Source organism: Cervus elaphus, chromosome 17 (genome assembly GCF_910594005.1).
Source record: "Cervus elaphus chromosome 17, mCerEla1.1, whole genome shotgun sequence".
In the NCBI taxonomy this organism is placed as follows: Eukaryota; Metazoa; Chordata; class Mammalia; order Artiodactyla; family Cervidae; genus Cervus; species Cervus elaphus.
This window is the reverse complement of record NC_057831.1, coordinates 16,688,290-16,831,772: the sequence shown is the minus strand read 5'-3', so window position 1 is coordinate 16,831,772 and position 143,483 is coordinate 16,688,290. Positions and strand designations below refer to the sequence as shown.

Here is a 143,483-nt window from a genome sequence, read left to right as displayed (position 1 = left end):
CGCAAATGACAGAATGATCACAGTTCATTTCCAAGGGAAGTCATTCATCATCACAGTAATCTAAGTCTATGTCCCAACCACTAATGCCAAAGAAGCTGAACAGTTCTACGAAAATTTACAACACCTTCTAGAACTAACACCAAAAAAAGATGTCCTTTTCAGCAAGGGGGTTTGGAATGCAAAAGTAGGAAGTCAAGAGATACCTGGGAATAAAAGGCAAGTTTGGCCTTGGAGTACAAAATAGAAAAGGGCAAAGGCTAACAAGTTTTGCCAAGAGAACATGCTGGTCATAGCAAACCCCCTCTTCCAACAACATAAGAGATGACTCTACACATGGACATCAGTTCAGTTCAGTTCAGTCGCTCAGTCATGTCCAACTCTTTGTGACCCCATGAACCACAGCACGCCAGGCCTCCCTGTCTGTCACCAACTCCAGGAGTCCACCCAAATCCATGTCCATTGAGTCGGTCATACCATTCAACCATCTCATCCTCTGTCGTCCCCTTCTCCTCCCACCTTCAATCTTTCCCAGCATCAGGGTCTTTTCCAGTGAGTCAGCTCTTCGCATCAGGTGGCCAAAGTACTGGAGTTTCAGCTTCAGCATCAGTCCTTCCAATGAACACCCAGGACTGATCTCCTTTAGGGTGGACTGGATGGACCTCCTTGCAGTCCAAGGGACTCTCAAGAGTCTTCTCCAACACCACAGTTCAAAAGCATCAATTCCTCGGCACTCAGCTTTCTTTATAGTCCAACTCTCACATTCATACATGACCACTGTAAAACCATAGCCTTGACTAGACGGACCTTTGTTGGCAAAGTAATGTCTCTGCTTTTTAATATACTGTCTAGGTTGGTCATAACTTTCCTTCCAAGGAGCAAGCATCTGTAGTGATTTTAGAGCCCAGAAAAATAGTCAGCCACTGTTTCCCCATCTATTTGCCATGAAGTGATGGGACCAGATGCCATGATCCTAGTTTTCTGAATGATGAGCTTTAAGCCAACTTTTTCACTCTCCTCTTTCACTTTCATCAAGAGGCTCTTTAGTTCTTCTTCGCTTTCTGCCATAAGGGTGGTGTCATCTGCATATCTGAGGTTATTGATATTTCTCCCAGAAATCTTGATTCCAGCTTGTGCTTCCTCCAGCCCAGCATTTCTCATGATGTACTCTGTATATAAGTTACATAAGCAGGGTGACAAAATACAGCCTTGACATACTCCTTTTCCTATTTGGAACCAGTCTGTTGTTCCATGTCCAGTTCTAACTGTTGCTTCCTGACTGGCATACAGGTTTCTCAAGAGGCAGGTCAGGTGGTCTGCTCACACTTTATTGTGATCCACACAGTCAAAGGCTTTAGCACAGTCAATAAAGCAGAAGTAGATGTTTTTCTGGAACTCTGTTGCTTTTTCAACGATCCAGCAGATGTTGACAATTTGATCTCTGGTTCCTCTGCCTTTTCTAAATCCAGCTTGAACATCTGGAAGTTCACGACTGACATATTGCTGAAGCCTGGCTTGGAGAATTTTAAGCATCACTTTACTAGTGTGTGAGATAAGTGCAACTGTGCGGTAGTTTGAGCATCCTTTGGCATAGGCTTTCTTTGGGACTGGAATGAAAACTGACCTTTTCCAGTCCTGTGGCCACTGCTGAGTTTTCCAAATTTGCTGGCATATTGAGTGCAGCACTTTCACAGCATATTTTGGGATTTGAAATAGCTCAACTGGAATTCCATCACCTCCACTAGCTTTGTTTGTAGTGATGCTTCCTAAGGCCCACTTGACTTCACATTCCAGGATGTCTGGCTATAGGTGAGTGATCACACCATCGTGATTATCTGGGTCATGAAGATCTTTTTTGTACAGTTCTTCTGTGTATTCTTATCACCTCTTCTTAATATCTTCTGCTTCTGTTAGGTCCCTATCATTTCTGTCCTTTATTGAGCCCATTTTTGCATGAAATGTTCCTTTGATATCTCTAATTTTCTTGAAGAGATCTCTAGTCTTTCCCATTCTATTGTTTTCTTCTATTTCTTTGCAGTGATTGATGAGGAAGGCTTTCTTATCTCTCCTTGCTATTCTTTGGAACTCTGCATTCAAATGGGAATATCTTTCCTTTTCTCCTTTGCTTTTACTTCCTTTCTTTTCACAGCTATTTGTAAGGCCTCCTCAGACAGTCTTTTTGTTTTTTTGCATTTCTTTTTCTTGGGGATGGTCTTGATTTCTGTCTCCTGTACAATGTCATGAACCTCTGTCCATAGATCATCAGGCTCTCTGTCTATCAGACCTAGTCCCTTAAATCTATTTCTCACTTCCACTGTATAGTCACAAGGGATTTGATTTAGGTCATATGTGGATGGTCTAGTGGTTTTCTCCACTTTCTTCAATTTAAGTCTGAATCTGTCAATAAGGAGTTCATGATCTGAGCCACAATCAGTTCCCGGTCTCTTTTTTTGCTGACTGTATAGAGCTTCTCCATCTTGTGGCACATGAGCGCGGCGGCTGTGACGGCACACATGGACATCACCAGATGGTTAATACTGAAGTCAGATTGATTATATTCTTTGCAGCCAAAAATAGAGAAGCTATATACAGTCAGCAAAAACAATACTGGGAGTTGACTGTGGTCCAGAACATCAGGTCCTTATTGCAAAATTCAGGCTTAAATCGAAGAAAGTAGGGAAAACCACTAGACCATTCAGGTATGACCTAAATCAAATCCCTTATGATTATACAGTGGAGATGATTAGATTCATGGGATTAGAGCTGGTAGGCAGAGTGCCTGAAAAACTAGGACAGAGGTTTGTAACATTATATAGGAGGTGGTGAGCAAAACCATCCCCAAGAAAAAGAAATGCAAGAAGACAAAGTGGTTGTCTGAGGAGGCCTACAAAGAGCTGAGAAAAGAAGAGAAGCAAAAGGCAAAGGAGTAAGGGAAAGATATCCAACTGAATGCAGAGTTCCAGAGAATAGCAAGGAGAGATAAGAAAGCTTTCTTAAGTGAACAATGCAAAGAAATAGAGGAATACGATAGAATGGGAAAGACTAGAGATCTCTTCAAGAAAGTTGGAGATACCAAGGGAACATTTCATGCAAAGATGGGCACAATAAAGGACAAAACAGCAAGGACCTAACACAAGCAGAAGAGATTAATACGTGGCAAGAACGCACAAAAGAACTACACGTAAAAGATCTTAATGATCTGGATAACCATGATTATGTGGTCACTGACTTAGAGCCAAACATCCTGGAGTGTGAAGTCAAGCGGGCCTTAGGAAGTGTTACTATGAACAAAGCTGGTGGAGGTTTTGGGATTCCAGCCTAGCTATTTCAAATCCTAAAAGATGATGCTGTTAAAGGGTTGCACTCAATATACCAACAAATTTGGAAAACTGAGCAGTGGCCACAGGACTGGAAAAGGTCAGTTTTCATTCCAATCGCAAAGAAAGCCTATGCCAAAGAATGTCCAAATTACTGTACAATTGCACCCATTTCACATGCTAGCAAGATTATGCTCAAAATCCTTTAAGCTAGGCTGCAGCATGAACTGAGAACTGAGAACTTCCAGATGTTCAAGCTGGATTTAGAAAAGGCAGAGGAACCAGAGATCAAATTGCCAATATCTGCTGGATCGCAGAAAAAGCAATGGAATTCCAAAAAAAAAACCAAAAAACAAAAACAACTACTGTTTTATTGACTACACTAAAGCCTTTGATTGTGAAGATCACAACAAACTCTGGAAAATTTTTAGAGATGGGAATTCCAGATCCACTTACCTATCCCCAGAAATCCGTATGCAGGTCAAGAAGCAACAGTTACAACCAGACATGGAACAGTGGACTGGTTCAAAATTGGGAAAGGAGTACATAAAAGCTGTATATTGTCACATTGCTTATTTTATTTCCATGTAGAGTACATAATGAGAAAAGCCAGGCTGGATGGCTCATAAGCTGGAATCAAGATTGCCAGGAGAAATATCAATAACCTCAGATACGCAGATCACACCACCATAATGGCACAAAGAGTAAACAGCCTCATGATGAAGGTGAAAGAGGACAGTAAAAAAGCTGGCTTAAAACTCAACATTCAAAAAACTAAGATCATGGCATCCGGTCCCATCACTCTATGGCAAATAGATGGGGAAACAAAGGAAACTGTGACAGATTTTATTTTCTTGGGCTCCAAAATCACTGTGCACTAGTGATTGCAGCCATGAAACTAAAAGACACTTGCTACTTGGAAGAAAAGCTATGACAAACCTAAACAGGATATTAAAAAGCAGAGACATCACTTTGCTAACAAAGGCCCATATACTCAAAGCTATGGTTTTTCCAGTCGTCATGTACGGATATGAGAGTTGGACCACAAAGAAGGCTGAGCACCAAAGAATGATGCTTTTGCATTGTGGTGCTGGAGAACACTCTTGAGAGTCCCTTGGATTTCAAGGAGATCAAACTAGTCAATCCTAATAGAAATCACCCTGAATATTCACTGGAAGGACTGATGCTGATACTGATGCTCCAATAATTTGGCCACCTGATGCAAAGAGCTGACTCATTGGAAAAGACCCTGATGCTGAGAAAGATTGAGGGCAGGAGAGGAAGGGGGCAACAGGGGATAAGATGGTTGAATGGCATCACCAACTCAACAGACATGAGTTTGATTAAACTCTGGGAGATAGTGAAGGACAGGGAAGCCTGGCATGCTGTAGTTCATGGGGCCTCAAAGAGGCAAACATGATTTAGTGAATGAATAAACCAAAAAATGAAGAATATATAAAGAACTCTTACAACTCCACAATAAAAAGATGACCCAATTAAAAATGGGCAAAAGACTTATATAACTATTTTTCTAAAGATAGACAAATATCCAATAAGTACATGAAAAGATGCTCAACATTATAAACCACTGCTGCTGCTGCTGCCACTGCCAAGTCGCTTCAGTCGTGTCCGACTCTGTGCGACCCCATAGACGGCAGCCCACCAGGCTTCCCCGTCCCTGGGATTCTCCAGGCAAGAATACTGGAGTGGGTTGCCATTTCCTTCTCCAATGCATGAAAGTGAAAAGTGAAAGTGAAGTCGCTCAGTTGTGTCAGACTCTTAGCGACCCCATGGACTGTAGCCCACCAGTCTTCTCTGCCCATGGGATTTTCTAGGCAAGAGTACTGGAGTGGGGTGCCAATGCTTTCTCCATTATAAACCACTAGTGAAACGCAAATTAAAACCACAGTGAGATACCACTTCACACCCACTAGGATGGCAATAATAAAAAAGACAGACAATAACAACTGTTGGCAAGGATATGGAGAAATTGGAACCTTCATACACTGCTAGTAGGAATTTAAAGCAGCTGCTTTGGAAAACAGTTTGGTAGTTCTTCAAAATATTAGACATAGAGTTACTATAAACCCAGAAATTTTACTTCAATATATAAATCCAAGAAAAATGAAAACAAATATCCACACAAAAAGTTGTATGCAAATGTTTATAGTAACATTATTCATAATAATCAAAATGAAACAAATCAAATTATGAATGAATTTTAAAAAGATGGTATATACCTGTAGTGAAATATTATAGAAGAGGAATGATTCTAATACATAACACACATGAACCTTGAAAATCATAACTGTACACTTTAAATGGGTGAATTTAATGGTATGTGTATGTCTCAATAAGACGTTTTTAAAAGTCACCCAGAAATTGAAAAAAAGAGAAGGAATATCTCCAAATATACAAAATCAAAGCTTATTTTTTTCTACCTACCAGATCAACCAAACTAAAGAGACTGAAAATTCAGTGTTGATGAGGGGATGGTTCGGAAATGGACCTCTCATCACTGCTGGTAGCAGTGTGGATTGGAACAGTGTTTTAAATGGGAGTTTGGTAACATATTTTATCATTTTAAATATGCTTTTCCTTTCAGCCAGCAATACAATTTCTAGAAATTTATCCTTTAGATGCTGTATAAAAATACTTGCATGGTAGAAAAGGATGAAAGGATTTTCACTGCAGAGACCTTAAAGTGAAGAACCTATGGCAGTTTCTAAGATTGTTAAACAAATTATGATGCTCCCTTACACTAGAATAAGATACCAGCATTCATTCTCATATGCTCTACCTTCTCTTCCATTATGGCTAAGCTCCTATTTAAGGCTAATGTACTAGGTCTCATCTTTGTTCAACTTCTCAAAGCATTGTACTAGTAAATAAGTCTACTTTCTCTCTCTTATACCATCAGTGTTTCCTTACCTACTACATTCTTTGCATCAGCAGAGAACCATGCTATTATTTTCCCCCAAATTAAAATATACCCCCCCAGTCTCTAAACCCTATTTTTCTTCCTGATCTCTCCTTCTACTCCCTGAAAACTTCTCTTAAGAGTTATCCATGCTTGTTTAGAGAAGAATTTAGCAGAAACTATCAGATTTTAAATGTGTATGCCATCAGACCTAGCAATTCCACTATTAGGGATCCCTTTTATATAAATACTTAATAGATATTCATTTATGTTCAAGATTTTATCAGAGAATAAAAGACAAAAAACAAAACAGAGTTGTCTAGGCTCATCTAAAATGTCTTCCTTCCTCCAACTAATAAAAATAAAAAAATAAATGGAAAAAAATAAATAAATAAAATTTCTTCCTTGAGCCCATTCTAATTGGGCTTTCATCCCCACTATTCCTCATAAACTGCTTGTTGAGGTCAGGATTTGCTAAATTCAAAAATCAGTTCTCAAACCAATTCTACAAAAAGCCAAGATAATAGTGCCCAAATATACAGCGAACTGATATAACTTAATCCAAAGTTAAACTTTAAAACTTCTAGACAAATGAAATGGACTATACACTCTTCAGATAACCTCTCAAAAATACTACTTTCAACTGAGTTTTGATGTTTTATCAAAGTAGCAGTGAGCTGGAGTACAGATTTTCTTTTTTTTTTTTTTTAATTTTTTTATTAGTTGGAGGCTAATTACTTCACAACATTTCAGTGGGTTTTGTCATACATTGATATGAATCAGCCATAGATTTACACTTATTCCCCATCCCGATCCCCCCTCCCACCTCCCTCTTCACCCGACTCCTCTGGGTCTTCCCAGTGCACCAGGCCCGAGCACTTGTCTCATGCATCCCACCTGGGCTGGTGATCTGTTTCACCATAGATAGTACACATGCTGTTCTTTTGAAACATCCCACCCTCACATTCTCCCACAGAGTTCAAAAGTCTGTTCTGTATTTCTGTGTCTCTTTTTCTGTTTTGCATATAGGGTTATCATTACCATCTTTCTAAATTCCATATATATGTGTTAGTATGCTGTAATGTTCTTTATCTTTCTGGCTTACTTCACTCTGTATAATGGGCTCCAGTTTCATCCATCTCATTAGGACTGATTCAAATGAATTCTTTTTGACAGCTGAGTAATATTCCATGGTGTATATGTACCACAGCTTCCTTATCCATTCATCTGCTGATGGGCATCTAGGTTGCTTCCATGTCCTGGCTATTATAAACAGTGCTGCAATGAACATTGGGGTGCACGTGTCTCTTTCAGATCTGGTTTCCTCAGTGTGTATGCCCAAAAGTGGGATTGCTGGGTCATATGGCAGTTCTATTTCCAGTTTTTTAAGGAATCTCCACACTGTTTTCCATAGTGGCTGTACTAGTTTGCATTCCCACCAACAGTGTAAGAGGGTTCCCTTTTCTCCACACCCTCTCCAGCATTTATTGCTTGTAGTCTTTTGGATAGCAGCCATCCTGACTGGCGTGTAATGGTACCTCATTGTGGTTTTGATTTGCATTTCTCTAATAATGAGTGATGTTGAGCACCTTTTCATGTGTTTGTTAGCCATCTGTATGTCTTCTTTGGAGAAATGTCTGTTTAGTTCTTTGGCCCATTTTTTGATTGGGTCATTTATTTTTCTGGAATTGAGCTTCAGGAGTTGCTTGTATATTTTTGAGATTAATCCTTTGTCTGTTTCTTCATTTGCTATTATTTTCTCCCAATCTGACGGCTGTCTTTTCACCTTACTTATAGTTTCCTTTGTAGTGCAAAAGCTTTTAAGTTTCATTAGATCCCATTTGTTTAGTTTTGCTTTTATTTCCAATATTCTGGGAGGTGGGTCATAGAGGATCTTGCTGTGATTTATGTCGGAGAGTGTTTTGCCTATGTTCTCCTCTAGGAGTTTTATAGTTTCTGGTCTTACATTTAGATCTTTAATCCATTTTGAGTTTATTTTTGTGTATGGTGTTAGAAAGTGTTCTAGTTTCATTCTTTTACAAGTGGTTGACCAGTTTTCCCAGCACCACTTGTTAAAGAGGTTGTCTTTTTTCCATTGTATATCCTTGCCTCCTTTGTCAAAGATAAGGTGTCCATAGGTTCGTGGATTTATCTCTGGGCTTTCTATTCTGTTCCATTGATCTATATTTCTGTCTTTGTGCCAGTACCATACTGTCTTGATGACTGTGGCTTTGTAGTAGAGTCTGAAGTCAGGCAGGTTGATTCCTCCAGTTCCATTCTTCTTTCTCAAGATTACTTTGGCTATTCGAGGTTTTTTGTATTTCCATACAAATTGTGAAATTCTTTGGTCTAGTTCTGTGAAAAATACCGTTGGTAGCTTGATAGGGATTGCATTGAATCTATAGATTGCTTTGGGTAGAATAGCCATTTTGACAATATTGATTCTTCCAATCCATGAACACGGTATGTTTCTCCATCTGTTTGTGTCCTCTTTGATTTCTTTCATCAGTGTTTTATAGTTTTCTATGTATAGGTCTTTTGTTTCTTTAGGTAGATATACTCCTAAGTATTTTATTCTTTTTGTTGCAATGGTGAATGGTATTGTTTCCTTAATTTCTCTTTCTGTGTTTTCATTGTTAGTATATAGGAATGCAAGGGATTTCTGTGTGTTAATTTTATATCCTGCAACTTTACTATATTCATTGATTAGTTCTAGTAATTTTCTGGTAGAGTCTTTAGGGTTTTCTATGTAGAGGATCATGTCATCTGCAAACAGTGAGAGTTTCACTTCTTCTTTTCCTATCTGGATTCCTTTTACTTCTTTTTCTGCTCTGATTGCTGTGGCCAAAACTTCCAACACTATGTTGAACAGTAGTGGTGACAGTGGGCACCCTTGTCTTGTTCCTGATTTCAGGGGGAATGCTTTCAATTTTTCACCATTGAGGGTGATGCTTGCTGTGGGTTTGTCATATATGGCTTTTATAATGTTGAGGTATGTTCCTTCTATTCCTGCTTTTTGGAGAGTTTTAATCATAAATGAGTGTTGAATTTTGTCAAAGGCTTTCTCTGCATCTATTGAGATAATCATATGGTTTTTATCTTTCAATTTGTTAATGTGGTGTATTACGTTGATTGATTTGCGGATATTGAAGAATCCTTGCATTCCTGGGATAAAGCCCACTTGGTCGTGGTGTATGATTTTTTTAATATGTTGTTGGATTCTGTTTGCTAGAATTTTGTTAAGGATTTTTGCATCTATGTTCATCAGTGATATTGGCCTGTAGTTTTCTTTTTTTGTGGCATCTTTGTCTGGTTTTGGAATTAGGGTGATGGTGGCCTCATAGAATGAGTTTGGAAGTTTACCTTCTTCTGCAATTTTCTGGAAGAGTTTGAGTAAGGTAGGTGTTAGCTCTTCTCTAAATTTTTGGTAGAATTCAGCTGTGAAGCCATCTGGTCCTGGGCTTTTGTTTGCTGGAAGATTTTTGATTACACTTTCGATTTCCTTGCCTGTGATGGGTCTGTTAAGATCTTCTATTTCTTCCTGGTTCAGTTTTGGAAAGTTATACTTTTCTAAGAATTTGTCCATTTCATCCAAGTTGTCCATTTTATTGGCATAGAGCTGCTGGTAGTAGTCTCTTATGATCCTTTGTATTTCAGTGTTGTCTGTTGTGATCTCTCCATTTTCATTTCTAATTTTGTTAATTTGGTTCTTCTCTCTTTGCTTCTTAATGAGTCTTGCTAATGGTTTGTCAATTTTGTTTATTTTTTCAAAAAACCAGCTTTTAGCTTTGTTGATTTTTGCTATGGTCTCTTTAGTTTCTTTTGCATTTATTTCTGCCCTGATTTTTAAGATTTCTTTCCTTCTGCTAACCCTGGGGTTCTTCATTTCTTCCTTCTCTAATTGCTTTAGGTGTAGAGTTAGGTTATTTATTTGGCTTTTTTCTTGTTTCTTGATGTAAGCCTGTAATGCTATGAACTTTCCCCTTAGCACTGCTTTTACAGTGTCCCATAGGTTTTGGGTTGTTGTGTTTTCATTTTCATTCATTTCTATACATATTTTGATTTCTTTTTTGATTTCTTCTATGATTTGTTGGTTATTCAGAAGTGTGTTATTTAGCCTCCATGTGTTTGAATTTTTAACAATTTTTTTCCTGTAATTGAGATCTAATCTTACTGCACTGTGGTCAGAAAAGATGACTGGAATGATTTCAATTTTTTTGAATTTTCCAAGACCAGATTTATGGCCCAGGATGTGATCTATTCTGGAGAAGGTTCCGTGTGCACTTGAGAAAAAGGTGAAGTTGATTGTTTTGGGGTGAAATGTCCTATAGATATCAATTAGGTCTAGCTGGTCCATTGTGTCATTTAAAGTTTGTGTTTCCTTGTTAATTTTCTGTGTAGTTGATCTATCCATAGTTGTGAGTGGGGTATTAAAGTCTCCCACTATTATTGTGTTACTATTAATTTCCTCTTTCATACGAGTACAGATTTTCTCTCTTGCTACTTTAACCGTCAAATGAACGGAGGGAATTGCTGACACATTCTTATGAAGTTGAGATGCAGCTGTCTGAATACACTTACACTCCAAATGTAGAACAAAGGTAGGATTTCCCCATATCAATAATTTTGCAACTAGCTAAGATACAGGCTAACTATTAAGGTACCAAAATTACAAGATGTAGAACATGGCTCCAATCATTTTAGCCTGTAAAAGATGTAAAGAAAGTATTGCTAAGATCCTTCCTCAGCCATCTTCCCATAGAAGGAAAAAAAAAAAAAAAACTCTTGATACAGAATCATAAAATCTATAACTTTAATTAATATAGCTTTGCAATCAACACTTCAAGATAAATTGAAGATGTATTTTAATTTGAAGGATCTATGTCAAATTTACAACAATGCTTATCCCTGAGTGATGTAAATGATTCCTATCCAAGAAATTAAAAGTCTAGGTATAAGAATCAATAAATGATCAAATAAATGTATACTATTCCTAAAGATTTATCCACAACATGATGATAAGGAGATTAAATGATCTGATTTTTCAGAAAAGTCTAAATTTGAATTTTATCAAGAAGGAAGATATAAAAAGTTTAGACAAAATTCCAGGTAAAATAACACATGCATAATTTGGGGTAAGTAAAAGGCTGTGCTTTTTTTAAAAATTTTAAATATAAAGTGATAAGCTATACTCTGGATCCAGCAATGATTAGTCAATGACTATATATAAATTATCAAAGTTTAGCTTAAACATTTAAATGAAATGTCCAGTCATAACTTGAGAATAGCACAGAGCAACACAGGATCTACAACATTCAGAGAAGCCAGGGGATGGCGACTGCACCAATGAAATTAAAAGACGCTTTCTCCTTGGAGCAAAGCTATGACAAACCTATGCAGCGTATTAAAAAGAAGAGACATCACTTTGCCGACAAAGGTCCATATAGTCAAAGCTACGCTTTTTCCAGCGGTCGTGTATGGATGTGAAAGCTGGACAGTAAAGAGGGTGAGCACTGCAGAATTGATGCTTTTGAACTGTGGTGTTGGAGAAGACTCTTGAGAGTCCCTTGGAGAGCAAGGAGTAAAACCAATCAATCCAAAAGGATATCAACCCTGAATATTCATTAGGAGGACTGATAGTGACGCTCCAATACTTTGGCCACATGATGCAAAGAGCCAACTCATTGGAAAAGACCCTGATGCTGGGAAAGATTGAAGGCAGGAGGAGAAGGGGACGACAGAGGATGAGATGGTTGGATGGCATCATTGACTCAATGGATATGAGTTTGAGTAGACTCTGAGAGATGGTGAAGGACAGGGAAGTCTGGCATGCTGCAGTTCATGGGGCCTCAAAGAGTTAGACATGACTTAGCAACTGAACAACAGCTAACAGTGTCCTAGAGATCACTGGGATGTAATCTTCTAAATTTATTCACCAAATTCATTTTTCATCTAACACTGCCTCAGAATCTATCCTAAATTCTGGTTCTACCTGCCATGCTTAGATTTTCTCATGTAGATGTTTTTATTTTCATATATCTTGTTGATATTGGGAAAGGAGAGTCTTTATTTTGAAACACAAGATCCAATGTGGGCACTTGATTTCATATACAGCTTAGAGATTTAGCCATAGCCTTATTTGTTAACTGCCAGTCTTTTTCATCCATAAACTGTCAATCAGTTCAGTTCAGTCACTCAATTGTGTCCAACTGTATGACCCCATGGACTGCAGCATGCCAGGCTTCCCTGTCCATCACCAACTCCTGGAGCTTACTCAAACCCATGTCCATCAAGTCGAGGATGACATCCTCAACTAAATGGACTTTGTTGGCAAAGTAATGTCTCTGCTTTTTAATATGCTGTCTAGGTTGGTCATAACTTTCCTTCCAAGGAGTAAGCGTCTTTTAATTTCATGGCTGCAATCACCATCTGCAGTGATTCTGGAGCCCAAAAAAATCAAGTCTGACACTGTTTCCACTGTTTCCCCATCTATTTCCCATGAAGTGATGGGACCAGACGCCATGATCTTAGTTTTCTGAATGATGAGCTTTAGGCCAACTTTTTCATTCTCCTCTTTCACTTTCATCAGGAGGCTCTTTAGTTCCTCTTCGCTTTCTGCCATAAGGGTGGTGTCATCTGCATATCTGAGGTTATTGATATTTCTCCCGGCAATCTTGATTCCAGCTTGTGCTTCTTCCAGCCCAGCATTTCACATGATGTACTCTGCATATAAGTTAAATGAGCAGGGTGACAATAAACAGCCTTGATGTATTCCTTTCCCAATTTGGAACCAGTCTGTTGTTCTATGTCCGGTTCTAACTGTTGCTTCTTGGCCTGCGAACAGATTTCTCAGGAGACAGATAAGGTGGTCTGGTATTCCCATATCTTTAAGAATTGTCCACAGTTTGTTGTGATCCACACAGTCAAAGGCTTGGCATAGTCAATAAAGCAGAAGTAGATGTTTTTCTCAAATTCTCTTGCTTTTTTGATGATTCAGCAGATATTGGCAATTTGATTTGTGGCTCCTCTGTCTTTTCCAAATCCAGCTTGAACATTTGGAAGCTCTTGGTTCACATACTGTTGAAGTGTGGATTAGAGAACTTTGAACATTACTTTGCTAGCATGTGAGATGAGTGCAGTGGTAGTTTGAACATTCTTTGGCATTGCCTTTCTTTGGGATTTGAATGAAAACTGACCTTTTCCAGTCCTGTGGCCACTGCTGAGTTTTCCCAATTTGCTGGCATACTGAATGCAGCACTTTCCAGCATCATCTTTTTGGATTTGAAATAGCTCAACTGGAATCCCATCACCTCCACTAGCTTTGTTCCTAGTGATGCTTCCTAAGACCCACTTGACTTCGCAGTCCAGGATGTCTGGCTCTAGGTGAGTGATAACACCATTGTGGTTATCTGGGTCATGAAGATCTTTTTTATATAGTTCTTTTGTGTATTCTTGCCACATCTTCTTAATATCTTCTGCTTCTGTTTGGTCCATACCGTGTCTGTCCTTTATTGTGCCCATCTTTGTATGAAATATTCCCTTGGTATCTCCAAATTTCTTGAAGAGATCTCTAGTCTTTCCCATTCTATTGTTTTCCTCTATTTCTTTGCATTGATTATTGAGGAAGGCTTTCTTATCTCTCCCTGCTATTCTTTGCAACTCTGCATTCAAATGGGTATATCTTTCCTTTTCTTCTTTGCCTTTCACTTCTCTTCTTTTCTCAGCTATTTGTAAGACCTCCTCAGACATCCATTTTGCCTTTTTGCATTTCTTTTTCTTGGTAATGGTCTTGATTACTGTTGCCTGTACAATTTCAGGAACCTCCATTCATAGTTCTTCAGACACTTCATAAGATCTAATCCCTTGAATCTGTTTGTCACTTCCACTGTATAATCATAAGGGATTTGATTTAGGTCATACCTGAATGGTCCAGTGGTTTTCCCTACTTTCTTCAACTTAAATCTGAATTTGCCAATAAGGAGTTCATGATCTGAGCCGCAGTCAGCTCCCAGTCTTGTTTTTGTGGACTATATAGAGCTTCTCCATCTTTGGGTGCAAAGAATATAATCAATCTGATTTTGGTATTGACCATCTAGTGGTGTCCATGTGTAGTCTTCTCTTGTGTTGTTAGAAGAGGGTGTCTGTGATAAGCAGTGCATTCTCTTGGCAAAACTCTGTTAGCCTTTGCCCTGCTTCATTTGGTACTTCAAGGCCAAATTTGCCTATTACTCCAAGTATCTCTTGACCTCCTACTCTTGCATTCCAGTCCCCTATATTGAAAAGGACATCTTTTGAGGGTGTTAGTTCTAGAAGGTCTTGTAGGTCTTCATAGAACCATTCAACTTTAGCTTCTTCAGCATTACTGGTCCGGGCATAGGTTTGGATTACTGTGATATGGTTTGCCTTGAAAACGAACAGAGATCATTCTGTCATTTTTGAGAATGCATCCCAGTACGGCATTTCAGACTCTTTTGCTGACTTTGAGGGCTACTCCATTTCTTCTAAGGGATTATTGCCCACAGTAGTAAATATAATGGTCATCTGAGTTATATTCACCCATTCCAGTCCATTTTAGTTCACTGATTCCTAAAATGTTGATGTTCAGTCATGCCATCTCCTGTTTCACCACTTCCTATTTACCTTGATTCATGGACCTAACATTCCGGTGTGTGCATGGAACCTTTTGTAGAAGGTCGCCATTATCTTCATTACCTCCACTATAATTTTGGCTTGAGGTCAAACAACAGGGAGGGAACACAGCCCCGCCCATCAACAGAAACTTGGATTAAAGATTTACTGAGAATGGCCCTGCCTATCAGAACATGACCTAGTTTCTCTCTCAGTCTCTCCCATCAGTTCAGTTCAGTCTCTTAGTCATGTCTGACTCTTTGCAACCCCATGGACTACAGCAGGCCAGGCTTCCCTGTCCATCACCAATTCCTGGAGCTCACTCAAACTCATGACCATCAAGTTGGTGATGCCATCCAACCATCTCATCCTCTGTTGTCCCCTTCTCCTCCCACCTTCAATCTTTCCCAGCATCAGGGTCTTTTCAAATGAGTCAGGTTGTCACATCAGGTGGCCAAAGTATTGGAGTTTCAGCTTCAGCATCAGCCCTTCCAATGAATATTCAGGACTGATTTCCTTTAGGATGAACTGGTTGGATCTCCTTGCAGTCCAAGGGACTCTCAAGAGTCTTCTCCAACACCACAGTTCAAAAGCATCAATTTTTTGGTGCTCTCCCATCAGGAAGCTTCCATAAGCCACGTATCCTTATCCATTAGAGAGCAGACACAATGAAAACCACAGTCACAGAAAACTAATCAAACTGATCACAGGGACCACAGCCTTGTCTAATTCAATGAGCCATGCTGTGTAGAGCCACCCAAGATGGACAGGTCATGGTGGAGACTTCTGATAACACATGGTCCACTGGAGAAGGGAATGGCAAACCACTTCAGCATTCTTGCCTTGAGAAACCCATGAACAGTATGAAAAGGCAAAAAATAGGACACTGAAAGATGAACTCCCCCAGTCAGTAGGTGCCCAATATACTACTGGAGATCAGTGGAGAAATGACTCCAGAAAGAATGAAAAGATGGAGTGAAAGCGAATATAACACCCAGTTGTGGATGTGACTGATGATGGTAGTAAAGTCTGATGTTGTAAAGAACACTGTCAATAGACAACAGGAAATTTATAAATCAAGGGTGTAGCTATCCACAAAGCAAACTCAAGAATTAGGGTGATTTTTGGATTATTTCAGAGATGGTAGAAGAGAAATATTCTTTCTTGAAATTTTTCAGACTATTGGTGCAAGTGCTGAGTTCCTAGGAAACTGGAAAAAAATCCCGTTCCTTTCTCCCCAGATGTTAGAATGGAGAAGGAAATGGCAACCCACTTCAGTATTCTTGCCTGGAAAATCCCATGGACAGAGGAGCCTGGCGGCTGCAGTCCATAAAGTCACATAGAGTCGGACACGACTGAAGTGACTAAGCAACAGCAGAAAATGTTATGAATGAAAGTATTTCCACACCTAATGTGTCCTTCAATGTAGAAGTATCTTCTAATGGAGCAAAAGTACTGATTCCTCCTCTGCCCCTGTATTCCATCCCACATATTTCAGAGCAGGATCCTTCTTTGTCCCTTGATTCACTTCTCACATCCTGGGCATGTTTGGGTCAATTCACACTTCTTTCCTCTTCCAGAAGTCTACCTGTCCAGAGAGTGTATGTTCTGACATGTTTTCAGAAATAAAGCAAACTCAGCAATAAAGGCTCCCTGTGGGGGGAGGGGGAGTAGGGGAAATGGACATGAATTTGCCCAGGTAGTTGTGGCAGAGTAGTGAGTCTACCTGACTGTCTGTGTTTGTCATTTTTACTGCCATTTTTCACTAAACTATGTCCTCCAACCTAGCCTTTATCTATAGCAACTCCTTATTTGTCTCTCAGTTGGCTGAGAATTCAGCTAGGAGGAAAGCTAAGCTAAGTCACTTCAGTCGTGTCTGACTCTGTGCGACCCCATAGACGGCAGCCCACCAGGCTCCCCCGTCCCTGGGATTCTCCAGGCAAGAACACTGGAGTGGGTTGCCATTTCCTTCTCCAATGCGTGAAAGAGAAAAGTGAAAGCGAAGTCGCTCAGTCATGTCCGACTCTTCGAGACCCCCATGGACTGCAGCCTACCAGGCTCCTCCGTCCATGGGATTTTCCAGGCAAGAGTACTGGAGTGGGGTGCCACTGGAGGAAGGGGGCATATAAATTGTTGATGGACTAAAACTCAAGTGGAATCCTTCCCAGCGTTGCACAAAACTATATCTACTCAACCACATCAGCTAACTGATATAAAGCTAACTGATATAATATGAGGTTTTTAGATACCAAGTAGGATTCTCTGACTAGCATTATTCAGAAATCTTTCCAATTATCTACTATTTTGCCTCTGAAGATATATCTTTACATGTACATTAGTAAGTAGAAATAAGCTGTTAGCTTTCAACTGATGTTTGAATAGTAAAAGTTAACCTTGAACAGTAATTTAAAGCACTGGCCTACTATAAAGAGTGAAGTAAGTCAGAAAGAGAAAGATAAATACCATATTCTAACACATATATATGGAATCTAGAAAAATGGTACTGAAGAAATTACTTGCAGGGCAGCAATGGAGAAACAGACATAGAGAATAGACTTATGGACATGGGGAGAGGGGAGGAGAGGATGAGATGTATGGAAAGAATAACACGGAAACTTACCTTACCAGATATAAAATAGATAGCCAAAGGGAATTTGTTGAATGGCTCAGGAAACTCAAACAGGGGCTCTGTATCAACCTAGAGGGGTGGGGTGGGGAGGGAGGTTCAAAAGTGAGGGGATATATGTACACCTATGGCTGATTCATGTTGAGGTTTGACAGAAAACAACAAAAGTCTGTAAAGCAATTATCCTTCAATTAAAAAATAAATTAAGTTAAAAAAAAGAGTTGACCAAGTTAAACAGAGCCAATAAATTTATTAAACAAATTAATAACTGAGGAAGAGTACACAAATCTCCTGTATAGAAGTTCACATAATTGATGTAGATATTCCATTCATCTTCTCCTGTAAGAACTCCAAAATTGCAATTTACTGCTGAACAACCATCAATGGGAGAATGTTGGATCCCACCAGAAAAAGATACCCCACGTCCAAGGGCAAAGAAGCCCTACCAAGATGGTAGGAGGGGCAAAATCCTGTTTAGAATCAAACCCCATAATCCATTCTGGTCCATTTTACTTCACTGATTTCTAAAATGTCAAAGTTCACTCTTGCCATCTCCTGTTTGACCACTTTCAATTTACCTTGATTCATGGACCTAACGTTCCAGGTTCCTATGCAATATTGTTCTTTATAGCATCGGACCTTGCTTCCATCACCATTCACATACACAACTGGATATTGTTTTCACTCTGGCTCCTCTTCTCATTCTTTCTGGAGTTATTTCTCCACTGTTCTCCAGTAGCATACTGGGCACCTACTGATCGGGAGAGTTCACCTTTCAGTGTCAAATCTTTTTGCCTTTTCATACTGTTCATGGGGTTCTCAAGGCAAGAGTGCTTAAGTGGTTTGCCATTCCCTTCTCCAGTGGACCACGTTTTATCAGAACTCTCCACCATGATCTATCCAGTGAATGAATACATTCAAGGGATTAGATCTGATAGACAGAATGCCTGAAGAACTATGGACGGAGGTTCATGACATTGTACAGGAGGCAGTGATCAAGACCATCCCCAAGAAAGAGAAATGCAAAAAGGCAAAATGGTTGTCTGAGGAGGCCTTACAAATAGATGAGTAAAGAAGAGAAGCTAAAGGCAATGGAGGAAAGGAAAGATATACCCATTTGAATAAAAAGTTCCAAAGAAGAGAAAGGACAGATAAGAAAACTTCTCCTCAGTGAACAATGCAAATAAACAGAGGAAAACAATGGAATGGGAAAGACTTGAGATCTCTTGAAGAAAATCAGAGATAACAAGGGAAAATTTCATGCAAAGATGGGCACAATAAAGGACAGAAACAGTATGCACCTAACAGAAGCAGAAGATATTAGAAGAGGTGACAAGAATACACAGAACTATACAAAAAGGATCTTAATGACCCAGACAACCATGATGGTGTGATCACTCACCTAGAGCCAGACATCCTGGAATGTGAAGTCAGGTGGGCCTTAGGAAGCATCACTACGAACAAAGCTACTGGAGGTTATGGAATTCCAGTTGAGCTATTTCAAATCCTAAAAGATGATGCTGTGAAAGTACTTCACTCAGTATGCCAGCAAATTTGGAAAACTCAGCAGTGGCCACAGGGCCGGAAAAGGTCAGTTTTCATTCCAATCCCAAAGTAGGGCAATGCCAAAGAATGCTCAAACTACTGCACAACTGCACTCATCTCACAAGCTACAAAGTAATGCTCAAAGTTCTCCAAGCCAGGCTTCAACAGTAGGTGAACCAAGAACTTCCAGATGTTCAACCTGGATTTACAAAAGACAGAGGAGCCATAGATCAAATTGCAAACATCTGCTGAATCATCAAAAAAGCAAGAGAATTTGAGAAAAACATCTACTTCTGCTTTACTGACTATGCCAAGCCTTTGACTGTGTGGATCACAACAAACTGTGGACAATTCTTAAAGATATGGGAATACCAGACCACCTTGTCTGTCTCCTGAGAAATCTGTATGCAGGCCAAGAAGCAACAGTTAGAACCGGACATAGAACAACAGACTGGTTCCAAATTGGGAAAGGAATACATCAAGGCTGTTTATTGTCACCCTGCTCATTTAACTTATATGCAGAGTACATCATGTGAAATGCTGGGCTGGAAGAAGCACAAGCTGGAATCAAGATTGCCGGGAGAAATATCAATAACCTCAGATATGCAGATGACACCACCCTTTTGGCAGAAAGTGAAGAGGAACTAAAGAGCTTCTTGATGAAAGTGAAAGAGGAGAGTGAAAACGCTGGCTTAAAACTCAACATTCAAAAAACTAAGATCATGGCATCTGGTCCCATCACTTCATGGCAAATAGATGGGGATACAATGGAAACTGTGACAGACTTTATTTTGGGGGGCTCCAAAATCACTGCAGATGGTGACTGCAAACATGAAATTAAAAGACATCTACTCCTTGGAAGAAAAGCTATGACCAACCTAGACAGCATATTGAAAAGCAGAGACATTACTTTGCCAACAAAGGTCCATCAAGTCAAACCTATGGTTTTCCCAGTAGTCATGTATAGATGTGAGGGTTAGACCATTAAAAAAAAGCTGAGTGCCAAAGAATTGATGCTTTTGAACTATGGTGTTGGAGAAGACTCTTGAGAGTCCCTTGGACTGTGAGGAGATCCAACCAGTCCATCCTAAATGAAATCAATCCTTATTGTTCACTGGCAGGACTGATGCTGAAGCTGAAGCTCCAATACTTTGGCCACCTGATGCAAAGAACTGACTCACTGGAAAATACTCTGATGTTGGGAAACATTGAAAGCAAGAGGAGAAGGGGACAACCAGGGATGAGATGGTTGGATGGCATTACTGACTGGATGGACATGAGTTTGAGCAAGCTCTGGGAGTTGGTGAAGGGCAGGGGAGCCTGGCGTGCTGCAGTCCATGGGGTCACAAAGAGTCGGACATGACTGAGTGAATGAAGTGAACTGATTCTGCTCTCAAGGAGGTGGAGCATATCTTCCCTATCCTTAAGTGCAGTCTGTGCACAATGAACTCCTTACAGAGTATAGGATGGAAAGGGGGAAAAAAGACACCTCTAAGGTGGAGGCCCCGACAAACAGTACCTCAGTCAGGTATTCCATGCCAGCATCAGTGATAAATCATATCAATGGTGTGCACCTTTGGTATGATGTGATGAGATGTTCACCTCTCTCGTCATTCTCCCGAAATCCATAACCATAATCTAATCATGTGGGAAAACAAGAGGCAAACTGCAACTGAGGGACAATGTACAAAGTCTTGACACCTGACTCGTTCTCAAAACTGTCAAAAGCATCAAAAACAATAAAAGTCTGAGAAACTGTTACAAACAAAAGGCACTGCAAAGATGTACAGCAATTAAATGCAATTATGGTATCTTGAATGGGATCCTAATACAGAAAAGAGGCAACAGATAAAAATGAAGGAAATCAAAATAAGTATGGAATTAAGCTGATGAAAATAAAATTCAAGAACTACTTATCAAATGTACGAATGATTCCTTAACATATCCTTGTTCTTGCTAAACTTCTTCGAGCAGGATGAACTGAAAGAGGATAGGCTTTGCCATGAATCAGATCAAATCTGATCTTAGCTTCACCCCTTGATAGCTGTTGGATCCTGAACAAGTTTCTTTTAACTTCACCAAGCCTATTTCCTCATTTTAAAAAGGTGCTATATCTGCTCCATAAGATTATTGTTAGGATAAAATGAGATAACTGTACATAACCTAGCACAGTAATTGGCACATAGTAGGAGCTCAGTAAATGCTAAAATCCAACCTGTTCGCAAGTTGCAATGAGACCTAAAAGCCTAAAAGGGCAGTTCTTGTATGTCATGTGGAAAGTTGAATGTTTACTTTAAATCTCATGTTGTAGATTAATACTTTGCCATATGACACTTAAGTGGCGGATATCACTTGTCAGAAATTAAAATATTTTGAATGCAATATGCATGCCCTGGATGAGCAATAAAGTCTTTCTCAGCTGTTAGAACTTTTCATAAATCTTCACCTTGTATTCGTTTGGTCTTTGCTTATTTGAGATCTAATTATATGTGGCCTATTTGAAAAGTTCTTTCTGAATATCCCTTATCTTATTAAAAAAGAGAGCAGGTAAAAGTGAATGACCATTTAATTCACTATAATGGTTAATAAGAAAAGTGACAGACAATGCATTTTGGTCATGAACTGTGCCTTAATAAAAAGTGAGTTTTCAGACTTCCTGGTGGTCCAGTAGTTAAGAATCCACTGTGCAATGCTGGGCATAGGCATCGGATCCTTGGCTGGGGAACCAAGATCCCACATGATGCAGAGCAGCTAAGCCCGAGTGCCGCAACTACTGAATCTCTGTGCCACAACTAGAGAGTCTGTGAGCCACAGCGAAAAATCCCACATGACGGAACTAAGACCCAACCTGATGCAGAAAAACAAATAAAAAAATTTTTTAAGATTATATTTTTTAAAGTGAGTTTTCTTTCTAATTGCAAAAAAAGGTTTTCAGTAACAGCAACCAAAAGCATTCCAGGCCTACATCCCATACTGAAATACAAAAGTATAAGCCAAAAGTAAAAGCGTTTCATCTTCTATTTAGATACCAACAACTAAACAGAATTGATATGAACCTGAAAATATGTGATAATCATAATTTTTTTGTATAAAAGAACTGTTAGTAGCAAAAAGACATCAACATGTGAATAGCAAAGCAGTGCAATTTCCAAAGTCATCTCCTGTTACATACTGACTGTGGAAAAAAACTCATTTCACGAGATTAGTCCTCTCATATTAAGAATTAAGAGCATCCTCTAGTGGCAGGTTAAGGATTTTACAGAATGGCCTTGCAGAAACCAAAATGCCTTTTAGTTCTTCACTCTGAGCAGAAAGTACTTTCATCAAAGGAACCTGGGGAAGTTCAGGGGCAAATTTGCTAATTAACTTTATCAAATAATAATTTCATCCCCACTTTTACTGTTCTTAATAGTTATGTTAGGCAGGAAGTTAAATAACTCCTTGGTAAAGAATCCACCTGCAAGTCAGGATACCCTGGTTTGATTCCTAGGTCAGGAAGATCCCCTGGAGAAGGGATAGTCTACCCACTCCAGTATTCTTGGGCTTCCCTGTGGCTCAGCTGGTAAAGAATCTGCCTGCAATGCAGGAGACCTCGTTCGATCCTTGGGTTGGGAAGATTCCCTGGAGAAGGGAAAGGCTATCCACTCCAGTATTCTGGCCTAGAGAATTCCACGGACTGTATAACCAATGGGGTCGCAAAGAGCTGGACACGACTGAGCGACTTTCACCTCACTTCAATGAGCAACTAGGGGTGGCCTAGCTGAAAAGTATGCAAGCTGATCTCCAAACCCCATCCCAGACACAGAGGGAAATCTCACAGACATGCAACAAAATAACCACAGAGACTTTTACAACTCCTGCACATATTCCCTAGGCACATAGTGGATACAAACTAACCACAGGGGCTTCCTCTAGTGACCCTAGACAGCTAGGAGTCCATTAAGGGTTTATAAATATTCTATACATATATACATCAGATTATAACACACTGAAATATGGGAAGATGTGTGCAATAGAGCCTGTTAGATAACTTGAAACTGTCAATCAGCCTTGAGCATATGCCCATTTGCATTCCCTTTCTTGATCTGTGTTGGGTACAAGCCCTAGTTTGCACAGGGCACAACCAAAAGGAGGAAAGGGCAAGCATAAAAAGAGGAAAGCCAAGCAGGGTTATTACAATGACTTCTCTGGAGTCAGTCTACTCCTGTGTTTTGGGAGTGAATGTTTAACAAAATATCTATCTGCTTGATCTGTAACTGAGCTGTAACTTGTCAGTTGCTTTAAACCCTTTAGTCGGTTGTTCCAGATTTTTGTTGTGAAAGCAACTGAGAGATAAACTGACCTGACAATTACATTTTGTGTTCTTTTTCAATATGTGCAGTTTTGATAACCACATTCAAGGAGTTTCCTGGGGGCGGGGGGGGGGGGGGGGGGGGGGGTGGCGTCCAGTGGTTAGGACCCCTCTGTACCTCCATTGCTACAGCACTGGTTTCAATCTCTAGTCTGAGAACTAAGATCCTGCAAGCAGTGTGGTGTGGCCAAAAATAAATAAAAACCACATGACCTTCTAGAACTAACACTCAAAAAAGATGTTCTTTTCATCATAGGGGACTGAAATGCAAAAGTAGGAAGTCAAGAGATACCTGGAGTAATAGGCAAATTTGGCTTTGAAGTACAAAATGAGGCAGGGCAAAGGCTAACAGAGTTTTGCCAAGAGAATGCACTGGTCATCACAAACACCCTCTTCCAACAACACAAGAGAAGACTCTATACATAGACATAACCAGATGGTCAACACCGAAATCAGGTTGATTATATGCTGTGCAGCTGAAGATGGAGAAGCTCGATATAGTCCGCAAAAACAAGACTGGGAGCTGACTGAGGCTCAGATCATGAACTCCAGGTTGCCAAATTCAGACTTAAATTGAAGAAAGTCGGGAAAACCACCAGACCATTCATGTATGACCTAAATCAAATCCCTTACGATTATACAGTGGAAGTGGAAAATAGATTCAAGAGATTAGATCTGATAGAGTACCTGAAGAACTTTGGACAGAGGTTCCTGACCATTGTACAGGAGGCAGTGATCAAGACCATCACCAAGAAAAAAATGCAAAAAGGCAAAACGGTTGTCTGAGGAGGCCTTACAGATAGCTGAGAAAAGAAGAGAAGTGAAAGGCAAAAGAGAAAAGGGAAGATATACCCATTTGAATGCAGAATTCCAAAGAATGGCAAGGAGAGATAAGAAAGCCTTCCTCAGGGATCAAGGCAAAGAAACAGAGGAAAACAATAGAATGGGAAAGACTAGAGATCTCTTCAAGAAAACTGGAGACACCAAGGGAATATTTCATACAAAGATGGGCACAATAAAGGACAGAAATGGTATGGACCTAACAGAAGCAGAAGATATTAAGAAGAGGTGGCAAGAATACCCAGAAGAACTATGTAAAAAAGATTTTCATGACCCAGATAATCACAATGGTGTTATCACTCACCTAGAGCCAGACATCCTGGAATGTGAAGTCAGGTGAGCCTTAGGAAGCATCACTATGAACAAAGTGAGTGGACGTGATAGGATTCCAACTGAACTATTTCAAATCCTAAAAGATGATGCTGGAAAGTGCTGCACTCAATATACCAGCAAATTTGGAAAACTCAGCAGTGGCCACAGGACTGGAAAAGGTCAGTTTTCGTTCCAATCCCAAAGAAAGGCAATGCCAAAGAATGTTCAAATTACCACACAACTGTACTCATCTCACACGCTAGCAAAGTAATGCTCAAAATTCTACAAGCCATGTTTCAACAGTATGTGAACCGTGAAATTCCAGATACTCAAGCTGGATTTAGGAAAGGCAGAGGAACCAGAGATCAAATTGCCAACATCTGTTGGATCATTGAAAAAGCAAGAGAATTCCAGAAAAACATCTACTTCTAATTTATTGATTATACCAAAGCCTTTGACTGTGTGGATCACAACAAACTGTGGAAAATTCTTAAAGATATGGGGATACCAGACCACCTTACCTGCCTCCTGAGAAAGCTGTATGCAGTTTGCGAAGCAACAGTTAGAACCAGACATGGAACAACGGTCTGGTTCCAAATTGGGAAAGAAATATGTCAAGGCTGTATATTATTACCCTGCTTACTTAATTTATATGCAGAATACATTATGCAAAATGCTGGGCTGAAGGAAGCACAGACTTGCTTGGAATCTTGTCTTGGAATCAAGACTGCTGGGAGAAATATCAATAACCTCAGATACGCAGATGACACCACCCTTATGGCAGAAAGTGAAGAGGAACTGAAGAGCCTCTTGATGAAAGTGAAAGACGAGGGTGAAAAAGCTAACTTAAAACTCAACATCCAAAAAACTAAGATCATGGCATCTGGTCCCATCACCTCACGGCAAATAGATGGGGAAACAATGGAAACAGAGACAGACTTTATTTTCTTGGGCTCTAAAATCACTGCAGATGGTGACTGTAGCCATGAAATTAAAAGATGCTTGTTCCCTGGAAGAAAAGTTATGACTAACCCAGACAGCATACTGAAAAGCAGAGACATTACTTTGTCGACAAAGGTCCATCTAGTCAGAGCTATGGTTTTTCCAGTAGTCATGTATGGATTTGAGAGTTGGACTATAAAGAAAGCTGAGTGCCAAAGAATTGATGCATTTGAACTGTGGTGTTGGAGAAGACTCTTGAGGGACCCTTGGATTACAAGGAGAGCTAACAGTCAATCCTAAAGGAAATCAGTCCTGAATATTCACTGGAAGGACTGATGCTGAGGCTGAAGCTCCAATACTTTGGCCACCTGATGCAAAGAACCGACTCGTTGGAAAAGACCCTGATGCTGGGGAATATTGAAGGCAGGAGAAGGGCACAACAGAGGATGAGATGGTTGGATGGCATCACCGACTGGATGGACGTGAGTTCGAGCAAGCTCTGGGAGTTGGTGATGGACAGGGAAGCCTGGCATGCTGCAGACCATGGAGTCAAAAAGAGGTTGGACACAACTGAGCAACTGAACTGAACCTCAATTCTTTGTAGATAGAGATAGGCTATTAACTGAATGGGCCATTTATTGTCAGAATCATGCGTGTGTGGGTTTGTGTGTGTATTACACATGCAGTATTCAACTTCAAGGAATGAAAGCGCTGATAAAACCTCCCTGAAGCCAGACAGGTTTGATGAAGTCCAACTTAAGTCCAATTCTTACTTATCCTTTTCATCTCCCTAAGTCAAAGGTCATCAGCAACAGAAATACTCAGGAGAACAGAAATGTCTTCTCCATCTGAGAACCAATGAACCTTTCCTGATCTCATTTCATGTTTTCAAAGGGGGTCCTTTTCTCAGTACAAGAGAAAGGCTGGGAATATACCAAATAAATGTCTTCTGGTTTTATACTCTTGCCCTTCTCCTTCCTCTGAACTCTTCTATACTCATCCAAACCCTTGATTTCTCATTCCTTATTAAATTAAAATAAGTAAATCAATGTTCTTCCTCATCAGTTATTTCTACAAAGACAGATGTCACCTTTGGATAAAGCTCAACTGTAGTGCTGGGATGCGAGGTTTGCCTATAGCGACGGCTCAGCTGCTTTGGCGCAAACAACGTTCAAAATGCCACACACGGGGACAACTGGAAAGTTTCAGGAATGCCCAGCGGCAGACATCCGTCAAGATCCCACAAAGGACAGTGCCGGGGACCCGGGAGAGTCGCCGAGAACGGTGACAGGAATTGCAGATGGAGTCTTCCTCCCTGCAGTCTGACCGTGGGTCCCCTCCCCTGACTTGTAATCGGGCCCCAACGCCAGGGAACGTGTGGGACGCGGAGCCCGCAAACCTCACCCGCCTGCCCGCTGTGTGCATGCGCTTCCGGCTCTCTGGAGCCTGGACCACCGTCTGCTCCACGCCCGGAGCGCCGGCGAGCGAGGCCGAGCCGCGCCCGGCGCCCGCACACCCAGCCCGGGCCCCGCCTCGCGCTCCACCGCCTACCCACCCCACCGCCGCCCAGCCCCAGGCTGGCTCGGGGCGCCGGCCCAGGCCTCCCGCCGGCCGGGCGCCGCTCCGCCTGGGAGCGAGGAGCCAGGGGCGCGCGCGGAGAGGCCCGGGGGCGAGCGCGAAGCTGCGGGTCCTCAGAGTAAACGGCGCGCTCGGCCGAAGAGGGGAGGGAGGAAGGCTCCAGAAAGGCAGAGGGGCCTCAAGCCCTGAGCGGGACCTACCTAGCTGAGCTCCGGGCGCCGGAATCCCCGCCCCGCCCGCGGGCGCGCGCCGCCGTCCGGGGCGGGGCCTCTGCCCTCGCGGGGTCCGGGGGTTCCCGGGAAGGGCCGGCCGCCAGACCGCGGTTGCCCCTCACCTGGACTCAGTCGTGTCTCCAGGGAGAAGCTGCCAATTGTTCCTTCCCTTGAGAAGGAAGCGTGGAAACAAAATCTGTAAAACCTTGACAGGCCCCTGACTCCCTTGAGTTCCTCCTGAAATGACTTCCAGGGAGAGTGAGTCATAAAACAATATTGCCTTCTTTCATATAATTAATATAATCATTTAATTTTTAGAGTTTCTCTGTTTGTCTTTCACGGATGCTTTCAAATAAATCAATCTAGACTATATTTTATTATATTTTATTTATTAAAAATTTCTACCTCCTCGTGGGAGTGCTGCGATGATAAATTAATATTTGCTAAGTGCCTGGAAGGTGAAAACTACATAAAACTTGATGGAGTTACTCTATTATTATTGATACAGGAAAACTAACTTGATGGGATTGGTAACCCATACCATCTGCTTTATTAACTGAAATTACAATGTAAAAAGGCTTTGCCTATTGAGGCAAAGTGGTCAAGTACAGAACTAATGATCCAAGTGATTCAAATTCCCCTCAAAAAGGAATCCTGCTTTGAAAGAAAAGTTGAGCCTTCTGACTGATTTGGTTTTGTTTTATTCTATTATTACTGGTGTATTTAAATTAATTAGGTATATAAATGTAATCAGCTGGACAACTTCTCAATTTTAATTTCTCCTTCCTGTGGTTTAAAATGAATTATTTGATGGCCAGGTCTTGCATTAACAAATTGAGAATTAAATAGTGCTCTCCTTTCACTGCAACCCCCTCTTTTACTTTATATTCAAGTATTGTGATAGAAATTTAAATAAAATTCCAAAGAACGTCAAGTATTTTTGCATGTGCCATCATTAGTTGCACAACATTTCTGATTAATAGAGAGGGATAAGGCTAAAAATGTCTGATTTTTCTGGTAACCAGAGCAAAAACAGTCATTATGTCTAGACTTGAATTTCCATTTAAACTTACTTCTACTGTATTTTAACTATAAGAACAATTGCTTTAAATCACCCTCTTTATTTTGCTGAAGTAACGTGGTCATAACCCTGGAGATAACTTGGTACCAAATGTGTTTCCAAAGTAATACGAAGGGTTTTAGGAATAAATAATTTTTTCAATGCAGTTTTTTAATGTACGAATAGTGTGCTGAAATATCCAGCAAGCAGCTCAAATCGATCATTATGAAACTTCCCAATGTTTAAGCACAGAAAGCATTAAAATTTATATAATACAGCAAAAGCAGACCAGATCACTATCATTAACCTGATAGTCATAATCATTTATATCATTTATTAAATTAGTGCAGCCATGCCAGAAAGTGAAGTAATACTGTGAATTCACTAGAGGGAGCAATTCTTTTTAGTAAATTAGTATTATTTATATATTTAGTAGTCCTAGATTGGATCTGGACATTTAACATAAATTGGGAATAAAGATATGCAGAATTCCAGGAGATCTCAGTGAAGAGGCACTGTCACTCCAAGGGCTGTTGAGAGATTTTCTTGAACATTTGAGAAGAAAAGAGAACTTGAAAACACAAGATAAAGTGCAAGATAGTGATATTCAAACTGAACATCTGTCAGGGATTCCATTTTGTTTTAATTTTCACACATTCATGTTAGTGTTAGTCGCTCAGTCGTGCCCGACTCTTTGTGACCCCATGGACTGCAGCCCAACAGGCTCCTATGTCCATGAGATTTTCAGGCAAGAATGCTGGAGTGGATTGCCATTTCCTTCTCCAGGGGGTCTTCCCAACCCAGGGATCAAACCCAGGTACCCTGCACTGCAGGCAGATTCTTTACTAACTGAGCTACAAGTGAAGCCCACATTCATATTTTTAGACAAAACATTACTGCCTGTTAAAATTGGCATACGTATGATCCATTAAAAGTTCAACATCAATCACAGTAACAATGGCTAGTTTCCAGCTGTCTGAAATAAATGAAAATAAACTTCAGATTCCATAAAAAAAATTACTTATTCTTGTTAGCCATGTAAATGACAGATGTTCAGACGTACTCACATTTCTGTTGCACATTTCTGTTTTTTAGCTCTTTGTGATTTGACATCAACTCATTTACATTAGCATTCTATTTGATATATTTCATGCTTGGGATTTTAACCAGAAAAACATTAAATGATTCCATATTAATTTAAAAATTAATTTTAAATTTATATGAGTTAATAAGTAGTATTTATACAACTGTGCCTACCTGTATAAAGTTTTAAAATTACCTATAAAATGATGTTTAATGATACAGATTTGGCCCTTGAAAACAAAATAAGCTGAGTTGCTATTGTTGAATTGATGCCAAACTTAGTAATAAATACTAAAGATGCTACATTTTTTAAATGTTTGTTTAATTTCATTTGTAAAATAATTCATTCAATTCCTATTTAATGAATTTATACCTGATTCTGTTAGGATCTGAGGATATACAAAGATATATAAGATCTAGTTTAACTCATAGTTTAGTTTTTGTTTTTAACATAAAATTTCCCCCATAATTTAATTACATTTACGTTTAAAAAAAACTGTGTCTGCTAAGTCGCTTAGTCGTGTCCGACTCTTTGGAACTCCATGGACTGTAGCACGAGGCTCCTCTTTCCATGGGATTCTCCAGGCACCAATACTGGAGTGGGTTGCCATGCCCTCCTCCAGGGGATCTTCCTGACCCAGGGATCGAAACCCATCTCTTATGTCTCCCGCATTAGCAGTCAGCTTCTTCACTACTCAGCCACCTGGGAACCAACCCCCCCTCCCCCACCTCCGCCCTCGCCCACCCCAACCCGGGCGCACACACACGCTAGTACTTAAAAATCTCCCTCCAATCTTTTGTTGAAAGGAGTGGCTTTTCTGCCTTTTTTTTTTTTTTTTTTCTAGTGGGAAACCATCATAAGAGCTCAGAGCTAAACAAAAGTTTTGCATGCGTGCTAAGTTGCGTCTGACTCTGCAACCCTCCGGGCTGTAGCCCACCAGGCTCCTCTGTCCATGGAATTCTCCAGACAAGAATGCTGGAGCGGGTTGCCGTACCCTCCTCCAGGAGATCTTCCTGCCCCAGGGATTGAACCTGAATCTCTTGCGCCTTCTGCCTTGATAGGCAGATTCTTAACCACTAGCGCCACCTGGGAAGCCCCAGCGAAGTTTTAGAGTCTTCCAATAAATGTGACATGTTTAGAATATAAATGATCGATTTTAGCATTTCCAAGTATTTACTGGAATTTATTTGCATGTCGATGGGCCAGACGTTTTTCAAACTGCCTTCCTCAAAGCACTTTTTAAAGAAATGCAATCTGAATACCTGAGCTATTGAATAGATTATTGAATTGATGGGTTTGGTCTTATTTTTGCCTAAAAATAAGCGAAGAGGATAGGTAACCATGAATCCCTGGTAATGGTCAGTGTATTCCACACTGAATCTCTCTTCTTTCCCATTATACCATCTAAAATGATATGTATTTATTTCTCCAGTGTTGTTTTAATGCACTGAGTTAATGATAGACTCTTATGAGCTATAATGTATTGAAAATTCTATGAAATTTATACTCTAAAATATGAAGATATGTATCATTTGTTGCACTGATAGTGTCAATTAAATTGTAAATATCAAAGCCACAAAAGGAGAACCAATTTATTAGGGCAAAGGATCACACACGTTGAGGATGGATTAATTGTCTTTCAGGCAAACACTGAAAATTTACTTTAAGCTATGTCTTAAAGAAAACGGATATTGAACTTTCAAAATATTCTGTGTGTCGGTAACAATGAGATATTTTGATATTGGCATATGATTTATTTAAAAAATGGTTGAGAAAAGAGAAATACATTCATTCTACATTTTAAAATTTATTTTCTTTTTAAAATTTTAGGAAATTCCCAGCAGTTCAGTGGTTAGGATTCTGTGCTTCTACCACAGTGGATGTGGATTCAATCTCTGGTCAAGGAAATAAGGTCCTGCATGCCAAAAAAAAAAAAGTAATAAAAATAAAAATTATCTGAGGTTAGCTTCCCTTATAGGAAATAAACACATAGCAATGCAAAATTATACTCCACATTCAAAGACATTCAACATTTTAGTTAGTTTATGCTATAATGTCCTTAAAACTAAATCTTCAAACATAGGTTAACAGTGCCTTTTCAATTAAAAAGCCCTCAGACTTTCTAAGAAGGGAACTAAATATATTAATTTTTCAGTATTTTAAATATTTAACATTGCCACATGGCACTTGTAAGTAGCCATCTAGTATGAAATAGTGGATGCTCCTATCATTCATTATCAGAAATACACTTTTTATGTTTTCTAGATTCTAAACCCAGACCAATTCAGTTTTTAAAGAAACTGTGTTTAATTGCAATATATGATGAAAATGAGTATTCTCCATTCTTCTTAATGATAACTAATATTACCTCATTTGCCACCACTAAAAAAAGCAAATTATACCTATTTGGAAAGCCTTAGCCCTTTGCTTTTTGTGTATTTGCAGTTTATAAATGTTAATCCCAGTGGATCCCAAGGATAAGTGAAGATTCATAGGCTAGAAACATTTTGTAAGAAGTGAGAAAAAGCAGACATTCCCCCTCAGTTACATAGCAAAAAACTTAAGAACTTTGAACTACAATCTAAAAATCTTGCCACATTAAATAAGATTTTGAAAGGCAAGTATCCATGTTCAAATGTTGATATATTTATGAATAGTTTGCCTTATATATTTTTCTTCTTAATCTATACTGGTAATATAAAATAAAAATAATGATGAGAGAAAAATAACTCAGGAGGATCATTGATAAGATGTTAAACATGAGCTTTTTCTAAGACAGCAACCTAAGAATGGGCTTTTACATTCCCTGGGAAGCGCTCAGGACACTGAACCTGTGTAACATAAAAAAATAAAAATGTTTACTTTAGACTTAAGGTTGGCATTTTAATATGCATTATTCAGTGCACATATGATCACTGTCCTAATAAATTTGAGAAATGAAATATTTTTTAAAAAGCATTTCACAATTATCAGAAACATCTTCAAAGCACAATAGATAACAAATCAGTGTTTGCATAACATTCATGTATGTTCTACGTAAGTATTAATCCCAATTTATAGATAATAAAACTGAGAAAATGTTCTTTAATAACTTCAGAGACGATTGGTGAAGAGTATAGTTTTGTTTTCTATGTTTCTGTTTAGAGAAATATTATTACATTAGACAAAATTATCTAATAAAATGTTACAAGCATATTGTTGTTTTTATAATTGCAAATATTTTCTTAGCAATAATTCTGAAGTTATTTAAGGATAAGGACATCAACTCACTCATCTTCTGTATATTTTTTGTTTTTCTTATTTAAGTATAGTTGATTTACAATGTTATATTGGTTTCAGACATATAGCATAGTGATTCAATATTTTTATAGATTATACTCCACTTAAAATTATTACAAAATATTTACTATATTCCCTGTGTTGTACAATATATGCTTGTAGCTTATTACTTTTTACATAGTAGTTTAAAACTCCTGTGTAGTTTTCCTTCTTATTACTCTAGAAAAAGTAATATAGCTCTTAAAAAAACCCCAAATTGTGCATATTACATTAAGATTTAAGAAACCTCAGGTCTTTTCCCAACTCTATTATCAACAGTTATATGACTCTGCTTAGTTGATTGAAAGCTTAACACTTACAGAAACATATAGGGCACATAATGGATCCCTTAGATGTTCCTAAAACAGTAGATAATGAAATTATTCTCAGTGGGGAAAATGATTTGATTTATGCTCACCTTCTTTGTACTTTGTGATAGACAAGTTGACTTTAAATCTTATAAATCAATCTAATCCACAATGTCCTGCTTTAAAATGAGGCCAAAACAATTGAATCTTAGCTTCAGAAAATACATCTATCCCAGGGAAGTTTTTTAAATCTTCAGAACTAATAGAGTATCTTTCTTCTATAGTCATCTCTGCTTTGTTTCTGGATGCTCATGTAATTGGGAAAACATGAATTACACTCCATGGCCCTGCAAAACGTCTACTGTGTCACCTGTGATGAAACTGCTACAAGATTTTAGAGGTTCATGTATGGGAGTTCCTATAAATCTGCTCCTTATTGCAGGTAACTGAATAAATATATCTTAGGACAGATGAGAAAGTAGCCTTGAAGACAGTTTGCAGAGTTTATCCAACATCCTAATCCAGGATTTTTCTGTTCTGCATTTTTATAGGTGATGATCTAGCCTGTGTCTCAATTCTTCCAGTGAAGAAATTGTTCTTTAGTTAGAGAACTGGAAGCATCCAAAAATGCTTCTCTGTGTTGTTTAACATCTGTTGTTCTATACCTTTTAGCCTTTTGCTCTTATTCTCCCCATTTAAGGAACATAGGGCATGCTGGATATATCTATTACCTGCTTCCTGTGCTAACACTTTAAACACATGTACAAATGCCATGTCACCCCCAAGTCTACTCAAAGCACCCCCAGGTATTCTCACACACACTAGTTGTTTTCACATACTCTTCATGTTCCTTTTTGTTGTCTTCACTATCCTGATAGTCTTTTAGTGCTCTCAATGTGTTTGCTAATGTCTTTCAAAGTCTATGACTCACACTATATACAATATCTTAAGTTGATTTAAGTCTAGAAGTGAACTATTACCATAGCTGATATGGAACCTTTATTCAGTTGATGCAGTCAAAAAATACAAAATATTCTTAAGCAGTCATTTCAACTATTGCCTCATCATGAAATTCGGAGAAGGCAATGGCACCCCACTCCAGTATCTTGCCTGGAAAATCCCATGGACGGAGGAGCCTGGTAGGCTGTGGTCCATGGGGTCACTAGGAGTTGGACATGACTGACCGACTTCACTTTCACTTTTCACTTTCATGCATTGGAGAAAGAAATGGCAACCCACTCCAGTGTTCTTGCCTGGAGAATCCTAGGGACGGCGAAGCCTGGTGGGCTGCCGTCTACGGGGTCGCATAGAGTTGGACACGACTGAAGCGACTTAGCAGCAGCAGCAGCAGCATGAAATTGCAGTTCACTGATTTACTTACCTGTTATTTCATTAAAATTACCCCAAATTTTAGTGGCTAAAAACAACAATGAGCAGTTATTATCTTTCACAGTTTCTGTGGCTGAAGAATTTGAGAGCAACTTAGCTGGGTAATCCTGGTTTAGTGTCTTTCATGAGGCTACAGTTAAAATCTTAGCTAGGTCTACAATCCTCTGAAAGCTTGACTAGGGTTGGTGGATCTGCTTCTAAGATGGCTTGCTTATATAGCAGTCAAATTCATGCTGGCTCAGTTCCTCACCATGGATATGTCCTTAGGGTTGCTTAAGTGTCCTCATGAAATGATGTGATTTCTGACTTCCCTGAGAGTGAGTGATCTAAGAGAGAGCAAAGGCAGAAGTCACAATATCCTTTATGTCCTAGTCTTGGCAGCCACATATTGTCATTTCCATAATATTAATATACTACTGGTTACGCAAGTCAGTCCTATCCAGTGTGAGAGGGGAAGGACTCAACAGGGGCATTAATATCAGGCAGCAAGAATTACTTGGGGCCATGTTGGGGGTTGACCCTTGAGTCCATCCTCTATCCCTCACTGACTAATCTCCCACAGACAAGTTGTACTCACACCTTCTCAAGACTACCAAAAGTTTTATCCCATTACATCATCATCTCAAAATCTAGAATCTTTGTTGGTCTCAGTGAGGCCCAGATATGGATGAAGTTCTTTGGGTATGGTTCCTTGAGAACAGTTCATTGGTCTGAAAAACCTGTGAATTAAAGAGATAAGATATCTGTCCACCCACCTCCAACACCACCACCCCCTCCCCCCGCCAGCATACAATGATGGAAGATAGGATAGCGTCCCTTATGTCTCTTGCACTGGCAGGCGGGTTCTTTACCACTAGTACCACCTGGGTAGCCATAACCATTATATACGTTCCTGTTCAAAGGGCAAAAAGCAAGAGAAATATAGGAATCCCTGGTTCATAGTAATTCTATAGTCTAGCTAGGCAAATGTTGGAAGTTCTTTCATTAGAACTTATTCCTACTGCTCTCTGGGAATGACTTTCCATGACTCTTGGCTCTGACTTTTAAGCTCTTGGTTTCTACCTTCTGAGTCAACTGATTTTTCCATGAAAGGTAGCCTAGGTTTGGATCTGTGTAGTTTTCTCAGTCTGGTTCCTGCCTATAGGTCCAAAGACTCTTTTCCTTTTGTTCTGTTTCTGTTCCTTTCAGTCCAAGCTGCTGATGTTTCTAACAATTAAATACTTTTTTAAATGGGTCTCCTGTGAATCTTACTATATTTCATTATGCAAAAGCCACACCTACATATCTGCTTGAGATAATCCCTTATCTATGTAGAGTTTCTACTGAGATTACTGATGTACAGTACCCTTAAGCTTCCTAGAAGCCCTAATGTCTGTCTGGCCAACTCTCCTGAGTGATGATCTTAGCTCTTTCTAAAATCTTAGCGAAGGATTTTATAGTCATATCCTCAACTTCATTTTTATACAGTGATTGTCTGACAGTGCCTGGAGTTGATCTTTGCTTAGAAGCCAATTCTTTGTTTCCCATTGGTGCCCATCTTGAGAGGCTGGGAATTTTCAAGACTAACAAGTCTTGGCATTTTTTGGTTTAACAGTTGTTCTTTTAGCTTATCTTCCCCCTCTTTCCTTTGACCATAAATAGCGAGAAGAAATCAAGGAACACCTTTAGCACTCAGAAAGAACACTTTATCATATATTTCACTAGATCCATTTTTCTAGTTCCTACATCACTGCAGGCGACAGTGTTGCTCAACTTTTTGTCACTAAATTAAAAACTATCCTCTTCCAGTTTCCAGTAACATTTTCCTCACTAGCAGTCTCCTCAAAAGCCATCAGACTTGTAAAAACAGTCTGTTCAAATATTTTCAATTTGTACTGGTACTTTCTTCAACATCTTTTCACTTCTGCTACTGCCTCATTCCAATGCCTCTCCCTCATTTTTAGGATTTGGTATGGCAGCAACCCACTTCCAAATCTATTAACATGTAGCAAATTACTACAAAATTCACTGGCTGAAAACAACAATATCTCAGTTCCCCTGAGTTAGGAATTTGCGAGCAGCTTAGCTAAGTGGTTCCTAGTTCAAAGTCTACTGTGAGGTTGGATTCAAGAGAGTGGCTGAGATTGTAGCCATCTGTAAGTTTGACTGGGGCTGTAGGTTCTGCTTGAGAGATGCTCCCTCACATGGTTGGGAAGTTCAGACTGGGTGTTGGCAGGTAGCCTCAGAGCCTCACCACGTGGGTTTCTTCATAAGGCTGCCTAAGTGTCCTCCTGAGATGGCAGCTACTTTTCCCTGAGAGAAAGTGATCCAAAGAAAAAGCTGCTTTATCTTTTATGCCCCAACCTTGGAAGCCACACATGATCATTTCCACAAATCCTATTGGCTACATGGATTAACTTTATTTAATGTGAAAGGAGACTGCAAGATGTGAATTATAGGAGCCTGGAATAATTGGAATAATCATGAAAGCTGGCTACTCTATCCACTAAAATCCCTGATAATTTAGCATTTAGGAGTTTCAATTAAGCCAACTTCATCACTTTGGGTATTTATTGATTTTTTTTAACTATAAAAATTACTTATATCTATCATTAAATTCCAATAGTAGTTTCAATTCTATATTTCAACCTATTCAGATCTTTTTGAATGTTAGTTCTGTCATATCAGCAAGACTCCTCAGCTTTGAATTATTGATAAGTGGGTTATATTGTGGAATTTCAAAAGTGCAACTTATTGATAAAAGAACTTACTAAATACTTGTGCCTCTAGGCACAAGCTGGAATCAAGATTGCCAGGAGAAATATCAATAACCTCAGATATGCAGATGACACCACCCTTATGGCAGAAAGTGAAGAGGAACTAAAAAGCCTCTTGATGAAAGTGAAAGAGGAGAGTGAAAAAGTTGGCTTAAAGCTCATCATTCAGAAAACTAAGATCATGGCATCTGGTCTCATCACTTCATGGCAAATAGATGGGGAAACAGTGGAAACAGTGTCAGACTTTATTATTTAGGGCTCCAAAATCACTGCAGATGGTGATTGCAGCCATGAAATTAAAAGATGCTTACTCCTTGGAAGGAAAGTTATGACCAACCTAGACAGCATATTAAAAAGCAGAGACATTACTTTGCCAACAAAGTCTATCTAGTCAAGGCTATGGTTTTTCCAGTGGTCATGTATGGATGTGAGAGTTGGACTGTGAAGAAAGCTGAGCACCGAAAAATTGATGCTTTTGAACTGTGGTGTTGGAGAAGATTCTTGAGAGTCCCTTGGACTGCAAGGAGATCCAACCAGTCCATCCTAAAGGAGATCAGTCCTGGGTGTTCATTGGAAGGACTGATGCTAAAGCTGAAACTCCAATACTTTGGCCACCTTATGTGAAGAGTTGACTCATTGAAAAAGACCCTGATGCTGGGAGGGATTGGGGGCAGGAGAAGAAGGGGACAACAGAGGATGAGATGGTTGGATGGCATTACCGACTCAATGGACATGAGTTTGGGTAAACTCCTGGAGTTGGTGATGGACAGGGAGGCCTGGTGTGCTGCGATTCATGGGGTCGCAAAGAGTTAGACACGACAGAGTGACTGAACTGAACTGAACTGAGGCCTATTTAGACTTTTAAAGTTGATAAAGTAAGTACATATATCTTTACCTGCACCATTATAGAAATTACACATACATTATTAAGTTAGTTTTCTATAAATAGGGGTCCAGTCCTTCCATGCACCATGACAATATACTATGCTAAATAGTGGGCAGCTCCAACTTCATCAGTAAACTCTAATACATTTTGAAAGACTGATGAATCAGATAGACAAAGCCCTCAAGAAATAAATACTAAAGATTATAGTGTTTTAAAATTTCTAATTTGGAAACCCAAAACATGTAACCTATTTGCTATGGATGTACACAAAATATTAGCCTTTGGCAAAATTATGAGATAAGATAAATTCATTATCCTTTGCCCACTAAACTGCTTTGTCATTGTTTTCTTCCCCTGTATTTAGCAAGATGCCCTATGCCCAACTGATGCTTAAAAATAGTTTTTGATTAATAAATTATTAAGAAATCATGAATTTCCCTCCCTCAAGTTTCTTGGTACCCACTTCCTCTTGTCTGTATCAGCACCTTACCAAAGTCTGCCCGCAGTGTTCCAAGATAAGAGAGCTTTTTTTCAAGCTCTATCAGCTTTTGACTATTTTTGGTTTTTAAAAGAAGTTGGACAATCTAATGACATTTAGGGAGCTTTTGTTTTTGAAGTCTGAATCCATATCAAGCTATCTAATGGTGTGGATTTTCTTATACAGTTGACAAATAAATGAAAAGTTTTTGTCAAGTTTTGGCTGCCTTAAAAGTCAGAATAGGTTGCCACCAACTTGACTTCTCAGTAAAATCAGTCTTGGCTGAACATGCAGTTGGGGAATTTTTACCAGGAAAACCTAGACTTCCTGATGTTGGGATTCCAAAAATGTATTTCTCCCTATCTGCCTTGCCATGGTTCCTTTTCTTATTCACCCAACTTAAGAAATTACTCTTCAAATGAATAGCATTTCCATATTTCTGCTAATGGCATCATCATTCAGTCAGAATAACTGAAGTTTGTAACTCAGATACTTGAAGTTTATCTGAATTTGTCCTTTCCCTAAACCCTCTCATCCAATGTAGTTTTTTTGTTACCTTTCTTAGCTCTATCTTTTCTCACTATCAATATCACAGTTTAAATCTTCCACCACTTCCCCAGGTTGGATTATTCTTGGTTCATGAAGCTCATCCCATGGCTGCTATTAAATCTTTATCATGCTGTATCCTTGCCTGAAATGCTCTTCCTCCATTTCTATTAAAACTCTGCCCATTTTTTCAAAGTAAAAATTAAAAAAAAAAATCTCAAACATGCTTTCTTCATCCTCCCAACCAGAAGTACACTCACTCTTTTCTGAAAGTCCAAGGTACTTTGTATCACTCATAAGGTACTTACTCAGTTCTAACTTAGGTTTCGGTTATATGCTTATGTGATTTATCTCTTCTTATATATCTTAAACTTTCTACCTACATAGGTTGCATCATTCTATGTGTCATAGTTAGCACGTCTACATTACTTAGAGGTGTTTCTGAGTTAGAACCTTCATGGAATCAGTTGAGTAAGTGTTATCAATTGATTCAGGTTAACGAGTAGAAACAAAGTAGTATGGTTAAGAGAAAAACCTTTGGAGGTCAAACAATCCCAGGTTTAAATTTAGTTTCACCAGTTTCTAGTTAGGTGACTTTAGGCAAATTAATCTCTTGGCATCTCAATTTCCTCATTAGTAAAATGGGAATCTGTTGTTGTTTAGGCACCAAGTTGTTTCCAACTCTTTTGCAACCCCAGCGACTAGCTGATCAGGATCCTCTGTCCATGGGGTTTCTCAGGCAAGAATACTGGAGTGGGTGGACATTTCCTTCTCCAGGAGATATTCCTGACCCACGGATCAAACCTGCATCTCCTGCATTGGCAGGTGGATTCTTTACCACTGAGCCACCAGGGAAGCCCCAAAATGGGAATAACAGTACCTATTTCATGGATTTGTTATCATAAAAGATGTTGGATATAGAACACTTGCCTTAATAAATTATTATTAGCTTTGTAACCTCTGTTGTTTCTAGCACAGAATCTTACAACAGTATTTGATAACTTTTTATTAAATGAACTATTTAGAAAACAAAACATTATGAATTTATTAAATATTTTAAATATATGTGTATATTTCACAATTAAGAAAAATATTAGAAAGTTAGAGAATACAGAATAAAAACTGGAAAAGCAAAGTAAAAATTCAAGAAATTACATTTTTTTAAAAAGTAAGCAAGAAAATTTTAATTTTTGATGCAGACTTATAGTCTTAACTCTACAGAATATGCTTGGAACACCTTTAAATTTTCCAATGGGAAAAATCTAATTACCCATTTATAATTAAAACAGTTCACATCTTAAATTACATATAAAATTTGTGTTTAAATACTGTAGCTTATGGGAGGCCCAGTCAGACTCCAGAATCTCAGTCACTGAGGAATTTCTGTGCTGGACCACCCACTGCGAAAGTGAAAAGTTGGTACCTTTGCCAGCGTGGAAATTTCTTCAGAAGAGAGCTCTAAGCTGTCACAACTATTTTCCCCCAGGAAGAGTGAGGTGGGGAAAAACACATGAGAAATTACTGGACAGACACTACTTGTCCAAGTTTCAAAGTAATAGTCAAAGGTGGAATTAATGCCTTTAACACTGCAGCTCTCCCAAACTTAAGTCTGTTTATATAGATTTGGGCTGACTTGTTTCAGTCCGCTTTGTTGGAGGATACAGACTTACATGAATAAAGCTAGAATTTCAAGGCAAGTCACGCTATTTAGTTATAGTTCAATCTGGACTTTTTGTTCATTTTTCATCGCCTTTTTAAAAATGTCTTTAGAAACAAGTCATTCAGATAGTAATATTGAAATAGCATTTACATTTGAAGGCTTGCTTCAAGTTTCTTGGGATAACCTTTTATTATGAAAGCAAAAGAGACACCCACATGGTGCTTAAACCTGGAGAAGGTATAGAAAGGTGCATAGAATGAGTCTTTGCTCATAATTTTCCTAATTCATAAAGACTAATATTTAACATCTTTTACATGAAATGTATTATCTCATCTATAATTAGAAACAGTCTGAAAATCTGGTTTCTTAGACTAATGCAGAACAGATGTTTGTGATAGTGCCTGAAATATAATAGACCTTCAATAAATATTATTGTGTTGGCAAAAAAGCTGGACAGGTGTAAGTGTGTGTGTTTATGTACACAACTCTCCTTCACCCCCTCAATACTTCCCAGGCAGTGTTAGCAAAAAGCCACTGGAAGATGAGATTTTCTATGTAAGTAGAAAGTATATATACTTTATACATACTTTCTATGTAAATACTTTCTTATAAGTAAGTTATACTAACTTTCTACATAAGTATAACTCTGGAGCCCCTGGGGACTGAACAGTCTATCTCAAATCCCGGGTCCAAAGGCACTTTCTTCCACTCTCATTAGGGGAGATGACTATTTATGGGGGTGGGGTGGGCACTGCTGAAGTAAGAACTCCTTGGGTTACACATAACAGAAACCAAATTTGAACTACCATGGGCAAAACAAGTAATATGCTGACCTGAGCAGGAAAATATCAGGAAGGGCGTGGATTCAGCTGGACTTCCAGGATCACAGGAACACAGACACCGCTAAACTCTCTCCAGCCAGCTCTCATTTCTGTTCCTCTGAGTCAGCTTTCTCTTACTAGACACTGCAACCTTCTGTCCTAAAGAACCTGACTTTTGATGTCTCATCTCTTCATTTTGTGAAAAAGACTGCTTTTCTTCTTTATATCTCACTTGAAAACTCTCAGGATAGGACCAGAGTTACCAGCCTTTGGGTCATATGCACGAACAGAATGACCAGTTCTATAATTGGCAGCCCAACTAGAAGGACAGAGTTTGAGTAAAGAGAAGAGCAGTTCCTCCTGAAGGCAGTCAGCTCTGTTTCCAGGAGTATGACGCTGGACAGACAAAGAAATTATTCTTAAAATTCTATATTTAAAAATCAGAATTGTGTTTACTAAATATGAAATTAAAAATTTTCCAGTTGCTTATTTTCTATAAAAATATTTTTCTGCCTCTTAGTATTTATCTCATGTGTCTTCTGTCTCAATTTTTTTTTATATAGCATTGTTAAGTCCAACCCTTTCTTCCTTTCAAATCTGTACTTAAGATTCACCTCCTTGAACTTCTGATAAAATGTGGAGAATTGAACACATTTGTTTATCTTTATTTTTCCCCAAATACAATTAAAATGGAAGCAGAAAAGGAAAAAATAGAATAAAACTCTAAATGCAAAGGAGAAGGGAAAAGACTGTAACAGATGAAAAGTGACAGACTTTCAGAAGACAGGAGGTAGATACCCTACATCACTTATCTGTAGCAATGTAACAAATTATTCCAAAACTTAGCACGTTAAAGCAATACACATTTATTATTTCACAGAGTTTTGAGAGTCAGGAATCTGGAAGGAGTTTAGGTTGCAGTCAAGTTGGCCAGGGCTGCAGACATTTGAAGAACTGGTGAATCCTCTTCCAAACTCACATACATGGTTGTTAGCAGGAGTTTTCAGTTCCTCACCATAAAGCTGCTCGTGAAATACTAACTACAATGGGGGAAGTGTAACAATACAATAGAGAAACTAGCAGACCCCACCTTCATTACGGTGTCAATGTAACATCACCAAATATTGTCTAAGTGGGTATTGCGTGCCTAAGGACACAGCATCACTTCAATAACATGGAAGATACGCAATCTGAATCTAATCACCTGAAAATATCATGCACACACACAAAAAATTGAAACATTCTTCAAAATAACTGGCCTATAATCTTCAAAGGTGTTAATTCATGGAAGTGTGTTATACGCTTTGATATGGGTGTGGGAGCACACAAGAGGAGCACCTTAACCTGATTCACTGTCAAGCTGTCAGTGAGGCCTTTTCCAGACTAAGGATGTCTAGGCTGAGATCTAGAGTCAGTCTCCAAAGAGGCAATGGAAGTGAGAGGTGAGAAAGAAGGAAGCAGGTTTTAGTCTACAAGACCAAGAAAAAAGTCACTTGATCGTATGCCAACTGATGTCTCTCTGTGTATGTATCCTTTCTTTAATACTAGCAAGTTTGCTCCTCTTCCTATCATACTGAAAATATCACATTTCAAAATATCTTAGGTTGTGTCTATTGCTTTAGTCTAAGATATGTACCTTGAAACACATGTGAAAAGTGTAGAACAACTTGGCCTTTGATTGCCTTAGTCACTGTAATCATCGTTTGTTCAAACACTATTCATCTCAAAAACTGAGCAATATCATCCTCATAGCACGTTTCATATATTTCCTTAACATATGTGCCTTTTATGAAGGGTGTTTTCTGATCACATCAACAGGAAATGATGCAGAAGACTAAATTCTTTCACAGTGGCAGTTTGCTAAGTGGTTAGGAGAACCAGCCTCTTGTCAGATTGTGCCTGATTTGAGTCCTGTTCTAGGCTCAATTCTGCCATTCATTAACCAGGTAGCCTGAGGCAAGTTACTTTTGAGCTTAATTTTTCTCATCTGTCAAATAAGAAAGTAATAGTACCTAATTTATAGGATTGTTGTGAGAACTGATTGAGATAATATATGAAAATCATATTGCTCAGTGACTCAGAAAAAGAACTCAATAATTCAGATCTTCTGTATCACTCTTTATATACATTTAGAAAAACTTCTAGTAAAATAAGATCAAAATACAATGGTAAACATATATGTAGACTGCTATCAAGATAATGTTGGCCCATTATTTTATGAGTGTGTAGATAGTTTTGTTTTTTTTTTTTAAATGATGCTTATAGTGCCTGGACCAATCAGAGATATTTGTCTACTTTATCACATTTTGTAAGTTCCCAATCATCCTCCTTCTTGATTTTTTTAATCTTCAATAATCTAACCCTCCTTAGGGTGCCTTCTAAGAAACAGCCAGGCCAGGGCTAGTGATTCTCCAGGAGAAACTGGGGTCTTTGAAAACTCTACAGGCACTGCAAAACCAACTTCACTGTAACTCCCTACCAGTCCAATCTTTACCTCATGTATGTATTTGTTCATTTATTTGACATGATAAGGCAAAACATTTATTTTCTGGTATAATAAAAAATATTAAGTGCTTCAGAAGTGTCTTATCAAAAGTAATGCCACTCTCCCATTGGTATACTAAAGCATGTTTATTTTTTACAGTAGCAGCTGGAAAGTGGGAGTGGATGGGATAAGTGATCTAAGGGATATTTTGTCACCAATAAACTAATAAAAAATATTTGAAGCTTACTGGGCAACAATTAACAGAGATAAAAATAGCTATGGTTTGTTTAACTTATGTCTTTAATCAGTGTCTAATTGGGTTAACAGTTTTTTGTTGTTTTTAGGTCGACTAAAATTCTTAACTTCTCAAATTTCTTCATCTCTTACTATAAAAGTGAAAAAACAATTTATTCCAAGTATATTTTGATGCATTGAATTTTACTGTATATTTGTGAATAGTGAAACTGTCAAAAGTGTAAAATAATTGTGAGAGCTGGAGATCATAAACTCTTTATTAGTAAAGTGATCCTAGGTTTTGACATTGTAAGCTGGAAAATTCTGTCATCTGTGTATCTCCATAGACCCCTCCATGCACACACATACATCTCCTTTCTGTCTCCATCACCACACACATGTCCCAAGCTATATATTTTTTAATTTTTTATTTTAATAAAGATATATTAAACATTAAACATTACATTAAAGTATCTTATGAACCCTGGTAAGAAATATATGATTCATCATCATCCTAAAAATGCTGACATAAATATGATAGTAGTGATGATAAAAAAGATTAAGATGAAATTTCTTCTATAGAATTCCTTTACATATTTGATTTGTTGAGAAAAGATTAGAGATCAATTAGAATTAATCTGAGATTTAATTTATGACAATTTAACATTTTAATATCTTTGAACTTTAATTTTGTAAACAAAGTTTTAATTATACTGTTTGATCAGTTTGCATTTATTGAACATCTACTATATAGCAAGCACTATGCCAGGCTCCCACAAAAAGCTTAAAAGAAAATGACCCCTGAAATCTTAACTCACATTAAAACATCCCACATAGTAATTGACAAAGGCATAATATGGGGAAAAAAATAGTTTTCTACAATGGAATATTACTCAGCCATAAAAATAATAAAATAATGCCATTTGCAGTAACATAGATGGACTAGAGTTTGTCACACTAAGTGAGGTAAGCCAGACAGAGAAAGACAAAAAGTCATGTGATATTGCTTATATGTGGGGTCTAAAAAAAAGTGATACAAATGAACTAATTTACAAAACGGAAGTAGAACCACATGCATAGACAACAAACTTATGGTTACCACAGGAGAAAGTCGGGGGATAAATTAGGAGTTTGGGATTAACATATACACACTACTATTTTTTTTAAAAAATACTGCTAAGCATCTTTTGCAGCACAAATACTGCCAAGATAATAAGACTAGGATATAACACAAAAAAATTAAATGCTTTTTTAAGTGGAAAAATTCAGAGAACTCACAGTAGCATATAAACTCTACACAGGACTATTATGTTTTCACCTGCAATGTATAATTTTTACAATGTGTACAAACCCACAAGTGATAGTTTAAGGCAGAGAAGGTACTTCCAAAATGAGACTACTAAACTGAATTGAGATTTACTACTTTGGTAGTCATAATGCTAAGGTTAATGCTGCCTGGGATGAAAGGAGTGTGCTCACTGAACCTTCCAGGATACCCAGGATGCAATGCAGCTTTTTAAAAGCCTCTGATGCTAGGAAAAGACAGACTCACATCGAGTGCTTTACCTATTGACTCTGACACATTTACTGTTTATCCAAGTGCTCCATATTTATAAATACAAATGGTTTACAAGAAGACTCTCAATTAAATAAAACATTTCCTATCTGGAAGAGTAAATACTACAAACAATCTGAAGCCTTAATTCAAATGGGGACAAGCAGAGGATACTTATTCCAGTAGCAGCTAGAATTCTGGGGAGAGGCTCCAGAGCAAAAAAGGAATACATGAAGAAGGCAGGAAATAATAGGAAGGCAAAGAAAGGGATGTGGAGAGGTACTGAAATCCCATGGATGAGGCTGTATTGTTAGCTCTTCCTACTTCCCCGTTCTCTGACAAAGCACTGCATGTGATGCAAGGCCCAGCAGAGATTTGGTGCTGCCAGGCTGCTCCAGCCACTGTGGCCTCATCTTCTCTCTGCCATCACTGTGGCCCTCACCCAGATTCCTTTCTTGTCAAACTTGTATCCAATCACCCAAGCCCTGTAGTCTATGACCTCTTGGTCAAACTGTCTGTTACCCAGGACACAAATAGATTGAGGGTGTCAGATAACATGGTAATTTGGTGAGGGAGGAGACAGTTGGAGCACAGTAATGCCCCTTTCCCCAACCATACACATCTTTTAAGGTATCAATAAATGTCCTTTGTCCATCTATGTTTCTCTGTATCTCCAAGTCACCAGAGGACAATTGAGTGTGATTCCTACCTTTTAAAAAATTCATTTCCTTTGATCTGTTCATTCTCTCTGGGAAGCTAATGGCTAGAACATTTGAGTCAATTCTCTTTTTCTTGGGGGAAGAGGAGTAGCACAAAGCTGGGTGATGATAAAGTGCGCTGTATTGCTCCATGGGCATGACAAAGAATGTCGTGTGCACTGAAGTTAGAGCTGTGTGTGACATTGCATGAAGCAATGGACATCCTGCAACCACATCTTAAATTCAAAGCCATTTCTTCTGGAACTGATTAGTACCCAACTAATACATACACATAATAATACTCCCACATGCGTGATGCCTGCTGACTCTCTGAAAAACCTTGCTCACCAGTGTCTCAGCTGCCACCCTCCCCCATCCCTGGAAACTCTCGGGATCACTATGAACACACTGAAGGAGAAGCAGTGGCCTTTCAAGAAGCTAGGGCATGACCACGAGAGTAATGGAATGATGCAGAGTTCACCCCAGACATCCAAACCACCACTGGCACTTTATCACACACCCAAACACAAAGATTTGGGTGAATGCTCTCAGTAAAAATTATGAGCTGATATGGTGGAGGTGGGGAGGGGAGGGAAGTTTACCTGTTCAAAAAATATTTTCTGAGAGGTTATTATGGGTCAGGCACTCTATTTTGAGTAAAGCAGCTATTTTACACAGAAATAAACCAATCTTCTTAAGAGGTTCAAGAACTGTTGTGCACGTTGGTTGGCGATTCCTGAAAGCTTTTGTAACATCACATCTTTCTCCTGTTTGTACCCACTTTATCTCTTTCCTTGAATGGGGGAGAGGGAAAGGAGAAGTCAGAGAGGCAGAGACAGACATACAGAAAGGGAATCACCTTTGCATTCAGGGATTTGCTAATGTTTTCAGGTGAGGGCACAAGAACTCAGGAGGTGCACTGCTTCTCCAGCTCTTGTTATCTTCTTGTAAGTTCTGTACATTGGCCTGGGCACGTGGATCTAACACGCAAGTCAGTACCCTTGTAACTCTCTATCATTTATGTTTAAAGAAACAAGAGGTCTGAGTAGGAAAACGGCAGGACCGGGCGAGTGCGGCTTGGGGTGGGACCTGAACTTGGGATTTCAGCCCGAAACCTCTGGCCAGGGCTTGCGCGGTCTCAAGACTCGCGACCCGGACACCCGCCCCTTGCGCCGCCCACTGCACGCCTCCACTCGGGCCCAGCTCCCGCTCGGCTCCCTGCGCACCCAGCCCTGCCTCCCGGGGTCCACCTGGAGGCGCCGGAGCTGGGGCTTGATCTCCGGAATCAACCGCTCAGCTTGGGCTGTCCAGATCCCCTGAGCTGCGACTCCTCCTGGAACCGTAGCTGCTCCCATTAACCTTTGGAAGAGAGAAAAAACTCTTCCAGACCTTTCTGTGTACCTCAAGTGTGGGAGGAAAGGACGTGAGCTTGTGTTAGAAGGTGTAGACATTGGGCTCCTCAAGGAGAAAGACTGATCCGGGAACTCTGAGCCCTGCAGCCCCCACTAGACCCAGGCCGCCGGCAGCCGTCCTTGGGGAAGTGGCCGCCAGGAGGGTCGGTGCGTCCGACCGGTAACATGGCCGAGGCAGCACTAGACGCCGAGCTCGCTATGGGTTCTCTTTCCCAGGATCGGATAGATGATTCATTTTTATACGTAATGTTTTACCCTACTCTATAGCTCCGACTGGTTAATGTTCAACCCTGGGGCTTCGAGGGGCAGCTTGGAGGGAGGCAGCCAGGGAAGACCCATTCAAGGTATATGGCCGCTTGGGAGCGAAGGCGAAGAAGCCCCAGAGAGGGTGAGGGGGATGCGGTGTGGCGGGGTGGGGGGGCTCTCCTCCGGCCAGGGCCTCCCTAAGCCGACTCCCAGAGGGCAGACAAGCAGGCGGATCCGCGGTCAGAGCCCAGCGCGCGTCCCTGGAAGCGCAGCCGGGAGGCCGCGCCCTGGCCGGGCCCCGACCGCCCACGACGCCGCCGCCCAGGCCCTGAGCGGCGCGTGCAGGGGCGGCGGGCGCTTCGGCCCAGCGGGACTCTGAGGGCAAGCTGTGGCTCCCGGGCCGCCTGGGTCCGACGCTCGCCCGGGGCGGCAGGCAGGCTAGGCAAGCCGCGGGAGGCGGGGTGGGGGTGGGGGGGCGGCGGCAGCTGCGGATTAGATTCCGGTTTTGTTGTCCGGAGGGACCCGAGAAGAGTCCCCGGAGGTGCGTAGGTTGCCCTCTGGGCCGCCGCTTCTCCGGGTGCCTCTGAAAATACCGTCAGGGTCATGCGAGGCGGCACGTCTGGCCACCGCCCTTCTCCCACGTCGCCGGCCAAAAAAATGGAACATCAAGATAAAGCAGCTGTTGTGGTCAATAGCAAGTGGTGCCGGAGCCACAGTTGGGCGGCAGGGAGGCCCAGGGTGATGCCGCCCCCCGGGCGCACGTTCAGGTGGAGCGGCGGCTCCGCGGGTCCCCTGCAGGGCTGGGCCGCGTGGCCCTGCAGAATCCAGGGGTCCAGAACGCCCGGGTCAGCTGTCCAGGCTGGCACTCCGGGCGCAGGGCTGCACGAGGCAGGCAGGCTCCGGGCTGGGGAGGGGAGCATCGCGCCGGGAGCTGCAGCCCTGAATTTGCAGACGGGAGTTTTTCGCCCCTGTCGGAGAATCTGACAAACAAGATCTTGCCTCATCAGATAAGAGTGGCTCCTATGATTTCACGGGTTTTAGGCTGGGGTGGAGGCATTGAGGTTAGGAGAGCCCTGTGAATGAACATCGCCCGGAGGCCCAGCGCCCGCCTAAGAAGGGTTTTATTTTACTTTCTTTTGTTGGATATTATCTTATTTCCTAACAAAGTGACCTGACTTCTGTCGCCTTGGGCTCTGGCAGTTGGCAAATCCCTTTCTGTGGCGCTGGGGACAGCCAGCAGGATCTCCACCTCTGCCGTGCCCACATGCAGGGGTGTATCAGTCAGACTCACGGTCCATCCAACACGGGCGGCCGCGTGAAGTGACACTGGAGAAGGCTGTTCATCCGGGAGGACCGAGGAAGATGCCATCAAGTTTCATCTGGGTGCAGTAACCCCACCCAGATATCCGCACAGAGAAGCAGGGTTGAGTGGACTGGGTTGCTGATACTAAGCAGAACGGAGAAAGTGCCCCCAAACCAGGTTACCATTAGTCGTGGTTCCAAGTCACGTTCCATATGCTGTTCCACCGACTTTTCAGGGACAGCACAAAAGACTCCAGGTCTCATCTCCCCAAAGGAACGAAGATAAAGGTTCCTGCCCAGGACTGCCTGCAGGGGGGACTGCTGCAAATTATTCGAGGAGTCAGAAAGACTTCGCTGCTCCTGGACAGAGGAAGCATTGGGAGAGGGAGTCTCGGAGCTCAAAGGAAACTACCCCAAGCCTTAGTCCTGGTACAAGTGAGCAGGTCATTTTCTAAGTTGTTAGAGAACAAGCAAGCAAGCATATAAACAAAAAGCCCACTTTGGAGTGGATAAAGAAAACAGAAGAGGGAAAAGATAGGGGGAGAAAAAGATAGAAAGCAAGGGGTGGGGCAAACACCTTAAACATTTTTGCAGGAACAACAGAATAGGAGAAATAGCTCAGGAAAGATCCATCAATGTCAGAGGATGGTGATACACACCCTGCTCAGGGAGGGCCCAGTGAGTCTGAACTTCTCTTAGCCCTTCTGAGAGGAGAAAGAAAATGCAGCCCCCCACCCAGCCCCCTAAAAGTAAACACCTTTACCGTATACTCATTAATGTTTCTAAATTTTTTCTTTTAAAAGGAGATGGTTCTTTCAATCATTCTTTGACTGAGTAACTTTAGTTTCCTCTATCTCCAGTTTTCTACAACTGCCATTGAATTGTTAACAGCGCACTGTTACAACAGGAGTAGCAATTATTTTTTTTTAAAAGGTAATTAAGTAGAATTAAATACATCTTTAATGGGCTATTTTATTTCTTCCAGGCCTTCTCTAATCTTCAAACAAAATCTAAAATCAACATTTATATAAAATGCATAAAATGCTCAGCACGGAAGTGAATGGAGTTATGCATCCCATGCACAATAAATTCTGTTTTCTATCTTTTCAGTTAGAAAGGCAATGAGAAGTATTCCTTTTAGGGGTGGGGTGGGGCCAGTGATAAATAAACTTAAGATCAAAGTAAAAACCTGAAAAAGTAAATTAGGAATGTGTCTAATATCGGATTTCCTCACAACCCATTTTTAAAAAAAAAATCTCATCTTCAATATTTTTTTTTTCAATTTCAGTTAAAATGCAACTTTCAGATTAGGAAGGCTGGGAGAGAAAGGAGAGCTTTTAAAATTTCCTTCTGAAAATCTGCTATAAGAAATTTCTCCCGTTTACTTCCAGACCTCTCTTTCCTCCATCAGCCACGATTCTGGCTGTGCTCCTTGGGCTCAGATTAACTGCAGCTTGCAAAGGGGTTTTATTAGACAATCAGTGGGGGCTCTATATTCATAAATGCCTCTGATCTGATTACACCCCCCCCCCCTTTATTTTTCATTCCTCTCAAAAAATTTAAGCAGCGAGCCGGGGACTTCCAGTTTTGCAGCTTCTGTGAGCGGCCGGAGGCTGGGGAGCCCTGGCGACGGCGGCGAGGGCGCCCGTGGATTAGGGTGTGGATTGCAGGACAGACCTTTGTTTGGTCACATTCTCGACGGGGGTGCGGGGGAGGGTCGTTCTCCTTCGAGATCGCGCTAGATTTTTATAGACTAGCTTTAAAAGAACTCGCCGCTCTTCCTAGGGTTAATTTATGGGGCTTTCGAGGAATATTGGGACTTTTAAGACTTTTTTTTTTCCATTAATTTTTTTTTTCTTGGTTCTCCTAAAGTGACTCCCGGGTTTCAGCACCTCGCAGGAAGAGGGTGGGGGTGGGAGAAAGAAGAGGGCCAGGAGGAAAAGGGGAGGATGAGCCTCCTAACCAAACCGCCTACAGGGCCCAGGCTGCACAACGTATTTTTAAAAATTACATTTCTAATCATGCTGTGGGCCGTAAAACTCAGATTTAGGAAGTGGGGGGAAATTGAAACAAATGTGGGCTCTATCTACCTTTTCCCAGGTCTCCACCAATTTGAATTCAGTATTAGGGAGAAGAAGAGTTTGGGGCCTTAAAAATTTAAGTTTAAAAAAGGTGGACAGACCAGAGAAAGGATTAGAGTAACAGGTGAGGGGGGCGGGAAGGAAAAGCCCCTGGACCGCGAACTGTCTGCGCGGGGTTCCTGCCCTAGCCCTCCCCAGCCTCAGGGGCCCAGAGATGGGCGACCAGGGCTGAAGGCTCGAGATGCCTGGACTCCTGGGGGCCCCGACCTCCAGCTCGCCATCTTTGATCCCAAGAGGAGGAGGCTGGTGTTCATGCTATAGATTACGTTAAAGGTTCCTTTAAGCACTTTAATACACAACTAGCTCAGAAATCATTAAGAGACCTAGAGAAGGAGAAAAAATACCCTCACACTCACCGGTAATAAATGTTGACCTGCAGCAAAAATCGATTGAGTGGAACCGAGGTGGTGGCAGTAACGATGGCTGGGGGGGTGGGGGGGACCCGCGTGGAAGCGGGAGGGGCGAGGGAACCGACTCCGGCAGCTCGGGAACTAGGCTATTCTCACTTGAAGGGAAAAGGAGGTGCAGAAAGGGGCTGAAAGGCGAGCCAGGGTGGGTTGGGAAAGGGAGGTGAGGAGGGTCATTCTCCCTTCTGGGAGTCCTGGGAAAGGCGCTGAGGTGGGAGTAAGGGCCTCTCTTCAGTCTCCCAAGTCTCCGCCCCCAGCCCGCACCACTCAAGTCGGGGAAGTGACAAGTCTTCCCCAACCTCGACTTCCATTTTTGTTTCCTGCGGATTGATTGATTTCCTCGAAATAAGAGTTCAGTTTCAGCACAAGCCGACTAGGCCGAGATCCACCTCCTCACCCGAGCTCCCAAGTCACTCTAGGGCCTGCAGACGCCAATCCTCCCAGCAGGTCTTGTTAGCGCATCCAGCCCCCCAGCCCCAAATCCCCGTTCCCCGGCCCCTCCCCCGCCGCCCCTCCCCCGCCCCCGAGCCCGGCCGAGGCTCCGCGAGGCTGAGACCGACCAGCCCCGCGCCTCCAGAAGCCAAAGTCCGCCCGTGGGGACCGTTTTCCTCTCCACTGCTCCCAAGTGAACAACAAGGACGGCGGTGAACCTCGTCCAAAGGGCTTTTATCTGCCCTCCACTGCCGCGTGATCCCTCCGCAGGTCGGAGGCAGAGCTTAAAAAAGAAAGAAAGTTAATGTGCATTAAGCACTGATCTTAAATCGGGGACATTATCTGCGATCTCTTTAAGTGGCAGCAGCAGTCGCATGCAGAACAAAGACTCGGTGTCTGAGCTCCAAAAGCTTATAGGTAGAGTCTCGGTCAGATAAAAGCAACCTAAGCGCAAAAACACAGGTTTTCTCGGCCCCAGAAAACCGGCGGCTACTTTTCGCTCCGGATTCCCCAGGGTGATGTTTGTCGTCGTCGCCCACCGCGGGGGCAGGAGGGGCGGTGATTCGAAGAGCAAAGACCTCAGAACTTGCCCCCCAACCCCCCGCCGCCAACACACCGACCTCCCTTGCGCCACGGTTATGAAGTCTTTGGGACTAAGTCGTATTTGCTACTATTTGTGACAAAATTAAATTTCACATTAAAAAAGAAAAAAGCTGAAAATCACCAACAAAAGAAGAGTGGGTGCTTAACGCTCTTTTAAACACACCGACCTCATTCCCCGTTTAGATGTCAGAGGATGGGAGGGAGGGCCAGGGCTGTAATTCATCTTGATTTGCTTCATTGTCCCGCAGTTTGCAAACTATAATCCTGTATAATTTCAGGAACAAGCAGGTTTAGAATTAATGGGTCAATATTATTTAAAACAAAACACGGGGAGCATGACCTTTGCCTCAACTACATATTGCTCGACAAGACTCAGGAAACTCCACTCTAACCTCTCAACCCCTGGACTCTTTGAGAAACTAAAGGGCTGTGGTTATTAGAAATGGGCTTTGTTTCTTTTAATGTCTCAAAAGGATTTGGAAATAGTAATGTAACATAACATGAAGAATCTCTCTACTTAAGCCTGAAAGATAAACGTGGAGGCCTAAATATTTTGAACTGGAGGTGTTTCCTTGTAAACTTATAGACCTATTCCTCTTGAGAGGAATGTATATAAACTGTACATGTATACATACACACATACTTCTCCAGAACAATTTACTGGGTGTGCTGGTTCCCTCCCCAAAGGAGCAAAGCTGAGAGTCATTCCAAGCTAAGGTACTTTCTACATTTCTTTCTCCTTTCTTCTTTCTCTCTTCTATTATTTGCTAGCTAGCAATAATGGAATCCCTTGGGTTTAAGCCAAAGAAAAATCTGGGAGAGAAGAACAGACTTTGCAGCTTTTTTTTTTTTTTCCTGAGTGCCTCTTTTTTGAGTTTCTGATGAATGACTATAATTTATTTCTACCAAATTTAAATAAGTACTGCTGCCTTGTGTATTTAACTAGGCAGGCAGAGGGAACTGGTTTGTTTAGGAAGTAGTGACTGAGAAACCCTGGCCAGGCAACAGAGGAGGGCAGAAAGAATCCAGACCAATTTGTATGCAGTATATTTTACTCCCATGAAATAAAACACATTTTTTTTCATATTTGCTGAAAAGTAAAACAATAATATTGTACGAAATGTTATACACAGGGTAGGTTGTACATAGCAGTTTCAGAAACATCATTGCATCCACCAGAGAAACTATTCTAAAACTGATATTCACACATTTTTTATAATAATAATATGTTAGAAACATACAGTGTGGCATTTAGTATATACATTCCTTTGCTCGCAAGCGAAAAATCCTAATCGCTTCTGTATAACATGCTTTATTTTAAAGCCTAACCTTTAAAAACACTGTTGTGATATTACTAACAACTGCTTTTTATAAAATTAATTTGACATTTCGATATATATACATCCTTTCAGTCATTTTAATGTTAACAATGCTAAACTTAAAAAATAACAAGCTTATAGTAATGTTAAAATGTCATATCCAGTCAAACATTTGTGTGTCCTCGCAACTGTTGGAAATACTTTTAGTGAAAGATGTCAGACGTTGAGAAAGTTCCTTTGAAATCAAAGGAGCTCTCTTTAATTCAGTGGTTTCCTTTTCTCCCTATATCTTCTCTCTCTCTCCCTTTCTCTCTTTAGTGCCCACGACCTTCTAGCATAATTCCCAGTCTTTCAAGGGCAGAGCTGCCCCATCCACGGTCCTAGGATCCCCGTGCAGTGGGGCGCGGCTCACACGGGCCGGTCCACGGCGTACTGGCAAGCACTCAGGTTGGATGCCGGATTCTGCACGCTGGCGTAGCCGAAGCTGGAGTGCTGCTTTGCTTTCAGTCTCAGGCTGGCCAGGCTCGAGTTACACGTGTCCCTATAAACGTACGGAGGAGTCGGCGGCGCGTAAGGGCAGGCGGGCGTCGGCACCGCGGAATTCAGCGAAGGGCTGCTCAAGTTGTTCAAGTTATTCAGGCTGTTGAGGCTGGAGCCCGGGACGCCGGTGACCGCTGAGGGTACCATACTGGACGACATGCTCATGGACGAGATGGAATTGGGCGGGGAGAACATGCTCTGCGACGACAGGGGGTTGACGTTCATAGAGTTGAAGAAAGGGAAGCTCTTGGTGGACAGGGAGGCCGAAGTGAGGCCCTTGGCGGCCCAGTTATTGTACGAATATCCCGGGTACATGTCGTCGTAGGGCTGCATAAGCCCGTTGAACTGCGGCCCAAAGCCATTTTTGCACAGCTCGGCCTGCTGGTTGCGCTCCCGCTTTCTCCATTTGGCCCGGCGATTTTTGAACCAAACCTGGGGATGGAGGGCAAGGAGTGAACAGACGCCACAGATCGGATTAGTAAAACCTTGATCCCGGAAAGCACTAGCGATCCCCACCTCCGACACATAAGTGTACCCTCTCGCCGCCACAATTTTCCCCAGCCGTCCTCCCCTGCCCCGCGCCCCAAGCTGCCCCGTCCCAACGAAGAGGCCCCGACCAGTTCAGGCTTGCGAGTCCGGGCTCAGAGTCGCGCCACAAACCCCAGCCCAACGCCCGGCGGCCTGCGGGTGGCGTGTTCACTAACCCCGGTCCTCCTCAGGGGCCAAAAACACTTACTGCAAAATGAATGCGGAGCAGCGGGCTCTCTGCCCAACCCTTCCCCGGCCACCTTGCAAACTTGCTTGCATTTCAAAGCCACAGACCCAGGGATGAAGACAAGGGGCTGGGAGGCCCGCGCTCTCTCCCACAAGCCCTCCTCCCCTCTCGGATCTTCACTGCCGCCCTGCTACTCCACAGAACGAGCGCCCTCATCAGGCGCCCGGCCGCGACCCCCTTCCTCGCCTAGCCAAAAGAACCAAATAAAAAGCAAAAGCCCACCTCCCCGACAGCTCATTAAACTCCGTGAGTTTGGCGTGTAAATCTCCGGGAACCCTGCGCTTCTACAGCCTTCCCCACCCCTCGCTCCGCTCCTTCACACTCTCCGCCCACCCAGGCCAGGCCCGCGCGCCCGGCGCTGCTCCGGCCCGGCCCGGCCTAGTTGCAGGGCTTTGCGGGCGGTCGCCCAGCCCGGCCAGCCCCCACCCGCCTCCAGTGGCCCAGACGCAACCCCGTTCTCAATCCACATCGGGCCCGCCCGTCGCCCCAGACGGCGGCTTTTGTGTATTGGAGCGAGGCCTGGCCCGAGATTTCCGAGCTGACACCGGTGATGTTTCACATTACACATCTCAGCCAGGCCCAGACGCCTAATCCGCTTTTTTTTTTCTTTTTCCTTTTCATTCTCGATTTCCTTTTTATCCCCCTTGCTCTTTGCACCCGACAGCTATAAAAAGCAAGCTTCATCCCCCGCTTGGCTGGACAAGCAGCGGGCCTGGAAGAAGGCAGGCGGAGGGAGCGAGAGCCCAGCGCGGCGGCGGCAGGGAACTAGCGAGGGACGGCTGAAAAGCCGAAGAGAGTGGGGTAGGGCTTTTCCGCAGGGTTCCGGAGACCCCATGGATTGTTTTCATTTAAATTACTTGCCTTTTCTACCCTGGCCTCCTAAACTTTGCCCAGGCGAGAAGAGTTATGTGCGAGGCCCGTTCCCCGGAGCGCAGGAGAGCTAACGAGAAACTGACCTTGCGCAAAAACCACGCGGCCCGGGCCTGAACATAGGTCTGCGCTGTTAAACTAAAACCATTTTCAACTTCATCCTGGTTCCTTTATCCACTAGATTAGCCTCATTCCCTACACAGATGCCACTCAGAGAGTGCCTTCCTCTCTCTGCTTTGGGAGTGCATTTTGGTCTTTATTCTTTTCATCATTAATGCTATACAGTGCTTTCTCGGTTCTAACTGGGGGCTCTTTTTCCATCCAGAGCTTTTTTTTTTTTTAACAGCAAAACCTCTGGATCCTGCTATGTGTTTACTTCCAGAATCCTAACAAACTTGGAGTTTTCCACCGACCAGCACAAACCAGGATATTGCTACCGTGTAATTTATTCAAGTTCATTTTTGCCAATTCATTAAGTACAGATTTGCTACAAAGGTAAGCCTTTTCTTTAATAAAACTATTATAATTGGGAGGAAGGGTGTGAGTAACAGTCTCCTGAGAGAAGATAAATAAACCAAATAGAAAAGTCTTTCTCCTTTTTTCCTTTCTTTCTAAGAGGACTGGCAGGATAGCAGTTCTGTATTAAAACTGCTTCCGCAGATCACAAAACCAGAGGATAGGGTGTGGGAGAGAACTGAGTGGCAGAAAAACCGCAAAGACCTTGTGATGAGGGTGAGCCGAGTAAAGAAAAGGCCCGGCTGGGCCGGGCGCGAAAGTTTTCCAGGGAGGGCCAACCCTTGCGTGTCTCAGGCGGGTTTTCCTTGTTAAACGCGCGCAGGTCGGAGCCTGTCCTCAGCTCCTGGCCTGGGAGGGATTTTATTAGCGCTCGTCTGGCGAATGCAAGCCGGGAACACAGTGCCCTGTGCAGCGGAATGCACGCGGCCCCGTTTGGGAGCGCGCTGTGTGGTGGGGCGGTGAGCCGGGGCCGCTCCCGGCGCCTGCTCCGGGCCCGCGGCTGGTCTCGGAAGGGGGAGCTGTGACCTCGTAACTGGGGCCGCCGCGAGGCCTTCTGCCTTTGAAAAGGCACCCACCCGAGCCCTCCCGGACGGCTCTGCCTTTCACCCTCCCTCCCGATCAACAGGCCGGCGTCCCAGCAACGCCCTCCCCGGCTCCGCGCGGGCTCCTACCCGGACTCGCGCTTCCGTTAGGTTGGTCCACACTGCGATTTCTTCGCGCGTGGACATGTCCGGGTAGCGGTTCCTCTGGAAAGTGGCCTCCAGTTCCTGCAGCTGCTGGCTGGTGAAGTGAGTCCGCTGCCGCCTTTGCCTCTTCTTCTTGGACGGGTCTTCGGCTCCCACGTCCTCATTCTTTCCCTGCTGGCTCTTATCTTTCTCTGAAAACGAAACACAGAAGTCCCCGTCAGCATGCCCACCTGCTGCCCGCCAACGCCAACTGGACCAGGCGGCAGAGGCCAGAGCCGGGCTGTCTGGCGGGGGAGGAGTGTGCGAGCCGCCGCTCCGGGCCACGGAAAGCGCTGCGTCTGCGGGGTGTGCAGACGTGAGTGTGGGTGTGCGCGCCCCATCTCCTCCCCTCCCCCAGCGCCGCACGTTTTATTTACATGTTTATCTCACTGCGACGGCACACTCATTTTTATAGCCTGTGCTTTCAAGTGTATTTATGCGCTTCTGCGCGGACACATCAAACCTCTCGGGGCACCCACACGCGCGTGTTTTACAGAACTCCCCCTGGTAGAAAGCTCAGATATCAATGCGGTTTCCAAAGGCTAGGAAAAGTACGCTTTGGGATTCGGCGAGGCACCCAAGTTCCTCTGCCCTTTAGAAGAAGAAGAAGAAGAAAAAAACAACAACAACGCCTGTTGTTCTGAGGCGTAGTCTCACAACTATTTTTCTAACAAGCGGAGATTCTTGGGAGCTGAAAGCCGAGAGAAGAACAGGGACCGCGTAAGGGTTGGGGAGGGCGGGGGGAAGGCGGCCTCTGAGGGTCTAGAACGGAGATGCTGGGATTTTTGTGACCCAGAAAAAGGAAGGGAGGTCAGGGTCGTCATGGGGGGAGGGGCGGTGCAGAAGGACTCGCGTGGTTCGCGCCACCCCAGCCGGGCAGTCGATGCAGAGCGAAGGGACGCGGGATACATACAACCCTGGCTCCGGAAGTTCTGCGGGGAGCGAGCCGAACGACCACTCCCACCACGCCTCCCCCAGGAGGGGCCGACTTCCTCGGGGCCGCGCGGCGCCTTACCTGCGGCCTCGGGGCTGGGGGTGTCAGAGATGGTGTGCACCTCCAGCCTGTGCTTGGCAGAGTCCAGGGAGCGGGCCTGACCGGGAGCTAGGACCGAAGCCATGGCCAGCGGCTGAGGATGGTGACAGGAGGAGGACGCGGAGGCGGCCAACAGCTTGGTCCCTGCTGCTCGGTGCTCCAAGTGCAGCGGGCCTTTCATGCAGTTCATGGACGAAGGAGCGCGCCGCCCTACGAGTCCTGGGTTGCTGCCCCGCCGAAGCCCCGTGGCCGCCGCAGCCGCCTGCTCCGCTTCCCGCTCCAGGCGCGGAGTTTCCTCGCGGTGGCCGCCGCGGGCAGAGCCGGGAACACAACCCGCGCGGAGTCCTGGAGCCGAGCCGCCCCCCGACTCCTTCCGTAGGCTCAAGCGAAAGGATCCAGCGGCCGAAAGTCAGCGGGTCAATGGAGAGACATGGGGATGTGGGTAGGAGAGAATGGTTCGGAGCGTCTTTGGGGAGCAAGCTTCCAAGCTCCAAAGCGAAACAAGAGTGGGCAAAGACCCCTTTCTTCCCTCCCTCCCTCCCCCTCGTACCCCTCCAATAAGGAAAGCTAACGCCGTTCGCGCTCTGCCCGCCCCCCGCACGGCAGCCCTGACAGCGAAGTGTCAAGAGTGACAGGGACAGGTAGCTGATATTAGATCTCCCGTGGCGGCGGCGGCGGCGGCGGCGGCAGCGGCGCGGGCCTCTGGGCGCACCCTCCGCGGTGCTCACACGCACACCCCCTCGGGCAGCAGATCGATCTCGAGCCTGGCCTCGTCGCAGCTCAGCTCCCAGCACCCAGACGAGCGACGGACCAGTTCTGCTGCTCCAAGCTTCCCTGTTGGCCTAACATCTTAAAACCAGAGGCGGGCTTCCTGGTGCCGAGACGTCACTCGGCCGCTGCCCTCCCCAACCCTCCCCGACCCTCCCCGCCTCCGCCTCCTCCCAGACCCTTCGCCGGCTGGAGTGACGTGGCTGCACACCAATCAGGAGCCCCCGAGCCGTGACGGAGGGCCCATCCTGTCTGCACCTATCAGATGTGCGGGGCCGGGCTAATACCTCGGGGAGCCCGCAGAGTCTACACCCGCCGGCTCCCGGGAATTCTGCTCCGGCCCGGCCCAAGACGATCCGGCTTTTAGTTCTGGCGGGGAGGTGGAAAGACGAGGTTGGGAGTAAAAAGCTCGTTGGAAAAAATTGGAAAGGTCGAAGGCTGATGGGTACAAGGATCAACAAGGCACCCAGCACGCCCCTCCCCTTCTGTCTCGCTACATCCATTCCCTACCGAGAGGTGTTTTTCTCCCCCTGCAAGGAAAGGAGACATACTACTTAAAACCAGAAAAAAATTTAAAACCCCAACAAATCATCTCTCCGATCTTAAATTTTCCAAACAACCTGTCAAGTGAATGCTGCGGCGCTAATCTGAAGAAGCTTTACTTTAATTGCAAAGAAGACAGAGCCCTGAGAAGAGAGGCTAATAAATTAGAAATCAGAAGCAAATGGACCCGTCAAAAGAAAATTACCTTGACTTTAAACGAACAACTGTTTGGTGGTTCACCCTGAATTTATACAAGAATAAAAAGTCGCCTCAGATCACGTTCTCTGTAATGCTTATTAGTCCCCAGACAGAAAACACACAATAGAATAGAAACCCTAACCCAGCGTTTTCAAAATGCTGAAAGCTTATCCATTCTACTTAACGTTGATTAAGACACATATCCTAGGGCTTTCAAATTCCTTGTACACTGTATTAAGCACCTCCTAATGCAACAGAGAATCTTGCTTTAAATTTGACTCTCTTGTTTACTTTATTATCAATCAGATTCAAATCCATAAAGCCTGTAGAATCAACAACTTTGAGCTAATTATATATAAAATATGCTTTTAATGAATTTCCATACAATTAAGAATGTTGCCAAATAACCAATTTCAAGGATAATTTTGAAGTCATTTTCTATTCCTAGGGAGCTCAAGGCTGTCTTGAATTGTTGGAGTCCAAGCAGGCAGAGACAGTAGGCTGTGGGTGAAGGGCAAAAGCCTAGAAGGACACTCAGCAAGGAAAAATAAAGCCTTGTTCATATATTTGAGACAAAAGGAAAAAAACACCTTTGGGGACATGTAAATCTTTATAGCACTATTTCCACAGAAATTAAAGAAAGAAATCCAAAGATATCATTCAAAATAATTTGTGAAAGTCCTTTTGTCCTCTGGCTTAGGTCAGCTGAAGAGCACAAACTAATCTCCCCTGGGTTTCTGCATTGACGATTGCTTTATTGTGGAGTTAGTGTTATCATCCCCGAATGTGTATTTGTTTGACATTACAGTCAATGATTTGCAACGCCAGTATGAGGTATCTTCAAAAAACTCCCTCCTTGTCCTTGTTCCCAAGATTGAGAAACTCATTCAGTTTGAGGTGGAGTGGATAAAGCAGACAACAAATATGTTTGTAACTTATGTGTCTCTCCTTTGCCCTGCTCCCCCACCTCATGGTATCTGCAACTCCTCCCCCATCTTAAACAAGCTTGAGAGCAGTCCAAAGGACCAAATGAGAATTCTTTAGTCTCTGCCCAAAGTATCATTCTAGGGTAAGAAGATTTTAGCTAACAGGAGGAGCTTTCTTCATAGGATGCTTTAAATCAGCATTTCTGGTTTTTTAACCTTTTATTCTGGTTAACCCCATTCCATGCACACACACACCTGCTCAGAGCAGAACACATCCCCATGTGACAGGTCTGCATTAGCTGAGGCTCATCCATCCAGTTATATTAGGTTCTTAAATCTTATCACTAAATTATACATATTACATAAGCAGCCTGTTGGTAAAGAAGGTTAAATTAATTTACATTCTGCTCATTATCGGGTGCTTAAATGACGCGTTTTATCCCTGAGATTTGGTAGACTCTCCTTCTCAGACCCCCCAGTGTTTCACCGAAGACAATGCTCTTACATTTGTAGTGGTTTTTAATCTGATAAGACTCTAATTTGCTTAAGTCTTTTAAATAAGGGTTTTAAATGTTTCTAGCCATTTTCTTATTGAATTTCCTCTAATTCCCTCAAGATCATAAAGTATATCGTAAAGTAAATATCTCCTCCCACTGCACTGACAGCCGATGACCTATAACTAAGTCAATATGAATCCAGCTCTTTTCTGCCCAATGTGTTTACAAATCATATTCCAATACCTTTTCTTAAACTCCGGCATAGCTGCAGTCCCCACAACAGCACATGCTCATGCCTTCATATCACAAAGAAACTCCATCACATCAGAGAATGAAAGATTCTCCTCCATAGTGAACATACTCTCTTCCTTGTTTCTTCAAGTTTCAAATCCTGGAGTTACAGTTTTTGGTGAAGGCTCTGAGTGGTTTTCAAAACTCAGAAGAGCGGAGAGGTTCCACAAAGCCATGTAGATTTCTAAGCCCATCTCTCATTAAATGCATAGAATTTTGATTTAAGCTCATTGGCTTTGTCAATGAACAGAACTTTCCCCAAGGCAAATACACACATATGAAGGACCTAACCTAGACTCCAAAGTGGGTGAAAAACCCAAGGGCGAGTGAGAGCTCTTCATAGTGCCAAAGTGTAGGAGATGTTGCAAGTGCTGGTGATCAGCCTGAAAGCCTAACAAGATAAGGAATCTTAAACTGTATTGATCCACTGCAAATTCAAGTGGAGAATAAAGAAAGATAAATTATTTGAAGAACTCTGGTTAAGTGAAAACAAAATCATGCATATACCTCTCTACAGATAGAAATGAATGTACAAAATATATCCTCCCCTCCCCGCCAACAGAGCAGGGGAGGTATTTCTTTGCATTTTTCTAGCCAGAGTTTCAACTCCCTCCTAATCTTCAAATCACTTTACACATTGATACTGGGTGACACCCCTTCCAGGCCCAACATATTCACTCCATGGTTGGTAGGGGGGCTCCAACATGAAAAGTCTAGAAGAGGAAAAGCAAGTATGTAGTACAAGAAACACTTTTCAGTTAAAACTGTAGTGGTGGTGGGCAATTTTTAGATTTAGTCTACAAAAAGCTTGTGGGTGCACAGGTATAGGCAGTATAGGTAACAAAGGAGTTGGAAGTAAGGGAATCTTAGGTATGTTGCAAGTTCAACACTACTATTATGTGACCTATCCCCCACCCCACTCTTCAGCTGGTTCTAGAAATTACTGTGGGACTTCCCTGGTTGTCCAGTGGCTAAGACTGTGCTCCCAGTGCAGGGGGGCCGAGATTTGATCATTGGTCAGGGAACTGGATCCCACATGCAACAACCAAGGCTCAGCGCAGCCAAACAAATAAACATTTTTTAAAAACAAATGAGTATGTATTCAGCAGCCATCACAGAAATTGTCATTCCAGAAAAAAAAAGAAAAATCAGCATAGTTGGTTCAGGGAAGCTGCACGGCTGGGGTGGGGAGAGGACAGGAAGCCTAGTGTGGGTTTGGATTTTCCACTCAGAAGATATCATTTTGATCAGGTTTTCTTGCTTATTCTTTCAAAGAAAGACCCTTGAGGAGGGAAATGTGTGACACAGGGTTAGGCATGTTTCTAGCTGGTATTTGCCACCGATTACCAGTCTTAAGGTCTTATTTAATTTCACACTCTTTAGTGTTAGTTGCACAACGGCCCTCTGGCCATCACGATGAGAGGGGTTAGACAGCACCACTAAACTCTCCGCAGCGGGCAGCAGAGATGTGAACTGGGACCCAAGCGAATGACTAGAGACTTTGAGGGGGGGGAAGTTTGTCCTCAAAGTTCATCTGGAAGATAGTGAAATTAGATGTCTCCTTGTGCTGTCAGGCCATAGAGGGGTGGGAGTCTTGCTACGGTCCAGGTTAGCTCAAGGATGAGATCCTACCGGACTCAGCTCGAAGGCTCATGACAGGCATGAGTGTGTGTGTGTGTGTGTGTGTGTGTGTGTGTGTGTGTGTGTGTGCTTGCATGAGCATTCGGTGTAAGGTGCAGAGCTCAGAGGGAGACCTTGCACCTTGCCCGAGAAATGGCTCTGCCTTGCCTCCTTCCCCTGCCTGGCTTTACTCTGCACACAAATCATGCTGGAAAGGGCCTCTCTGCTTTTCCCTGACCTGAGCCATGCAGCTGGAACACCCAGAAATTCAAGGTTTATTGTGGCTGATCCACCCCCCACCCCAGTTCCCTAAATGCAATTTTTAAAAGTGTAGGTTAGCAAAAAGTAGCAGATTCTTTCAGAATCAGAAGTCCGTAGAGGTGCTGAGCAGCACCCACCCTCTCTGGGTCCCTGCGAAGGGTACCCACATTTCTGTCCCCCACACAACCACTTCAAGTCTGTGGTAACTGGCTGGGGGGTTCTCGTCACCCCACACTGGCAGGGGAAGAGAAGAGCCAGAGATTCGAGGAAGTTGTGTTAGAGGTTGTGTTAGAGTTGTGTTAGAGGTTGTGTTAGAGGTTGTGTTAGAGGGGATGTTGCAATCACTAAACCCACAAGCTGTGGTGCCTTTCCACAGCAGACCGTTAATGCTACAGGTTTATTAGGTGCTCATTTAATCGTAGAACACAACTACGGGTGGGAAAATAAAATAAAGAGCATGGTATACTTGTGTGTGGGATATAAGAGAGACAAGGAATGAATAAACATCAATATCTAGGTCCAGAGAGACAGAAGTGACATGGGACTAACTAAAGTCACTTTTTAAAAAACTGGATTGAAACGCTTCTCTCTTTATTTTTTTCTCTATTTTTCCCTCTCCTGCTCATGTCTGTATCCTTTTCTATTTCTCTTGTTCCCCTTCTTTCTGTCTTCCCCTCTCCCAGACATGCTGGTAGCTAACACTCAGCATTAGTTGTCATGGTGACCATAAATCACATAAATCCAAAAATACCCACCTATAATCTGAGATGAAGCTTTTATTTCCCTAGCGAAATAATATTTTAAAAGCTGTCAGCTGACCAAAAAAAAAAAAAAAAAAGAAGGAACCCACCTCATTGTAGTAACCCAAGTAATATATTACTTCTAAAGGTTTAAATTAAAATGTCAGCCTGTTAAAAACACGCTGGGAGAATCTTGGGCATTCTTCATGTCAGAGCCTCACAGTGGAGTTGACTCCATCACTCCTGATCACTCTTTAACATGTATACATAATTCTGCCTACTACCTCTCCTTCTGTTCATTTCTTTCCTCCTCTCCCAACTACCTTAGTCCTCACTGATTGTCTGCCTTGGGTTGTAAAAGAATGGAATCTCTTATCTTTTTCAGAAAGGCATTCAATTCTTTGCCTGAGTCAGAGGACCTCGTATATTGGTCCTCCGTGATCAATCGCTTCCCTAAATGAAAAATGGGTGCCGTGGGGGAAAAGGTGCTGAATTGGGCCACAATGAGGGGGGACTTTCTAGAGGAAGTGAGAAGAAAAACGCAGAGGGAAGGGCTGGTGGGGGAGAGACGGAGTAGTGGAGTATGGAGCTGGGCAGCCAGGTTCTGTGGTTAAATCTAGCCCGGGAAAGGTATGTATATTCTCCTACTCTTGCCTTTTTCTCCTGAGAGGAAACTTTCCCATTTGAAGACCCTGAGTGGAGGGTGGGAGGGAGGAGGGTGGCGACCGCAGTTGGGCCTTTTGTCTTCTACCTTGCGCTTGTTGTCTTTCGCCTATCTTTGGATTATAGGGTATTCGCCTAGATGAAGAGCCATTAATTACCCATTCAGTCAATATTAGGAAGACGACAAAGCTTTTTACATAGGATTAAGAAGACATCAGATTGTTCCATTAGTATATTCCTGCTCACGAATAAGCTTTCGTTATACATTTCCTTTTCCCCGGAGTCGCTCTAACAACTGCTGCATATATTACCGGCGGGCGGTGCGGGGTAACTGCCGAGCCAGCCCTGCGCACCTTGGAGCGCGCACCGCGGCGGGACCGAAGAACGCGACCCGTCAAAGCTGCCTACCGCTGGGGCCTGACTACTTCCGGACAATTTCCCCTCTTGGGGAAAACACATCCACATACACAAAGGAGAGGCAGCTCTGCGGATAAACTGCAGATCTGGCGCGGGGTGGTTTGTGAGTAGGAAAAAAAAAGGAATGCTCTCCTTCCCCAGCTCCGCTCCTCCTCACTGTCCTCCAGCGCGTCCTGGTCCCCTGCCCCCTGTTAGCACTAAGATTAACCCCCCCCCCTTTTTTATTACTCCCCTTTCTCTCTGACCAAGCTCAGGTCCAAGCGCCGCCCCACGCAGCAGGATTTTGCTTTTTGCTAGAGGTGGTCTGGGCTGCTTTTGCCGGTCTGCTTGTTAGCATTAAAGTCGTTTGGTAACGGCGTAGAGAAATCGGGTGATTTGCTTTGGGGGACATTAGGAATCAGCGGTGAATGTGCTTGGCGAGCGCTTGGTGATTGAATGAATGGGGCTCTGCGGCCGTCAAGGCGTCGGGGTCACCCCGGGTGCTCCGAGGAAGACGGGGAGCCGGCTACTGCCTCGGGAGGCGGTGTGTGTCGCAGTTGGGGCCTTGGAGTCCTCGTCCCTAGGGAAGGAAGTCTGCGCGCACCAGAGGCCCGGGGCGAACACTTTCAGCTCAACTGCTTTGCCAGAATGATTTAAAAATTAATCGAGTCGCTGAGGGAGGCCCGGGGAAGATACCCGCCCCAGGTCTGGTCGCGAAGCCAGGCCCCGGGACCGATCTCGGCAGGTCGGTGGATTACAGCCCCCAATCCAGGGTCACTACCCCGAAATTTATTCATCCCATCCTCTTCCTGAAGGTCAAGACAACTTTTTGAGTTCCTCCAAACGGAAACTCGTTTTGGGACACCCAAAGGGAAGGAAAGCCAAGGACGTCTGTCCCAGGGAGACGTTCCAAGCGGGCCTCTGCCCCTTCGGTAAGGGGGGTGGGGGTGGGGAAGGGGGGGAGGGTCCTGTTTAACTTGTCAACTCTTCTTCTCTCCACTTTCCACACCTAGCCACTCCTCTCTCCACCCTCTCTCAAACCTCTGGCTTTAGGAGGTCTCCAGCCTACTTCCTGCCCGCTCCCGTTTAAGGGTTCGAGCCAGACGTTGGGTCATTCCCACCGGTATCAAGAGAATGGGGACTCGACTGGGATGGGACACAGAGTCGGGGCCTCCAGGAGGTCGACCCTGTCAACTCAGAGAACGTTTTCAGTCTTCAGTGAGGACAGCGTGTTTTGGGGACATGAGAGGGTAGTGTCAATAATAGGATGTCATGGCCCTTTTTGAAAATCGCATGTCATTATAAACATTTTTTTTCTTTTTAAAAGCAAATAAAACCTATTAAAAAGTTAAGGAGAAAAAAAATCTTTTCTTTTTTCTTTTCTTTTTATTAAAAGGAAGCTGTGGCTAGGAGTTTGCATATTCCATAAGTTAAATTTACTTATATTCAGTAAGGGGACTCTGGCAACCTTCCTTCAGTGGTACTAGATAGCTTTGCCCACTCGTGTGACATTTTTGATCTACCCAATTCCCTAAAAGCCAATAACATCAAGATTTTCAGCATTTTTTCCTATCACGTGTCTCTTAATTAATGGCATTAAACATGTTTGGGCAGCAATTTTCTTCTAAAGTTCAAAAGGCAGAAAACACACTGTTGGCTGTGTGGAGAAGAGCCTTTCCCAGCACTAAAATAATCCAAGCCTGAATGTAAGGGTTAAGAAAAATTGTTTATTATTTCTAGCTCTTTATTTACTTGCTAATTATTCAAAGCAAACACCCAGGCCCACCTGCCCAGGATGTGACTGCAGCAAACAGGACTCCCCGGCTCTCCCCCACTTCTTGCCCACCTAGGAAGCCCACACCCCACCTCAGGCTTCTCGGTTAAGAGGTCCTAAACTCCCGTGGAAACCACCTGTCCTCAAAACCATTCCCGGGGCAAGAAACGGGTATATGCGGGTGAGAAGAGGAGGAGACATCTCTCGGCTCCTAAAGCAGGAGAAATGTCAGCTTCGCTGGGCGGCGGCCAGCCCGCGCTGTGCGAAGCCGCATTGGGAAGCGCCCCTAGTCCGGCCGGAGCCAGGCAGGGTTCAACCCGCGCAAAGCATTTTCTCCTGGAGGCATCGCTGCTCTTGATTTTTAACCATATCCCAAACATACTCCGGTGTAATAATTTATTTTTACGACCGATTATCAAACAGAAGAAGAATTTAACACAATCTTAATGACAGAAATCATCCGACGTTATCTCTGCAAGGCCCCATTTAACCCCATGGGGTTAATCCCGGACAAGTGAGCGTTTAACTGGCCCAGCAGGAGAACTAGCGATATTTCGCGGTGTCGAGGCCGGTTAGCTCCATACCACTTTGAGCGTTTTATTCCAACAAATGGTGCTTTTCTCTCTGATTCACTGGGAAGCCCAATGCGGAGCCTTTGTTTTCTTCTTGGCAAGTTTACTTGGCGGGGGACCCAATTCGCCCCCGTCTAGCACATATCACATATGTATCTTTACATTTTAATCCAGAAAGTGGTGGTTAGGGGCGGAGGTCTGTGTGTGTGTGTGTGTGTGTGTGTGTGTGTGTGTGTGTGTTTATGTCCTCACATAATCAAAGGTCAGCAACCTCCTAAGAATAGGCACTTACTTATTAAGGAGCCTGGAAAACATGGAGAATAGACGAACGGCAAATGTGAGCTTTTCTTGTATTCCTAAGGAAAGGTTGTCCCTTCAACCCCTCTCTGTCTCTCTCTTTCTCTCACACACACCCCTAAAGACCACGATTCAATTTAACAAGGTCTGTGCGCAGAGAACGTTTTAAGTTTTACACAAGCGTGCAGACTTCGAGCAGCAATAGCCCTCGACTCTTCCAGAGTGAAACCAGACCATCGATCGCACCGCCAAAACCCAGACCCTGCCACCAGCACCGCAGGTCGGCGGAGCCACGGGGTCACACGCTCCATTCAACCCTCAGCTGCTGCGCGCAGTCGCTGCCCTCCGGCTCCGTAGGGCTGTTGTCAGCTCCTCCACGTCGCCACCGGGGCGAACCTACGCTAACCCAAGCCTCGCGCGCCGGCCTCCCGCGGTAAACCCCGCACCCACAAGCCTGGGCGGGGCGCGGCCCAGGGCCGCCGGGACGGGGTGGGCCCTGAAGTGCTGCGTGCAGTGGGACGTAGTGAGCGACAGAGGTCGCTGTTGGACCACTTTTCCACGCCAGCTAGAGGCGCAGAGGTAGCTCGGGGTGTGCGTAGATCAGGCCACACATCAGGAGATCATCAGGAAAGAGCGAGGGAGAGGGAGAGGTGATGGGTCTCAGGAGTGCAGTATAATTTGGGGAAAGGAATTAACGTTCCTTGGACGGCTGCTTGCCGTCCCAATCGGAGGCCAAGTGTCTTAAGTTCCGAGCAGGCGCGCCGGGTCTGGCGGCCTCGCCCGCGTGCGCCTCACTCGAGCCCCGGAGGCCGGGAGGCGGGCGCCCAGCGCTCGGCCTGCGCCTCGCTCCAGGTCTTACCGTTGGCGCCGGGATGCTGCCGCGGGAAGAGCTTGCTGCTGGCCGCCTCTTTCCGGCTCTCCGGAGAGTCCGTGAACTCGACCTTTTTGATTTCGGAGTCTTTGGAGAAGAGGCATTCAACGGCCGCCGGCTGCACGCCTGGGCCACGCGCGCCCGCCCCACGTGCAGGGAGAGAGACGCCCAGGACGGCGGGGGAAAGTATCGGGGTGTCGAAGAGAGTGGGGAGGAGCGAGGAGAGAGAAGGACAAAGAGCAGAGACCCAGTTAGAGGAAAGAGCGGAGGACGGGCCAGTCTCCCGGACCGTCGGGCAACCCGGCGCAGGGCGAGGTTCTGTCTCCGCGCCTCCCGGGCTACCAGCGGCCCCGGCGAAAAGGAGGCCCGAGGCTTGGAGACACGGCGCGCCGCTCCCTCCCCACCCACAGCCCCCCACTAGGAGAGTCCCCCGGCGTCCAGGTTCTGATTTCCTTGCTGCCCTGGCCGGGCCCTCCGGGAAGCGCCCCTCGCGCGGCCTCGCCATAAGACCCGTGCCCTCTCGCCGCCCTCGCGTGGCGCGGTCTCAGGTCGGGTGACCCTGGCGGAAGAAACGCCTCTTACCTAATTGCACACACGCCGACACTAGTTTGCGGCAGTTGGTCTCCATTCCCCGTTACCTGCAAAACAAGAGAAGGAGGGCAGTGAGAAGCGGCGGCGGGCGGGCGCACGGGGCTCGCAGGGGCAGACCTGCGGGGCAGACGACTTCAACAGCAGCATCAGGCGCCCCTCCGTACTGGGTTTCAGGAGAGTTTCTCGGACCTGACAGTCTCCGGCAGCACGAGCCCGGCCTCATCCCCACCCTTGCCCCGGCTCCTGGACATCCGACTGTTTACCAAAGTGTGTGTAGGGGGGGCTGGATCTCTCTACAGAGCTGCCGCCAATGGGTTCAGGGGCTCGTAGCCGATAAAGCCACCGCGTTCTGGGAACCCAAGCTGTGCAACTACTCACAGGGGTCCCCGTGTCACGGGTTAAAAGCCCTGAACACGAGGATAACCTTGGGGGGGGGGGGATACAAAATCTGGGTGAAGAGGACTTTCTCCGTGGGGAGCTGCGTGCGAAGGCCAGCACAGTGCTTGTCGGTTGGTTGAAGCTCAGTAAACATTTATAGTGTCAGAGTCAACTTGCTCCTGTCCTAGATAGACACCCCCCCACACACACCCCCGCCTCGATTTTCTGTAATTCTGACTCAAACAGGACTCCAAGGCCTAGGATGCTCCAGAGCGGACTGGCTTCGGGCCTCTCCTCTATCAGAAGCCACTTTTCCATATTTAGCCACACTTTCCCCTGGAGATACTCAGCCGGTCATTTATTTACCCTAAAGTATGATTTAAGATCGCAGAGTAGGGGAACCGAGGTGGAATGAGTTAGACTGAGGAGAGCGGGCAAACGTCCCCGGAGGGTTTACTGCCCGCCAAGGGTAGAGAAATAGCTCTGAGAGAACGGCTCCCCTCAGTTCTCCCCCTTCTCCTCCCCGGCAAACCAAATCTTTTTTTAAATTTCCAACCACAACGCAGCGAGCCAGGCGTTTAATGTGCGCCCCCTTCTCCGCCACGGGCAAACCGGGAGAGGTGGGTGGCGAGGGGGCTCTGTCGGGGTGGGTAGAAGAGCGGCGGCTGCTTTAAAGACAGAAGAAAAGAATGAAGGTCCCAGCTCCCCAGGCCCCTCGGATCTCGGCGCCTGCCTCGCTCCACGCTAACCAGGGTACGCCGGCGGCGGGAGGGCACCTCTCGCTCGGATCCAGGGCTGGGGCTTCGGGTGGGCGTTTGCTGGGTTGTTCGAGGGGCATAGGTTGGCCAGGGAGCTGGGGGGTCTGGCTCTGGCCTAAGTCGCATTTCTACGTTCCTCGGCCTCTCCAGGAAGGAGCAGGGACCCAGGGGCCTCGGGCCAAGGTCGCTGCCTAGCGCAGCGGCCTGGGGATCCAAGGGGTGGGGATCTCCAGGCGGTTCCCCCACCCGCCTGGGGACGCGGGTGGACGCGGGCGGGGGCTCTGCGGATCCTGGCAGGCACGGGGGCCCAGAAGTAGCAGTTTGGCGGTTCCAGATTTAGTGATTCTGCAGTAAAATCACAGGATTAGTCCCTGATTGAGATGTCTGTTCGTGAGATATTACAAAATTCATTATCACAGCTTTCTACTAACTCGATATGAAGTAACACAGATGGGATTTTATTAGTCCAGACTTCAAATGTTTACTTATGATAATTTCGGGGAAAATTTGCATGTCATCATCATTTCGATAATCTTTTTTTTTTTTTTTTTTAACTTCTGAATTGGCTGCATTATTAGCCGGTAGTCAGAGCTTTGCAGATGGTAACCGCAGATAGTTTTTATTTTTAAAAATAGTAAAATCTACAAAAGAAAAAGATCGGATTGCTCAGTGTAAAGTCAGTCGATTATTACACATTCTTCCCCCCCCCCAACTCCCACGCTTCAGTGCTGAAGACCAAACAAAGCAATACAAAACAAATCTTTAAGAACTCCTCTCTAAAGACTGAAAAGAAGGTCAAGGCATGTTCCTTAGCTCACTCCTACATGTCCTTGTGACTTGGGGATTTATTTTGCAGTCAAAATGAGTCCTGAGATTTGCACTTTTTTCCCTTCATATAATGACCAAACCTGCTAGATGAATTGAATCTAAATAACTGGGGAAGGTGATTTTTTAAAAGAGACCTCCAATTCCCTCCCGCCTGCTGATCCTTAAACTTGCCCTGTCAAGACAAGTCTTACAAGACAAATTTGGCTGCCGGATTTAGAGATGGGCTTCAGTGGCTAATCTCACAAATTAAGATGAGCAACTTTTCCTGTTGGAAAGTTGTTCTCACCCCAAAAGTTCATGTCCTGGTTGGAAGGTATAAGCCAGGCAATCTTGTTTTGGTCAACTTGAGTTTTCTATTGTGAGCTCACTAAAAAGCCCAACACAGCTAATGGGAACACCCTGAACCACACTGGCTAACACAAGCAGGCAAGCCCTAAGAAATAAAACAATTTGCTTAAAAATAATTTCTGATGATTGCCATAAGATGAAATTGTAGGAATGAAACGTCCTAATAATTCTATGTTCTTTCACATTTCCCTCCTTTCCATTCACATTGTTATCCTATAGCAAAATCTTTACTGAAAGTTTAAAAATAAACATGATAAGAACATATGTTTTAAATGAACTAAATTAGTGAGATTAGTCAGTAAATTAATTTGCAGTGGGTAATCATTTAAGGAAATTAAAATACTGCTTAACGCAGTTCTGTATTTTAGCAGTTTAAGCCTTCATTTAAACCAATTAATATTGGTGATTTAGGAACACTTGGGGACAAACATACTCAACTTGAGGAACAAAGCCCCTGAATAATTTAAGTGTTGTTTTGCTGAGGTAGAGCAGAACATTCCATACATGAAGTAGCTATTTCATTTTTAGGCAAAGTTTGATTATTGAAACTTTGTATGCTTATTTTATGTGATAGCAACAGAAATCCTCAGCCTGTATTGCTTAAGTGCTTTGTTTCCTTTACATAACTGGTATTTGTATTTTTAGATGGATTTCCTCCAAAATGATGTTAAAAGCAACTTTAATTCTTATTACTGGCCTAAAAAGAATGTGAGGAAATATCTCTAAATCAAATTAATTTTTCATAACATATTTCAGAATGTATGAACTCCAATATTATTTTAATTCATGGTAGTAAAAGTTTTTTTAAAAATTTAGTTTAATAAGACATATTGCTTGCACAAATAAAATAAAAACCACAGGACCCTATGATGGTTTGACTTCTAAATTGCTAAGGAAAATAAAATCATTAAATTGTAATAAAAAGAGGAACATATTTCTCAGATTTAGAATCATAATTTTTTCCTTACTGGATGGGTGGAAAATAGTCGTCTCCCCTGTATCCATTTAAAATGTATCTCCCAAAGTGCAAGATTGGAGTTGACTGGTAATCAATTTAAAGGATTTATAATCCGAAGTAATTGTGTGAGCTTGGCATTCAGGCCTGGCTCCCAGGTAATTCGCTTGGGCCTGAGAGGTCACTAACTGCCAGTTAAGATGGAATCTTTTTTCCAATTGGTAACAATGGGAAGGGGGCTAATCTTCCAGTAGCTGAAACTTTGTACCCGGCCCTTTATCTTGAGAATGCTAATCCTCCGTCTGAGGATTTGTCCCTGCAGTGTTGGCACCAAGATTTAAGGGAAGATACCTCCTTTTAAATGCCAGCCATGGTCTCGCTTCCCACTCGACTTCAGCACCCCATAGATTGCTAGTGTCTGTGGCTGGGGACCAAAGGAACAGGGCTTTGCAAGGTCTGTTTGCCAACTGCGTTACCTCGGGGGGAAAGACAGCCCCCAAAAGCCACAAATCACCTTCGGTGAAGATTCTCCAAAGTGGAACAAATTTCCAAACTCGCATTATCTCACATCCCTGCGGGAGAGACGGCCTCCACTTACCGGCTACCGGGAGAGAGCTGCAGTCTGCGCGTCCCGCCGCGTCCCGGAGAGATTTCCAGCGAACCGAGACGCGGACTGCACCGCCGGCGCCCGAGAAGCCCGGGCCGAGAGGACTGCGGGGCTCCCGAGGGTGCCAAGTTCCGCGGGGGGTCCAAGGGCGCGCAGCGGCCTCCGGAATCTAGCCGTCACTGGCAGTTTCTTTCCGCTCTCCTCCAGCTTGCTCGCTCGCTCTCGCACGCTCTCTCCCCTCCCTCGCTCTCATCCCTCTCTCTGGCCTCGGCTCCGACTCCGTGTGGGGAGTGACGTGACGTCAGCAGAGATTCCACCAAACTCCACTGCACAGTGGCGGGCGCGCGGGCGGGCGGGCGGCCGAGCCGGCAGCGCGGCGGCCGATCAAGGAGCGAGCGCGGCGCTCGGGAGGGCGCGGGGGGAGCCCGCAGGGGCGACGGGCAGCCCGGCAGGAGCGGGAGGTGAAGGCCAGCGGGCCCGGGAGCCGGGAGCCCGAGGAGGAGCCGGGGAAGCAAACCAGGCGCGGGAGCCGGGCAGGGCGCTTAGACAGGAGCAGACGGCGCAGTAGGCGCGAGCACTCCCACTGGGGAAAGGAGGACGAGAAGGGAGGATGAGAAGGAGGAGAAGGAAAAGGAACCTGCGCCAGATCAGGAGCTCTCATAAATCAGACGGGAAGGGCAAGGCGTCGGGGAGACACGCTCTCCTGGAGTGTGTGTGTATGTGCGTGCGTGTGTGTGTGTGTGGAATCCCGGACAGGGAGGGAGGGAGGGACAGAGAAAGTGGCCTAAGAAATGGAACAAAGGACTGTGTGCCTGGGTTTGTTTGGGGGCGAGGCTTGTAGGGTGTGAGTTCGAATATGCCTGTGTGTGACCTTCTTTCAGGCCTGCAAGGGTGAGGAGAGAGTTCCTAGATAACCAGGGATTGCGGAGGAAGGCAGGAAGCTGCAGAGAAGGTTGCGCGAGGGGGTGAGAGAGGATGACAGGAGAAATCTGGAAAAGTGGGATGAGCAGGGGGTCGGTGGGATGACTGGGTCTGGGAAGAGGGTAGGAGGGAGACAGCTAGAAGGGAGCTACCGGCTCGTCGTCCGCGGAAGGCCAGGACGCCTGGCCCGGCACCGCCGGCGGCGACACCGTGCCGAGGTCAAGGCGAGTGGGCCGGGCGCACAGCGCCCGGTGTCTGCGCGCAGGTGGGCACGGCCGCGCACCGGATGGTGTGCACTAAGGCATTGCGCTGGGCCAGGTTCGGGTGCTCGTGGAGTCTAGAATTTCCTCCGCTGTACTTACACTCAACAAGTTCACTCCGGGTCACGGCTATCTCATTTTTTAAAATGACGAGGTTAAGGTTCCTGGCGGGCATGGTATTAAATTGCAAGGGATGGCGGTGGGGGTGGGAAGGGAAGCTCCGCTCGAATCCACATTTGCTCCTAAAAATCGAAGAACGTGTGAAAACAGAAGGGGCATTTGCCCCTCGCTCCCCGAAGCGTGCCCTACTTCTAAACCCTGATTTTCCGATTTCTTGACCCCAGCAAGGGCTTGTGTTTTGGTGGCCAGAAGATATTTTCGCTGTGCCCTGCCTTTGAGTGGTAGGACTATAAACATGATTCTCTGGAAGACCAGGTGGGAAGGCTCTGCCAGGCATATTGGACAAAGTTCTTTCAGTCTCTAGGGCATCCTGTTAATGTAGGTTTTTGGAAAGTGTGGGAAAATAACCACAGCTCCTGGTCCTATATTCTCACCAATATTATTTCCTGCATAGGAGCAAAACTCAACCAGGCCCAGCATTAGAGAGCCCCCCCCCCAATCTTTGGGTCTCAGGAGAGGATAAAATCCCCTCTAAAAGTTGTATTGCTCTTTCTACATCAATATACCAAATCTTGCAATTTTAAGAAAATATAATGATGCCCGGAGAATGTGTGTGAAATATGTACATCTTTGAAAGCCTGGCGTTTAAAATAACCCAGGTCACCATATAGGTGCTGGGCTTTCCCTACATTTGGGAGCTGTCTGGAATATGTTATGTGTTTTCTTGAATTACTCCGTGTTTTGAATTCATTTGAGTTAGCAGTAAAAACAGGCAAACAAACTTGCTCAATTTGTTTTGAGTGCTAAATCCCTTCACTTTGAAATAGCTAACAGTCGACAGATGGACTCATTTTATGGAAAGGGTTAGCCTCTTCAGCCAGGAAGAAAACTGACGAGAGGTCTAGATTTTTAAGCCATTTCTAACCTCCACATAACATCCGTGAAAACTCAAACTTTCTCTCTTTACCGGTGGAAATTCAAGACAGTTTTATTTAAGGGGAGAGAAATGAGGGGGAAATGCCCACGTGCTGTTTTTACTTTTATTTCCCCTCTGTCTGGGAGGATTTCTATTTCTGATTTCTGAAATCTTGCTGAGGCAATAAAATCAAATTTCTCCAAGTCCCACGACTGAAATCTAAGGTCACAACATACTATATAATTTAGTCCAAGAAAGACATTTTCCTCTCTACCCATCAAAGATTTTTTGCCGCCTCCCCAGCCCCCTGAGTTATGGGTTAATGTCGGTATCCTTCTTTTCTTTTCATTTTTATAGAGATTAAGAGATGCTCAGAGCAGAACAGCCTCGCCTTCATCTGGAGGCAAGGATGGAGAATCTCGCGGAAAAGTGGGAAAAGAGTGAGAAAACCAGAGGCAGAGTCAGAGACGCCCGGGGAGAGGAGGGAAAGAGAAAGGGACTGCGCTGGAGATACGCGCAGATAAGCGCGTGCCACCCCCTCCCCCTTTCAGTATTCCGAGGTTTGCAAACTGGGGCTGGGATGGAGGGGCTCTGGGAAGCTCACAGATCCCTCGCCCCCCCTTCTGTCTGGAGTCTCGCCCGCCAGGGGCTGGTTAACCCCAGTCCCGGCCGCCGCAGACACCGCGCCGAGCTTTTGGGTCCTCGCCTCGCCCAGCGCCAGTGCAGCTGAAGTGAGCAGCTGGTGGGAAATGCAAATGGCTCCTGGAGAAATAGAAGATACAGAATGATTCTCATTCCCTCCTCGAGTGTGTGGAAGGAGCTGGACATACGTTTCACGCTCTTAATCCTTCTTTTACATTTTTAGTCATACTCCTATTAAACAACTAATTAATGCCCAGAACCACCAGGGAATACATTAGGCATGCAGAGGATAGGCAGGGTGCTGGGGTGTGTGTGTGTGTGTGTGTGCGTGCGCACACGCTACAAACCACCGAGCTGATCTAAGACGTGGATTTCAGGTTTTTCTCTCATCGGAGCAGAACTGGAAGAGTGGGCCTTGGCGATTGTATTTAGATTCCGATTACTTCAAATTAGAAGAGGGTGGAGGGAGCATCCAAGCGAAGCAAGCAATTCCCTGCCCTGCAGATGTAAACAAGATTGTAGCATCAAAGGTACCAGCTCCTTAAGGGCCAGATCGCCTGGCTGGGAGCCGTGGTGGGGAGACACTGACCTTATGTATCAGTGAATTTCAAGGATGTTACACTTTTACATAAACAACTCCAGCGCAGATTGCCTGGTGAGATTCACAGTTGGAGAACATCCTAAAATTTTTTTTCCCCCAGAGGTAAATGTTCTTTTCAATTTTCCAAAATTTTGAACTGTGTCTAAAGGTAATAACCTTCCATTAAACCTGTGCACTGCACCATTTTTCACCACCCATTCCTTCTGTCTTTTTTGATGATCAGGTTTAATGTGTGGGGGGACAGATAATTAGACATAAGGTAACCCCCTTCCCCCAATAAGTCAGCATAGGAAAAGTGGTGCTGGTTACATGGGTTCAGAAAAGTTCTAGTGAGATTCTGAATTATGCCCCTCTCTCTAACACTTTGAAGCAAGTGACAGAACTGTTAGAATAAAGAGCATATTGTGAAACTCAGGGAGGACATAGCATTTTGTAATCAAAGCAGGGCAAAACCGAGGACAAGTGTGGGGTGACCTCTGCCAACTTCCTCTCACCCAGGAGTTAGGATTTAGGAAAGGTACAGTATTATTTTCAAGCCCGCGGTGACTGGTTGCATGCTACCATTTACTTTTTTCACTCTGGATTATGATTTCAGCTCTGGCAAGCAATTTCCCCAGCTCCTTATCTGAAAACAAGCAAGTATGTAAATACCAATGGCTAGAGATGTTTAACTGCCTCAAACATTATTGATTTGTTGGCGGTTCTAAATTTTCTTCCCAGTCCAGGTCTTGTTTCCAAATTTATTCAGGAGGTCTGATCCTACCTCGGATGCTACAATACAATAATTGTTTTTTTTTTTTTTATAAGGGAGTTAAAGATGAACCAATTGATTTGCATATAAATTAAAATTACGATGCGTTGCCTATTCCGGTGTTTTATAATCATTTCGAAATTAGTACTTAACCACTTGAGCTAAAAGAATATATCAATGTCTGTATTGACTCACTAATGAATTACCTAATTAAAACGTCTCCTGATGTTGGGCTCTGGAAAGATTGTTAAATCAAGGCATATTAGGGGAGAGATGGTTATTGGAAGGGGAACAGACCAAGGTCTGGAACTCAGAACGGAGTTTCCGGTGATTCCAAGTTGTAATTTTGGAGCACGGGCCCTTCTCTGTTGTTAATGATTTTGTGCTTATTTGTAAATAAATGAAGTGGAAGAAGCGCTCCGGAGGCCGCCGTCGCTCAGGCCGTTTGCTGTGGCAGGACTTTCCAGCTCGGACCTACAAGCGCTCCATCCTGGGGCCAGCTGGGCCAGCGCGGGGGGTGTGTGGCCCCGCCGGCGGCCTGGCCAGCCCGCTCGTCTCCTCCGCCTCGCCGGCCGGCTGGCGAACTGAGGCAGCGCTCTCTCGGCCCGAAGAGAGAGCTGGAAATAGAGCCGACTTTTAATAGATATGCTAACTGAGCACTTACCTTCGTCCTGAGAATTGGAATAAAAGGTAGCTCTTCTTAAGAGAGGCGGTGCAAAGGCATGCTAGGAGTTCAGAACAGGCTGGCGGCGGGAAATCTGTAGCCTGGGGGCTCGCCAACATCTCCTTTCATTTCAAGCACTTATTGATTTGCTGTTGTCATCTTTGGCGACGCAGAAGGACACTTGAAAGAATTTCTGATGGGGCTCTGATCTGAGAAAGGAGGTGACCTGCCCAGGCTCTCACCAAAATTCTTAATTACCACATCAACCGCTTTTTTAAAATCCCCCATCCCACCTCCTTCCCCCGTGGCAACTGAGTTTGCTTATTCTGAACTTTTTAATTATTCAGAAACTTCCTTCCCTCTCATTGGCTTCGCTTTTGCAGCGGTTTTCAATACGAGTCTTCCCTTCCCCCTCCCTCCCCCCTCGGTAGGGTCTGTATATTGATCCCCCTGACCTTTGGCGCCTCTGGGCCTTCCGAAATCTCTCAATCTTTTTTAGATTTGAGGTTGGAAGTCTCCACCCTCTCCACTTTGTGCACACTCTCAGAGATAGGAAGAGTTACACAGACTGCCCTCAAACCCAGGGGATGCAACAGATGTTCCCTGTTCAGTTCTCTCTTGAAATCTGAAATGCCTGCCTATTTGCACTTGGATCTCTCTCTCTTACGCATTCCTCTTTCAAAGCAGTTTGAACGGTTGTGTCCATGTGCCCACAACATCTCCACCTACAGTCTTTACCAAATGGTAAAGAAAGAGGAACTCCTGCTGTAGACTGGTATACAGATTGCATTAGGAGTCAGAATCCCCAATTTCAGGATTCCTCATTCAATTCTGGTTATCATCTACATTCAATCATTCCAAGCAGGAGACCCTCAGGAGACTGCACCATGGAGCATCAGATAAAGCCACAGTGAAAAGAATAATTTCAGGGTCATTTTCTTAGAATGCTAGTGATGTTTCTGAGTTTTATTGGCAACCACCTATTTTCAATATATGCAGAGTTAGGAAAAATATGTCAACATGGTTATTGGTTATTATTTCTAATAACCTTGGGCTCCACAGTGAAAAAGAGATGCCCCAAAGTCTACAAATCTCAGTGGTTTGATTTTGTTTATAATAGTGGGAGTAAATAAGACACAAACTGCCTTATGTGTTCTGTGTACACCTACTGATCTGAGTCCCCATTTAAAGCAGCTATACAGAATTTCTTTTAATTTCTTATAGCAACGTTAGAAAGTAGGGCCATATGAAATGGTGAACTGGGGTAAACCCCTTAAGTTGATGCTTTCTGTAAGCTCACGGGTTTAATATTGTTTGCGTATGGTCTTTTGAGACTCTCTGCTGGGGTTTGTTAGTTCTCACCAGACTTCACATCATTGTTTGAATCTACCTTCACTGCAGCGCAAGTTCAATTACTGTTCTGAAGTAGACTTTCCTGCCAGGATAATCTTGGTTTTCAAATAACAGAAATCTTTAATTTAATATAAAAAAGCCCTCAGTTTTTACTTCCTTCAGAACTTCTGTTTTGATTTTGCAAGTAATAATAATTAGTATTACTATATGCATTCCTTTTCCTTTTTGAGGAGTGGGTTGTGTCCACTATCACCACCACCACCACAGATACAAAAAGTAAGCTCTTTTTTGTATAATAATTGGTACTTGAAATACATCTGGCTTAGTGTCATCCTACAAATGTACCTTGTGAACTTGCTTATAGTTTGCAGCATCAGGAATAGCTTTTCTCACAGAGGATATGCTCTTTGCTGGGTTCTCATTTCTGGGGGAGTGGCCTGTAGAGTAATGAAGGTGGAAGGGGGCTTTGGCGGTCATCAGACACTTCAGCAGAAATAAGCCTGAGTCAAGTGGAGTGACTGATGCAGCGGTCAGGTCTCCCACCCTGACCTTCTCTTTAACTGGAGCACTAAGTTGCTCACTCTGGGATCCCAAAGCACTCGATATGTGTGTGGAGTCCTGCATCGTGGTCTGCACCAGGCTGGTTGTTTTATAGGTCTCTGGTTCAGTGATATTCTTTGGTTGTAGTTCTCACACTTACTGTCATAATCTCCACATTTAGGTTCTGATGCATTTAGGTGAAAACTGCTCTGTTAGTAAGCTCTAGCACACAGAAGAAATGGGACAAGTGAGGACTCACCAGGACTCAGACATGTTTAAATAGCATTAACTGTGTAAAAGCTTCTGGCTCTCCCAGCTCTCTAAACTTCATGTGGACCATGAGAAAATGCCTCTGGCTAATGAGGGCTGATAAATTCCACATTTAAGAAATAATAGCATTTGTATTGAGAACAAAATGAAGTCAGGAAACCTGATACATACCAAATGGGTCTGGCAAATTGAATTGCTAATAATGGTAACAGCTAATATTTATAGAGTGATTAGTTTATTTTGCCACTGTATTGATCATCACATTTATTTTCCATACTGATGTTGTAAGGTATGTACTGTCATTTTACAAATGAGGACAGTGAAGTTTGGAGTGATTGTATCATTGGCCCAAGGTCACCCACCTGAAAAGAGCAAGAGTATCTAAGCATCAGAGTGCAGAGTGAGTAGGAAATTACTTCATATCACGTAGGCAGTAAGTGGCACAGTGGGAATTTGAATCTAGATTTGTCTGTCTTCAGAGTTCCAAATGTTAACAAGTACACTGATAATCATAACTGGCGAGTCAGAAGCCTCTGAGGGAAAGAAATACAGAACTTCCATGTGGAATATTTCAAAAACCAAAAGGAAACTGCAGAAACAAGAAAAGCAAATGTATTACCTGGGGGATAGAGAAGGAAATGTCTGAAGTGTGAGAGAGGAGGAAAAGAGTATTGATTGAATAAAAGACAGCAGGAAGGCCAAACTCCAGTATCTGTCATGGGCAAGTCATCCCAGGAAAGAGAAAGAAGTTCAGGGATGTTTGTGAACAGTAGGAAAATTAATACTTAGGTTGGTCTGAGCCTAATAAGATCTAGGAATCTAGTTTATAAGAACTCTTTCCCCAGAGGTTCCAAGGGAGTATAAAATATCTAAATTAAGGTTTGAGTGGTTTTATCCCAGAACCAAAGAGAGATGAATGTAAGGATTGAGTAATAAGAGCGTCCATGTTGTAATAAGAATAAGAACAGCATGCAAGTGGGGTGGGGAGTGACATCTAGAAAAACCTGTTAGGAATCTGGTTAAAGTGCTAAACTGTGCCAGGCTCAAAGGAGAACTGGATTTCTACCTATCTTTACCTGCCTCTGTCTGGTTTGTATCCTAAGAGCTCTATTACTGTAGTCAAGTCATTTGAAATTTTAAATGAGATGACTTCCTGTGTTGAAGAAGAAAGCTTGAATGGAGGGGTGTCAGGAGACAAACAAAGGGGAGAAATAACGATCCCAAGGACACTGTCTGTGGGAACAACACTGGACCAGTTGCTGGTAGAACATTAGCCAGGAGAGGATGCCAGGGAACCTTCCACCAGGACCATTTCATCACCTCAGGCCTGTTACTGACCCCAAAGATTATTCCCAATTCAAGTTTGTCTCTTTGTCAAAAATGAGCCACAATTGGTTCCATGTGGCCTTTTCCAGGAGGGAGATATGCATACATGTAAGTGTATGCATGGAGTCCCAATTTTATATAAGGAAAAAAAAAGGGAAGAATCAATCCAGTTTCCTATTTTCTGGCAATGAACATCTCATTCCTTTGGGATGTGTGTAGAATAAAGAAGCATGAAGAGTAAGTTCATATAAAGGAAAGTGGCATGTGAGTTCCTTTCAAGCGGGATCTCAGCTCATTCTGTCACAGGAATCCAGACTATCTCCCGTAAATGCCGTGGTATTTTTGAAAGAAAAATTTGAGGACACACACTCTTATTTTTCATCTCTATCCTGTGGGTCTCACAGTATTTTCTTCCTCAACAGGGAAGAGAAATTGGGATTCAAAGGAATAAAGAATTAGAAAGGATCTAGAAGGTGCCCTCCTCCGATGTTTAAATTACTCCCAGAAAGATAAGCAGTTATTCTTTACAGCATAGAGCACATTAAGGTCCATTGGTAACGCATTTGGATGCTTCACAATTTGACATATACCTTGTGTATCTGTCTGAAGAGACTGATATCATGTCAAGTAGCTCCAATGAATAGAGGGCATGAATGGAGGACCTTTCTAAATGTTTCATGGGTCTTTTATCCTCAAAAAATGATATGAAAATAACACTAGCTTCATTTAATAGACATATAACTTTATCACAGAGACTTTTGGAGAGTTATCCCTGGTTGTGCTGCATGGCGCTGGAAGAACTAAATTAAAGACAAAGTCAGAAAATTCTATGTTCAAGGCTTTCCTAGCAGTCACCTCACTTCTTGGGCCTGGTTATTATCTTTCTATCTGAGTAAAGTACACGTTTGTTTGTAACTCTATCTGTCCTTCTGTTTGTCTGCCTGTGAGTAGTTTATCTTTTAATCCATCAATTTATCTCCTTGCTGGCTTTTTAATACCCCATAAGTTAACCAATGTTGATGAAATTTCACCCTTACCATGAGTGCTACTTGAGTAGATTGAGATGGTTGTCATATTTTTCAAATATCACATGTAACCAACAGTGCTGCCACTGTTTAAGTGCCATGATTCTGTTCTTATGTGGTAACTGTACACACACCACACCTTTTGTCACGAGGGGACCGTCTCCACTTATTAGCACGTTTGATATTTATCCTGTCCCTTGGGAGGATGTTGATCATTTTGTTCATGTCACTCATGATGTTGTAAACTGCCCTTTTGTTTGGATGTGTGTTTTCTCACAAATGTATTTAGTTTTGTTTCCCAAGCCTGACTTCAAGATACTGAAGTCACTGATTTATTTTATAATGTTTAAATTTCCTGAAAGAAGATGTTGGAGTATTATTGGGCCAAGTATGATTTTCCATGCATTTTCCTTATCTGGATAGAAATGTTCTTTCTTTCTTTAAATTCACCTATTCCACAATTTGGTGGGGGGTGGGGAGTTGTTTTTCCTGAATATAACCAGAAGGATTCTTATTCATTTTCTTTTATTTTCCCTTCTTTTCTGTTTGGCTGTGTTATGTGGCCTGTGGGAACTTGGTTCCCTGACCGGGGTAGGACTTGTAATCCCTGCATTGGAAACATGGAGTCCCAACCACTGAACCACCAGGGAAGTCCTTTCATTTTCTTTTTTTGATATTTGCTCTCCTTATTCTCCCCTGAATTATTTCTTCTTTATCTCAGAGATGGATTTCCTGGAAGAGAGCATCTTCCTCTCTCACAGGAGAGCAGCTGTGAATCACATGGGTTAAAGCTGCCTCCTCTCAGTTCTTTATTCTTTTTGCCACAGTTGGCAACTCATACTTCTTTTTCCAAAGCATTAATGTCATTCAACTGATTTCCGATTTACAGAAATCAATTAGGGTCTACAAAAGTCAATGAAAAGGAAAATAATGCTTTTTATCTGGAAGGATTTATTTATTGCTTTCTTATATTTTAGAAAGAGGACATAAATCATACTCTTTCCTCATCTTCCACCTTTTCCAAATCCACAAGAATATGTGGAATACAGAGAAAAAAAATCACAAGAGGAAAAGGAATGACTCAATTAAAATGAGAAGAAAGGAGAGGAGGAATCTAAGATTGTGGTTCAACAAGATGATTCAGTTAATTTGGTAGGTTCATTTTGTGGTAATTTGCTAAGCTGAGCTCTGAATGATGGAAATATGTTTCTAGATCTTTAATGGGCATAAACTGAGTTTAAAAAGGCCAACCAAATCTTTTAATTATATGCAAATGATCACAGAAAAAGAAAAGAGAGATGGCTAAACAGATGTGGTAGGGTGCAGGGTTGGGCGAAGATGAGAGAATATTAGAGGCGGCTGCTTTGCAAATTGATTTAGGAGACTGCTGAGTCTTTCCCTTCCCAGATTAAATTTAAATAGTATTACATTTTTAAATAGAAAATTTACTTCTAATTTCAGATGAAGTTAACATCTCACCTCTTTAACATTATTTGTATTGTAAGGAATACAGTGATTTAGTTTAAATGTTGCTATCTTAGTTTTTTCCTTTAAATACATCTTTTGGAGATTTGAAAAAAAGTAAGAAAGTACACTACTCCCAGGCCCTTCCAAGGTTTATTTCACTGAAAAGCTACAGTTAATTTGCTGAGCTAGTCCTGACCTCAGAAATCTCCTGGAGTATGAAAAATGGCAAGCAGGAGGATTTGGATCGGGTTCAAGCCTGCTCTTGTTTTGCTTTATTACCAAACCAGCAAACCTGAATCTTACACAGATATGGATATTTATGAGAGTTCTTCCCAAAAGGGTACATCCTGGATGCTCCAAGTCTGGAGGTCATACAGCCCCAGTAGAATGAGGAGTGTTCTGGGAAAGAGGAGCTTGAGGAAGGAAGCTGGGATAGAAGTAGTGGGACCTTCAAGGCTCCTCTTCTATTACCAGGTGCAGGAATCTTTGCTGCTCCCTCAGGAACGTGCTTCTATATTCTGTTTATTACTGATGGGAATCATTGTCCTATGCAGGCCTGGCTATGCCCCATTGATAGTGGAAGACAAAGACATGATATGCGGAGTCAAAGAGTGGGAGAAAACAACAAAAGCCACCATTTCTTTGTAAAATTAAAAAAAATATATATTATCTCTCAAATAGGATGGGATACTGATCTGGATAAAATTCATGGACTTTAATTGATTCATTATGTCTGATTTCCCACTTCAGGTGATAAGCAGATATTCAAAAACTGTGAAATTGATGTTATTCTGGATCTTCAAAACAACTGAAAACCAGGCTGTGATATAATAGCCACATTTTTTTTTTTCTTTACTACTATTAGGTTTTAGTTGAACTGAAAAAGATCTCACTTGTTGGAAGTCATTGACTGTGGTTTTAATTATTATTTTGAACTATGGATTTTTCTGAATTTTTTATTCTTGTCAGAATTTTTTTCCTTTATATTTGAGTTCATACCTACATAAAAACACTTAGGAGAATTAAGCTGTCACAAAACATTTAAGAAAGCTAAATCAGATATTTTTATTCTACTTAGAAGTAAAACAATTAAACTTTATGATAGAGTTTTGCTTCATTTAATTTTTATCCTTTTTAATTAAAAAATGGTTTAAAATAGTCACATGATTATGAATATATTCTCCCTGTATTTACTCTGTGTTCTATACATAGAGAAATGAATATGTGTTTAAATATTCCCTCCTTTAAATAGAGGTCCATGTAAAGTATTATGATTTTAAATAGGCCACCCTGTATAAATGTGTGTCTAAATATTTATGTACATATATATGTACATTATATATCAACATTTCCTGTGAGTCCTATCTGCTTATAATTTTGACAACAAAGAAAAAGAATGAGATAAATAATAATCAAATTGGGAAAGCTCTTTGAATCATTCAAAGCACTGAAATATAAATTCTTTTATATCACTTACAATTTATTTATCAAATATGTTGTCTCACCCCCTAGTGAACTGGTGTAATGCTTGTTTAAGTTCTAGCACAAAATTTAACTGCATACCTCATTTAGTACAGGATAATGCTTAAATGTAAAAATAATGCCTTATATTTTTACAAAGCATTGTGAAGTATTGATGAACTGTAAGGCAACAAGCAGTCCAGTTCAGACTCTCCCTGCAGCGTCTACCCCTAATCTCTTCATTCATAGAGGTGATTTTCCTATAATAGTAATAGCTAGTTAGGATATATTTAATAAAGGATTGACTCTTAATTTAAATAAGAGTAAAGTCCCCATGGTAAGATTCTTAGTAAGGGTTGTAAGGGAGCTTTTTATTTTTCCTCCCCGAGAACACCTTGGCATAGTTACACGTAATTAAAAAAGTATATGGCTTTAATCTGAAGCTGACTTTTCTTTGGAATAATGTTGGTGAGAGGTAATGAAAACCTCCTTGTCTCAGGCCAGTTAAAAAAGATAAGTGACATGGTCTTGGTAGTATAAAATGATATGTTGAAATATTTTTAGATGAGGTACCATGTGCCAGTTTCAATCACTAGACTGTTTTGGCCCTGGGAAGGTAAAAATAGTCCCTTTTCATTCATCCAAATACTCTGTCAAAGGAGCTGGGTAATTATTGTATTGTACTGAAACTGTATTGAAAGTGCAGCAAGTTTGAAATTTATGAAAAATTTTATTTCTCCCTAAGAACATTAACTGTTCTGGGTTATATTCTTTTGCTACTTACTCTTCATTTTTATTTTTTGCTACTTGCTTTTAAAGTTTATTTATATGAAGAGAAATTAAAAATATGATTTGTTGTCATCTGTCATAATGAAGAGAAAATTCCTAAGTGATTTGGCAACAGCTTGCTAAGTGGGCTATCTTGTAAAAAAACAGAACAAAAATAACAACAAAACACCAGGTAGAATGACAGGGCCCATTAGTGAAAGTCTAAATTAAAGAATATTTTGAAAGAAAGGCTGTTTTATTTTCTTTCAAGTATACATGTGGTAACCTGGGTTAGGCTTCTAAGTGCTGTGTCCTGGAGCTGCTTGTGCCGCTTCAGCTTAATTTTTGTAACAGAGAAGAAATAAATATGTAGATATGCAGATAGAGACAAATACATGAATCTAATCAATAGCTCTGAGAGCTCATTCAAATTAGTCAGAATTTTTATATTTCTATCAATTTCCTATATTTTTAATTGTCTTCAAAATAGCTTTAATACTAATACAGTGTCAAAATAAAAATAATCAAAATAAACCATATACTTCATATGCTGTTTGGTCAAAGATTTAAAGATCTTATTTAACAAATTCTTTAATTTTACCAGTAATCTTGAGAAATAAGGAATGTATGTAACTATTTCTATTATAAAGATGAAAAACATTAAATTACCTAAATTTCCAAATGATTATCTAGACTACTTGCATGATTATTGCTGCCCAGTACATGCTTGTAAGCTTTGGGAGGCCATAGGCTAAATATTATCAATCTCTGTGTTCTAGCACATTTCCCTGATATCAACAATTGCTGTTGTGGAATAGAAGAATAGATGGATCAAATTGACAAACCATCCTTGTGATGAAAATAAACAGGACTGAAAATGACCTATCTGGCAATTTTGATAATAATAACTGCATTGGGCTGTTGTTTTGGCAACTTAGTTCATTAAAAAACCTTTTTTTTTTTTTTTAAGTTTTATGTTTCACTGAAGTCAAATTACCCATCTTAGGTCTGTTATACGGATCTCCAAATATGTCTTACTTATACCAGGCAATAGTGTGGGACTCTTTTATGTCCTTTTCCTTAACATTATTTTTCAGTTAAATATTTCATTAATTCAGACTAATGCTTCTCTCATCCTCAAGATTGAAGTAATCAGCCTTCCTTTTCACGTGTATATGCTTTGGATGATGATAATAACTCAAATGTAGTGGGTATACTCTGCTAAGCAATTTATTATGTTGGTACTGTTGTTCCCATTTTTCAGATAAGAAAACTAAGACTTAAAGAGGGACAGTAACTTTCCTAAGTTCTTGCAAAAACAGAGAGTGAGCAAATAGCTACAAGCTGGGATGCAAACCCAGCCACATGCCTGTCTGACTCCAGATTCAAATGTACACACTCCAACTGCCTCTGTCAATGATGAGTGTAATTTTAGCTCATGCACTTTTCAGGAACTTCATAATTATAATTAGAAGCCTTGGGGGTATTTTCTTGGATAACAGCTATGGGAAAGGCTTGGGCATGAAAAAAACATCAAATATTAACAAAACACAAATTACATCAGAAAACATTCATTATGCATCTTAGTATCTTGGGGACATAGGAAGTAGTCACAATAGGTAAATGTGAATGTGACAATGGAATAGGCTTTGAATATATGCACTGTTATTAACTGTCATTATTTTATTTTAGTAGCACTCTAAATCATCTTTAGAGTGAGAGAGTTTAGCTTTCAGCCTGGCTTTGGTGAGAAATACAAGAGTCTATGTACCATTGCATTCAGTCTTTGCACGCATGTCCCAAATGTCTAATGAGATTCCCCTTCTGAATCTGGAGAGGAGGCCCGTCTTATTTCAGGGGGCCTCAGAATCAGCTTCTCTGCTCCAATCCTGATTGCCTCTCATCTTTCTGTTTATATTCAAATATTCTTTGACATACATTCTGCAGTTAGAGACAAAATAATTGGAAATTTGCTTCAGGCAACATATTGGGATGAATCATTTCAGTTCAACCAATAAACAACTGTCAATGACAAGTTCCTTGCCTGGAAAGGTAACCAACAAGAGGGAAAAGAAAAGTACTGGAAAGCAGGTGAAAAGTGAACTTTAAACACTTTACAATCTTGTTTAAGGTCCGATCTGTTTACTTTCTCCCAGGCAGGGCACATGGAAGGAAATGACACATACCAGACAGCTGCCACTAAATTCCTGCTATACCTTGTCAAGTTGGAGCCTCACCATTTTCCAGTGAAGTATGCATTATTGTTATTTTTCCTCATTTTCCCTATGAACAAGCAGATTCTGGAAGGTTAAGTGAATTGTTCAATCTCACAAAATTAGGATCAATCTCAGATTGAGCTGAATGCAAAACTCACACTCTTTTCCAGCACAGTGTCCCCCTAGCCCAGAACAAAATCAAGCGTCTCTAGTGGTAACTAGGCAGCTCTGCTTCAGATTAGTTATGCCAGCTTTCTTTCTTCTTTTTCTCCTCCTTTTCCTTCTTTTCTACAGGATAGAATTTGTGTAAACCAGCTTGATTTCCTGGAGGCTTGTTAATTTCAGCGTCACAGAATTTTTTTAGTTAATGTGATGGCTTATTTATCGATATACTCTTCCTTTTCCTGGTAAAAGGAAGGCACTCAGCAGCGTTTGCTGATTGAAAGACTAGCTGTGATAATATTACTTTTGTCTGTTTCCTAACTAGGCATTCTGGGCCTTCAGATATGCATGGAATTTTCTGTAGAAACATAAGATGCTGAGGCTGGAAGAATCCTCAACGAATATTTGAGCAATCCCTCATTTATAGATAAAAAACGGAGATCCAGAAAGGATAAGAGAATCATCCAAGATCACGTGCATGCTTATCACATTGTTGGGACAGGTACCCAGTGCTCTTTTCTGGCATGCTTTTCAGAGTATCACTGTACAACCTCTTCTTTTGGCATTTTTCTTGATGAGGTGAGTTCTAAAATAGTGTACATTTTTTCATCCTGTATTGTCCCATGTGTTCTCACTTGTCCTTCTGATGGAATATAGTTGAGTGGTGGCCCCCTAAAATACACCTCCACATCCTAATCTCTAGAACCTGTGGATGTCAGTTGATTTGGAAAAAAGGTGCTTGAAGTTGTAATTAAGTTGAGATCTTGATATGATGAGGTCATCCTGGATTAGCTGGGCAGATCTAGATCCAGTGGCAAGTATCTTAATATCAAGGGCAAAGGCTGACTGAAGTAAACACAGAGGAGAAGACGAGGTGAAGATGGAGGTGGAGATTGGGAAGGTGTGGCCACAGGCCAAAGAAGGCAGGCAGTGCAGACAACCCCCGAAGCTGGAATAGGCAAGAAAAGATTCAAGAGCCTCTGGAGAAGGTGCAACACCTTGATATCTGACTTCTGGCCTCCCAGACTGTGACAGAATAGATTTCTGTGTTCAGTGACCTAGTCTGTGATAATTTGTTGTAACAGCCGCAGGAAATACATGGGGAAGAGCTGATATTCTGGCCCTGGCATTATATAAATAACATCATAGAATGGTTGTCCTTTCTATCATTCCTGACTAGACACACGCTAAGGGATGTGGGTTTCTGCTGATGGGAGGAGACAGGGGAAGGGCTGCAGGGAAAGATGAATGTTTTTGCTGTGATACAGACAGGCAATAATGATCTTTCCACAAAACATAGGGATTTTATTAAAAAAAAAACCCCAAAGAAAAGTTGGGAACATCAGGTCAAAAAAGTGAAGGACTGAGAGAGGGAGAGACCCTTCCTTGGATTTGTGTTCAGTCCCTTTCAGAACTTGGTGTCCTCACAGGGCTTACTGGTTACCTGTGAGCCCTTCTCACTGAGCTACTCCCCTCACGTGTACTAATTCTTCTCCAACCTCTGTCTCACCTCTTCGGGGCTTATTCCCTAGGCCTAACTCCCACCCCCAGATTAATTTGTTGCACGGAAATAAGGCTGATTATAATTCTGTTGTGTGTGTGCATGCTCAGTCATGTCTGACACTTTGTGACCCCATGGACTGTAGCCCCCAGGCTCCTCTGTCTGTGCAATTTTCCTTGGCAAGAATATTGCAACAGGTTGCCATTTCCCACTCCAGGGGATCCTCCCTACCCAGGGATTGAACTGGTTTTTCTTGCGTCTCCTGCATTGGCAGGTGGATTCTTTACCACTGTGCCATCTGGGAAGCCCCTAACTCATCATTTCTCTGTTTTAGTAATATTAATCTCCACCCCACCCCAACTGTTTGTTTTATTTTTGGCTGCACTGTAGGCCATGCGGGGTCTCTGACGAGTAACCAAACCCATACCCCTGCAGCGGAAGCTTGGAGTCTTAGCCACTTGACCAGCAGGGAAGTCCCAATAACACTTATCTTTTACTGCTCATCTTAGATCTTAACTTCAGGAGAAAAGTCAGTGGGGATTTCATGCAGGTTCCGTGCTAGCCCGAGGGGGAGACATTAGGAGAGAGAGGAACATTCCTCTTTTCCTTCATGTCGTACTCTATCAAGTCCAGCCAAGTTCATGAGCAACGTTCTGTGTAGGTATTTTCCTAAAGTCCCAGATGTATTGGGAGAATAAATCCTAAATATAGAAGAAAAGAAACTCTCCCATCATGGCTGTATTTTTCTCATGAGTTCTATAAGTGATATAATGTTGCTTCACCTCCTGTAGCACCTTCTACTAATACTTGGATATGATTTTCTTTTCTCTCATTCAATTACTTAACCTTTCTGTGCCTCAGTTTCCTCAACTGGAACGTGAGTAATAATAGTGCTTTCCTCACAAATTTGTTGTGAGAATGAAATGTGTTTATCTGAGTAAAGCTTTTAGAGCAGTGCATGAGACATAATGATAACTCAATAAACGTTGATGTTATTAAGTTGCTAAGTCATGTCTGACTCTCCGCGACCCCACAGACTGTAGCCTGCCAAGTTCCTCTGTCCATGGGATTTCCCAGGCAAGAATACTGAAGTGGGTTGTCATTTCTTTATCCAGGGAATCTTCTCAACCCAGGGACTGAGCCCGCACCTCTTACATTTGGAAGGTGGATTCTTTACCACTGAGCCGTAAGAGAAGCTTAGACTATAAATGTTAGCTATCATTATGTGCTAGAAAGAAATGTCTCTGCTTCTTGACTTCTATGAGGAAGGATCACCCCTACATACTCCCAACCTTTTGATCAATTTCTTAATTCTTTTGGTGGTATGTTTGCCTAGTGACAGCCATTTTTCCAGTTTCCTTGATAGTGGGGAGCTAGACTGAGAAAAATCCATGGGCATGAAGGAATGTGGTATCTTTCTTTCTCACACTCCAATTAGAGAAATGGAGACACTGACTTGGCAAGTATGTCTGCCTTGTGGTCTTCAAACCTTCCCTTAAGTGAGCTGGTCTGAGGACTAGACTGAATGTCAGGAGTGAGCAGGTCAGTTTTGATTCTCCCAGTAAGCTCAGTCCTCTGACCTGGTCTGTGTAAGTAATAAAGTTGATGGCTTTGCTTATTGGTTGACCCTTTTGTCTTCTAATTAGTTCCAGGCTTCTTATTTGTTGAAGACCCTTGAAAACATCAGCATGGCTATCATTGTTCAGGAAAACCTAGGCTAAAACGGATGGAATGTTTTATTTATTCCTTTGGCAGTACACAGGATCTTCCCTGAGGCCCATAGTATCTAGCTCCCTGACCAGGAATGGAACCCAAGTCCCCTGCATTGAGAGCATGGAGTCTCAACCACTGGACCACCGGGGAAGTCACTGGAGTCTTACTTAAGGAAAAAAACCTCTGTGTCTAAGTAGATACCTCAAGTGCTTCCAGGGGTTGGAAGCAGAGTGCAAGGTTAGGACCCATGCTCTTCTCTACCTCTAATTCACCCACTGAGCTAACTTGCTCTCTTGTCTTTCTAAAACTTCATAAGTCAATCAGTGATGAAAGAACATCAGAAGTCACTTCAAACCCAAGTGCTCCCCGGACAGAAGCCTTTAAGCATGTACCAACAATTCATGAAAAAGAAAGTTGTACAGTGGAGGGATCATAAACAGAAGATTTTTATTCTCCAGTAAGCAAAATGAAAATTCAGCAAACAAATTGAAGAATCAAGATAAAGACCTCAGAGATGAAACGGGGACACAAACTATATAACAATGAACATAGAACAAAATCCTCCCAACACTCAGGAAATTGCCCTGGTCCTGTGGTGAGTCAGAGTGAGCAAAACACTCCTTTAAAAGAAAGTGTTCATGCTTGTAGGAATACGGACATCTTGCATCTACGTACTACTTTATACTGCACAAAATACCTTCACATCTGTTTCCTTATGTGAGTTTTATATGAAATATATGATGTTTGTAGAGGATTACAACAAATGTTGGGAAAAAGAGGACACTCTGAGAGGTAGAAAAAAAAATCATCTGACTTATAGCTGGTCAGATGATAGGTGTCTAATCCGATAACAGTTGACAGTTCTCTGTCTTTTATCACATTACTGTTTCTACCACTTTTGGTGATGGTTGGGAAAATACTTAAGCTCCTCTTTTTTTTTTTTAACTGTCTTGGAGACTATGACTGCCAACCCTTATGACATTGAAAAAAACTTTTCATTGTTTACCATTTTGAAAACACATGAATTCTTCTACCAGTGCCTGAATTCAAAGGACTTCCTTTTATTGGTTTATTAACAAGAGACTTGGTTTACTCCATCTTATATAGTGGTTCAGAATAGGAGGATTGTCTGGTTAATTATACTCAAGGGTGTTATAAAGAATGGTTCCATTGTTAAGGGTAGAAGATGTTATGACTAGAAACAGAAAATTTGAAGGCTTAAATTGAGTTAGCTGTGGGTTTTATCACAGAAATAATCTTGTTTTTAGGATTTACACTGGAGTCCTCAGGTGTGGGTTAGTAAAGAAATTAACATGGTACTTATATCACAAATGTACATGTATTTTAGAAAGTAGTGGTCAGTTTCTTACCTCATTGTTGGTAAATGGATGTCACCAGCAGGTTGGGCTGGAACTTCGCCTATCAAAGTATTGAGATATGTTTCCCCCACTTAGTATTTGACTATTATCTTCTGCCTGCTTGCTCCTTGGGGCATAATTCCAGAGGATACAGTGTTCTGTGGTAGTGGTTGGCAGTATCTGACAAGGGTTTTCTGAATCTGTCCTTGGTAAAGTCATCTGACAGTCTGTCGTTCTTCTGCTCAGGTCTTCTTTCATTTCTGAATTTCTTTTTCTTAGCTTTCTGGTCTCTAATAGCAAGTTGGGGCAACTGACTTTTGAAGCTTGTTTCCTGGTCTCATTTATATAATCTCTATTTCCTAGACCTAAATTTCCTTCCCTATCTCCTTCATATTGCATTAAGGTATCTCCTCTAGTCAAGGTTGTGGTCTGTAATTGTCTCTGAAAATTATCACTATAGCAACTCCTGAAGCATTTCTTTGTTCCATCAGCTCAGTTGAGATGCTCTCTGATGACCACTGACTGGTCTTATGTTTTTGTTCTTTCTGAATGGCTGTTCTTTTGTCACATTTGGAGGTGAAATGGACTGCTCAATTCCTGCTGAAATGAAAGCTGGTGATGCTTATCTGTTTCCATCCCCAACCTCCCAAGTCTACTTGTTTCCTTCTTCTAGATGCAGTCTGCTATTACTCAAATCATGCTCCTTTGCTTTTGTGGCACCTTCCATTCATAACATTTTTTTTAGAATAAGGTGAAAGTGAAAGTTGCTCAATCATGTCCGATTCTTTGCGACCCCATGGACTATACAGTCCATGAAATTCTCTAGGCTAGAATACTGGACTAGGTAGCCTTTTCCTTCTCCAGGGGATCTTACCAACCCAGAAATCTAACCAGGTCTCCTGCATTGCAGGCAGATTCTTTACCAGCTGAACCACAAGGGAAACCTAAGAATACTGGAGTGGGTAGCCTATCCCTTCTCCAGTGGATCTTCCTGACCCAGGAATCCCACCATGGTCTCCTGTACTGCAGGCAGATTCTTTACCAACTGAGCTATCAGGGAAGCCCTTTTAGAGCAACTTCAATGATAAGGTATAGTGGGATTTTATCTTAATAATAGCTTAGCAATCAAGGGTATTGATGACTTTGTAATAGTCAATAAATGTAATAACTTTTTAACTGGTGCATTTGGTATAGACATCATAGTTGTCTATAGAGACCAAATAAATGAACAGTACTAAAGAAGGGAAAAATAGTGAAGGGGGAAAGTGTGGTTATCTCAAAGATTAGAGTAAAATTAGGTTCTATGCAGGCATTGATTCTTTAGAATTTAGCAATTCAGGATATTCAGCCCTTGAAAAAAAATCCTGGAAGATTATTTTGCCCTTGGGGCACGGATGTTTAGGTATCCTTCAATATTATTTTCCACTTCTTCAGCAGTAGAATTTTGGAATTTTAGTAAGGCAAATGGCTGCCCAAAATAAAAACTGATATTCCCAGCTTCTCTTGCAGCTAGGTTTGCTATATGATTTGGTTTGCCAAATTCTGGCCAATGGATGTAAATGGTAGTAGTGTGAAACTTTTCTGGGAAGTTTTGCTAAAGAAAGAGGATATACTCTTTTCCTTATTATTATTATTATTATTTTTTTACCTTCCAGATGGCTGGGATGCAGAAGTGATGGCTGGAGATAGAGTAATTATCTTGGTTCATGAGGTAAGTTTAAGGATCAAGGGCATCTTCTTACTAATAAGATAAAAGCAGTTTGGGTCCCTGACAACTTGGGGAACTAGATCAACATTGTCCTCTCTGCTTGAGATTTGCCTTGACAAAAAATAAAATTTTCTTGTTTAAGCTACTATGTTTTTGAGATTTCTTTCTTTTGCAGCTAATCATAATACTAATAATGATGATTACACAGGTGTAGTGGGTTGAATTGTTATTGTTTAGTGGCTAAGTCGTGCCCGACTCTTTTGTAATCCCATAGGCAGAGGAACCTGGCAGGCTACATGTCCGTGGGATTTCCCAGGCAAGAATACTGGAGTGGGTTGTCATTCCCTTCTCCAGGGGATCTTCCAAACCCAGGGATTGAACTCACACCTGCATTGGCAGGCGAATTCTTCACTGCTGAGCCACTAGGGAAGCCCAGTAGGTTGAACTGTATCCCCTCAAAAGATATTCATATATCCAAGTCGCACCCATAGTTCCTATGAATGTGACCTTATTTTGAAAATGGGGTTTTTGTAGATATAATCAAATTACAGATCTCGAGAAGAGATTGTTTTGGATTAAGTTGAGCCCTAAATCCCATGATGTATCCTTAAAAGAGGAAGGAGAGGGGACTTGGGACACAGAGCGACACAGGGACGGGGGCCAGGTACACAGAGAGGCAGACGCTGGAGTCACACGGCCACAAGACGAGGAAAGCCAGGGACCACTGGGAGCTGGAAGAGGCTAGAAGGACTTTCCCCTCGAGTCTGCTGATAGGTGAGAATGCATTCCTGTTGTTCTAAGTTGCCAAATTTGTAGGATTTATTACGACAGTCCTGAGAAACTAATACAAAGGATAAGGATTTTAAAACATTGAATTCAATCTTATTTTTTATTGAGGGGCCATTGATTTATAACATTATATGCTTCATGTAACACATTTTTTTGAATGAATAAATGGGAGATTCATCCAAGTCATAAAATGAAATTTAAACACAGACCTGATATTTCTTCTTGAGCATTGTGTTTATGCCAGACTTGAAAGAAGTCATTAAAACCATTAATCTGTCATTTAGAAAAAAGTCATTTTCTCCCTTAGTATATTTATCCTTACTGGGATTCTTCCTGTTAGCACATCAAAAATCCATTGTACTTATGTGTAGGTATAAGTGTGTCTTTGAAGATTTATCAACTGGCTAATGTTCATCAATGAAAATCAAATTAACAGCTTTCACTTAAAATGATACTGCCTTTTTTGGGCACTGGATGAAGTGTTTCACTGTCTTCAGAAGGAACTCAGGCTCTATAGCAACAAGAAACAACAGTCAGGTTTGGCAGTAAAGAGAATGGTTATGAATACCATGTATTAATCTTACAGGATGGCAAACACTATATTGAGTCAGTTATTAAAAGAAACAGGCTTTCCAGCTGGCGCAGTGGTAAAGAATCTGCCTGTCAATGCAGGAGACGCAGGTTTGATCCCTGGGTCAGGAAGATCCCCTGGAGTAGGAAATGGCAACCCCCTGCTCCAATATTCTTGCCTGGGAAATTCCATGGACAGAGGAGCCTGGTGGGCCGCAATCCATGGGGTTGCAAAGAGTTGGATACGCCTGAGTGACTGAGCACAGACAGACAGTAAAAGAAACAGGATAGCTGAATATTGATATGCCAATAAGTATATTGAACTGATTTGCCACTGGGAGGGATGAACCTTAGTTAGGTGCTCCGTGTGCTTGTGTTTTACAAATATGTGCTTTGTTTTCATAAACGCTCTATTATTCCACCAACTAGAGAGACTCACTAGTTTGTGAGAATTCTACTCTCAAAATGTCACCTGTAGGGTTAGGGAGGAAGACTTGTTGCCCTGTTAACTGGGATGAAGTAGATCTCATAAACCTTTCTATTCTCCTTTCCCCACTACCTGAATCACTTTCTATGGTATTTAGTATATGTGTGTGTGTATTAGTCAGTCATGTCTGACTCTGTGCGACCCATGGACCGTACATAGCCTGCCAGACTCCTTCATCCACAGGATTCTCCAGCCAAGAGTACTTGAATTTAGTATGTATTAGGTTATAATACATATTTTTTCAGTTGTGCAGCAAAGTGATTCAGTTATATATATAAATATTCTATATATACTATATATACTAGTATATATATGCTATATATATACTATATATATATAAATATTCTGTATATACTATACATAAAGTTATAAATAAGTTATATATGCTATATAGAAAATACATATATAAACTTAATATATATATATGTATGCATATATGTGTGTGCATGCTCAGTAACTCAGTTGTGTCTGACTCTTTGTGACCCCATGGATTGTAGCCTGCCAGGCTCCTCTGTCCATGGGATTTCCCAGGCAAGGATACTGAAGTGTGTTGCTATTTCCTCCTCTAGGGCATCTTCCCAACTGGGAACCCACATCTTCTGTTTCTCCTGCATTGGCAGGTGGATTCTTTACCACTTTGTCACTTGGAAAGCCAAATATATGTATATATAAATATATGTATATATATATTTGTATATATATATATCTGAAAAAGAATGTATGTATATACATTCTTTTTCAGATTCTTTTCCCTTATAGGTTATTACAAAATATTGAGTAGAGCTCCCTGGGGTATACAGTAGGTCCTTGTTGGTTATCTATTTTATCCCAAACTCTGAATTTACCCCTCTCTCTCTTTCCCCTTTGATAACACAATGTTGTAAATCAATGATGCTTCAACAACAACAAAAAACTGCAACCAAACAAAAGGTTGTACAGGAACAGCAGCACTGTAGGAAACATCCCCAGACGGCAGACTACCCAAATCCCCATCAGCAGTTCAGTTCAGTTCAGTTCAGTTCAGTCGCTCAGTCGTGTCCGACTCTTTGCGACCCTGTGAATTGCAGCACGCCAGGCCTCCCTGTCCATCACCAACTCCCGGAGTTTACTCAAACTCATGTCCATCGAGTCGGTGATGCCATCCAGCCATCTCATCCTCTGTCGTCCCCTTCTCCTCCCACCCTCAATCTTTCCCAGCATCAGGGTCTTTTCCAATGAGTCAGCTCTTCACATCAGGTGGCCAAAGTATTGGAGTTTCAGCTTCAGCACTAGTCCTTTCAATGAACACCCAGGACTGATCTCCTTCAGGATGGACTGGGTGGATCTCCTTGCAGCCCAAGCGACTCTCAAGAGTCTTCTCCAACACCACAGTTCAAAGGCGTCAATTTTTCGGTGCTCAGCTTTCTTTATAGTCCAACTCTCACATCCATACATGACTACTGGAAAAACCATAGCCTTGACTAGACGGACTTTTGTTGGCAAAGTAATGTCTCTGCTTTTTAATATGCTGTCTAGGTTGGTCATAACTTTCCTTCCAAGGAGTAAGCGTCTTTTAATTTCATGGCTACAATCACCATCTGCAGTGATTTTGGAGCCCCCCAAAATAAAGTCAGCCACTGTTTCCCCATCTATTTCCCATGAAGTGATGGGACCAGATTCCATGATCTTAGTTTTCTGAATGTTGAGTTTTAAGCCAACTTTTTCACTTTCCTCTTTCACTTTCATCAAGAGGCTTTTTAGTTCCTCTTCACTTTCTGCCATAAGGGTGGTGTCATCTGCATATATGAGATTATTGATATTTCTCCCGGCAATCTTGATTCCAGCTTGTGCTTCTTCCAGCCCATCATTTCTCATGATATACTCTGCATACAAGTTAAATAAGCAGGGTGACAATATACAGCCTTGACGTACTCCTTTTCCTATTTGGAACCAATCTGTTGTTCCATGTCCAGTTTTAACTGTTGCTTCCTGATCTGCATACAGGTTTCTCAAGAGGCAGGTCAGGTGGTCTGGTATTCCCATCTCTTTCAGAACTTTCCACAGTTTATTGTGATCCACACAGTCAAAGGCTTTGGCATAGTCAATAAAGCAGAAATAGATGTTTTTCTGGAACTCTCTTGCTTTTTCAACAATCCTTCAGATGTTGGCAATTTGATCTCTGGTTCCTCTGCCTTTTCTAAAACCAGCTTGAAAATCTGGAAGTTCACAGTTCATGTATTGCTGAAGCCTGGCTTGGAGAATTTTGAGCATTACTTTACTAGCGTGTGAGATGAGTGCAATTGTGCGGTAGTTTGAGCATTCTTTGGCATTGCCTTTCTTCAACAGTAGAGTAGATAAATTAATTATACATTCACACAACAAAACATGATATGGTAATGGGAATAAATAATCTATAACTACATACAACAATGTGTGAAAACAGTTAAAATACAAGATACTTAATAAATGGAGCCATTTACACACTCACATACACACAGACACTCAAAGAATATAATACATATTTTAAAATAAAACTTAAGGCTTTAATGATGTGACCCCTGTCTCTCAGCCTGACCCCTCTCTCCCACCCCAGGTTGCAGCAGTCACAAGCACCATTTTTCAGGTCCCTGAACAAGCCTGACTCTCTCACATGCTGTTCCCTCTGCCTGAAACACTCTTTTCCTGACTGTCTGGTGAGCTCCTATTTACCCTTTAAGTCTCAGCTTGTGTACAACACCCTCACAGATAGGCATTTCCTTCATGGCACTTATTATAACTTCTAATAGTTTAGTTTACTTTCCAAATTGTCTTTGTTTTCTTGTTAAATGTTTGCTTTTTGCTTCATAATCTCCTTAAAAGAAGGGACTATGGCTCTTGGTCTGTATTCTTTACGTCCCCTTTATAATAGCAGGCACTTAGCAAATGTTTGTTGAATGAATGAATGAAAACAACAGTTTTAACAAGGGTTCTGGATATACCTTAGTAGCTCAAACTGTAGCTTTAGACTAAGGAAATAACTGCAGTCATAATAAGAAAAATGTAGGTTGATGGTATAAGAAGAACCATGTTTCTCAGTTCTGGCTGGTCATTAAAATCACCGAAGGAACTTTGATAAAATGATGATGTCCAGACCCCATTCCAAGGGTCTGGAATGGGCCTGAACATCAATATTTTTATAAATTCTGATTCTGCTATGTGACCAAGGACAGAAAAACCACTCATGCAGGTTCTGGTAACTGGTAATAGGACATACTTTTTCTTCTGATATCTTGTTTCATTTTATTGCTATTAATAATTTCATTATAAGTATTCTGAACAAATATGACAATAATTTACAGGAAGAGAGCTAAAAATATAAATCATAATATTTGGTAAATTATCTTGATGTAAATATCTGCAGCACATTTTGCGCTGTGCAATATAATAAAGCCTTACCTTAAGAATTAATAACATTATACATTGAATTGAAAAAGAGTAACTTTGGTGACTGTTCTTACAAGCAGTAATGTAAGCCCAAAGTCTGAGAAAACGAAGGTGTGTTAGAAAGGTCTACCTTATCTTTTGTTATTTATTCAAGAAACTAATGTCAGTTGGAGAAGGAAAATACCCATTTCTATCTTCCCATAAACAGAGTCCAAGGCATTTATTCTTACACAGTGAGATATTATTACCATGCAGGAACTTCCTAGCTCTAACTATACAGATGTTCTGGAGAAACAAACACGACGGTTAGGTAGGAAACATGCTGTGTTGAGAAAAGAGGAATGTGCTCTGGTGGAGAAATGTGAAAAATGAGGACTGTTCTGAGCAAGAAGCAAGAGTTCTGCCTAAGGGGCCCTGTCTGTCATATCCTTCCTGGGACATAGTGGCCACTCATTTGCAATTTCTGAATAAATGGACTTTTGTGCCTGATAAACTTGACTTTCTGGCTCAGTCCTAACTGTGACTTTGGAAAAATTCCTTTATCTCTTGAGTGGTTATTTCTTCATCTATGAACTAGAGATAACCTTTCAAATTACAAGAGTGATTGCGTCGGCCTGGTACCGTAGATTGAATTATTGGCCTAATTTCTTCACCTCTCTCTACCCCCGCATCCTTTGCCCTGTAATTCTGCAGTTAGTCTCTCTCCGTTTGAGCTCAGTCACATGTCTGGCTTTGGTCTATGAGATGTGACACATGCAGGGACTAGTCTCCATCTTGCTTCTGTGCCACTGATATGAAAAGAACTTCCTCCAGTGGCTGCTGCTCCTTCGGTCTGAGTTCCCGGATAGCGTGGATCCACGCAGAAGACTGGAGCCGAGCCCGGGACATGGAGCCCAGCCTGGGCAGAACCACAGCTCTGGGCAGAGGCACCTCCTCAGCCCCGCCCCGAAGTGAAGCTGCGCTCCTACCTGGCAGATCTGCGAGTCAAAATTCAATACTGCGTGTCCTTTGCCGCCGAGATCTGATAGCTGTGTGACGCAGGAATGCTTCACTAATATACCAGGTTTTACCAGAAAGCAGACAAACTGAAGCAAAAGCTCTAGGGCGGCCCCTTTTATATAAAGAGACTTAATAATGGAGCACAATCTTAGGGAAACCGGAGTGAGGGAACAGGTAGGGGCAGGAGGAAGCATCAACAATACACTTAAAAGAGGTGGCTGATACCATGATGTAATTAATGGTCGTTATTATTATTAATATACTTTTAGGGGAGCTGATTGAAATCTTTCAGTTTTAAAGATAATTCATGGAAGAGCAGGTCTTTATAGTCTGCTATTTTCAAAAGTTCAAAATCTTGATTTGGGACATTGGGAAAGTGAGCCCTGGCTGTTTTCTTTCTCTTCTTTTACTTTTAGGTATTCCAGTTCTTTGCCTTGCAACATCTTTAACATGCTATCTGATTTTGTAGATCTGTTTCTACATAAGGTCACTGGAGGCTCTGCCAGCATTTTGTAAGTGAAGCAGAAGCCCGGTGTTAATATTGTACTATAACCGCAAAATGAAATATTTGACAAAGTAAGAACTTTGGGTGATGTTGGAAATCTAATGTTTTCTTTCTTTTCTCTGTACTGTAATTTAGTTGTTCAATCACTCAGTCATGTCCAACTCTTTGCGACCCCATGGACTTTAGCACGCCAGGCTTCCCTGTCCTTCACTATCTCCTGGAGTTTGCTCAAACTCATGTTCATTGAGTTGGTGATGCCATCCAACCATCTCGTCCTCTGTCATTCCATTCTCTTGCCTTCAATCTTTCCCAGCATCAGGGTCTTTTCAATGAGTTGGTAATTTCGTAGAGGTGAGATTTAGGCTAGTGGTCTGAGATAATGAATTGTATAGGTAATTTCTCCAGAGCACTAAAGTTGGTGAATTTATAATTGGTTCTTAGCAGAGTTATAGTATCCAGGAATGATGATAAAACCAGGAAGAAGGCAGATGAAAATGTCTGTAGTAAAGAATGTTATGCCCGATGTCCGAATCCCCGAGCGGGAAGAGAGAAGGCTTCCAAGACAATGCAACTCGCAGGAAGGGAAGTTTATTACTGACTCGAGCCAGGACTCTCCGCCCGCAACCAACGCAGTGGTGCGGGTCAGAGAGCCCGGAGCCCAAGCTGTTACACAAATTTATAGGGTGGGAAGAGGATTGGTTACACGTTTGCAAAGCAATTTCATTGGTCAAAATTTTCGCGGGCGGGATTTTCCTGGGGGTTTCCGCCCCGTTCCTAATTTCCTAATTGGCAAACAGCGGTCAGTATTAAGTGAAAGCTAATTGGTCCTAATTGGCAAACAGTGGTACCAAGTAGGAAGGTCTACTCCTAATCTAAGCTGCGTTACTTCTGCTCACCTCATAAAGAACACACTGGTAAGTACAGTTGTTTAGACTGAATATTCCCGCTGCTAAGGTAGATCTGGGCCTCCCTTGTGGCTCAGGAGGAAAGAATCTGCCTGCCATGCAGGAGACACGGGTTTGATCCTGGGTCAGGAAGATCCCCTGGAGAAGGAAATGGCAACCCACTCCAGTATTCTTGCCTGGAAAATCCCATGGACAGAGGAGCCTGGCGGGCTACAGTCCATGGGGCTGCAAAAGAGTTGGACATGACTTAGCAACTAAAGAACAACAAAGGTAGGTCTAATTTAGTGTTTCTTTTTCACTAGCAGGGTTTTGTATAAAGAAGGTATTTGAAATACTAAAATCTGAATACATATGTTTGAAGACAAAGATGTCTGCTTTGGGGAAGAATTAGCAATATTGCTGTGGGGCTGATTAACTAAAGAACAGATGTTACATAAGGCTAGAGTAAATGGGAGAAAATGAAGACACTTAAGGGCCAGATGGATCTTTGACCTGTATTGCTGCTCACACACCAGTTTCTTAAAAAGTCCCACCCCACAGTAAACTTTCCAATTGTTGAAAAACAAATGCAGTGCAAGAGTGTTACATCTTGTATACCAAAGGATAAAGATAATACTTATTTACTGACATTTATGGATAATATAATCCTTAGAGTGCTTAAATTAAATGTTAAAGTTAATCCTCTTTACATAGTAAACCTTATCAGAATTGGATGAGAGGACTCAAGGCTAGAGCAAAGTCTTGGACACTAAATTAATATCATTTTCAAGAGTTTCTTAAAATGAATAACCTGAAAAAGGGAAATGAAACTTTCCACAGGATACATGCCTGTGGGGCTTATTTTGAATAGAAATTCTTTATTAGCAGCTACCTGAGAAAGTATATAAAGTGTGCAAACTAGGTATTCATATTTATTTGAATCCTTTTTTTCTTCAAAGATTTTAAAATGTCTTTTTTTTTTATATTTATTCTGACTCACCACTAATGTTATGAATAATTTAAGTCCTGGTAAAGCGCTAATTCCAGAGTGAGAAGGTAACTTGTAAAGAGCTGGGGCTTAGAGGTAGTTAGCTGATTAAATGTCAGGACAAGGTGGTGGTGAGTGAATGATCTTCAGGTCACCCCTGTGAAAATGTCCTCCTGATGTGGACAAAACCGCTCTTCTCCCTGCCAGCAAACAATGGCATGGACAGTGGGTGGGACGTGGGGCTCTGCCCATCTGGACTTCGGGGACCTGGGGCTGGGTGTGTGGGAGTGACTGTCCCAAAGTCGCAGGGCATGATGCCATGGGACACCGGGGTCAAGGGCAGAACAGGAAGTAGAGAACTGGTAAACTGATAAAGCCGTCATGTAAGGGAGCTGGCAGAGAATGAAAACGCGGAGCTGCAGAGAATTGATGGGTGTGGATCTGACAACAGCAAAACTGAACAAACAAGTTTGAAAGGTGGGGGCTTGAAAAAAGGCTTTAGAGGCTGTGATTGTGTCTGAGCCTGCTTCAGATAGGCAGGCAGGAGTGCTGGACTGCAAGGTGCTACAAGCTTCCTCAAGCCTTCCTCTCTTGATTAGTCAAAAACACTTGAAAAGAAGGATGGAAATAGTCAATCAGGAGGATACTCCCTGCTTCAAATCTGCAGCACCCTTCATTGATAGACATACACTTGCCTTGGGAGCAACTTTCTTTCAATATAGCCAAAGCAGATGCTTTGAAATAAGGGTGAAAAAAGAGACTGTGAAAGATTTCACATTCAAATGCTAAAATTTGTGATTTTTATGAGTCTCCCCTCTCCCCTCCAAGCTACTACGTGCCTTTTAAAATCCTTGCTCTGGAAGAAGAAGAACCTGCAGTCTGGGGGCCCCGATAGTCTCTAGTTAGGAGAGGCATGCAACCAGAGAAGCAAGGCTAGGAACTGTCAATGCAAGCATGCCCGCAACTGTGACCACAATGACCCCTGTGTACGCTGCCAAGGCCAAAGTCACTGTTAGAAATAGGGCCTCATCCACAGGAATCTATCCTTGCTTTTTAAAAATGTGTATGTGTTTCAGGTCAGGGCATTTCATTTCAGAACAGAAATATATTGATGTGAAGCTAAAATGGTAAACCCTGTAGTAATGTGGTGAGTCAGCTGAACTTTATTTCATCCCTCTGGAGTCATTTTTTGATGCCTAGACAGATGCAGGGGTGACATTCCACACGCTCAGCAGAGTCTGTGACGTGGGCACGGCTGTCGGAGGAGATTGCTGCTTGCGTCAGCAGGGCCCAGGGGCTCCCTGCTCTGCCTGGCACTGCCTCTGCAGGATGAAGATGGGTGGGCAGGAGGGCTGGGGGCAGGGTCAGAGGTGCCCAGGGCGGGCAGATGACCCTGTTGGGCTCAGAGCGTCAACTGTTTACTGATCAATGTAAAGTCTTTCCAATTCGTACCAGCAGGTTGGCCTTGCAGGCTGAGTATTAATTCTTCCTCTTGGAGGTGGCTTGTTTGCTTGTTTTTAGCTCGTGTCATTTTAATGACCTCCCTCGGCTCTTCAGGGGCTTCCCTCGTGGCTCAGCTGGTAAAGAATCTGCCTGCAATGCAGGAGACCTGGGTTTGATCCCTGGGTTGGGAAGATCCCCTGGAGAAGGGAAAGGCTACGCACTCCAGTACTCTGGCCTGGAGACTTCCATGGACTGTATAGTCCATGGGGTCACAAAGAGTAGGACACAACTGAGTGACTTTCATTTTCACTTTCACTTTGGCTCTTCAGAATTGCCCTCATCTGGACTGTTTATGTTGCTTATGCCACAACTTGGGCTGTTCTTGTTGGCTTACGAATAGTGTTTCTTACTTTATTCTATGATTTTGGGATTGGTCACGTTGACGCCTTGTAGTTGTAGAGAGGGTTGAAAAGCTAACATAAACAAAATGTTTTGAGATCTTCAGATGGTCATTAGGAACCAAATATAAAGGGAAACTTTTCAAATTCAGATTCTTCTCACAAAGTCTAGCTCCCCACAGAGTGACTGTTAGGAGGAGCTGAGAGAGTGCTAACTGCCAACATGTGTTTTTGTTGAAATGTATTTGCTAATGTAAACAACTTATGCCTGCCTGTGGCACCCAGGACCATCACGTGAGGCTTACATGCTACTTGGAGAATGCTGCTCTCTCGCAGAGACTAATACATGTAAATCTGTAACTCATATTTCTTTGCTCACATGTGTCTCATGCAATTAAAGCAAAAGGCAACTCATGTACATGAGGCCAACACTCAGAAAACTTTAACATTTGATCGCTAGAAACAGAAGGGAAAAAAAAAATCCATGGAAAATAGGGGGGAAATTTGGAAAAGATGAATTAAATGATAAAGGTAATTTCTGTATCTTTTATTTTGAATTTATTTACTGTGACATTATTTTTTTGTCATTATTTTGACATTATTTTTTGACATTATTTACTGCGACATTATTCATTTACTGTGACATTATTTTTTTAATGTGAAGTTTGTTTTTCAAGGTGTAGCTTTGCTAATGCTAGGAAATGAAATGGCTTAGAAGCTCTCTTATTTTTGAATTAATTTATTTTAATTAGGGGATAATTACTTTGCAATATTGTGATGGTTTTTGCCATACATCAACATGAATCTGCCATAGTGTATACATGTGTTTTCCCCCCATCCTGAACCCCCTCCCACCTCCCTCCCCACCGTATCCCTCTAGGTTGTCCCAGAGCACCGGCTTTGCATGCCCTGCTTCATCCATCCAGCTTGCACTGATGGTGTAATGTATATGTTTCAAGGCTATTCTTTCTAATCATCCCACCCTTGCCTTCTCCCACTGAGTCCAAAAGTCTGTTCTAGGAGCTCTTTTAGATACTTAACTAGATACATCTTAACTCTTGGACTAACAGAATATTCTTAGGCAATGGTTCTCAAACTCCAGCATGTGCCAGAATCACCTGCGAGCTTCCAAGACACAGCTTGCTCGGTCTCCTTCACTGAGCTTTTGCTTCAGTAGATCTGGGGTAGGGTCTGAGACTCTGCATCTCTAACTAGTTCCCAGATAATGTGGCTGCTGCTGGCCTCCAGGATGGCACTTTGAGAACCAGTGAAAGGCAGAGGTTATCAAGCTCTGATGCACAGCAGAATGACCTGGAAAGCTTTGAACCAAAGCTCAAGTTGGAGCTCCATTCCCAGGCCTTCTGATTTGATTAGTCTGGGGTGTGTCCTAGGGAAATGGCAATGTTTAGAAACTCTTCAGGGGATGATAATGTTCAGCTGGTGCTGGAAACCACAGCCTAAAGATTAATCACTAGGCTGGGGTGTGTTACTGGATGATTTTGCCGGAATATTCAATGATTTTTGAATCTAGGAGTAATGTTTGCACTCTACACATAACCAGCTAAACATTTTTTCTTTTTTTGGAGCAACTATAAAATTTGGTGGAAGCCAAATTTATTTTCAAAACGTGTTACATTCATATCACAATTAGCAGCAGCTTTCAAATAATGACAGTTCCTTCCGAATTCTGGTGTGAAGAGAAGGGTTGAGACTGGGGTCTTACTCACACTTGTTTACATCACCCCCTTCCTCCCCACCCTCATCTCTAGTTTCTGAGCCACCTTCTTTTTCAACCTTTTGTTCAAAGGTCAGTCGGCGGACTGCTGGAGCTGTCCTCCAGACAGTAGGTGTAAATAGGAAAAGCTAGAATGGCCACAAAGGAACTCGCGGGCACCCCCTAGGGGTGGGGGTGATTTATTTACGGGGCACTGGTGTGGGAGTCAAATGACAAAGTTCAGATTTTTTCCCACTGTCTCAGCCTAATGGATCTGTGATCATTGGAAGATCATTTAATCCTATTAAACGTCATTTTTCTTAACTATAAAATAGGGATAACATCTGTCTCTTGTGAGTTTGTTTCAAGGATTAAATAAAATGGTAGGGGCAGGACATTGATCTCCTTGCTGGCCACTGACACCAAAGCTGCTAAGATAATGCCTTCAATGCAGAAGGCACTTGATGAGTGTTGGTCAAATTAAAACAAACTTCTCAAAGTTCAAAGTACTAAATAAAAAGAATTACCCTGAGGGAACATACTTTCTAGCCTCAAGCTGTCTGTATTACCCGTGCACTTTGGCCTACATCCTTCTTTGGCCTAGATTCAGCTTTACAGGCATTGAGTGTTTACAGTCAGATGATGGAAGCAAAAGTTGATATGAATGCATTCTTTCTTGTTGGAGTAAACATCTGATTATTATCACATTTCATTTCTCAAATATTCTTTCAATAAAGAGTGCAAAATATAGCCTGTTGACACTATTTCCTTTCCAGAACTTCAGAGGTAATTCTTTCTTTGGTTGGGAAAGAGTTGTTAGCTGAAGTTAGGAATGGAAGTTCTGGGTTTTATTTATTCCTAACAGTACTGTAGTACCTCATGCTTTATAAATAACCTTTATTAACTTAACATTGGCACGCCTCGGGTTACCGGTGATAATTATGCCAAAATACATCTTTCTCTCTTCTAATAACAATTTTTCTGTTTTGTTATACACAAGGACTGATAGGGTAGGATCAATCTGATCAAATGAGTTAGGGTAGGAGTAGGGATGTCTCATTTGTCAAATTACATGATTGTAAGAATGGAAATGAGCTGGATTTGGTTGTCAGAGCAGTAGCCTCCATGTGCTCGGCAAAGGACATCATTGACTATTTCGGTTGAACACGTTTTACCATGGCATATAAAGTTCCTTAGTTAATGAAAACTTGTATAATATTATCAGAGCCAAGAAGATAGATGTATGCATACATGTAAAATTTAGGGAAAAAATCTTACTTATAGTCTTACTTTATAAATTATTTCATAAGGCAGCTTATGTGTTGATGCCTTTGTGTAAAGCTGACATGTAGATCCCACCACTTTACTTTTTCTAAGTAGTAAGTATTAAATGAGAAATTATTGCATCATAGTTACTTACAATTTTTACACAAAGTAGTTTCGAAAAGATAGAGCATTTCTATTACCATATAGGTAATGCTATGACATGATATTTTCTTGTATTGGTACAAACAAAACCCTCCAAAAACAACTTGGAAAGGAAATCCAAGATTTTACAAAATAATTAGAAATTCTAGCTTACCCAAAGCAGGAAATCTCAGAGAAAACTCCTTTCCTCTATCCTCAAGCCCCTCCACCCCCTCCTTCACCCAGTCTGGATTTCACAGGCAACAGCTTTTTTTTTTTTTTTTTGCAGTTGTAAAGTTAGCCTTCAAATATAAACCGAGGTCCTGGGCTCCATTACTGTTTCTGGCCAGAAAACTAGAGTCAGTGTTATCTCTAAGTTTGTGAAATTCAGAAAAAAACAGCTCTGTGGTGGCAGGGCTAGAATTTTATAGCCCGGGTAAGGAATGCCATTGAAGTTGTCAGACTCATAAACTTAAAATGTTTAGATCTTTTGGAGGGCGGGAGCATGGTGTGATGGTGGAGGTAAGGAACGCCAAATCTACAGGATAATGTTTTATTCCTAAGACTCTCAAACATTTTTACAGCTTAAGCTCGTGTCTTCCAGCCTCAGTTTCTCCACTCACAAAATGAAATAATTATGAGAATTAACATACCTTTGCTTAAGGTCTCAGCTTAGATGCTACTTTCTCTTGGGACGCCACCTTCTTTGAACCTCTGATTTTTGATTTGCTGCCTAATTTTGGAAAACCCAACCCCTGACATCGCTCCTAAAACTCAGAGATTACTTACCACACGATTCCATGTTTGCCTTTTTACTTCTCTCCCTATTCCACCTCCTCAACAACACAACCATCCCCCATCTGCTCAGATTATAAACTCTGATCTAAAACTGAATTTTCATTGCTATCACTGCAGTGCCTAACTCTGTGTCTAGACAGTGGGACACTCAGTGAATGTTTATTCACAGAATAAAGGGAAGAAAGGACAGATATTCTTCTTAGTGCCCAAGGACAAGTCTAATGATGTAATTGTTACAAGATTAAACAAATTCTTTTTTTGCATGTGTATGTTTGTGTGGGTGGCAAGTGAAACAGTCCTATTAGCATGGCTCCAGAAGAAAAGAGAAGGTCATGTTGGTGAATGGTTCTTAACAGCCAGAATGATTCATGGAGGTATGTACGCTTGGCACACACTTGCTGCCGGCGTGATGGGCAGGGCACAGCTGCTCTGGGACGCTTTCTCCCTGCTGGATGGACAGGCCCTACTCATGAAAGGAGGGAAACGCTCTTCTGTTCTACATTCAAACAGAAACACGCTGTATGGTGTGAAGGGATTGGACAAGTCGGACGACTTTCAGTTAGCTGAGTTAGCCAGTCAATAATGCTAATGTTTATTGAGCATTTATTATGCACACGTGCCAAGTTGTTTCAGTGGTGCCCCACTCTCTGCAACTTTATGGACTGTAGCCTGATTCTCCAGACAAGAATACTAGAGTGGGTTGCCGTGCCCTCCCCCAGGGGATCTTCCGGACCCAGGGATTGAACCTATGTCTCCTGCATTGGCAAGTGGGTTTTTTTTTTTTTTTTTTTTTTTAACCGCTAGTGCCACCTGGGCTTTGCTATATCAAGATACTTTACTAGGCACTTACATGATTAATTCAACTAACCCTCAGGACAGAGATTATTATGATGTCTCTTTTAGAGATTTTTTAAGACACAAAGAACTGATGTAAACTGCCTAAGTTCATCTAACCAGAAAACGCAAGATGCAGGCTTCAAACTCAGATGGTCAGGCTCTGCAAGTGTGGAACCGTCGTGCAATCCCAACTCTGGGGACCAGGGCTCTCAGCTTAGAGGCTAGGAGGGCCGGTTGTTCTATCAATCAATCAACCAAGCAGTCAGTCTCAGACTCCATCCTGGTGCTGGGAGAATTATCAAAACAATGCGTGTCAAGCCGCTGCCCTAACAGCTTTGTGGTTATGCAATTCAGGAGCTTTCTTAGAAAATATTTCAAGACAGGGTGTAATTATGTGCATATTTGCATGGTGTGAGGGGAATCCTTCATGCCCAGATACTGAGAATCACTGCTGGCCTTCTAGGGATGAGTTCTGAGGGAAAAGCATTCTTTGACCTACACACATCCCTCATCTGAGCTAAATTGCTGACCACCTAAGGCATCCCTTCTGCTCCTTTGAGGACAAAGGATGCTGGCAGGACTGGCTTGATTATTCAGGAGGCAGAGGAGAGTGTTTTATGTGACTAGGAGAAGGATCAAAATGATAATAATGACAACAATGAAAACTAGCATTTATTGAACATGTATGTGCCATGCGCTGCACTAATATGTACCTACTCACTCACATACCTTGTAGGTACTGTTATTATTTATATTTTGCAAATGGCACAACTGTGGCACACACAGAGAAGGCAATTTTGGTATTACAGGGCAATGTCTGAACTTATATTTGTCTTGCCTTAGCAGTCTGTTTCAAACACTGTTTCAAACACTTCACATACATTAACACAGCCAGAGACTGTTTCAAACACTTCATATATATTAACACATTTAATCCTCATGATACACCTATTTCACACAAAAGGAAACTGAGGCGGAGGGTGATTAAGTCATTTTGTTGAAAGCACTCAACCTAGTGGTTATTTTTTTTTTGAAACCTTTTTTAAAAATTAACTTTTATGGGAGTATAGTTGCTTTACAACTTTGAGTTAGTTTGCACTGTACAGTAAAATGAATCAGCTATACATGTACATTTATCCCCTCCTTTTTGGATTTCCTTCCCATTTAGGTCCCCACAGAGCATTAAGTAGAGTTCCCTGTGCTATAAAGTAAGTTCTTATTAGTTATCTGTTTTATATACAGTATCAATAGTGTATACGTGTCAATCCCAACCTCCCAATTCATCCTGCCCCCTCTCCCCCTTGCCGTCCATGTGTTTGTTCTCTACCTCTGTGTCTTTATTTCTGTTTTGCAAATACACAACCTAGTTGTTCTAACCATCAGCCTGATTGATGTAAAAGCCTGATCTTGTGACCATTATGCTCTTCAGCCTTTGCTGTATTTTCTTTCATGACTTACCAAGACTGCCTGGGTTTTCTGATCTGAAGAATGACATCAACACCAGTAACACCTATCTTATAGGATTAAATGTGATGGCTTATGAGAGGCTTGAGCACAGGGCCCAACACATTGGAAAGGTTCAATACATGTGAATTTAGGATGTGACCAGACTTTACACATTTTTATTTACTTTGGAATTAGAACGAGATTCAAACATTTATTTTTCTCTTATTAGCTGGGTCTCTTGGACAATGTACTTAACTTGTCTATACCTCAGTGTCCTCTTCTGCAGAATGGAGGAGATCATTTTATTTAATTAGTTATCCCAGAGATTGTTGTGAAGATGAAATGAGACAATCTATTTAAAGAGCAGTGGCAAGTGCTCAATTAGTGTTTGCATCTTATTAGGAGAAGGAAGGGGATGGAGCCAGGAGGGACACAGAGAATGTTTACTATGGAGACTTCATAGCATCATTAAATATGGGTGACTCAATGTCAGGCTCCTGAGTGGGGTCAAGAGAACTGTTTGTCAGGAAGACCCGATCTGCTATCATCTTCTCAGAGCACTGGGAAGCCTGTGGGCGGGAGCCTGAGCCACACAGCCCTGGGTTCGAGCCTGCTCTGTGTGGCTCTGGCAAATGATTTAATTGCTCTAAGCCTCTGATTCCTCATCTGTGCAATGGGGATAATATCACTGCCCTCCTGGAGTTGTCAGGAGGATTAACTGAGATATTGTATGTAATTCACTTGGCACAGTGCCTGGCAAATAATCAACTCCCTGTAAAGGTAACTATCAATGCTACTAAAAGTTGTCATGGAGGATGAGAAAACACAGCCTCATGACTTACACAATCGTGTAACCATTTCTGACTAATGTGACTACTCCCATGTTCCTAAGGACTTTTATTATGTGGTTAGGCCATTTGCTGTCCCTGCTACAAGTTTGGCCTTGTAGTCATAGAGTCAGGAGAGTTTTAGAACTGGGAAAACAATGGGTAGAGTAGAAGAAAATTATAGAGATTTTTTGATTTGATTGTTTGCTTTAATAAATCAGATAAGTGAACTCATAGCATTTAACGGACATGTTGGAGATCAGAATGGCTTTTTGGTCAGTAAGACCAGAACCTATGTCTTTTGATCCCATACCTAAAAATCTCATTGAAATTAACAAGTCACCTCAAATTTCCAGGTCACCTCAATTTTATATCACTGTGGTGAGAGGTGCTAAATGCAGCTGTAATCACTTTAAAAGGGTTAGTATACTGACTGAGGCATTGAGGAGAATCTGATTTCCTGAGTTTTTGCTTATTGAGGACTCATGAGCCTACAAATGAACGTTTTATGTGTACTTTTTATACAAAATATGGTTAGGACAAACGTAGAGACCTTACTCAAGATATGTAAGAGATCATTAATTGCAAAAATTCAGAAACAAGCAAAAACCCCCAGACTCAACCAAAAACTATTTCAAAATAGTGGGAGATTCTCTTAGGTTTGAATGCTGTTTTTACCAATCTCAAGAAAAAAGTTATACATTACCAAATGAACTATATCACTTGAAATTAGATAATGATTGTTTCCACATGGGAAATCTATGTCTTGCTTTCAATTTTTTTTAATTCATAGAAAAATTTATCAATTAGATAAGTTGATTTTTTCTGTTTTTAAAATAATTCAGAAATGGAGAAATGAGTAGATGATATGTTAATTTAACTGGATTGAATAGGTGTCCTCTATGAGATGGGGCTTCCCAGGTGGCGCTAGAGGTAAAGAACCTGCCAGCCAATGCAGGAGACACAGGTTCAATCCCTGGGTCAGGAAGATCCCTTGGAGGAGGGCATGGCAACCCACTCAAGTATTCTTGCCTGGAGAATCCCATGGACAGAGGAGCCTGGTGGGCTACAGTCTATAGAATTGCAAAGAGTCAGACACGACTGAAGTGACTTAGCACACTCGCATGCATCTATGAGATAATTGCTAAGTCTAAAATTTGTTTTACTTTTTGAAATAAATATATATTTTCACCAATATTGTTAATATTTCAACTACAGAGAAATCACATGGTATATTGTACAGTAAAAGAAGAATAATAAAATAGATAAGAAAAAGCCATTCAGCCTTGCTCTCCAATGTCATTTAGAGTAATCCTTTATAGTTTAAATTCCATAATTGTTTAGCTGAATGATATGTTCCATTAACTGAAGAGTTTAACAACATAAAAATGGATTTTTCTCTCAAATATGAGAAAAGTAAATGTCATTAATAGAGTATGCACCCTCAAAGTGCCATCAGGGCCCAGACCCCTATCATCCTGCCTTATCTTCTGTCCAGAGTCTGGCATCTGTTCATTAAAATTGGTTTCTCTTCTTTTTTCCATAGTCATAGAATTGCAGCTGAGATGTGGCTTTCTGGGTAGATGCCAAATTTCCTGGTCTCTCTTGTGGCTGGATGTGGCCATGTGATGTAGTGCTTGCCAGTGAAGAGGGAGAAGCTATCCCCTTACCGACCTAAGAGGGAGTCTCTGATCCTGACCTTCCACCTTCCTCCCTTCCACCTTTGTCTGGATGGGGATAGCTAGAGTGACTTTGGAAGCCACACAACAAAGATTACAGAGTCACTGTGAGCCCAAATCCTTGGCTGATTGGAGCAAAACTGCCCATTGCCAAAGCCTTCACCTCAATCCATTACACAAGAGAGAAGTAATCTGCCTTCTAAGTCACTGAGTCTGGATTTTCTTTGTTGCAGCTTCTTAACCTCTCTCAAAGCCACCTTGTGGTCCAAGGTGGCTGCTTGGGGCATCTGTGTGTGGAAGTTCCAGTCATTATATCCATGTTGCTAGGTAGGAAGAGGGAAGGCAGGATGACAAAAGCTGTCCCATCTTAGGTCCTTTCCGCAGGTTTGCTGGAACTGTCCCATTTAACCACTTACTAGGCACAACTTTGTCCCATGGCCATACCTAGCTGAAAGGAGGCTGGGAAACATAATCTTTATTTGCGGGGCGGTGGGGAGGGGGTGCCGGGAGGGGAGGGGGGAAATATGCCCAGGTGAAAATCAGAGTTTTATTCTGAAGAAGGATATTGAGAATAAACAACTTCCATTCTCTGCCACAGATGCATTTTTCATCTTCCAGTGAAAAGGTAAAGATTCTCATCACTCCACTGATCAGATGGCCTTAATTATTTGACTCTGGAAATTATCAATGAGCAATGTAATTATTCCTATTAGAAATTATGCTCTTCATAGTGATCGCTCTCTCTGTGTGAGGGTATGTTCGTGTGTGATTGAATAGGCATTTGCGGGAAGAGAAATGGTGGGGTTTGGCAGTGGTAATAAAGTTGACAAGGCCTGTGCTCTCGCATGATGCTTTTTGTTCGCAGAGAAAATTACAGTTCCTCCAGGATTCAGAGAATGTCATCTTTCTCCCAGAGCTGGAGATGTTACAGATGCTACAGCTTACCCATGGGACTTGGCCTGCCACGGGATCTTACTCAGTTGATGAAATATGTTTCTGGATGGCTGTTGGTGGTGTGTTACATTGTAGAGCAGTCTCTCTCTTCTTTTGCAATTTATATTATTAAGCCCTCAAACAAACTCAGTGTAGGGATTTTCTAACTGGCTTCCAGACCCATATTTAATGTTGCCATATACAAGATGTTTGACAGTGCCCTTACAATGTAACATAGCTACTGGATGGTATGTATACATGTTCTGGACAGTGGGGAGAACCTCAAATTTCCCATCATGTAGGATGTCTTTCTTGGAATCTTTGCTGTGAGTAATATTAATCCAAATAAATTCCTTGTATACATTTAACCCAATTTTGATTAGAACTGGGTATGATTCATTTCAACCTCAGATTTAGTGTCCTCTCCCTTTCTTAATGTAGTGACAGCTTGAGATAGGTAAGTGGAGAGAGAATTGAGAAATGTGCTCTTAACTATTGCTTTCAAACTATCACTAAAAAAGACGGTTTCATCATCTTTTCATATCTCCTAAGTATTAAAGTGACACACACAATTCTTAGTATGCCCAAAAGTGCATGATTTCTCTAATGGGGGGCAGAGACCATTTCTATTTCTCATGGGATGATATTTACTTATTAAAGGTAATGTTTCTTTTAATCACTATTTAGTTCTTAACACTTGTCTTAAGAGCAAGTGCTTGAAGAATATCAGTAATATATTCATGAGGCTAGGTCACTCCGGAGGAGTCTTCATAAGCAATTTCTGAGCTTGCAGCATTCCTAGCAGAGTGCTTCAGAAATGGGGTTGCAGTTCATGTGGAGCAAGAGCCTCATTATTACAACAAGGTGTGAGAAAAGAGTTGTACTTGAGTTCGGGGATGAAGGGGGAAGCTCTGTCAGAACTGACTCTTCAGGGCTGGATCCGTCGCTGAAAAAGCTGGCTGTCTTCCGACATCTGCTTTCCTTGTTTTTGTAGTAGTAGCAGAATTATTAGCTGGGCTTTCTGGGCAACTAGGTGTGCACCAGTGATAGTGTTCTAGCCAGTAAGATATTAACAAGAGTGCCATGTGCAACTTGGAGATTTATGCTTAAAGGGTGAGGCCACGCCTTTTTCTCCTCTTTCTCTCTCCTGGCTGCAGTGGGGTGGGAGGTCTGCAGGTGGAGCAGCTAGGACTGAGCAACAGGCAAGAAGGAGCCTGGGTTCCTGGTGCCAGGGACCTGTCACACCTGCTGGATCACTGGGACTGACAGTTGAGAGAAAAGTAAACATCCGTCTTACTTGAGACATGGTTAGGTTAGGTCTGTCTACTACAAAACCCAGCCAATATACCAGGAATACAGGGGGTGTAGTCCTCACATTGCTGTGTCCCCCAAGCCTCATAGTCCAGTTCCAGATTCAACCACTTTCTGTGGAGCTGAGCTTACTCACACCCTCCTCATTCCCACCAGAGACTTCCCCTGGAGTTGGCATCTCTTTCTGTCCAGTGGTGGGTAGTGTTGAGTCCTAGTCCACACCTATATTTTCCTCTTGCTAACCAAGGGAAAGCCATCCCAGATTTCTGGAGATGATGAGTAGATTTACAAGGCAAACATCTCTGGTCTCGAGTGGATTTCATAATCCCTTCCAAGACTGTTATTTTCCTCCACATAATCCCCTGAGTCTCTCTTAGTCTGTGGTAGAAAGTACTGACCTCCAGAATCTCTACTTTTTAACAAAGATGCTCTGCTCCTACTTTCGTTTTCCAAAGTTTATTCTTTTTCAGGGTGATGTCTAGTACAGTAAAGAATCAACTCTAGGTGTCACATGCGGGCATTTGAGACACAATGGAAAAAAGTTTAATGAGAAAAAAAAGAAATACATTTTATTGGTATCACATGTACATGATGTGGGCACGTTTACCTGATTGTTCTGACGACAAAGCCTGTTTCTGTACTAAGATTTCACTCTTTGTTCTGTTTCTGCACACAGTGAAGTGCAAGAAATTGTGTCTTGGTGGAAGGGGATTCAGGTCTCAGAAGACTGGAGAACTCATCTAGGTGGGCTATTTACTAGTAGGACTCTCTGATTCTCAACCTTCCTGGTTAGATGGTTTGTTAATATTTTCTGTGAATGCCTCAATATACTCACTGGATGAGGAACCCTTGGGTGCATGGTGATAACATGGGTGAAAGTGCCTTTGAAAATCATTAAATCCTATGTCACCGTAAGTTAGAATGAGTCTCCATGAACTTGCTCTTGCTGGCCTCTGGTGAAGGTGTTTTGTTAATGCTCAACTACAGATGTGAACTTGGACTACATTTCCACAGACACTGTAAGCTCATCTCTCAATAATTCATACATGTTTACTCTCTTTCCTAGGTAATCTTCCTCCTTTCCGATCCCCATCAACAGGTGTCTAGATAATTTCTTCAAGTTACCTCTTAGTTTTGTCTATGGAAGAAGATCTTACAGACCCAGCTCTTCAAAAAGTGATAAACTTTAATCCAATGGCATATCGGCATTATAGGCACTTACTTCTGGGGTTAAGTATAGTTACTTTCCTTTGAAGGCGAGCTTCTGTTTCCTTTGAAGAAAGGAGCTAGTGTTGGTTGCTCCTCTGTCTCTGCATCCTTATTTTCTGTTTCCCTCTTTTATAGCACTGGTTACTTAGTATCATCATTATGGGTTCATACTGAAGAGCAGCAGGTGCTAAGCTTTGTATCTTGATGACTCAGCCATAAAGAACCCAAGGCAGGAGACGCAAGAGATGTGGTTTCGAACCCTGGGTCGGGACGATCCCCTGGAGAAGGAAATGGCAAGCCATTCTAGTATTCTTGCCTGGGAAATCCCATGGACAGAGGAGCCTGGTGGGCTATAGCCCCTGGGATTGCAAAGAGGCTAAAACAGCTGAGCAACTGAGCACATACACACACTCAGCACCGCACCAGGAACACAGTCGTTTCTCATTCCGTGGATATGGAATGAATGAATGAATGAGTGAATGATGGTAAATTGCTTATTTGGGACAGGCAGTATGTCAGGGATAAAATAGGGGGTACTGTTTGAATGTTTGACTGCCTGGTGATTAAACGGCACTGAGTCAGTCTCACCTACATCGCTGCAGTTGAGACCTTAGAGGTTTAGCATCATGGGAGAGGCATATGTGTTAGAGGAAAAAAGTAGATGAAATAAGTTGCTGTCCTTGGAGCAGAAAATATAGCATGGAGAACAGAGGTAAATGTCTGTGGAAAAGTAGTTTGGGAACTTGGAACGGGTCTGGTGTTGCCTCAAGCTTGCTGCTGCAGCTCTGGGAAATATCTTGTTCAGAACCATACACTTCAGGCTCTGTAAATAAATCACTGAGAATTATTTATTCCTGCTGTGTCTGTAGGCTTTTTTTTTTTTTTTGCCACCATATAGGAAGAGCAGACTCCTTTAGAAAAAGACATTCATTATCTTTCTCAAATATTTTAACAAATGATCATCTCAGAAGAATTCTTTTTTTTTTTTAACCAGACAAAACTTAGGATGCCTTATCTATTATAAATAGCTTTGGGGACAATAATGTTGTGCTGTAACTTCCTTTATATGATGATTCTTCCACGTAAGTCAAAGAAGAATGTTTAGGTGCTAACTCATAAAAGAAAAACCCTTTCAAGCAGGGATCTCAGTGGGTACATGAAAGTGAACATTCAAGGGAAACGTTCATTAAGGGTCATGTTCTAGTAGAATCAGAGAAAACTGACTTTAATTCTTCTCTCCCCTCACCCAGTTCAACAGTGTCACCAGGTTGAAAAACACAGAGAAAGGGAGATTAATCATTAGTAAAAACACACCCTTCAGTCCCTCCCCCGACCTTCTGAAATTTGAGTGAGTAAAAACTATGTTTCATTTAATCAGAGTGGTTGATATTTTTCCATTAATGTACAACCCCCCTTTCCTTTCTCTGATGCCTTTTGAAGGGGGAAAAGGTGATTTTTTTGGCTTCAATCACATCTAGTCAAGCTTTATCCTCTCTCTCCCTTTGCAATCTCTAGGGTGTATTTTGGAGGAAAATCCACCCCCAAACACTGTTCAGGCATTCATTATATTCTTTACTTTTAGATACTCTTGGTTTCAGAAACCAATCTCAACTTATGACTCAGTTATGTTAGAAAGGACTGTACTATGTTTTAGATCTTTTTCAGGCTTCATCCACAAACTTCCAAGTGTAGGCTAAAGGATATGTTCTTTTCTTTGTATTTTTTTTTCTTTAATTTATTGGAGAGTAGTTGATTTACAATGTCACGTTAGTTTCTGCTTTGGACATTTTACTGTACCATTTTTTTAGTAGTTGATATCTAAATTGGCTAAAAGTCTTCATTCTAGTAAGGGTATTTAAGTTGTTTTCTCCCTCTCTCTGACTCTTTTCTTTGTTTCTTCCTTTCTACTTTCTTTTCTTCCTTCTTCCTCCATTTTCTCTCTTCTTCCTTTCCTTCCTCCATTGCCCTCCTCTCTTCAGATTCTCAGAACTTGTGTTAAATGTTAGGAATTCAAAAACTGATAAGAAAAAAAAAATCCTACCGCTTAGGAAATGTGTAACTTTCCCTCCATTGCTAATTTCCTGGCCGTGGGTGAATGTCTTTGGGAGAGTGCAATAGTGCCCAGGAGGGAGACCAGACAGAGCCTTACTGCCAGGGCTGGAGGTGGGAGGTTCCTTATAGAGGTAGAAGAATCTGAATCGAAAGGAATTCTCTAGGAAGATTTTACAGGGTGAAATGGGAAAGATATTCCATGGAGAGGAAGCAGCAAACTCAAAGGTAAAAAGAAAATGAGAAGTTTGGGAAAATGCAAATTGAAATAAACATGGAGGTTGGCGAGAGATGTGGGCCGGATGGTCTGGTAAGGTCTGCCAAGGAGTTTAGACTGTAGGCGTTTGGAGCCAGTGATAACTTTTTGAAGTAGAGGAACCTGCCTGATTGGAGGGTTAGAGTTGAAGGGGAAAGGAAGAGAGGGGATAAAGTAAAATGGTGAAGGAGTACTGTAATAGTCCAGGCAAACATTTACAAAGGCGCAAAGGCAATGAGCAAACGGTGAAAATGAGGAGATGAACCTGCAGCACTTTTGGGGTCCACTGGACAGGGTGGGTGAGTGATGTGGAACTTGAGGGAGCAAGAGGAGTCTTCACGTCTAGCCGGTTTTCTGTCTTGTGACCTGGCACTGCTCTTTGAGCTGAGTAACACCGGAGGTGGAAGTTTTGGGGGGAGGAAAGATGATGAATTCTTGGCACCGAGGCATCATTTTGCCAGTAGAAACTGATGTTAGAAAGGAAACTAAGGGAAGATAGTTAAATCAACTCAAAAATTCTGATTTGTTGGTGGGGACGTCATTAGGCTGGAAAACCATACAGCCAAAAGTATCTTCATAGATTACAAGATGAGTAAGGGGCTCAGGGAAGGACAACAAATTCAGCTTTCAGGCAATGATAATCTAATTACAAAACTGATAAAAATTTCCGGTACAGTTAAATGCTTCTGACACTGCAACTCAAAAGTAATGGAAAAGAAACAACTGGAAATAACTCATCAGGAGCAGATTAGGAAAAGAAATTGTAAAAATGCATCTCTAGTTAGTGCTTTGTATCTGGATGAAAGTATTGGTTAGGGATAAGAGTTAAAACAGCAACAGGATGAATTTTATTAATATATTTCAAAAATATTTTCAGAAGATAAGCAAACTTTATGCCCTGAGTGCATGTGTGTGTGCTAAGTCCCCTCAGTCGTGTCCAACTCTTTGCAAACTTATGGACGACAGCCCGCCAGGCTCCTCCATCCATGGGATTCTCCAGACAAGAATACTGGATTGGGCTTCCATTTCCTTCTCCATTTTATGCCCTACCTTCCCTAAATTAAATGAATTGTGTGTCACAATTCTCCTTTTTCTCTTGCCATTTCAGCCACTAGAAAATGACTTGGTTCTATTGTCTTTAAACCTCATTTCAGGGGTAAAAAGAGCTCTTGATTTACAAAAGACTATGATTACCGAGAAGGAAATGGCAACCCACTCCAGTATTCTTGCTTGGAGAATCCCATGGACAGAGGAGCCTGGCAGGTCCAAGTCCATAGGGTCGCAGAGTCCGACATGACAGAAACAATTTAGCACATGATTACTGAAGATACAAAACATATTAATAGTATTATTACATCAGCAGCAGCTGAGGACCTACAACCTACCCTTGAAAAAAACCAAAGAATTTTAGATTTGAGCACCTATAGGACTGCATTCAGGCTAGAGGAATTATTTACCTAATTGGGCATCTCTCCAGAAGCTGGTTACCAAATTGCATTGGGTTCATGCTGAACTAGCAGTTATTTCACAAGGATCTTCACTGGTGCTTATTTGCATGTGTGGAATTCCTGTTCAGAGGTTATTTTTCTGAGCTGGTTAGTTGAGTCAGATTACAAATTGACTCTGTTTGCTGCGAACAGAAACCTATTTACAATGCAAATCTTCCAAGCCACTTTTCTGGTTAAATTAAGTTATCCAATAATTCTTTATTTCCATTCTTATATTAAAAAAAGTCATGTCTATAAAGTATTTTCCTTTTTAGATTTCAAGTTGTGAAGTAATAATGCAGACTGCCTTGAAATCTTTGGAAGTTTAAATTTGTCTCTAGAAATTAAGTATAGAAATAAATATTACCAGAACTAATTTTAATTGATTTTTAAAAGAAATAAGACATAATAAAAACCCATTTACATACCCAATAAAAAGCAGATTTATCTGAATAATGATTTTGATTCTTGTTAAATTAGGTTACTTTCTAATATTTATGTTCACGGAATTTTTGCTTTTTCAGTGAACAGAACTCCTTTTACATTAAGCATTAATATGAATTAAATATTACTTCATCATAGACATGCTAATGATTTTTTTTTTTTTTTTTGGCAAACAGACACCAGGTTTATTTCTTAGACTGTACTATTAATTTTGTGTCATCACAGAAGGTAGCCCAGTTTTATTTTGAGATTGGTTTATTTTCCCTGGACATTTGGGATGAATAGCTCAGCATAACAAATTATTCTATATGCTCTAGTTTCAAGCGTTTAAAGTGGAATCCAAGTTTTAGCATCAGGAACCAATTAAATGATAGTTAGATCTGACTGAAAAATTAATGGTCCAGAACAGAAACTGTGTAGGTTTTTTTTTTTTTTTCTTTTTCTTCAGTCCAACCCCCACCCTGCTCCTTGCATTTCTGTTTTAAATAAAAACCTGGATGGTTCCCAGTAAAATACAAAGCATCAGTGGGAAAAAAAAAAAAAAGAATGAATTGATATAAAGGGAGCCACACCCAGGCTTAAAAATCACTTAATGATGATTACATTCTTAGTCTGCTATTAAACACAAGGTGTTTATCAGCCTTCATGTGCTGTTAAGACTTGGGCTATAAAATACAAAGCACTGTGGGGCGATGAAGAAGTGAAATGGTCCTGTGGTTCTTTATGGTGAGTATGATTTGCTCTTTAGAAATGATTATTCCGTAGTTATGTCATCTAGTATGATTGCGGTTAACATTTGATTCTTGCCATAGAAATCAATCAGACTATGTTAATATTTTGTCCTAATGGTAAATAAATCAGGAGACAAAAATGTTGATGTTCAGCCTGCTAACTTAAAACTTGTTAATGTGCCTTGACAGAACAGGGTAGCCTTGGGTTATATGCTAGTGAGAGGGTTCAGTCTTGAACGTTTGGCTTCTGCTTCAAGCACCCTACACGGAAAGCCAGTATAGTACCTTTAATCTGGCTCTAATTCAAACCTATCAGTAATCACTTAGCCGGCTCCACTTATCCTGTCAGTTGTTTTGCCAAAAAAGATTTCATGGGTAGCAGTATCAGAAGCATTTTTGTAATTAAATTATTGTCGCTTTACTGGAAAATCTCCTTACATTTGCAAAGGCTGAATTTGTTCTCGTTCCCCTCAGCCCCTACTTGACTCGCAGTCTACCAGAGCGCTTTTGGCTGTGTGTCTTTCCAGCTTAATGGCCTCCTTACCACAATATTCATTTTGGTTGGGTTACTCTAGCCATCATTTTCCAGAGGCAGTCAAAATCCCTCAAAGATGACAGAAGTCATTTGATCATGGAGAGCAAGAAATAAAAAGAGCAACGATAATTTCTATAGGACCTTTTTATGGGTTTTTAAGAGAAGAGATTCTGCGATAAGAATACAGAGTCTGTGTTTCCAATCCAAGATACACCATTTTAATATATTTCCTGAGGGAATTAAAGAGCATATTTATAATATAAAGAGCACTGTTCCCTGACCACCACTCCCTCCTCTGAGTTCTCATGTATCTTATCACTTTTCACACACAGGATTGTAATTATGTGCTTATGTATATGTCCTTTCCAAAACATCTTAGCTCCTTTGGGACTTACTGCATTAGTTATATCTGCCCCAGTGAGAATTCCCTGACCCATAGCAGGTGCTCACTTTGTATGCATTTTGAAAAATCTTTTGGCCACGCTGCAAGGTCAGTGGGATCTTAGTTCCTGGACCAGAGATTGAACCTGTGTCCCCTGCACGGGCAGTGCTGAGTCTTAACCACTGGGCTGTCAGTGAAGTCTCCATATGCATGTTAATGAGTGGATGAAAATCCCCGATCTGGTCCTTGACTCCTGTGCTGCGGATTCAGATCTATTCCTCGTCCTTCCTCAGCCCTGCTCTGCACCTCAGAGAAGCTAATCCCAGCTGCATCTCCAGGTCTCAGACTCTCTTCCTTCTGGCTCCAGACAAGAGGAGACAGTGGCAGGAGACTGAAGGGCCGGGGGAGGGAGCAGACCCGGTATGTTCTGCAGCGGGGGGCTGCCCGGCCTTTAGACTCCAGCCCCTGTTGCACGGGCTGCAGTGAGTCCAGCTTCCTCCGGGTGACACCTTCCTCAGGCCCCTGCTTCTTTTGTCCCTGCAGCTCACGGGGTGGCTTCCTGCTTTTTGCTAATTTCTGGGTTGTTTGACTTTCTCCAGTTTGATTTGTCAGCAATTCCACCTGTGTAATTAATTCCTGACACTAAATTCCCTCTGTTTTCAATCCTTAGAGTGTGTTCAGTACTGTACTCTGATGCAGAATTGAAATTATACTTCCTGACCTCAAAGCTGCTTAGTAAAGAAGGATTACCATGTACTCTAGAGGCGCATTACTGTCCGGGATCTTGGCTTACACTGCAGAGCCTCCAAAATGGGACTCCGCCGAGGGGAAGAGTCAGAGTTCCTGTGGAATCGGATGCCCCTGATTTCTGAAAATTCCTGATCCCTGCATGTTTCTGTGGTTCCCTTGCTTTTTCCTCCTACTTGGAGCTACTGCCGCACTTTGTGGCATATCCTTGGGCGTCCCAGGTGGCTCTGGTAGTAAAGAACCCACCTGTCAATCAGGAGATGTAAGAGATGCTGGTTCCATCTCCAGGTCGGGTAGATCCCCCGGAGTAGGACATGGCAACCCACTCCAGTATTCACACCTGGAGGATTCCATGGACAGAGGAGCCTGGCTGGCTACAGTCCATAGGGTTGCACAGAGTCGGACACAACTGAAGTGAGTTAGCATACATGCACGAACGGCATATTTTTCCTCCCTGATGTGAAAGCCCAGCCCCAACTTAACTCAGTTATCTGGTAGAATAGGAGTGGGGCCATGGTTCCTAGAGCTACTAATAGCAGTTCTATTTTAGAGAGAAAAGACAAGAGATTCTGACAGTGGTACTGTCTGACCCAGTTCTGAAGGTGGGGAAGGTTTGAATCTGTTTTACCATGCATCTTTTAATTTTTACCGCACTCTAATTGGATAGCTACTGGGATAGGAAAATTGAGTGGCCAAATTCTCTTAGCATCTTCAGACTCTGGTGCTTTAAAATACCTTGCACATTTTCACAGTGAGTGGAGATGAATTCAAAGGTACATAGGTTCATTTCCTCCCTTCTCTCATCTTTATAACTCTTCTTTGATAGTACTTCACTGAGGGATGGGAAAGAAAGGGAATCTAGCTGACACTGAATTATGAATATTGGTTTAAGTTCTCAACAAGCTTGTATTTCACATGCGCAGCTCACCCACAAAAGCCACTGGGTTTTCCAATGAGTTAGTTTCAAATCTATAAGAATGAGGGATTTCATCAAGGATCTGTCCTTATTTTCTCCTACGGATTTGGCCTTGCAGCCAGGCAATGGTCAAATGGTCAGCTGTCTATTGTTGGGAAGGGAGTCCTCTAATGTACAAATCAATGAACTTCCGTAGCAAGTCTGATTTTTCCCAGACATTATCCTGTTTAGTCAGAACAGCAAAATACTTTTGAGGGGGAGAAAACTGTTATCTGTGAGTTTAATTGGGCCTGATAACAACAACAAAAAATTTTACCTAACTGGACTGAATACTTTCCACAAGAATTTCAAGACTCTAGAGCCAGAAAGGATCTCAGAAATCTCTTGATCCAATGTTTTCATTTTGCACATAAGAAAACTCAGGCTCAGACAGGTTAGAAGCAGCTGGCGGGTAGCAGAATGGAGATTAAAATTTGAAATCGTTTTCGTCTTGTTACCTTTCAGCCAAACTTATTACCTGTCAGTTTGTACACCTTAGCTTTCAACCCGATTCTCCTTCTTGTATTTAGACATTAAAACTATCAGATCTGGCCCAGATGTATTATGAAAGACCGTCAAAAGTGCACATAGAATTTGAAGATGAGTTATAGGGCATGGATGTCCTTGACCATGGGGAGTAGGGAAGAAATGCAAAGGAAATGGGGGAGGAGGGGATGTTGAGGCCCTACTCTTTGCTAGACATGAAGTGAAGTGAAGTCACTCAGTTGTGTCCGACTCTTTGCGACCCCATGGACTGTAGCCTACCAGGATCCTCAGTCCATGGGATTGTCCAAGCAAGAATACTGGAGTGGGTTGCCATTTCCTTCTATAGGGGATCTTCCCGACCCAGGGATTGAACCCAGGTCTCCTGCATTGCAGGCAGAGGCTTTACCCTCTAACCCACCAGGGAAGCTGGGGACCACTTTATGTTATGTTAGGTGGTACTGTGATGGTGTGTGTGATCAGTGATGGTGGAGTGTGCAGAAGATGAGAGATACTTGGCAATCCGTAAATGAAGAAGTATTGCTCTGAAGACCGGGCTGTGTTTAACAGGACTATAGGAAAAGCCAAAGCAAACAATGACCACGTTTGCTGTTCCTCATCTTGTCAAATAGCTATGTAGCTTCTAGGGAAATAGATTAACTCTCAGGTTGTTAAAACATCCTATTCTGTATACCTTCTCCAGCACTTAATATTATAACAATAATTTACAATTATTTATGTTTGAATATCTTTTTATCCACTAACTTCATACATCTTCTCATTAGGGAAAGGCAATTTGTTATATGTGTAAGGAAACAAGTAAATGTTTGAGATAAAAGCTACTGCTATTGTTTCAGAGTAGTGTTTTGCTGTGTTTTTTTTTTTTTTTTTAACATCAAAAACTCTAGTATCACCACATCATATGGAGAACTGCTTATGGTTAAATTTTCACATATCTTTCTATGCTGTAGGCCTATTAGGTATTCTGTTCTCATTCATTCAGAGCTCTTCACTGAAAATAAATGTCATTATGTTGTAATGAGTTTCAGTATCTGCTGACCTTATCTGGATTTTGGAGGGTGAGTTGGCTGTGAAAGATTCAGTAACTCTTTATCCTTCTCTTGAGACACTAATTACTCATTAAATTTTCTTTTTTATCCTTTTTGCTGTATTTTTAAAATTCCAAAGATGAAGATTTTTGAAAAATGAGAAATTAGTGGAAATGCCTGAGAGTATTTCTTTAAACTGAAAATTGCCTAGAGCCAAAGGTGGAGAGAGATAACACAAACTTTTCTGTCTTTATTTCAACTGGTTATAACTAAGATCAGATTGAAATTGGGTATTCCAAGTTTCATCCCGAAGCAAATTTCTATAGTTGCCTTATAAGCCCCTGAAAAATGGGGTTTATGATGAAATGTTGAAAGACTCTCAACTTTAGGACAAGGCACAACTATAATTTTACAGGCATTAGGCACCTAAAATAACTTTGTACGAAGATTATTCTGGGATTTGTCCCCCATTTTGTAGAAAATGCTTAATGTTGAACTATATTTTATGCACACAAAATGACTTATTTCATAAGACAAGGAGCTCAAGGATTTTCATTCCAATATTCAACAACACTATTACTAAAGGGACCTCTCCTGCTCTCATAATTGAGTGATCTTAAGTGATATTTAAAAGAAAATATCATTCTGCTAAACTTATATGTAAAGAAGATATGTGGCAGAGTGATTTAAAATTTTCAAGTAGAATGTATTCTGACCATGTTTTCAGTATGTCATGGAGCTGAATTAATGGATCATAATAATGTCTTAACAGCCTGTTCTATAGCAGCAAAGGAAATGAGTTTTTATTGTTGTTTTGGTAGAGCAATAGTTGAAGAACTCACATTTGAGTGTACAGTGTAATGATAATAAAACCTTTTTGTCAAATGGAAAATCCCTAGTGATGGACAGTCCTTGCCTATCTTCATTGTTAATTCATTATCTTTCTCCTTAAATGTAGATAAACCCAAGTCCTACTCCTGATGTTTTTCCCTTCTTTCTTTATATCTTCTCCTCCCACCTCTATGTAGATGACTTTAAATTCAGATGCCTAGTCCCATCTTCATCTCCAGCTGCACAATGATTTCTTCTCTCTCTAGCCTTTATTTGGATGAATTGGGAACATGTAAAAATTCTTCTTGGAAATCCAACTCATCATTTCTCTTTATCTCTTTCCACTGACTTTTCCTACAAGTTTATATATAACTTTTTAAAATAATTTTTTAATGGCACCACCATCCTCCAAGTTGTCCCAAATCAAAACCCTACCATGTTTCTTGAGAACCTCCTTTTATTCTTGCCCATCCCACAACCACCCCACTTTTGCCAATTAAATCAGTTTCAACATTTATATAGTCACACCAAAATTCTGTATTTATTTTCTTTTTTACTGCTAGTATTCATGTTGAGAAATTTACTGCTTCTTGTCTAGACTATTATAATAGCCTCTTCAACTCCAGTCTTCTCTCTTACTCTGCTGGCAAGTGACATGCATGCTCATATTATCTTGAGGATTGCCAGCTTCTGATTGAATTAGGTACCACTCACTCAGCCTGATTCCACAGGTCAGGCCAAAAAAAAAAAAAAAAGCCCCCATTTGCATCATGATTTTACCTTATATTTCCCCAATGAAAATGGAATCACTTTCATGACTTTACTTTCCTGTTCTCATTCTTTGGTTCACATTCTTTTCTCAGTGTGAAGCAACCTCCCTCCAACTTATCAAAATTGTACATCAGATGCTATTTCCTTCATGGAAGCTTTTTCAACTCCTTCTGACAGAATGGATAAAAATCAGCCTTTCTTAGAGCTCCCTATGGCCTTGAAATCTGCATGTCATATTTCATTTGGTTAAAGGTCATACTTTATATGATTTTAGTTCTCTCAAATGGGTTGAGAAATTTGTTTTAAGGCCCAGAGTATAATCTATTGTGGTTTAAAAATATGTTTTCTACTGTTGTTGAGTGGTTAGTTGATGATATTGTTCAAATTTTTTAAATTCTTACTGATTTTTTTCTCTACTAATTCTATAATCTTACTGAGAGAGGATTTTTGAAATCCCTAACCATACTTGTAGATTTTTCTATTTCTTCTTTCAGTCCTATCAGTTTTTGCCTGTGTATTTAAAGCTCTGTAATTAAGTGCCTGCACATTCAGTGTTGCTATTTCTTCTTGGTATATTTTAACCTTTCAGCATTATTGACAGCTCCCCTTTATCTTAGTAATATTCCTTGTACCAGCATCTACTTTGGCTCATGAGTATAACTGGCCCAGCATTCTTTTGATTAGTGTTTATATAGCTTTTCTCATTCTTTTACTTTTAATAAGCATGCTTCTTTTATTGCACATCTTTTGGTCTTGCTTTTTAAAATCCAAATGTGACAATCTCTGTCTTTTATTTGTAATGTGTAGAGTATTTACATTTAATGCAGTCATCAATAAGCCTGAATTTAAATCTACTGTCTTGCTCTTTGTTTTATTGTTTCTATCTGTTTGTTCTTTTTTCTCTTTTCTTTTGCATTGATTTTTTAAATGATTCTATTTTGACACAACTATGAATAATATTGGCTTGTTACATATACTCTTTTTTTTTGTTTTAGACATTGCTTTAAAGCTTACTGTATAGACATCCTACCAAAGTGCATCTCTACATAATATTTTCTGCTTCGCATGAAATGTTAAGAACCTTGTAATGGTATATATTTGTTCCTTCCCTCCCATACTTTGTGCTATTGTCGTAAATTTTATTTCTGCTCATGTTATAACTTCTAGAATAATGTTGCTTTAGTCAATTATCTTTTAAAATGAATAAAAACAAGGAAAATGTTTTTATATTTATCCCAATTCTTCCTGTTTTGATTCTTTTCATTTCTTTGAAGATCCAGATTTCCATCAGATCTGATCAGTAGCATATGCCTTTGCCTGGGAGTGGAGGTGTGTGGTGTTCTATCTTCTCAAACAGAAGGTGGCTTTTCTTCTGCCTTCCTCCAGAAGCAGAGGGTCTTTGCCTGGGAGCGTGGCTTTTCTATTCCTTTTTCAGAGCCTTAGGCTTTTGCTTCATATAGGAGAAGGATCTGAGATACGGTAGGACTTCATGCCTTTCCCTCCCAAGAAGGGCTTTCTCATATCCTCCGTTATGCTCCAATCTTTGTTATGAGGATGGAGGTACATGGAAAAGAGCTGGAGAATGAATGTGTGCTCTTTGGGTCTGGATCTCCCAAGCAGTTTAAATTATCCTTTTAGCACACCATTGACCTTTAAAAATTTGTAAACATTTGTGTTTTTCTTCCACATTTACATTGACAGATGCTTTTTTCCTCCTATACTCTGCCAAAGATGAAATGGTTCATGCATTCCATATCTCTTCAGAGGAGCTTATCACTTTCAAATTCACTTCATCTGATTGTCTTGTAACTTTGTGAATTTAGCTCTCTCCTGGGCTCAAGAAGAGTTATGGTTTTGTAGGTTATCTGTGTTTTTTTTCTCTTGTTGTTAGCGAAGGCGTAATCTCATGTGGCTTTCTCAGTTCTAAGAGGAACACAACTCCTTGTCATGTGATTTTAGCATTTGAGTGTGGACTAGGAGTTCGTTTTCTTAGCAAACTTGAAGTACTAATATAAAAAATAAAGAGTCCTAAAGCTATTTGTTTTAAATACTGATTTGTACTGAAAGATCAGAATTGATACCCAATTCTATGAGTACTGGAGTAGAAAACATATCTCTATAGTAATGAAATATTTCATTTTGTTGTAATCATTTTCTCCTTTAACTAAAAGACCATACCTGGAATCTATAGTAACTTTTTTCAAGTCAGTGAAGATTAAACCTATTAATGTCATGGAATATTTGATATGCTGTCATTTACATTTAACATTTCCAATTAATTTGGAAGAATAGAAAATACTTGAAATTCAGAACAGCATTTACTGCTTAAAAGATATTTGGTGATGAATTGTAGTGCATACATGAGAACAGGATTTTTTCCCAAATGCTTTAATTTGGTTTCCCCCTTACCTCTAAGTAAGAGAACATTATTCATTGTGGTAAATTTTGAAATGGTCACCCCAAATGATATTCACGTCTTAATCCCTAGAACCTGTAAATGTTACCTTTTTGGAAAAATTGTTTTTGTAGATGTGATTAGTTAAGGGTCTTGAAATGAGAAGATTATCCTGGATTATCTCAGTGGGCCCTAAACACCATCACAAATATTCTTATGAGAGAAGCAGAGGGAGATTAGACACACAGAAGAGAAGGTCATATGAAGACTGAGGTAGAGACTAGGATGGAATGATGGAATCCTGGCGACCATCAGAAGCTGCAAGAGGTGAGCAGCAGATTCCCCCAGAGCTTTCAGAGGCCAGGTGGCCCTGCTGCACCTTGATTTTAGCCCAGTGAAATTTATTTTAGACTTCTTGCTTCCAGAACTCTAAGAAAATAAATTCCTGCTGTTTTAAGCCACCAAGTCTATTGTAATTTCTTACAGTCACTATCAGAAATGAATACATTCATCTTAGTCTTAACAGAGGGAATTTTAACTTCTTCCCATCTTAGTATTTGAAATGTCATTTGATGAAAGTCAGCTCTAGGGAGTGTGTATTTACTATGATCTGCGCTCAAAATTGCCATTGATTTTTAGCTTTCACTTGGTTAATTTTTTTCAGTAGTAAAACAAAAAGAAATTTATACCTGGTCTGGGATGGCATTGTACAAATTTACAGGTTACTTGACTGAGTTATTAGTTGACAGATTTTTGGATGCTTCTTTTCATCCATCTTGATTGGAATTCATGCTAGTGGTGATATATTCATATATTTGAGGCCCCAAGCAAAAATGACTCAGAGTTTCCTCAGGTATTATTGATTGTCAAACAGTTTGATACCCCTTCTGGGGTACCCTGAGCTTCACCACAGGTGTGTGGTTGGGCTTTATTTACATTTTCAGGTGTCTTTCAGTCAGTTTACAAGTCCATTCATGAGAGTGGAAGACAAAAAGTATTTGATTTTGCAGACTGTCCAGTGAAAATGAAAGAATAAATGGAAATTTCTAGAAATGTATTAGCTGTTTGCCTAAGAAAATGATGAATTTATTGTATTTTTATTCTCCAAGACTTGTCTATGTGTTTCCATTGTGATTTTTATCCTTTTAACCTGCTTTATTTTTTTTTTTTTGGTACATAGTACTCATCATCTTTTATCACACTGTATAACCATTTTCCATTGTGTCATTTATCTGTCTCCTCCAATTAGAATATAAGATCCAAGAGAGCAGGATGTTTTGTTGTTCAGTGATGTATCCAAGTGCCTAAAAAACAGTGTCTGGAACTTAGTAGCGCTTAATAAATATTTGCATGGTGAATGAAGAAATGACTGGCTGTAGAGCTAATAGTTTCATGCCAGATAGGTGTTAGTTTGTGATAAATGCTAACCAAACATTTTAAAGAAATTCAAAGAAAATAGGAAAGTACTTTCTTTTAATTTTTAAAAAATGCTTTCTTTAATCATCTATCTTAGAATTTAAAAAAGTCTTCCTTGTCCCCAGTTTTTCCTGATAAACTAAAACCTTTGAAAGGATTCAGTTACCTATGGGGTTCCCAGGATCTGACCTTTGTATACTTGTATGATACCTCCTCCTACCACTCTTGGCACACCTCTCGATGTTTCAGCCACTGCAGTCTTCTTTCTGATCCCTTTCTCCACCTTAGAATGTTTGCCATTATCATTCCTTTGCCTTGATCCCAGATACTGAGCCTCTAGATCTTTCATGACTGTCCCTATCATGTCACACATCACCTCTTCAGAGAGGACCTCCTATGATCCCTTAAGGCTATAGTTCTTAACTGGGTGATTTTGTTCCCCAAGGGACATTGGGCCATTTTGTTTGTCATAACTTGAGAGGAAATTTTGTGGTATTGCCATCTAATGGGAAGATACTAGGATGTTGCCAATATTCTACAATGCATAGGACAGCACCCTTCTCCCACACCCCTCACACACACACCTTCCTCCCACTCCCAAGACACAACAGAAAGTTATCTGGACTATGCGGTTGAGTGTGCCAAGCTTAGGAACTACCCCCTACTCTCTCTAACATTAATTGCTTTCTTGCCATCAATGTTGTATTAATACCTCCTTGTAGCAATTGCTGAGAGTCAAAATAGCCTTATTAATTTATTTACTTTTTTTAACCATCTCTCTACTCGCCTAGAATGTGAGCTCTAGGAATGCAAGGTCCTCATTCACACAATATTCCCACTGCCTGGAACTGGCTTCTCGTAGACAGCCAAGTATTTATTGCCTAGGTGAATAAATAAGCATAGCTATTTTCCTTCCCACTTCACATTATTGATGTCTCTTAGCCAGTTGTCTTTTTGTTTGACTAAAATTTTGAGATGGCTGTACTTTTCAGTATGACCCCTCTTTCCCTATAAATATAAGCATTTTCCTTAACATCTATGGAGGTCATATTGTGTGGTAGTCACTCAGTCATGTCCAACTCTGTGACCACCTGGACTGTAGCCCACCAAGCTCTTCTGTCCATGGAATTCTCCAGGCAAGAATACTGAAGTGGGTTGCCATGACCTTCTCCAGGGGATCTTCCTGACCCAGGGATTGAGTCCAGGTCTCTGGCATTGCAGGCAAATTCTTTATCATTTGAGTTACCTGGGAAGCCCATTTGAACTACCTTGGAGGTCATATTGGATATAGTTAAAAATCACAGACTCTAAATTCAGAATACTTGGGTTCAATAGGCTTTTATTACATACTCGTTTTGTGAGAACCTACTTGGAAAAGTTACTTTATTAGCTCTTGGAAAAGTTATTTTATCTTTGTGGTCTTTGGGTTTCCTTCAACAGAAGATAATACCAGTGTCTCCTCATAGAGTTGCTTTGAAGATTAAGCAACTGGATAATTCACAGGAAGCACTTGGGACAGGAAGCACACATATATTTGCTGTTATTATTATTGTTATTATTTTGTGGTCAAACACATGAAATTTACCATTGCAACCGTTTTTAAGTGTACAGTTTAGTGGCATTAAGTACAGTCACATTGTCATACAACTGTTGTTTTTATATTTATCCCCTGAACTTGTCTTTGATTTCTTCAGGCTTTTCTTTATGTGTGGCTCCTACTTTAGTCCTAGAATGCAAAGATGAATCTTGCTGATGTTGGTGTAATCTGTTCTCCTACGATTCTTAGTGTATGTATCCCACACTTAACTGATCTGTAAGCTTAGTGGTGCACATTTGTGCATTGTATTCACCAGGTTATCTGCCAGGTATTCAGTCTTTCAAAGTACTTTCCCAGTAACATTACAAGAATGCTAGAACATGTTTTATTCTTGAGTAAGGAGCGTATCTGCAGTAAGTATGTGTAAATTTCACACCACCTTCAAATTGACGGTAACAAGTCACAGAAGATGAATATCTGGTTTGATAATCCTAAAATAGAGGCTTAATAGCAAGTCCTGAAAGTAAAGATTTGATTATAGAGATTAGAAGAATAGAAATTGGGTTTTATAGCAGTTGAGTAACTATTAAGAATACTTCAAACACCTTGAAAGAATCCTTAAGATACCATGGTTTAAAACAAGATCTGGATATGGGCTGAGGATTTTTCCCAAGGAAAAAAAAAATCTCACTCACTTAATTAAGCAACTTTAAAAAATTGTCAGTACAACCTTTTAAATATAGTCTCTCGGGGTTGTAAAAGAACAAATTACATGGGCAAATTAGTGCTGAGGGCTAAGCAGAAATGAAGGTGTTTCTCCACAATCATGTTTGGATTATATTAAAAATGCAATTCTAATCGCTGAACAATTTTTCAAAGGTTGTTGGTCGATTAGTGACCTTTCATGAAAGCTTTTCAAGAGGTTAGATTTGTTGGGAAACATTTATTAAGTGAAATTTTGCAATGTAAATTTTATGACCTCTATTCATGAAATGTCCTGAGGTAATTGAAAGGTTAGACATGTAGTTACCTGAATTAGAGTTTTAAAAATGAGTGTGTGCAGGCTGGCAAGACATTTTTACACACGCAGGTTTGTTATGACCTTGGAACACAGGTGTGGCACATTTTTTAAAAAGCCTCATTAGGCTGGAACATATGGCTTCCAACGGAGAAATGAGTAGTAGTTTGTAAGAGAGGAGAAAATTCAACAGACGATTTACCCAAGGATCCACAGAGTCTTGGTGGCCAATCATAGCTGGATCCCAGGTCATCTGAACCCAAACCAGTGACATTTCCTCTTCCTCAGACCCTTATCATCAATTACCAGGACCCTGGGAGCCCAGACTGCTTGAAGTTGCGGACTGTCTTCCCCTCCAGCCTGCGACTAGCTGGTTGTAGCCTCAGGGCAATCGCTGACCTTTTAATGGAGCACACCTTGGTCCACCTGCCTGAGGATTTCTTCTTTGCAGTTTGATCTGTGGGAGAATTTTATGAGCTAAAAATCCATCAGTGTCTCCATTTACCAAGTTATTATTTGATGGTTCTATAATCTAACCATTTCAAAATTGCCCTCAACTGAAACCTGGGACACATCTTGACAATCCAAGATGAAATTTTTTAATTGAAAATGGTTGCTGACGTTTGATTTACTTGTGAAAAGAACAATGCCCAAGTCCCACAATTCAGATCTTTGGCTTGCTTCTCAGATGACTGTCAGTTATAACCATGTGGTACTCCTGCTTTCTGCATGGCCCATAAATGTCATGGGTTGAAGGCAGTTAGGGTCTGGGAGAAACCTTCCAAATGCAATTTGGTTTATACTTATTTTCAGCATTTCATAGGCAGATCTGAGACTCAAGTGGTATAGGATTTTGTGATGGGAAAATGAGGATTAGTTTGTTGTCATAATAGGGGTGAATTTTTAAATGATTTAAGAATGTGAAGTGGAGATGGCAAAAGAGGAGCTCACATTTCTCAGTATTATTGGCTGAACATTTGTTTAAGGACTGTCTTGGACCTATACAGAAATATGAAGTAGAGAAAGTTTGTTCTTCTTCCCCATTCCAACCTTTTTTTGTGTCCTTCCCTACTCCTTCCTGTCTTTCCTTGTTTCCTATCTCCTGTCTCCAGAGATTTCATGTTTGAGTCACTGTCATTAAGGAGTTTATTTTAACTTTGCAAGGAGTGAAGGATTTTAAGAATATTTTTGGTATGTTGAAGCACATATTTTATAGTCTTAGCATTTAAGGATAAAACAAATCTTGCCTAAGATGACCACTTTTTGAAAATGAAACTATCATTTCACTTTATCTAGCTTCCAACTGCAATGATGAGAAAAAGATAGTCAGGAAACATATACAAGTTTGTGAAATTAAGAGTATTGAATTTTGCACTGAAAAACAGTATCAGTGGCTATATTTAAAATGCAACTGTGCATAGCATTTATAAAAATAGAAACCAATAATTAAATACATCATTTAAATATTTTAAGCCTAGTTTTAAACATTATATACCTTCAAAGGAAAATAACTGGGACAGACTAAGAAGACTTTTTTTCTTACTTTTAAAGTAACTTGGGATAGTTTTTAGAGGGTTTAGGTTATGGCATGAATATTTTAGGAATCAAAAAACATTAGTATGAATTCTATCTTCTCTATCTTTTTTCACTTGCCTTAGGAGTGTGAACTATCTAAATGCAATGCTCAAAAGCAGAGAAAAAGTAAGAAAGTTGTGCTTCTCCACCAGCAAAAACGTCTTCCCCAAATAACTGAAGTTGTTACTATAGACAGGAAATATAAATGTCTAAATGACGACTTTCTTGGTAAGATTGAAAGCTTTCTTTTTTCTTAAATACTGCAAACATTTCTGGAAGATCAGTTAAAAATTAATTATCACTCATGTAAAAGTTTAGATTTAAGAAAAGTCATTCATTTGGGTTAGTAAAATTTCTTTTACTGATTCAATTAATTGGCAGATAGAGGCCCACTTATTATGTTGCTTTAAAACAAATACTTATAAAATGTCAATTAGATACATCTCTATATTTTATACTCAATCTAGCCTCTCTTTAGTAAATAAAGCATGATTAAGATTTCATCAAAGTGGTAAATGGAGTTTCTCTGTGGTCAATCTTATGTACCTATGGTTGCCAGTTTTTCCCCTTGTTCCTGTTGCATCCTGCCTTTGAGAAACCATTTCTCCAGATTTAATTTCATGTCTGCCTAGATGAGTGTTTTCTGGGACAATATATTCTTGAGTGGCCTGGGGGCCCTCAATTAAATGCCACTTTGTAAGAGACTTTCTTTGGTCACTGGACTAGACTCTCGAGTTATTAAAGCCTGCAGATGGCTGGCTGGTACAACTTAATTAAACTACAGCAAATTGAATGTAGGTGCTAAAGCTATGTTTGAAATTTATGGGTGTGCTTTTGCTTTATTTGTTTTTCATGGAAGGTGGCTCACCCCTCCCGTGAATGCCTGGCTGGCCATTTTTGATGAGTCAGAATTACTCTTGACTGGTTCACCCCAAAGGAGAGTCTGGGTTCTCTGAACATGGTGAAAAGTAAATATGGTTCTTAAAGTGAGATACCATCTTTCAGTCAAACCAAGATGCTTCTGTTTCTGAACAATTCATTGGATGTACACTTAGATGATAAAAACTTATTGTAATGTGTCACTAAAAAGCTTATTTTAATATGTCACTAAAAGACAATCATGCTTATTTCACAAAATTTATATAATCTTATGAACAGGACATTTAAAGTACCTGTTACTACATTCCTCCATTGATACTAATAATAGATGGTTGATTCTATAAGGAATTTAATTTTTCACACATTTGATGTATAGGGGTTTTTGGTGCATTTTACTAGGGGGAATTTATCATCACCAACCAAGAGAAATTACAAGGGTTTTGGGGTGAGTTCTATAGCTTAATGTATGCTGTGGTACAGTGCAGATAGAACCTGAAAACTCCTTAAACTCCAAGCCTAGTGGGTGTGCAAGCCTCAGGGCTAGTGGGCCAGTGGGCCAGCTTTGGCTTCCCTTTGCAGCAGATGAATGGTGTTAGGAGCAGTGCTCTCGAGTGCATAAGAGTCACGCACAAGTAGGACATACAAGTGGTTATGGCACCCTTGAGAGGTGTGATCCTTGAGATGTGAGCCTGGGACTAGACTTGGGTGTTGATTGCTCCTGGACCACTGAAGGGATGACTCTACTGGCAGTTGGAGCTCCTCTTGATAGTAGCCAAAAATAATTTCAGCTCACAAGGCAGGTTTATTTTGACCAGACACCGCAACTGGTTGGTCAGCAGGGATGCCTACAGCTGTTCATCAAATGTACAGTAAGGAGGGAGAATGCTCTGATTTTCTAGGACCTTTTCTGTTCATAACTGCAAGAATGAGAGGAAGAACTGACCTCACAGTCATGGCACATTTATATGTTTGGAGTGTGAGAACTGCTTATGGGGACAGATGGGTATATTACCTGACCTCTTCTCCTGAACCTGAGAAAACTCCAAAATGGACCTATTTGAGAAGATAGGTGACATTATTAAGATCACTTTAAAATGAATCTTTATGCTTGCCCAAAATTATTTCTTTCCAGGATGCTGAGAAAGCTGTCAATCCAGATTTTCTTGGAGTCTATGAAACTCCCTGCTCTTTTGATATTTTTGGAGGATAGATGCATTTCTTTATGCCCATTGTATATTTTTTGGTTTGTAATTGACACCACCCTCAGCACGTCCGCTGTTCTTTTAGGCCGCATTAGATCTTGGTTCTTTATTTTTTGTGCTGCAGGGCAGAAATGCATCCTCATAAAGCAGCATATTAGGAAGAGAAAGAAGCTAGCTCTTTCATTAAGTGATGCCTCTCTCTTGATGTTACCTTCTTTCATCCAATAACCAGATTTGGCAGTAGGCTAGTGTGGGTTAAAGTGCAGTTTTCTGTTGCTGCTTCCAAGTTTCTAACATACGGACTAGAGAAGTTACTTCAAAGCTCTAGATCTTGTCAGATTTCCATCAAGGCTGCAGAGGAAGTTTATAATTTTTTAAAGCAAACTTTATTTTAGGATAGTTTTAGATTTATAGGGAAATTGTAAGCATGGTATAGAAAATTCCCATATACCCCACATTCTGTTTTATCTATTATTAATATCTTATATTACTATGGTATATTTGTTTCAATTAATGAGCCAATATTAATATTGGAGTATTAGCTAAACTCTATACTATATTTAGGTTTTCTTAATTTTTATTGGTACCCAATTGTCTTTTTTCCAGGATCCCATCCAGCATACTACATTACATTTAAGCATCACGTCTCCTGAGACTCCTCTTGGCTGTGACAGTTTTTGAGACTTTTCTTGTTTTTGATGACCTTGACGATTTTGAGGTAGGATATTCTGTAGAACGCTCCTCAGTGGGAATTTGTCTGAATTTTTTCTTATGATTAGATTCTGACCATGAGTTTTTGGGATGACCATTACAGAGAAAAGTGCCATTTTCATCACATTATATCAAGGATACATACTGTCAACATGATTTGTCAGTGTCGACGTTAACTTCAAACACTTGATTGAGGTAGCTTGTCAGGTTTGTCCACGGTAAAATTACTAATTCCTCTCCCCCTGCTTTTCCTTACTGTATTGTTTGGGAGGAAGTCACTACACACATCTCATCTAAAGGAGGTTGTCACCACAGACTAAGAAATTACAGATGTTTAGGGGTGAGTTTTATAGCCTTTATCCATGTCGCAGTATGATGCAGAAATTGGGAGTTATGCTCCATCTCCTTGAGAATGGAGGATCTACATATATTATTTGTCATTCTTTTGCTGAAAGGTTTACTTGTTCTCCCCATTTATTTACTTATTTATGTTAGTATAGATTTATGGATATTTATTTTTAACTCTGGGTTATAATTTAAGACTACTTTACTTTGTTTCTTAAAATTTTCTAGCTTTGGCCATAGGGGACTCTCTCCATGGGCTCCTGCGTCCCTTTGACATGCCCCTGCCTCTGCATCTGTTTTGAGCACTTCTTTACTTCCTAGTGCTATAAGATCCCCCAGGCTCATTTTGCATATTTTCTGCCCCAGTCCTAGAATCAGTCATTTCTCCAAGCAGTGGCTTTTTAACTGTATTTAGCACTCTAAGTCTTTCTTGTGTTTGGTGTTTGCAACTGGATTAATGCTTTTTGCTTGATGGACATTGAAACAGGTTTTCTTTTAATACAGAGAAGTTCAAACATACATAAATAGCATAAGTCCCCATTCAGCCATCATACAGCTTCAACATTATCACCTCATGGCCAATATTATTTTATTTGTATTTTGATCCACTCTCCTTACATTGCAATATCATATCATGTCACCTATAAATATTTAAGCAGTATCTCTAAATAATAATAATTTTTAAAAAACATGATAGATAAAATGGCTCAGATGGTAAAGCATCTGCCTACAATGTGGGAGGCCTGGGTTCAACCCCTGGGTCAGGAAGATCTCTGGAGAAGGAAATGGCAACCCACTCCAGTATTCTTGCCTGGAGAATCCCCATGGACCGAGGAACCTGGCAGGCTCCAGTTGATGGGGTCACAAAGAGTTGGACACGACTGAGTGACTAAGCCCAGAATAAAAGTGGTAGCAATTATTTGATTCTGCTCTGGCACTTGGTGAGGTCTAGGTCCCCTGCCCTTGAATTTGGGCATGCTCTGTGGCTATCCTACCACAGGGAGAGGCTGTAGCAGCTTCAGGGGCCAGGCTTCAGACCCTTCACTTTCTGTCTCTTGGAACAATTTTTCTGGGCGTCTTGGACTTCATACAAGCAATTTAACTACCTTGAGACAGCTGTGGTGGAGAGGCATGTGTTAAGCACTCCAGTCCATGGTCCCAACCAGCCTCAGCCTTCTAGTCCTTTCTGCCAAGGCACCAGACTTGACAGAAAGGGCAAGAGGTGAGTGAAGTCTGGGACCCTCCAGGACAGCTCACCTGCCACTTCCATTGACAATATGTAGCGTAGATAAACCGTCCAGCCTACATTCAGCTGCTGGATTTCCTAACTCAAAAAATTATGAGATATGATAAAATGATTATTGCTTAATCTACTGGGTTTTGAGATAGTTTTCTGGGCAGCAATAGATAACTGAAACCTAGGCTTTTAAAACTTGCACTCCCAGGGTTTATGAGCATCAGTCTCTCTGGAGTATGACTTACTTGTCCCTTAGAAGGTCTTTTTGAGGCTATATTGATCCACTTGTTATCTAAACAGTTTTGAATATTTCTTACCACTGTTTTTAATATAATGTATTTTATTACACACTTATATAAATAAAAAAAATATTCTTCTTGATGTGTGGTCTAGTTCCCTGACCAGGGATGGAACCTGCACCTGCATTGGAAGCAGAGTCTTAACCACTGGACCAGGAAGTCCCTATAGTTTAAATTTGAATAATTACTATCACTATCACAAAATTTCTGAAAATGTAACACTTGGTTTCCCCACCTTTGGAGTAATGACTCTAGCACCTTATTGACTGACGACAGTCTCTTCTTGATGAGTTTGTGCTGATTCTTCCTCAATCCTGAGCTCTGGTAGAACAATTAAGTCACCTGGCTCTGGAGTTAGAGTTGAGTTAAAATTTTGGCCTTGTGCCTTAGTGGTGTGACCTTGGGTAAATCAACTTAATCTAATCCTGTTGCCTCCTATGCAAAATGAAGACAATCGTAGGTACCCTAAAGTGTTGTGGAGGATTGAATTTGGGGAAACACGGACAGAACTTTGTACGTTGTCAGCCCTAATGTTATTAAAGTTATTTAGTTTTCCTGTAAAATATATGAACTCATTTTGGCAATAGTGCTATTAAAATTCACAGCAATGGAAAGAAAGCCAGCCTTTCTTGGGAGGTGAGATTAGGGAGATTTTTCTGTCTTTGGTGCTTGTCGGGGCTGTACTGGGAGCTCAGGGCTTTCATCTTTTAAGGTGAGGTGTGGAGGGTGTGGGGAGAGGCGCTGAGAAGGCTTGTGCATACCTGAGAAAGGATATTAGCAGAAGGAAGCACCGGCTTTCCTAACAGAAGGATGCTTGCCATGCCCAGCCTTCTGTGAGGTGCTTGTGAGAGAATTATATGGTCTGCCTTTTGCAGATTGGCAAACTGAAGATAAAAGAGGTTACAACTTGCCCCAGGATCATAGTAGCAGGAATGGAAAAAGAATGGCAGAAATATTCAGCACAGCTTTTTGTTAATGGATTCACTCCAATACTCAGGCCATGCAGGTTCTTTAATTTCCCCCAAACCATGCCCTTAAATGAGGCCTATTTCAGGCAGAGACACTAATCCAGCCCCGAGGTAGAATAATTCCTCCTCAGCACCCTTCTTTGATGTGTGGCTGATATGGAACCGAGTCCAACATATGTTTGTACAAATATATTGGCAAATGTAAGCAGCCCACTGCTAATTACTACATTCTGAACCTCATGTGAAGTTTGAATGATGCCTCAAGGAAGTGGAATCTAAGAAAATAATATATATATATGTTTTCAAATGTTAGAAAAAAATGGGTTAACTTCTTTGTGGTTGAAACTGGAAGACATTCATGAATTATCTTGTCGTCTCAAATCTTGGCAATCATATTTTTACTGAAGGCGTTCAGGTCAAACCCTTGCTAGCAGAGACTGAAGCATTTTAGACACTTTTAAAATGAAAACGGCCAGCTTAAATTTAAAAATCTAAGATCGCTTAGTATTTTAAAAATGAAAGCAAGAACAATACAGTTGAAACTGACTCTATACAAAACAGAGAATGACATAGACCAGAAGTCGCCAATTAAAAATCATTTATCAGCAAGGAACAAAGTTACCAGTTGAAAACAAAGAGTAAGGAATACTGTGGGAATTTCAGAGTGGCCTGTCCTGCTGAAACGTATTCAAATTCAAATCATTTCTGAAGACAGTGCTGGCTTAGCAGAGTTGAGAAGGCCAGATCAGGCCTTTGTCCTCCAACGTGGTGACCCTTTGTTTTAATGTTAGTTAAAAAGATAGTGTTGTTATCATTTCACTACATATTTCAAACTAAAACATTATTTTAAAATTTGAAGTATATGAATACGTTTTAAAATTAAGTTTGCTCATTTTATTTTATTTTTTTTTCATTTATTTTTATTATTGGAGGCTAATTACTTTACAAGGTTTGCTCATTTTAAAGGTTGATTTAATTGGCCATCAAAATATAATTTTCACTTTTAACAGTGGATATATAGAATTCTTTTGATCAGCTTCTGAATGTCTCAGACTTCAAATAG

The 143,483-nt window shown here is 41.6% G+C and overlaps 1 protein-coding gene and 2 long non-coding RNA genes across 6 annotated transcripts; 2 read left to right on the top strand and 1 right to left on the bottom strand.

Moving 5' to 3' along the window:
* Positions 1-54,123: 54,123 nt before the first annotated feature.
* Positions 54,124-74,327, bottom strand: PITX2 (paired like homeodomain 2). 3 transcript variants are annotated; one of them, XM_043871355.1, is made up of 5 exons: positions 73,741-74,318; positions 69,867-69,922; positions 69,273-69,410; positions 57,781-57,986; positions 54,124-55,380 (listed from the first exon to the last, which is right to left on the bottom strand). In XM_043871355.1, exons 2-5 carry the CDS (start codon positions 69,910-69,912, stop codon positions 54,817-54,819), a joined length of 954 nt encoding a protein of 317 aa, XP_043727290.1. In that variant the 5' UTR covers positions 69,913-69,922; positions 73,741-74,318; the 3' UTR covers positions 54,124-54,816. The 3 variants fall into 3 exon arrangements, with proteins under 3 accessions (XP_043727290.1, XP_043727291.1, XP_043727289.1); XM_043871356.1 differs by lacking the exon at positions 69,273-69,410 and having other exon boundaries at positions 73,741-74,327; XM_043871354.1 differs by lacking the exons at positions 69,273-69,410; positions 69,867-69,922; positions 73,741-74,318 and adding an exon at positions 58,850-62,021.
* LOC122673506 lies at positions 56,589-67,820 on the top strand. Its single transcript, XR_006334698.1, has 3 exons — positions 56,589-57,088; positions 66,586-66,702; positions 66,784-67,820. It is a non-coding gene; the product is annotated as an uncharacterized LOC122673506 (long non-coding RNA).
* LOC122673507 lies at positions 70,675-139,570 on the top strand. Of its 2 annotated transcripts, XR_006334700.1 has the most exons (4): positions 70,675-71,006; positions 88,991-89,085; positions 95,440-95,495; positions 139,467-139,570. It is a non-coding gene; the product is annotated as an uncharacterized LOC122673507 (long non-coding RNA). The 2 variants fall into 2 exon arrangements; XR_006334699.1 differs by lacking the exons at positions 95,440-95,495; positions 139,467-139,570 and adding an exon at positions 89,538-89,647.
* The last annotated feature ends 3,913 nt before the right edge of the window (positions 139,571-143,483 follow it).

Bases quoted from the DNA above. Each gene is read 5' to 3' on its own strand.
- PITX2 (XM_043871354.1), bottom strand. From the start codon at position 59,057: ATGAACTGCATGAAAGGCCCGCTGCACTTGGAGCACCGAGCAGCAGGG. The intron at 57,987-58,849 runs GTAAGGCGCCGC...TTTCGTTTTCAG, and splicing joins CCCCAGCCCCGAGGCCGCAG to AGAAAGATAAGAGCCAGCAG. The intron at 55,381-57,780 runs GTAGGAGCCCGC...CTCCATCCCCAG, and splicing joins TAACGGAAGCGCGAGTCCGG to GTTTGGTTCAAAAATCGCCG.